Source organism: Notamacropus eugenii, chromosome 5 (assembly GCF_028372415.1).
Source record: "Notamacropus eugenii isolate mMacEug1 chromosome 5, mMacEug1.pri_v2, whole genome shotgun sequence".
Taxonomy (NCBI): Eukaryota; Metazoa; Chordata; class Mammalia; order Diprotodontia; family Macropodidae; genus Notamacropus; species Notamacropus eugenii.
The window spans coordinates 68,679,163-68,821,037 of record NC_092876.1 but is presented as its reverse complement, the minus strand read 5'-3'; the positions used below and the strand labels follow the sequence as shown (position 1 = coordinate 68,821,037).

The window sequence follows — 141,875 nt, the reverse complement described above, 5'->3', positions numbered from 1 at the left end:
GGGGCGTTCTGAAGTGGAAAGATAGCTTTGGAGTTGTGCCTAGTTTGGAGCAGGCCTCTGTGTTAGAGGAGCCTGGGTTCAAGTGTCATCTCTGGTTTAGCCTAGCTATGTTATCTTGGCAAAAATCATTTAACCTCTTAGTGTCTCAGACAGTTTTCTAAATTGCTGATCTGCATATCCGAGAGGGTGTTTGCTTCATTGATGAAACTACTGGTCAGTCTACTCCCTTACTCCTCCTCCCCAACCTCCCAAATTTTAAAACCCCCATGTGAGCAGCCTGAAAGTTAAGGGTGACTCCATCACTGAATCAAAAAAAAAAAAATCACCTGAGCATACCAGGGTTCCTCAACCGCAGTTGTCAGCCTCAGCTCCAAAGCTTGGCCCTCGCTGTCCTCCTCCCTCAGCTCACTTGGGGCTACGTTGGGTTCATGGGAACCAGGCATGGCCCAAGTGCTCTCCTCCCCATCCCCCCCACCCCACCAAAGGGTAATGACCTCAGGCTGGTTATGATGGAGTACCCAGGATTCTTTGTGAGTGATTATCCTTCACCACGGCCAAGGCTGATGCAATAGTCCTTGCCGTGTTTTCTTCATGCTGAGGACTCTCTGCCCAAGGACTTCTTCATAATAGCTACCAGTTATATAGTGATTCAAGGTTTACAAAACACTTTACATGTTATCTCATTTGATCCCACCTTGACACCTAGATACCCACTTCTCCTCAACCTCAAAGGGAACTCAGACTGTAAAGAAATGACCTTCTTGAATAGGATAAGCAAAAGAAGCTAAGACTGGAAAAAATTTTTGGACACAGAAAGTCAGAGTTAGAGGGAAGATTAGAACATAGAACACCAGAATGGGAAGGAACCTTAGAATAGCAGATTTCAGAACTGGGAAGGGCCTTAGAACATAGAAAGAGGGAGTTGGAAGTGACTTTAAAACAAAGAATATCAGAGTCTGGACAAAGTAGTGGAAAGAGAGGACTGGATGGGGAGGCTGACTTGAGGTCAAATTCAGTAGCTGTGTGACCTTGGGCAAGTCACCTTCTTTTTCTGGGTATCAGTCTCTTGGATTGTAAAAGGAGTAGGTTGGTTTTTCAAGTCTCTTCTAGCTCTGAATACTATGACATTGAACTACTAGAGCTGGAAGAGCTAAGGAACTTTAGAGATCACCTAATCCTCTCTGCTTTACAGAGGAAATCAAGGCCCACAGACATGAACTTACTTGCGCAAAGGCTATGTGACTACTGTTACATAGAGTCAAGACTAGACCTCATCCCTTCTGGCTTATAGGTCAGTGTTATTTTCCAGTGTTGTTGCCCTTCCTAGATGGAGCCCTACTCTAACAGAGCTGGCTGATGCCACAAGGCTAGAGGGAGACAATGGTTAGAACATCACTGCCTCTCACATCATTTCACAAAATCAGAGAATTTCTGTGCTAGAAGGGACTTCAGAGGCCTTTTTATTCTACAACATCCCCAAAAAACAATTGATAGGAGAACAATTGAATATGCTGATTAGAGCACAGGACTTGGAGTAAGGAAGAGCTGTGTTCAGATCATGCCCTCCAGTGCTCTTAAGTTGGGTGATCCTAAGCAAGGTATTTATTTTCTCTGCACCTCAGTTTCCTCATCTATAAAATAAGGTAAAATTTTTTCATTTATAAAATGAGGACATTGGCTTTTTCTGTGTCTCTTCCAGCTTTATAAGCCTACCTTAATATTTATATCACAGGGTTGTTTTGAGAATCAGGTTCAAGAAGCATCATTTAGGGAAGAATTAATCAATAATATAGTATAACTCCTTAACCTGGCATTCAAGACCCTCTATAGTCTGGCTCCACTCCTCCCACTTTATTTCATAATTTCTTTCTCTATATTCCTGCCAAACTAGATCACTAAGATTCTTTCTGCCCTAAACTCAGCTTACCACCTCTTACCTGTTGGATTTGAGTAGACCCTCCTGCATGTCCAAGAGGCACTCTCTCCTCATTTCTGCCTTTCAGAATCTTTCTCTTCATTTCCCTGAAGCCATCTTTGATTCCCCCATCTAAAACCGTTTTATTTTTTTGAGACCACATTGTCTCTTTCCTTCCTGTGTCCAGTTGACACCTTACTTTATATTATATGTATTTATGTGTATATCCTAAAGGTACAGAGAAGTACCCCTACCACTACCACCCCAGAGTATAAAGTAAACACGTGGAAGTCATGTCAATTTAGTTTGGGAATTCCAAACACCTAGCACAATGCCTTTTGCAGTCAAGTATACAGAGCAATGGAGTAGGGAAGACCTGAGTTCAAATCCTCCTTCTGACACTTATTAACTGTGTGACCCTGGGAAAGTCACTTAATCTCTGCCTGCCTCAATATTCTTTATCTATATATAAATGGGGATAATAATAGCACCTAGCTCCCAAGTTGTTGTAAGGATTGAATGAGATGATATTTGTGAAGCCTTTTACAAACCTTAAAATGCTAGCTATTGTTATTATGCAGAGTAGGTGATGAAACGTTTCTTGAATTGGATCTCATTGAATCATTGACATAGATGAAAATGTAGATGACATAGTTATCAAATCTTGGAAGCCAGGAAGGCTACCTAGCACTGAATGATGGAGTTAGACCTCAAAGGGTCTCAGTAGGCTAGAATCACGTACCAGAGCTGTGAAGATAAAGTTTGATAAACATGAATGTAAAGACCTATACTTGGATTCAAAAAATCAATGACACAAGCTCAGGACAGGAATGACAAAGGTAAACAGTTTGTGCAAACAAGATCTGGAGATTTTAATGCACTGGAAGCTTAATGGGAGTCAATAGCATGGCACTGACTGACTGACTGGTTGATTGACATGACAGCAAGAGAAACTAATGAGATCTTAGGTGTTGTGGCTGAAACAAAGGAGAAACTGGTCCCATTATGCCCTACCCTGGTCAGACCTTAGTTAGAGAATTGTGTTCAGTCCTGGGTAGCAGATTAATAAACTGGAAAGCATTCACAAGAGGACAAGTAGGATGATGATGATGATGATGATGATGATGATGATGATGATAATGATGATGATGATGATGATGATGATGATGATGATGGACAAGGAAAAGAGGAGGAGGAGAAGGAATAGGAAGAGGAGGAGGAGGAGAAGAAGAAGAAGAAGAAGAAGAAGAAGAAGAAGAAGAAGAAGAAGAAGAAGAAGAAAGAGGACTGTTCGAAAAGAATTGGTGAAAGAACCCATTTTGCCTGGAGAAGAGAAGACTTAGGAGGTACAAGACAGTGGTCTTTGGATATTTGAAGAATTCTTCTGCTTGGCTCCCAAGGAAGGACCAGGAATTATGGATGGAAGATCCAGAGACTTCATTTTAGGACTCTATGTTTAAAAAAACCAAAAATCTTTTGAACAACTAGAGCTTTCCAAAGGTGGAGTGGTCACTAGGTCTGAATTCTAAAGAGATCAAAAAAAGGGGAAAGGATCCACCTGCACAAAAATATTTATAACAGCTCTTTATGTGGTGGCCAAGAACTGGAAATTGGGGGGATATTCATCAATTGGGGAATGACTGAACAAGTTGTGGTATGTGAATGTAATGAAATACTACTGTGCTATAAGAAGTGATGAACAGGATGCTTTCCAGAAAAATCTGGAAAGACTTACATGAACTGGCGAAAAGTGAAATGAGCAGAACCAGGAGAACATTGCACATAGTAACAACAACACTGTACAGTGATCAACTATGAATAACTTAGCTCTTCTCAGCAATATAATGATCCAAGACAATTCCAAAGGACTCATGATAAAACATGTCCACATTCAGAGAAAGAACTGATGAAGTCTGAATGCAGATCAAAAAATACTTTTTCTTTATTTTATTTTATTTTTTGGTTTCTCTTTGTGGTTTCTTTCACAATATGACTAACATGGAAATATGTTTTGATAACTGCCCATGGCTAACCTATATCAAATTGCTTACAGAGTTGGGGGAGGGAGGAAAGAGAGGGAGAAAAAATGGAAACAAAATTTGTTTTAGACAAATGTTAAATATTGGCATTACATGTAACTGAAAAAAAAATACTGTGAAAAAAACTAAGGTGGAGTGGTTTAGTTTGATAGATAATAAGTTCTTTATCAGGGGAGGTATTCAAATAGAAGATAGATGACTCCTTTGTAAGGATGTGGTAGAAGAGATTCTTTCTGAGAAATGATTCCGGCAAGATATCCTTTGAAATCCCTCCCAACTTTGACAGTTTGTGATTTTAGACTCTATCTCTTCCAAAGCTGAGCATTCACAAGCTTTTAGGGTCTTTTTAGTTTTAATATTCTACATTTTAAAGTTCCTTCTACCTATCACATGCTATAAATGAACTGGTGAGGCAGCTAGGTGCTGCAATGGATAGCATGCAGGGTGTGGAGTCAGGAGTGACCTGAGTTGGAATCCTGCCTCAGACACTTACTGAACTGTATGACTCTGGGCAAGTCACTTAAACTCTCTGTGCCTCTGTTTCTTCATCTATAAAATGGGATCAATAACAGCACCTACCTCATAGGGTTGTTATGGGGAGCAAATGAGTTAACCTACCCAAAGAGTTTTGCAAACCTTAAAGCGCTCCATAAATGATAGTTCTTCTTATATTTATTCTTTATAGTGGATAACTTCCTGGCCACCGACCACAAGTCAGAATATATCTCCATGGCTATGGGCTTCTAGCATTTTAAAAATCCTCATTTTTTTCCTAAAGGATAGTCTTGCTCCTTAAAACCCCAACTCCACTATTGTCAGGTTCCCAATATTCCCTTGGTACTTTATGCTATGTGTATTGCCACCAGGTGGCAGCAGTGTCTCTGCCTTGGATGCATCCCAATCAAGCAAAGGACAGACCAGAGCAGATTGGGAAGAAAAGCATGGATCTCACACTCATAGGAGTTTAAAGGAGAAAGAGCTTTTTAGAGATTATCTGGTCCCACCCTCTCACCTCTGACTGGCTCCATCCCCTTGACACTTGACATCCCATGTTCTCGAACTCACCTTCCCTTTCTCTGTCTCCTAGTCCAACATCCTCTGCCTCAGGGCTCTCCTCTACCCAAGCAAGTCTTCACCCACCCCATGAGGGGCCTGGCAAAGGATATTTCATGGCTAACAAAGCAGACAGAAGAATGGAGTGATACTTAGGATAAGACTGGTCGACTTAGAGTCAAAGCTTTGTTGTTTTTCAGCATTTCTCAGTCATGTCCTACTCTTTGTGACTCCATTTGCTGTTTTCTTGGCAGAGATACTGGAGCAGTTTGCTATTTCTTTCTCCAGCTCATTTTACAGATGAGGAAATTGAGGCAAATAGAGTTAAGTGACTCATCCACTGTCTTATAGATCCTTTTCCCATCCCCTTGATGCTAATGCCTCCCTGCTAAGATTAGCTCTAACTTATCCTGTCTATATCCTGTTCATACCTAGCCATTTGTATCTTGTTCCCCCCATTATTTTGTGAACTCCTTGAGGACAGACTGTATTTTTGCCTTACTTTGTATTCCCAGCACTTAGCCCAGTGTCTGGCACATAGTAGGTGCTTAAAAATGCTTATTGACTGACTAACTGATTATAAAGGAGAAGGGGAGTGAGAATCTAGAAAAGAAATTGATGAACATAAAGAGCCAGCATGGCTTCATCAAGACCATGCCAGACTAAGCTTGTTTCATTTTTGGACAGAGCTACTAGTAGATTGGGAGAATGCTATGGACAAATTTTGTCGAGATTTTAGCAAATGATATGACAAAGTTGTTCATGCTCTTCTGGTGGATGAGATGGAGAGAGATGGGCTGGTTAAAGTGCTGTTAGAAAGATACAGAATTGGTTGAATGGCGAGACCTAGAGACAGTGTGGTACAGTGGAAAGAGCCCTGGTTTTGAAGTCATAAGTTCATTATTGTTGTTGTACAGTTGTTTTAGTTGTGTCTGACTCTTCTTGACCCTATCTGGGGTTTTCTTGGCAGAGATACTGCAGTGATTAGCCATGTCCTCCTCCAGCTCATTTTAAAGATGAGGAAACTGAGGCAAACAGGTTAATTGACCTTCCCAGGGTCACACAGCTATTAAGTGTCTGAGGCCTGATTTGAATTCAGGAAGGTGAGTCTTCCTGACTCCAGGCCTGGCACTCTGTCCACTGTGGTACCACCTAGCTGCCTGAAGTCCCTGGATACAGGTTTAAATCCCACCACTGATGTTACCTGTATGACTTTGGGCAAGTCCCTCAGCCTCTGTGGGCCTTGGGTCTCTCATCTGTACAACGAAAGGCTTGGGCTAGATGACCTCTCGGGTTCCTTCCAGATCCAGGAGCCTAATGTTGGGAGGTCTCTAATGGAGTATCCCAAAGATGCTGTTTAAGATTTTCTCGGTGACTTGGATAAAAACACATATGACTTATAGTCCCATCCATTCTATGAACATTCTTTTCCCCTAATAAGACTTAAAACAAAGATCAATACTTTTTTGTCAACTGTCTTGAGCTTCAGCATTCTTGAAATTATTCTTATGGGACAAGGCCACATTTTAGTATTTATTCTTCAGTATTTTCCCTTGTTTCCATAGTCCTTAGAAATGCAGCTGGGGGTTAAAAGGATTTCATCTCTGTAGAAGTTTGAGGGCTCCCAAGACCTGCCAAAGGGGAAACTGAGGCCATCCAGAAAGTGAGGCCAGCAGGCCATGAATTCAGGAATTAGATGAAGCTGTGTGAGAGGTCAAGAGAAAGGGTGAGGTAGAAGACAGGGTGAGATACCGTGTGCTTTCCCAGGACTCGGTTCTTTCTCCTTGACTGTTTTGCGTGGTTTCTCTTTGAGAAAGAATTCCTATCTATCATGGCATCAGACTTTTTCTTTGTGACCAGTCTTCCATTCCTTCTCTTTTGGATGCTGGTTCTGATGCCAGAAAGTCAGGAGAGGGAAAGATGAAGAAATGCTAGTGGTAGAAAATGACTGTCACCTGATACTATTTCTGCCACTACTGTGGCACTGTTTGCAGTAACTGGGACGGGCACTGCAGAGCTGAGGTCTGTCCAGGCAAGGTCCAGAGTGCCAGGGACAATTGTGGAGAGCCAGGAGGACTGTTGGACAAGTAGGGACAAAGACCTTTCTTTTCATGCTGTCCTTGCCTCTCAGTTTCAACTCCAAGGTCCCAGACATGCAATTCCTTTCCCTAATTCTTCTTCCCTTCCCCTAGGAATGGTGAGGATGATCAGAAGGTTTAGGAAAGTGATCAAGACAAACCATTCCTTTAGGAAAGAAATGATTCTTTTCTTTTTTAACTTTGTTATATTTTTAATAAATCTCATAGCCATAAAAAATCAGTTACAAGTTCTAAGTATGAGTGGCCACTTTGCTCCTAGTTCTCCATTATTTCACCTCAGCAACCCATTTGTCCTTATTGGTGAGAATCAGATCAGAATAGTTCTCCTAGTTGGTTCTTCCACCTTTTAAAGATTGAAGTTATCCAGGCAAGTTAAGAAATATGAGCTTCTCTGTTTTTAGCAGAAAGAGAGTTCCAGCAGGTGATGGGATAACTGAGGTTATCCCATCACTTCTATGTCATGCCTTAATGCCAGGCTTAGAATATTTTCCTCAAATGCTGCATCTCTTTCCTATTTCTGTCTAAGTGGTCTGTAGCACACTCCAGTGATAGTATTTGTTCTGATTTTGTCTGATGATCCTCACCTAATTGTTTTGTCACCAAACTTCCCCACTCTGGTTCTTGCATTTCCTCTCACGAATATATCTTCTTAATATATTCTAGTACTTCCTCATGTTTATGTGCAAGCATCTAGACACACACACAACACACATACACATATGCCACACACACACCACACACACACACCACACACACACACACCACATACACACACATGCCACACACACATGCCACACACACCACATACACACACACACACACGGGTGCTTTTATCAGTTCTATACTTTCTGAATAATTATGGCTTCATCCCACCAAGTCTCAGTGATATCTATAAGGTCAAATTTCCCTCTTTGCAAATCTATTATTTGCCTTGCTGGTCACCTATACGCTGAGCCTTTGTGTGCAGTGGTTCTCAAACTTTTTGATCTCAAGATCCCCTTACATTCTTGAAAATTATTAAGGATCCTCCCCTCAAACTTGTCTTCATGTGAGCTATATCTATCAATATTTATCCTTCTAGAAATTAAAATGTCTTAGTAGTATTATGAAAATAGTTCTGACTTTGCAGACCCCCTTAAAGAATGCTGGGGACTCCCAGACCATACTTTGAGAACCAGAGGCACCCATAAACGGAGGCCAACTCATGACCATGATGGGGATAATAATTGACCTACCTCACAAGGTGGTGAGGAAATGAGATAAGGTATGTAGAAGAAACCCTCAAACCACATATGTGGGTTTATACACATATACATTTGTATGTGTATGTGGTTGTTTGGTTGTTTCTCAGTTGTGTCTGACTCTGGATGACCCCATTTGGGGTTTTCTTGGCAGAGATACTGGAGTGCTTTGCCGTTTCCTTCTCTAGCTCATTTTTACAAATGAGGAAACTGAGGCAAACAGGGTAAAGTGACTTGCCCAGGGTCACACAGTTAGTAGAAGTTGGTGAGTGTCTGAGGCCATATTTGAACTCAGGAAGAGGAATCTTCCTGATTCCAGGGTTGGTACTCTATGCACTCACTATACAACCTAGCTGATATGGAGACACACACACACACGCACACAGATATGTGCGTGTGTGTGTGTGTTCTAGTTGTTATTAAAGAAGGTGGTGGCTGGTATTGCCAGCTACAGGCACAGAATCAACTTTGCTTTACTTGTATTCTTTCCCTTTTCCAGAAAAAAAAGGAGAGATAAAAGTGAAATGAGTAGGACAGTTAGCAAGATGCTACTCTCTCACCTGGAGGGTGGGGATGAGGAGAGGAAGGAGCTGTCCAAGGTTTGGTTCATACATTGTCTTAACGGCCATTACTCTCTGCTCTTCCTAATTCTTGCGATATCTCACAATACAGACTGCACCAATGGTCCACAAGAGCCTCAGTGTTGAGTCTATGGCCACTGGATATGCAGAAGGGTGCCCCCAGGCCAGGATGTGCCCCTCTCAGTCCTACAACCTGTCCTCAAGCTTCCTTGCGACTGTCAAGATGGAGGATAAATCTCTTTTCTGACATCCTTCTTCCAGAAGCCTGCAAAGCCAAGCTCAAAGAGACTGCCAAAATGGTGAATTCTGGGATAGAATCTGCTTCACTCTCCTGTCTCCATATCAGCACTGACACCCTGGGCATTACATTCGATTTCATGCACTGTCTCAGTTGAAAATCAACTTGGTAAGATCATTCCAGCATTCTTATCCGAAACTGGAAGCTCCTTTTGTGCTGGAGGCCCTTGCCAAATGACCCTCTTGGTGATCCTCTGAATGGCCCTGCTTGGTTCTGCTGTTAACCCACTGTGGGATCTCGGACAGGCCGTCTCAGTTTCTTTATTTACAAAACGAGGGAGGTGGACTAAAGCAGTGGGATAGAAGTCATATAGAAATAGCTCCTTGCAGTAGCATATTTTGACTTAGAAAATCACAAACTAACATTATGCTGTATTTTATGTATTGTGTTAAACATTTCCCAATTATATTTGAATAGGGTTTGAGCCATACTCTAGAGTTTTGAGGGTTACTTTGATTCCTCTGTACTATAAAGTTCTTCCTATGTCTACCATCCTGTGTTCTAAGGTTTCTTTCTCCCTGATACTCTATGTTTGAAGGCTCCTTTCTCCCTGACACTGTTCTAGGGCTCCTTTCTCCCTGACATTCTATGTTCCAAGGCTCCTTTCTCCCTGACATCCTGTGTTCTAAGGCTGTGATCTCTAAACTTTTTTGGTCTGAACATCCTTAAAAGTACATTTTTTTCTTTCCTGGCAGGTATGCTGAGGGTGGGAAGGCATAATTTTTCCATTGGCCCTTAACAGCTGCTGGTGTGGGTGCCTACATCAGGGTTAGGTTCTAATAGCTGCATCCCATGGCTCAGCTAAGAAGGGGGAATATTGGGAGCTGATGAGAGGGAAGAGATGCCATAGGGGACTGTTGAACTGTAATGATGAAGGGCATTTGGGGCTGTGTTGTAGACAAAGCCTGTGACTGACTACGAGGGGGTAGGGGAATGAGACTCACCTTCTCACTTGCCAGTTTTTTGGTCATGGATCATGCCATTGACCCCAGGGCGAAATGCAATGCCAAGGTCCTCTTTTACCCTGGCACTGCCTGTTTAAAGGCCCCTTTCCATCTTGACATTCTATGTTTCTTTTCCAGCTCTGATTGATGTATGATTCTTTGATCCTATAACCATGTCTAAGTCTTTTTTATAATCCCTGAAGCCCTGTGCTTCCTTAGCACACACTAGTCAGATGCTCAGTGAATGGATGATGATAAATGGAGATTTAGGGGTGGACATGAAACTTTCCCTTATATCTGGGAGCTCCTTGACTGAAAGAATTATTTCATTTTTGTCCTTGTATTTCCAGAACCAAGTAACATACTTGGCACATGTTGTTGTTTAATTATTTCCTTTGTGCCTGACTCTTCACAACCCCCTTTGGGGTTTTCTTGGCAAAGACACTGGAGAGCTTTGCCATTTTCTTCTCCAGCTTATTTGACAAATGAGAAAACTGAGGCAAACAGGGTTAAGTGACTTGTCCAGGGTCACACAGTTAGGAAGTGTCTGAGGCCAAATTAGAACTGAGGAAGAGGAGACTTCCTGACTCCAGGTCAGGCATCCTGTGCACTGTATCTTCTAGCACATAATAGGGACTTAATACTTTCAGGGCAAGGTTAGGAGATTCAGATATATGGGAAAGTTTTATTTTTAAAAAAATGAGCAAAAGAAGAAAAATGAAAGAAAGCCAGTTGTCTCATCACTTTCAAGTAACTAGCCCATTTACTCAGCTCCAGATAGTTGCTGAAAGTTCTGCCAGGCATGGTAATAAGTTTACTATGGTTTACGGGACTAAAGAATGCCAGAGTTTGGCTGAAATCATTGGTTCTCTCTGAGTGAATGAAATGCTGCCCCTGAATTCTTCTCATTTTTTTCAGTCAAATCCTTCTTTATAGATGACAAAAGGGAAATTTCTTCCCATTCCAATTATTACCAGCCTTTGTGACCTTGGACACAGGATCTACATATTTGTGGAAAGAGTTTGGAACTAGATGTTTTCCAGAATCCCTCCTAGTTCTAACATTCTAGACCAGGTTCTCCACCCCTGTTCTAGGCCTGCTGATTCGACTTCCCTTATAATGGATCTCAGTTTCCTCATCTGTTAAATGAAAAGATCTGCCTGCGGAAGGAATCTGTGTCACACCGTCACAATCACGGATATGGTCACGGTCACTACAGGATGGGAACGGAGGCAGCTGTGATGACGCCGCAGGTGTTCTTCATGGAGATGAGGCGGGCACCAGGAGTTCTTGAGTCAGTGAAGCTCTCTACGCAGCACTCCGTGGCTCACCAGCAGCACTTACTTCATCGTTTAGCTTCCGGGCCTACATCAGTCTTCTCCTCAGGAGTGATGTGCATCGCCAGGTGCAGGACGTAGAACAGGGCCCTGGGTCCCAAGGGAAGGGCCAAGCACGAGGTGGGGACCCTGTGTGTAGGTAGACGGTGGTCTGGGTGGTCACAAATAGGGAAAGCACTGGAGCAAAAGAGTGCTCCGGGCGTGGGACTAGATCTGGGCTAGGGATGGGGCTGAAACTGGGGAAGGGTGGGAAGGGGCGAGAATCCCGGGGATGGGGACCAGGAATTAACTTGAGGTCGAGAGGAACGATGGGAAAGATGCATGGATCGGTTGGGGAGTAGGACTTCTTCCTGGGGACGGGAACTAGTCTAAAACAGAGGAGAACTGGACTGGGACTCTCCTGGGGCGGGGCTTGTCTTGCAGGTAGGGCAGATTTTGGAGCCAGGACTGGGTTTAGGGACTTGGCCAGGTGTGGAGGGCGAGGTCTGGGAGGTGCCAGAGACGGGGGTGGGGCCTATGAAGGGCGGAGGGGTGCCAGTTACTGAGCACTGGGCTGATCTGGGGTGGGGAGTGGCTAGAGGCTGGGAGCTGAGCTGATTCTGGTCATGGAGCTGTCTGGGGGTGGTGCTAGAGTCTAATGACTGGCCGCGGTCAGACCCAGAGCCTGCCCTCACCGAAGTGAGGGTCCGAGAACATCCGGTGGGCGTAGAAGGCTAGGGATCCGGGCGAGACGTCCATGTGAGACGGCTATGGGGCAGTACCGGCTTGAGGGCTATGTTCCTGTAGCCGGCCAGGAGGACGGTGGGCTTGGACCCTTTGGCAGGGCACACATGCATTCCGGGGACCCAGGAAGCTGGATATTATTGCCTACCCTTTAGTCTCTTCTCGGCCCCCCACCGTTCACAGCTCCTTGCTGACCCTTTCTTTCTCTAGTCGCACCAAATAGTTCAGAGGAAGCCACAGGTCAAACCACGGGGCCACAAAGGCTTAAGCCAGCCCTAGGTGAGGGAGCATGTTTGGAGGTCACTTTTCTCAAGTTGAAAAGAACTCTCCTAACGCCTCCAAGAACATCCTGTCCCTTCCCCCAGCCCTAGCTTGTCCTCGGCCTCTGGAAAAGAGACTGGCTTTCTCAATGCCCTCCCAAAATCTCAGACAGTTTCTAGGAAACAGGTTACAAAGCACTTTACATAGACTCATTTGAGAACGTACTTCCAAGACTTATTATAAGCCTCAAATGAAATAATACAGGTGAAGAGCTTTGCAAACCTTAAAATGCTATGGAACTGTGAGTTGTTATACACTGGACCTGAAGTCAGGAAGTCAGGAGTTCAAATCCAGCCTCAGATATCTCATGGCTATGTAACTGGTCAAATCACTAAACTTCTCTCACTTTCCTCATCTATAAAATAGGCATGATTAATAACAGTAATAACACTTTTAGGTTGTCTCATTTGATCCTCACAACAACTCTGGGAGGTAAGTGCTATTTGCTATCCCCATTTTATAAATGAAGACTGAGGCAAAGAGGGTTAAGTGACTTGCCCAGGGTCACACAGCCAGTAAGTGTTTGAGGCAGGACTTGGATTCAGGTCTTCCTGACTCTAAGTCCTGTTTATTTATCCACTGGGCCACCACCTAAAATGGGACCAGAACTAGTTGTGTGACTGTGGGCAAGTCACTGAACATCTCTAGCAACCTTGTAAGATTATACGTTATGGGAGGTATCTGGGTCTGGTTTGGTGGCAGGACACATCCTGTGTTCCATACACAAATGAAAACAAAGCTTTAGATCAAGACGGGGGAAAAACTTCATGAAGTTGTGAGTAAAATGATTTGTAAGCTACTAAGTATATACAGTTTAGGGTGTGCTAAAATTTTCACTTTGGCATCTAGATGGCCAAGTGGATGGAGCTGTTGGGCCTGGACTCAGGAAGATTCTTCTTCATGAGTTCAAATCTAGCCTCAGATACTTACTAGCTGTGACCCAGGGCAAATCATTTAGTGTTGGTTGCCTCAGTGTCCTCATCTGTAAGATGAGCGAGGAAATGGCAAACCACTCCAGCGTCTTTGCCAAGAAAGCCCCAAATGGGGTCATGATGAGTCAGTCACATCTGAAACAACAACAAAAAATTACTATGTGTCAGCCATTATGCTAAGTGCTAGGGATAGAAACAAAAAGGAAATAGTTTCTGCTCTCAAGAATCTTATTTTCTAATGGAGAAACAATATCTACATTCATACATGTAAGTAAATACATCACATATACCATGTAATTTCATAGGGAGCATTTGCTATCACAGGGTTCAGGAAAATCTTTGAGCCCCAGGTGATCGGAGATTGCGAGGAAGCTCTGCATTCTAAGAGGCAAAGATGGGAAGGGAGAACATTCTAGGCCTGTGGGAGCTGTGCAAAGGTATTGAGATGGAAGTTAGGAATGTTGTGTACAAGGAAACAGCAAGCAGGCCAGTTTGACTGCTGTGTAAAATATGTGAACGTGAGTCATGTATCAACCTGGAAAGGCAGCCTGGCATCATACTGAAAACGCCTTCAGTAAGAGGCTGTGTGGAGGTTGGATTGAAGAGGATAGAGTCCAGATATAGAGAGGCAAGTTAGGAGGCTACTTCAGTAGTTAGGACAACAGGTGATAAGAGGTGGTTCCAGGATAGGCTAGGGTGGTTATAATATAGGGGGAGAGTAGGGAGAGATGGAGATACTGAGGCTGTAGAATGGACAAGGCTTGACCATTGGTCTGTCTAGAAGAAGATGAAGACTCAAGGCTAGCTCCAAGGTGACAGACTTGAGAGACTGGAAAGATGATAATACCCTCAATAGAAATGGAGAAGTTGGGGAAATGAGTAGGGTCATATCTACTTCTCAAACCTACCCATTTCCCCAACTCCCCTATTATTGAGAGCATTACTGTCCTTCCAATCTCTCAAGTCTGGGGAGAAGATAATGAATTGTGATTGGACATGTTGAGTTTCACATGCCTACAGGTCATCCAATTGAACGTGTACAGAGATTGTTGGTGATGTGGGCCCAGAACCTGGAACAACCACAGCTGGATAGACATATCTGCAGAGAGGAGATAGTAATCCTATAAGGAGGTGGTGAGATTACCAAGACAGAGGGTATAGAGAAAAGAAGAGGGCCCCAGTCAGAGCCTGTAGCAACACGAAGTATAAGAGGTGGTGGGGTGGTGGGGATGATGATGACCATACAGCAAAGGAGGCAGAGAAGAAGCCCACACAGACAGGTGAAGGTAGACCAAAGAAAGCTGTGTCAGAAAAGTTCTGAAAGGAAAGAGTCTGGGTGTGGAGGATGGCCAACGGTGTCTAAAGTTGCAGAGAGGCTACTGTAGTCTTCCCTACCATACTGGTGACCAGAGGCCATAACCCAGTGGTCCCCTCTACCCATGAGGTCCACCTTGGAATTCACCAGCTGAGTGCTGTTCCTCAATGCTGAGGCCACTGCCCCAGGGAATCTCTGAGCCACCTAGAGCACCATGGGTGCCTCCCTCAAACCTCAGACCAGGCCACTAACACCTGCAGGAAACATAAATCCTTGTCCCACCCCTTCTGCCTTGAGGTCCTTTGTCAGCTTGTGACTACATTAAATAACTAAAGCCTCAGGCAGGGCCTCCTGGGGGGGTGGGGGAGGGGACTGGAACAATCCCCTCCCTGTCTGCCACACCCTAGCCCCATCCTTTTCTTTCATTTGTACCTTCCAACCCTCTCCCGTGGGGAAACTGGATTGGCTGAACTCCACTGGGTATAATATAATCCCCAACCTTTGCTGTCCCCTTAAGATCCTGCTGTGGTTATCTATTTTTGACCTATCTCCTCCATTGAGTGGGGAGCTCCTGGGACCAGAGGCTATTAGTCGAGGAGGCTCTCCAAAGGCAGGGACAGATGCTCCCTTCCCCCAGGGTGGATACCTGGCAAAAACCAGGTCAGGCTGACAATTCATTCCCAGTTTCAATATTTGAATATCTGTGTTGCCTAATCCCTGCACAATAAGGGACAGTGTCAGTTAGGTGACCTAGCCCACACACCGCCTCCCTGTGATTCTCTTCCTGTCTCTACCCCTATATAACTCATGTTACTACAGGTAGTAGCTGAACTGGCTCTTGAACCCAGAACCCCTGACTCCAAATCTGGAGCAATTTTGACTACTTTGTGTTGCTTGCCCCATCTGAGTTTAGAGGCAGGAGATCTGTGGGGAGTGAAAAGAGTATGGAATTTGGTGTTAGGAGACCTGAGTTTAAGGCCCAGCTCTGCCATTTTACTACCTATGTGATGTTGGGTAGGATACTTCAGCTTCCTCTCAGAATCTCATCTGGAAGAAGCCAGCTAATCCAAACTATTGTTTGTCCTTCATTTTGAAAAAGCACCAGTTACATATTGAGTGATGTCTTCACTTGCTCATGAATTGGATTTAAGTGAGGAAAAGTTGCACAAAGTCATCAGCCTCACTCTCTTCTTGAGTCATCCAAGTCCAGTGGCAGGAGCGAAGTCAGGATGATTGGTGATAGCCTGAGATGCAGTGGATGACCTTGGCATCTTCAATGTCTGACCAAGCTCTAAGTGCTCCACAGAGCTTGCTTCAGCTGCCTTCATGGTCGGTGGAACAAATTATTCTCATCTGCCCATTCCTCCAGGTAAGTCTTCATAAGCTTGGGGTAGATATCCCCTTAACTTGCTGATAGTTTTTCGGTCTGTCAGGTATCCTCATCCTGGTTTATCCTGTCTGCCAAGGGGATTTTACCAAGGTGTGACCACTGCTCATGCTACAGCTTCTTGGAGTGACAGGTGAGAATTAGGTGAGAGGTGAACATCAAGGGTGGATGAGCAGCCCTCATGCCAGAGGTGCTGGTCCTCCCTGAACACCCCATGTACAAATGCAGAAGGAAGTAACTAAAGAAAGAAGGAAACATGCATTTACTAAGTACCTATTATGTGCCAGGCACCTTACAAATATCTCATTTGATCTTCATAACAACTTGTGCTACTATTACCCCCATTTTATAGTTGGGGAAGTTGAGGCAAAGAGAGGTTATATAACTTGTCCAGGGTCAAACAGCTAATAAGTGTCTGAGGCTGGATTTGAACTTGGTCAGTCTTCCTGACTCCAGGCCCAGTGTTCTGTCCCCTCAGCTACAGAATCAAAGAATCTCAGACCTGTCAGTCCCTAGGTGGCCATCTGGTCCAACTCGTACCTGAACAACAATCTCTCCTACAATACAACTAAGGAGTAGTCATCCAGCCTTTCATTAACAACCTTGAGCGAGGGGGAACCCACCACATCCTGGGGGACTCTGATCTGCTTTGGGTTAGTTCTGTTAGGAAACTCTTTCTGACATCTACTTCTGCATCTTCCAAACTAGTTTTTTTTGGGGTGACCAAGCATAAGAGTTTGGTCATGCCAGTTTCTCTAAGATGCTTTCCTGAACTGAATAAAGATGAGATCCGAGTCTTGGGACCCCTCAGCTCACCTTCTTCCCTTGGCCTGTGTTCAGGTGCTCTTCCTCTTCCCTATGACCTTGGTAGATGGAGCCATTCCATTCTATTCTTGTCTGTCTGCACTCTGCCCAGTGACCTGGCCCTGAGGGAAAGATGAGAACTGGGGGAGGAAGGCCCACTCTTAACCCAAGCCCACTGATTAGAAATAATATACAAGTTTTCAGAGGAAGGGGGTCTGCGGTATAAATGAGAGGTCTCTCTCTCTTCTTGTTTGGGAGTTCCTTAGGGTGGGAAACACAAGTAGGCCCACCATACACATCTGAGGCTAGAGACTGTTCCAAATCAACCCCACAGAGCACAAGTGATCCATTTTCCTGGCTCCCCAGAAGCTCTGAGATGCCCAGCCCTTAGTAACTTCTTTAAAAGGATACATTCACCAGCTCCACCCTTCATCCCCGAGGGCAAGGTGTTCCAGTGAAAGTCAAAGACCTAGAGCAGGGTGGAGGATCCTACTCTGCTATAGGCCCAGTGACAAAGGAAACCAAAGGAGAAGGGGGCAGGACTTGAAAGGAGCCAACTCTCTGCATTAACCAGGAAACATACAGGGCAGTATGACCTCACCTCCCATCTCACCTGCTCCTATCTGAAGTTGAGACCTCCTGGGAAATCTGCCAACTTCTAGCCCTCTGGGTGATGTATCTGGGTGTTGTATGCCCAGAAAGCTCTAGGACAGGGTTGGTAGGGAACAGGAAAATGACCAGAGCTGTTTGAAATCTCTGCCTACCAGACAAAGCAGTTTTAAGGGTGTGGTCTAGGTCCTTTCTTTGCTTTCCTGACCTTCTTCCAGTCTATCTGTTCTGAGATCAAGGATTATGATTTTTCAGAAAATGAAAGGAATAGAGCTGAAAGGAACCTGAGAGACCTTGTTGTTGAAGTCTGATCTCCTCTACAAACATCATCCACCAGTGGTCATCTTGCATCTGTCTGTGGACTTGCAGCAATGTGGAGCTCACTACCCATCAGAACATTCCATCCCATTGTTGGCTGGCTCTGACAGCTAGGAAATTCTTTCGTATATTGATCTTTCCCCAACTAGACTTCTATGTACTCGTTTCAGCTCTGCTCACTAGGTTCTAGACTGATCTTATGGGCAAAAGCAAGTCAAGTCATTTGCTATGATTCCTGAGCTAGAGCTACTGTATCAGTAGATCCTGACTCTCCAAGGTCAGGCCATAAGACCAGATGCCTAGAGAATCAAGCCAGAGATGCTCCTCACTTATCACCTCCATTCTCAGTAAGGACCAAAACCTAACAAAGCAAAGTATGCTCTTACAAGTACCCAAGGACACAATTCTATTGGGGATGACCAACAGTCATCTAGTCCTAATTGAACATTTGCTGCATATCCAATCATGTATTTGGGACCTGTAGGAAGACAGAAGAGGGAGAAGCAATGGTTTCCCATCTTTAGGGAGTTTAGACAAGATAAAGAATCATAAATTGTCACAAATTTCTGGAACAGGCCTTAGCACCTAGAATAGTAGAGCTTAGAAGGGGCCCTAGAAAATGCTGTAGTATGTCAAAGTTGGGAAGAGCCTTAGAACATATAGACTGCTGGAGCTAAAATAGGCCTTAGCTTATGGAAAGAGTTGGGTAGTGCCCAAGAACATAGAATGTGAGAGCTGGGAAGTTCCTTAGAAGATAGAAAGTCTCTAACCTTAGAAGAATCTTTAGAACTTAGGATGTCAGAGCTGGGAGGGCCCTTAGAACAGAACATCAGAGTTTAAAGGACCCCTAGAGATCAAATCCAATTCTCTCAAGGGGAAACTGAAGCCTGGAGAAGGGAGGGGACTTGTCCAAGGTCTCAAAATAAGTTAGCAACAGAGCCAGGACCAGATCTTGTGATCCCCAGTCTGGTATTTGTACTACTCGACCTTCAGTCTCTTGGAACCAATATTAATGCAGGCAGGCAGTCCAGTGAGAGAGACACAGACAGTAAGCTTTGCTGCAGGCCTGCAGAGAGTGGAGAGGCCCTGAAACACGTGGGAAGGATTAAATAGTGAGGGGGAGGAGGACATGCGATGCAGGGAGAGCTCTCTGAGGAAGGGTTTAGGGTCAGAAATGGGGACAGGCACAGGGCACTCTGCCGACTGGGAGGAGCCCAGTGAGTGGTAAGTATGAGAGGACATAGGATCCTAGAACCAGGAGGCTTGAGCTGAGAGGTACCTTCCAAGCCATCTACTCGAACCTTCTCCATTTATAGGTGAAGAAATTGAGGCCCAGGAAGGTTTGTAAGTGCCTGAGAATATACTTGAACCTGGGGCTTTTTACTTTCTATCGCAGATCATGTGAGTTGTTTCCTACCCTGTGTAATACTGAGCATTCTCTGAATTCAGAGCTGGAAGGGATTCAAAGAGAAGATATGGCCCCTGCTAAATGGAGAAGAGCCCCAGGCTGAGGGGGGGAGAGATATTCTCTGAAGCCAGACATATCGTCCCTTCCTGTCCCTTTGGGGTATCTCCCCTGACCACTTCCCCTGTTTGAGTTTTACTTTTGGTTTTTGATCTAAGGAGTTCAGAAAACCCCCCACAAGTATGCATCCGTTGGTGGTGGGAGATTACAAGTTGTTTTGAGAACTGGGAGATTTAAACAGTAATAACCAAGGCTCCAATAACTTCCATGGACCTTGCAATCAGACCTTCACCCACCAGCCCCCAGACTTAAGGAAAGGAGCAAAACAGTCTCCACTCCCCCACGGACAAGGCTCCAGGTGACCTCCCTGGGTCCATCTCCCAATGCTGCTCTGCAGGATGAGCCCTCAGCTCCTCTGCTCCAGCATCACTTCCCCTTCTTTCCTTTGGTGTCTCCCTACTCTCCTTTTCCTCTCTAAATGTTCCCATGCTCTAGTATTCTATCTCCTTGAGGCAGCTTGACCTGATCACCTTGGTGCTTGGTGATCTCATTGTCCTCTGAGTTCCCATGGCACTGTGTGGACAGTTAACACCATTCTCTGTTTCCTGCGTGTGTCAGCCTCACAGGCCAGACTGAAACAGAAAATGAGGTCTGTGCCACCTCATAGAACACAGAATGTCAGAGCCGGGAGGAACTTTAGAACATAGAATGTCGGAACTTGGAGGGCCCTTAGATAATACAGAATGTCAGGGCTGGGAGGGGCCTCAGAGCTAAGAATGCTAGAGTAAGGAGAGGTCTCAGAGACTGCTTAGTCAGAGCTTTCATTTTCCAGAGCAGGAATCTGAGACTGAAAGAAGGGAAATGACTTACCCAGGGTAAACAGGAAAGGAAGACTGTGTAGGTGGCCCACTTGATTAAGAAGCCTTAGAATTGACCCAGTTCCTCAGCTGCATAGGCCCTGCCCATATCTCCCAATGATCTCTCCCGGGTTCTCCCACCTTCAGAAGCTGCAGGTAATGAGCAATTCCCTTTACCACTCTCTCTGTCCTTCCTCACCAACCCCACCAGTGAGGAGGATGATGGGGAGCTGCCTTTTATGAGGCCCACTGCCCATCTTTCATTAGGCCCTTGGTGATTTTTTTTGTATTTCCTGGGGTGTAAGCCTCAGGTCCCAATATCAGTCCTGAATTAGAAAGCAGAAGGCCTGGGTTCTAGTACTGACATTGACACTAACTTACCTAAATGGTCTTGGCCCTGCAATGGATAGAACGTTGGACCCAGATCTTGGAAAATCTGAGTTCAAATCCAGCCTCAGACACTTACTAGCCAGGTGACCCTGAGGAAGTTACTTAACCTGTCTGCCTCAGTTTCCTGAACTATAAAATGAGAATAATAAAACACCCTCTTCATAGAGTTGTTATAAGGATCAGACAATGCAGTAGAAGCTCAGTAAACATTTTTTTCCTTCCTTCCCACCACAACTTGTTTAGTTTTCCCCAGTAAAGGGGCATTTATTTTGCTTTCAGTTTTTTGCTATATCCCTGTCCATGTTCCACTCCTCTCCCAAACAGCCAATGTTTACAGACACTCCTATAAGGATAGGGACCTAATTGTTTCCCCAACCTCTAATCTATCTCCCTCCATTCCAGATCAGTGCTTTAGGCTAAATGATCCTCTCTAGTACCCTGCTCAGAAAGCTTCCATGGCTCCCTATTGCCTAACAGTGTTTAACAGAGTCATCATCGTAATAGCTTCTTCTATTTCCATGCTACTTTAAGATTTGCAAGCATTTTCCTCACAACAGCCCCGAAGATAGACAAGAGGAGTGCTATTATTTTCATTTTCCACTCAGTGACAGGAAGTGATTTGTCACAAATCACAGGGCAGAGAAAGGGTTTGAACCCTGGTCTTCTGCCTCTGAGTCCTTTCCACTATACAACATGCCCTTCCTTAGCCTGTCATTCAGTCCTCTACCATGGGACTCCTGTCTCCCTTTGCAGCACCCATTTCACAGCATAGACCTATGTGTACAAATACACCAACATATCTGTACATGGAAGCCCATATTTTTACACATACATTAAAACAATCCCCTAAACACATACCACACACAAATATACCCCAATACAAAACGTTACCTGCTCTAGAACTTAGAATCTTAGAGCATTTTACAGGGCATGAAGAAGTTAAATGACTTATGCAGGGTCACACAGTCAGGCTATATCAGAAGCAGGATTTGAACCCAGATTTTTCCAGCTGTGATGCTGGCTCTTTGCTCATTACACCACCTTCCTCTCTGGCTCTGTGATTACAAATACAAAAAGAGAAGAGTTCCTCTCCTGAAGGGGTTGCCATTCTACTTGGGGAGGGTAAAGTAAGCCATGTGTATTGTCATTCAATCGCATCTGACTCTTTGTATCTCCATTTGGGATTTTCTTGGCAAAGATACTGGAGCGGTTTGCCATTTCCTTCTCCAGTTCATTTTACAGATGAGGAAACTGAGGCAAACAAAGTGAAGTACTTGCCTTGGGTCACACAGTTAGTGAATATCTGAAGTCACATTTGAACTCAGGTCTTTCTGAATCCAGGCCCAGTGCTCTACCCATTGAGCTATCTAGCTGCCTAAGTCATATGTATTGGGGCAGCTAGGTGGTACAGTGGATAGAGCACTAGTGCGAGAGTCAGGAGGACCTGAGTTGAAATGTCACCTCAGACACTTGACACTCACTAACTGTGTGACCTTGGGTAAGTCATTTAACCCCAATTGCCTCATCCTGGGTCATCTCTAGTCATCCTGATGAATATCTGGTCACTGGATTCAGATGGCTCTGGAGAAGTGAGGCTGGTGACCTGCACAGCCCTCCCTCACTCAAAACAAAGTCAAGTGCATGTCATGTTATTATTTCTCTGGTGGCATGGTCTTCTTCAGCAATGAAGGATGAACACACCTATATGGATTTTGTGGTTGTCGTTCATCCTTCCTTCTTGAAGAGAACCAGTGACATCAAGGAGGGCAATATCTTGTCTTTTGAGTAAATTGGTTTTAAGGGAGGCAGGGCTGTGCAAAGTTATCAGCCTCACTCTGTCCTCCAGAGTCACTGGAGTCCAGTGGCAAGACATAAGTCAAGATGACTGGCGATGGCCCAGCTGTATAGGGATAAGAAAACACAAAAATATATGCAAAATCAATTTTGAAATACGAAGGAAGAGGGAGGATGCTAACACCTGAGGGAATCTGGGAATGCCTGGTACAGGAGGGGTTACCTGAGCTGAACCTTGAGGGGAGCCAGGCATTCCAAGAGGGGGAGGTGAGGGAGGTGAGGAAGGTGAGGGAAGTGAAGGGGAGCCTTCAGGCACAGGGGACAGGCTGTGCCAAACTGCAGCCAAGTGTATTGTTTTTGGAGAAATGCAACTAGGCCAGCTTGAATGATTGGATGGAATGTAGAATGAATGAGGGGGAGTGATGTGTAATCCTCCTGGAAAGGTAGGCTGGAGCCAGACTGTGAAAGGCTTTGGATGCCAAACAGGAGGGGCTGAATCTTATCCTAAAAGCAATAGGGACACACTGGAGCTTTTTGCACAGGGAAGCAACATGGTCAGACTTGTGTTTTAGGAATACCAATTAGGTAGCTTTTTGGAGGAGAGATTGGAGAGAGGAGAGCCTGGATGCAGGGAGACTGACAAATCAGGAAGCTAGTGCACTGCTCCAGGTGAAACAGAATGAGGCACTCCACTGTGTGAGTGCATAATGGAGGGCAGATTTGGGCGCTATGGAAGAAGGAAAAGAGATGAGATCTGACAGTTTACTGGACTGAGGATGCTGTGAGAAAGCAAAGAATTGAGGATGACCCCTACTTTATTAATCCAAGTGACCATAAGTCCAGTGATGCCCCTGCCAGAAATAGGGAAGTCACACACGCAAGCACGTATGTACACACACACAGCAGTATAGTTCATCAGTCAATCAGCATTTATTCAGTATTTATTGTGTGCCAAGTCATGTGTTGAATACTGGGGATGCCCCCCTGCCAATCTTTGCTCTCAAGGAGTTCATAGGAGAAGACAAATTGGGGGGTAATCTTGGAAGGAAGGCACTAAGATTAAGGAGGAAAGGGAAAGATTTCTTACAGAAGATGAGGTTTAAAGGAAGCCAGGAGGCAGAGGTGAGGAGAGGCAGCTTGTTCCAGGTATAGGAGGACAGCCAGTGCAAACCTTGTCAGGTGTGAGTGACAGTGTCAGGTTGAGGGACATTAAGGAGGCCAGGGTCATCAAATTTCACTGGCTCATCATCCTAAGGGGTGTTGGGAGGTGAATTGGGGGCCATACCTAGGAGGTGAAACGAGAATGACCAATCAACCCAAGGAGGATCTAGGGAGAAGCAAACATCCTTTTGGCCCCCTTTTCAGGATGGGAGGAGGAGGAAGGAGAGAAGGCCCTCACCTTAGGTAAGCCAGCCCCCATCATGATAATAGAAGCATACATCTAGACTTGGAAAGAACCTCAACAGCCATCTAGTTCAAAGCCCTCATTTGATAAATGAGGAAACTGAGACCCAGAAAGGCAAAGTCACTCGCCTAAGAGCACATACTGCCTCTGTATAGACTTGAATAGCAGAGTTGAGATTGGAACTCAGGTCTTCCGAGGCCGGATTCAACCAGATTCAGTGTTCTTCTCATAACACCACGATTCCTCTCAGTCTGTCTCCTGGGTTCTTCTCTGCACCCTTGAAGGTTCACTGGATAAGTGTGGGTTCTGGGTTGTGCTCTATGGTTGGGGTAGAATGGGAGGTGGAGTCTGAGTTGGCTGGGAGGGTGGGAGTTGGGGGCAGTGATATTCGCCTCCCATGACCTCTCTGCAGTCTGGGGGTGGCAGGATGTGATGGGAGTCAGGTCAACGACGCTACCCCCAGCCCTCCCAGCCTCAAAAGCCTCGAACCGATCACCCCAAGTCTCCAGGGCTAAGGAGAGGAGTGACTGAAAGTTCCCTTGCGGTTGCAGCTGGAGAAGTTGGTCTGTTTCCTCTCTCGTAGAGCCCAGAGGGAGAAGGGAGGGTGGGGGACAGCTGAGGTCAGAACAACCCCTCCCCTCTCGGGCCAGCCTGCTCAGCCTAGGGGCTGTGGAGTTCCCTGGCTCCAGCGGGACCCAGCCAAAGGAACAAGGTACAGGCGTCGGTTGGGTGCACTTGGCAGTCTTGTAGAGGAACTCTGCCCACTGCCCTCAGGCTGAGCTCTGGGCATGCCTGAGGAACCAGAGACAGCTCCCAGAGACTTGGGGCTGAAACAAGGAGAGAAGAACTGGAGGGGGCAATGTTGGGGGAGGGGGTCAAGAAAGAGGGCATTGGGGAGGCAGCCAGGAAAGGGGACTGGGGAAGGGTGTCAGAGAAGAAAGCCTGGGATTGGGACATTGAATTTGGGGCCCTGGGATAACTGGAAATTGGGTAGGTGAGGGAGTAAACCTAGGGAGCCGAGTAGAGAAGGAAAGAAGTCTGATGGAGAGAAATGAGGGGAGGTCTGGGAGGAGTGTAGAAGAGAAAAATGGAGATTGGTGAAAGGGAGAAGGCTCCTCTTCCTACAAGAGGGGGCGGGATTGAGGAAGGGGAAGGAGGGACTATGTGCCATCGGGACCACTTCGATAGGGGGCCCCCTCCCCCTCTGAGGCTCCTCCAGGGCCCTGAGAAAGGGAAAGATGTCTGCTTCCTAGGGAAGCCCCTTCTCTCCACAAATGACCCGCCCCCCCCCCCCTCCTCCAGCCTGGGAATAGTTGGCTGCCCCTACGGAAATCCTGCTTTTAACAGCAGGCGAGGGGGGGGGGGGGGGAACAGTCGTCTGTCTGCATAGATACTAGGGCACAGGGTGGGACAAGGTCACACTGGCATCAGACCCCAGCACCCCCCCAACTCCTAGCTATGAGACTGGATGTCTTTCCTGCCAGCCTTCCTAGGATGAGTGCATCTGGATATCTGGGGTCTGGCCTATGTCCCTTATGGCAGTAAGGGATGGCAACGGCCCCCAGAAATGCCCAAAGGCAAAATACAAGGTATCCATTGTAGAGTGTTTCGAAGTCCTCAGAGAAAATAAATATAGTTACAGGGTCAAAGGGTGTTCAGTGATCAGGACTACTATTGAGAAACAGCTGGGGGGGATGAAGGGTATCCTCCACTTTCACCTCACTCTCACCAAACTCCTGCTATTCATTGGTACAAAACCAGGCCACTGAGAGTCACTTCCTGCTAGAATTGGGCATGGGTGGGAGAGGTCATCCCATTCATTGTGCCACCTTAAACTCTAGGCAGTATCTGTAACCATTCAAGGTAGGTGGAAATATCATCCCTTAAGCAGTCTTGGCAGGCCCTCTCTCCCTAGGTGTTGGTGATTCCCACAGGGCCTCCATCCTCAGGATTTGGAGGTCTGTCCTGATTCTCTTCTGGTGCCTGGGGGCCATCCCTACTCCTTTTTCCTCTCCACCACTCCCATGCCTTCAGCTGTATCTGTGCCAAGGCAGGGAATTTAGACGAGGAACAGGAAAGTAAATGGGCAGGGGGAGAGCAGGACAGAGCAGAAGGAAGGGAGATGGTGGTGCTATGGGTTGGGGGAATTGACAGGAGAGAGGACAAAAGAGATGGAGTTGGGAGTGAGAGGAAATGGAGAGATAATCCTAGAAAGGGAGTAGGGAGGGAGGATTATGGAGCATTGAATTTTAGAGCTAGGGACTTTTGGATGTAGAACGTCAGAACTATTCAGTCTAACTCCCTTATTTAACAGTTGAGAAGACTGAGATTCAGAGAAAAAAAAAGTGACTTTCTCTTTCAAAAAATACTGCTCTCTTCCATTATTGTTGTGTTCGTCTTTCATTGCCGAAGAAGACCATGCCATCAGAGAAATGATGACATGACTTGCACTTGACTTTGTTTTGAGTGAAGGAGGGCTGTGCAGGTCACCAGTCTCACTTCTCCTCCAGAGCCATCTGAATCCAGTGACCAGATATTCATCAGGATGACTGGAGATGACCCAGGGTGCACTGGGAGACCTTGGCTCCTTGAGGCCAAGGTCTTTGCAAGTACTCACTTAGGGTGAGATAAGGCCCATTCATTGAATAGGTCTGTTTAAGAAGGAGCCCCTTTAATGAGGCCAAGAAAAAGAAAGACCTCAGGCTGGGAGGGAATCAGCAACAGTTACTACTGATAATCACTCTAAAGCCAGCAGGGTCCAGAGGAGACTTTAGGCAGGGCCTCATTGGCATCCCAGCTTCAGAGTGCAGTAGGTTTAAGGTTATATTCTTACTCTTGGGCAGCGAGGTGGCCCATTATGTGCCATTCCAGCCACTGGGCCTGGAGTTAAGAAGACCTGGGTTCAATTGTGACTTGAGACACTTACTAGCTGTGCGACCCTAGGCAAGTCACAACCTCTGTCTGTCTCAGTTTCTACAATTGTAAAATGGGGTCAAAAATAGTACTTACCTCCCAAGGTGTTTGTGAGCATCAGTTGTAAAGTATTCAGTAAACTGTTCCTGGAATGTGTTTTTTGTTGTTATTTTTCAGTCATGTCTGACTCTTTGTGACCCCATTTAGGGTTTTCTTAGCAGAAATACTGGAGTGGTTTGCTGTTTTCTTCTCTAGCTCATTTTACAGATGAGGAAACTGAGACAAATACGATAAAGTGACTTGCCCATGGTCACAGAGTCAGTCGGTGTCTGAGGCCAGATTTGAACTCAGGAAGATGAGTGTTCTTGATTCCAGGACTGTCACTTTGTCTACTGTACCACCTCCTGGTATATACTAGATATTTAATAAATGCCTATTCCCTTGCCCCCTTTCCACCTAACCATTCCTTATAATGAAGAATAAAAAGGGGGAAAACCCCAATTCAGCAAGATAACCAATGTATCATTGGAGCCTAACAGTATACATAATCTTTCATGCCCATAGTCCCTGGCTCTGCAAAAAAAAAAAAAGAAAAGAAAAGAAAAAATCAGTTATTGTAATTACAGTGTTTGCTTTTGGTATTGGGCTTTTTTTTTTTTTCATTTTTTGATTTAGAAAATGACTTTTCTAAAAACATGCAGCAAGTTAGTGACTGGATCAGGATTAGGCCTTAGCTTGCTTGACTCTCAGTCTAAGGCTTTTTCTATTATACATGAGTAGGTGTTTAGGATGGGGAGGTCAGTAGAGAGGGGATGATCTAGGAAATAAAAAGGGAAGAAAAGAAAGGAAGTAGAGGACCCTGGGTAGAGGAGGTGGTGAGACAACCGAGAAAGTAAACCAGAAAAGGGAGAAAGGAGATGTAGTGGGATTCTGAAATAGGGTAGGAGATAAAGGGGCCAGAGCTGGGTGGGGGAGGTTGGAGAGGAAGTTGAGGTCATAAGGTTCACAAGTCCTGCTGTATTTATCATATGTAAGTATATTCAGGAAGAGAAGGTAGACTATAAGTGACCCAAGTGGTGAAGGAAGTGGCCAGAAGGGGGAGGGGAAAACTGAAGGAGGTGCTGTCTTTGTGGGAAGTTGACTCAGAGCTGGAGAAGAGCCTCTGGGAGCTGGGGTGAGCACCTGGGGTTTGGGAGGGGAGGGGATGCTGTAGGGAAGGAACAACTAGGGTGGGGAGGGAACTGGACAGCTCCCCTCATTCATTGTGTGTACCATGAAGCCTAAGGTCCCTTCATCTCCAAACCCTTTCTTCATCCCTTCTTGACTGGGTGTCCAGCCTTCCCCCAAAATCCTATGCCTTGTGAAACCAAGTGGCAGTCCTAGCCCCATTTTCTTTCAAAGCAAGTGTCTAGATTGGGACAGAAATTTCCTTGTCTGGAAACCTAATGCCTATAAGAGGGAAAAAAATCCCACTGACCTTGAAGTCAGAAGATCGGGATTCTAGATGCTGAACCATCACTTACTAACTGTTAGAAACAGGAGAATCACAATCTTTCTGCGTTCTAGCTTCCTCTTCTCTAAAATGGCCCTCCCAGTCCTTAGAGGGTTGTTGTGAGGAAAGTGCTTCACTTTCATCGTTTTATTAAAAAAACTCACTTTCTGTGGCCCATTTTAAGTTTAGAAAATTCCTGAGTACTTTAAGGATCTGTGATTTCTTCTGTGTGGTGCCTTTTCCACACATCTCAGTCTTCTGACAACCTTTCACAGGTGGCCCTCAAGAAAGCTGCTTCATCATCCTACGGCTGGCTAGGTGATGCTCAGGCAATTACTCCATCTACAAGTCTTTAGGAAGTACCAGGTACTGGGCTAAGCCCTGAGCATATGTAAATGGGCCAAACCAGCCATGCAGTTCTTCCCTGATCTATTCTGAGCTGGTGAGAGCTGAGGTAGCTTGCCGCACACCAGGATAAAACATTAGGGGAGAGTTTTAGCAGAGGGTACTTTACAAAGCACTCTAAATATGAACTATGATTGTTTCTGGTTAGTCTCAGAGCAGGAAAAACCTCATCTATGGGCACAGCCTAACTTCCTGAAGAGTTCTCTAGTGGAAGGTTGGCCATCCAACAATGACTTTTCAGGCAGACTATGTACTAAAAACAATCTATGAACTGCAGAAGGAGTTTTCATGCCTGAGGAGTTAGAGATTCTTGAAACATTTATCCCTGAGAGTAAGGAAGAATGTAGGCTTAGTCATAGTTAGGGCCCTGGTAAGGGAATGGTCAGTGTGGCCACCATCATAGGCTTGACTTAACTTTGGAACATAGTTCCAAATTTTGTGTGTGTGTGTGTGTGTGTGTGTGTGTGTGTGTGTCTTCCCTTGTCCCCTACTGGTGTATTAATGGTAGTAACTATACACTGGGTGTATAGGGACTTGGGGAGATGGGGGTTTGAAGATGGAGATGTGGGCTCAGCGAGGAAATGGGGGATCAAGGATGGGGACACTGGGTCAGTAAGGAGATGGGGTAGTTCATTGAGGGAATGGAAGCTTAATGACAGGACAGAAGCTCAGAGATTCTGTAAAGGAATGGGGAACTTCATGGAGGAGAAATTGGATCAGTGATGAAGATGAAAATGCAATAAAATATGGGAAGAGAAGATGGGGGCTCTGTAATGAGATAGAGAAAAATGTATCAGGGATGGAGACTGAGTTTCTCCCCAGCACAGCCCTGGTATCTTTGAGCACTGCTTAGTTAATTCCCAGGAAGAAGAGCTGGTAGGTTGGGGTTCAGCTTGGGGGAGAGCCAGAAGAAAAGGAGAGGGGAGAAATGAGGAGGAGACCTTTCTTCAGTGACCCACTGCCAGGATTCAGTGAATTCAGGTCCCTTTGCTGTAAAATCTTCCATAACAAAGGAATGTTACCTTCCTATGCCCTCTGTGCTCCCTCTGGTGCTTGTTTCCAGTCTACCCTGTACATCCCTTGTTTGTATGTTGTTGTTTGCTTGTTGTCTCCCCCGTCAGACTGTAAGCTCCTTGAGGACACAGAGTCCTTTGCCTTTCTTAGTATCCCCAGTGCCTAGCACTGTGCCAAGCATATAGGTTGTTGTTTGGTCATATCAGTTGTGTCCTGCTCTTCATGACCCTGTTTAGGGTTTTCTTGGCAAAGACGCTGGAGTAGTTTGCCATTTCCTTCTCCAGCTTATTTTTACAGATGAAGAAACTAAGGCAAATAGGGCAAAGTGACTTACCCAGGGTCATACAGTTGGTGAGTGTCTGAGGCCAGATTTGAACTCAAGAAGATGAGTCTTCCTGACTCCAGGCCTGGCACTTTATTCATTGTACCACCCAGCTACCCCTCCTGGCATGCACTTAGTGGTTAATGAACGTTTATTGACTGACTGACCCCAGGCAGGGATCTGATTTCGTCTGGGCCCAGGGTATGCTCCAAAGGTATTTGGTTGGGTTAGGGACTAAAAGGATAGTTTCCATGGGAAGCTCCAGGTATCGGCAACTTAAGGTTGGGGGGAGTGTAGGTTAATGTTGCAGTTTGGAGACTGGGGTTCAGGACTGCTGAGTTTTGGGGGTAACATGCTCCTCCCCCAGAAGACCAGGAGCCGGGGAAGAAGGGGAGAATGAGGTCTGTAATGTTTCTTTTTGCCTCCGTCCCCAGCACCAGTAAGGTGCCCCCCTCTTGGGTCAGATATTTTGGGTGGGAAGTTGGGGAGCTGAGCCGGAAGCCTGCTATTGCTCCACTTCTCCCCACCCCAGACATGGTTCCTTTATGGTAAGATTCTGAGAGCCCTACCTGCCCCCTTCTCTCATCCCCACTAGCCCAGCTAAGCCTCACTTTCTCCACCACCCTCTTGGAACATTCTTTGGCTCTCACCCCAGTCTTCCAGTTTGGCCTCCAGGTGGGGATGTGCCAGACCCTTCAGAGGAAGGTTTCTCCACTTCCCAGAATTCCTCACAACAGCCCCCATCTTCCAGGACAGAATTCTTTTTCAAATCCCAGCTCATTTGTCCTTCACCATCTCCCTTAAGGGACAGCTGGGGGAGAGGGGGATAGATGCTGGGGTAGGAAAGGTCAAGGTATTGCCTTGCTCTAGTGCCCAGGTATCTGAGGGGTCACCATGCTGGTGGGTAGGTGTATGTGCCATGCAGACAGGCTCTAGGAAGTTTACACAGGTACACTGTATATAGTGTACCCTGGTACAGTATAGACAGGCACACCATGACCTAACTAGGCACAATGCCAACAGGTGAAATATAGACAGGCACCGTGCAGCATTGCTGAGGGTAGTGTGGACAGGGGGAGGATGGTGGGTGGCTATAGGTGCAATGCAGACGGGAGCAGTCTGGCTCCTTCTGGAGCATGGCATTGAATGAAAATGAAATGCAGAGAGTGGGAGCCCATTAAGGGATGGTGCATCTGGATTAACCTGTTTCCCTGAGGCTTGCCTAGGCAATAAGAGGGGAAGAGAAGAGGCCTGCAGTGCTGAGCATCTCTCTGAGCCCCCAAGAACAGATGCCTACAGGGAGACTCTGGCTTTCTATCCTGAGCCTGGGAATGCTTCCAAATGTGGGGCACTTTCCACAGTGATGAGGGTGAGGTACACAGTGGGCGCTACAGACAGTTGCTGAGGTTCTAACATCTTGCATGACGAGAGTGGAGAAGTGGAGATAATGCTGAGCCTGGGTTTAAATAGAGGCAGATAGGTAGGGAAGTAGACAGAAGGCTGGACATGGACTCGGGAAGATCTTGAGTTCCAATTCAATCTCAGATACTAGCTGTATGCTCCGGGGGCAAGGCACTTAACCTCTCCTTCGTCTCAGTCGCACCATCTGTCAAAGTCAGACAATATTAGCACCTACCTTCCTTACAGGTAGAAAGTCTCAGATACTTACTAGCTGTGTCACTGCAAGCTAGTCACTTAACTCTGTATACCTCAGTTTCCTCATCTGTAAAATGGAAGTAATAATAGCACTTACCTCCCAGATTTGTAGTGAGAATTAAATGAGATAATTTTTGTAAAGTTCTTTGTAAACCTTGAAGTATCAGACAAGTGCTATTATTTTTATTGGCTAGGCATGGTGCTATAATAATTAGGTTATTCTTTTTATTATTTATTTATATATCAATAGTGTTATGTCATTTTGCATATTATCATATGTAATATATTTATTATCCTAGATCTACCACTTACCAGCTGTTTGACCCTAGACAAATCTTTCCACATTTCAGAGTCTCGATTTCCTCATCTATAAAATTGGAATATTAATGACTCATGTTTGTACCGCTGTTTAAAGTTTGCAAAGCACTTTATGTATGTTAGCTCATTTAAGGCTCACCAAAGGGACTACGGATATTATGGTTCCCATTTTACAGATGATAACACCAAGGTTTAGAGCCTTGACCATGATCACATACTTAGCAAATTTCAGAGGTGGAATCTGAATGCAGTTCTCCTACTACTGGGAGTAGCCATGGTGTAATATTAAACTCGAGGGCCTTCAGAAAGTAAGGAGAAATCTCAAGCAAGACTGTGAGGGAGATTCCTGCGGGCAGGTGCCTCCTAACTCACAGCCAAGAAGAAGCCGGCTCTTCTCATGTACTTGGCTGGCCATGAATAAAGACAGGGACATGTAGAAGGTATGAAAACCTCTTGATAAGAGGGGAATATGGAATAACCTGTGGAGGGTTGAGGAAAGAAGATGGAAAAAGTCTGTCCGTTCAGGGACTGCTCAGAGGGAAGGTTCTGAGCCTGCAAGGGGAGGAGGGCAGGGAAGAAAGCTGGGGCATGGGATAGAACTGGCAGGCATGAAGAAAGGGAGCTGAGGAGATCTGGGTTCGAATCCCAGCATTGACCCCAGCCAGCTGAATAACCTCAGACAGATCTTGGAGTTTAGTTTGGGGTGGTGTGATATCACAGAAAGACAGTGAAAAGATCTGGTTTTGAACCCCAACATTCCTTTGAACCTTGGTTTTCTCATCTGTCAAATGAGCAACTACCAACTTCCCTATGAACATACATCCTCCCCACGCCCTACATCTCCACCCAATGTCATGGTGAGGAAATTACTTGGTGAGGAAAAACCCTACAGGCCTTCAGATGTGGGAGCCCTTATTATCTTTAGGGGATCCCAGCTCAAGGGTAACTGGGAGGAAATGGGATGGGTAATCTATGACTGAGAATCCTGGTGGACGCCATTGCCTTGGGCTTCTCTGGAAGAACTCCGGGTCCTCTGGAATCAGCTGACCCTCTGACCAGTCCCATGATTCCCCAGGCCCAGGTCCTGCTCACTCTGCATTTGAGCCTTTCTTGTCCCTGAAATTGGCTTCCCCTCCTCCAATCACCCCCCTGTTGCAATGAGAGTTTCCGGGTAAAGCACGCCTTGCTTAATTTACCACAAGGCAAAGGCTACTTTCTTAGCTTCAAGAAAGGGCTTGATGGGAGTGAGGGGGTGTTAAGGGGTACCCTAGGATCTCTGCACCCCACTCCTTCCCAACCAGAGCCATTCCCAAGGGAAGGGTAAGAAGCATGGGAGGGGACAAGATAATCTCTAGTTAAATAATGACCCAGAGACATGCAGTCTCTGTGTGGTATAGTAGTAAAAGCACTGAAGTTGTAGTCACAGGACTTGGGTTTGACCCCCAATTCTGCTACTTACTACCCTGTGTAATGTTGGGCATATCATTTCTGTCTGGGTCTCAGTCTCTGGTAAAATGAAGGGATTGGACCAGATGATCTTTTAAGTACTATCCAGTTCCAAATTTTATTTGTTAACACCAAATTGTAGAGTCTTAGAACTGGAAGGACCACAGATTCTTCCCCTCCCTCACCAATGATCCCAATCCCTTCCTTTCCCTATATCCTCCCCCCACCCAGCTAGAACTGTCCCCTAAAGGGCCTGGGCCATGACTAGTGCTCTGGGAGTCATTGTCCAGCAGGATATGGGGAGGGCAAGGAGGGGGCCATCCAAGACTAGGGCAGAGACCACCTTAAAACCAATTTTCCTTTGGCCTAAGGGTATGTGAGAATCTCTGTGTGTTTGTGTATATAGGACTACAGCCCATTAGAGCATGATGTATATGTATGTCCAAGTGTGCATATGTGTGCTAGGTGCTATGAGAAGTATTAGCTGGAAGGAAATGGAAGGCAGATGCTTCTCTGACTCCAGGAGTTCTGAATTCTAGTATATCACGCTGAACTTCTCCTCTTCCAAAGTCCCCCAAGAAAGGAGTGAGAGTAGCGCTGGTTTGGAGGGGTCAGAGTTGAGGAGCAGGGAGTTCCATGCTGTCCACATCCCCCATCTCCTGTTTGTCTGTCCCTCAGGGATCTGGCCATTCCATTTAGACCATGTTGTTGTTCCACTGACCTCAGTGGCTCGGGACCTGAAGGTAAGTATCTGTGTGAGTAAAGAGAGTGGGGGTTATGGGGGACACAGCCTCAGAGAATGCATTTGGGGGCCTTACCAGATGCTACTACCACCCCCAACACACACTCCAGCCCCCTGCCAGTGTCTCAGGCCCTCCCTGCAACCCCCTTCCTCTCACACAGACTATGGTTGCCTGGCAACCAAAGGAAGGGGGGGATAGAGAGTGGAAAAGAGCTAGTTTGACAGCCTAGAAGCAGGACAGACAGGGAGATGGCCTTGATCTCCCTCCCCCCTGGGATTCTCCCTCCTCCTCCACTCGATGGGCCCCCCACCCCCCACAGAGGCACACACACACACACACACACACACACACACACACAGAAATGGAGATCCACACACATAGCTGAGAAGACCCACAGGCAAATAAACAAAGATACAGAAACCCAGAATGTCAGGGCTGGAAGGGACCTTGGAATCCTTCAGATCCAAGTCTCCTCACTTGGCAGAGGTCCAGACAAGGGAAGGGACTTGTCCGAGGTTACACAGCAAGCTAGCAGCCAAGTTCAGATTAGAACTCGGGTCTCCTGGTTCCCGGCTTCTCTTCACCACACTCCAGAACAGCAACATGCTCACTCAGAGGGAGGCACACTCAAATCTCCCAAATATCTTAATGTTATTCTTATTATCTTCCCATTTCCAGAGGATCCTAGGTCTGGAACTGGGAGGGACCTCAGAGACCAGAGGAGAAAACTGAGGCACATCCCCCTAGCCTGACAGAGCTCTTTCAGAAAGATCTAGTGGTCTGGATGAGCCCAGCTAAGTTCAGAGAGGTCACCAAGGGCCATGCAACTCCCAGGCTGTGGGCTAAGCCTGAAAAGGAAGGTTTCAGAAGAAGGATGGACGAATGAGCCAACACCAAAGACATCCATCTCTGAGTCTCTTAGTGATTGCTATTTGCTGCTCTCCCAGGGTGTGGTGGTCACCCTGAGGTCTTGCAGGCAGTGGAGAGAGAACACAGGCTCTGGCAGGGCCTGCCCAGCTGGAAGTACTTAGGTTAGGATCCTTGGAACAGACGGTGTCTGGGGACCAACCCAGCCAAGTTTGGAGAGGGTCATCACAGGAAAGGCTGACCACTAGGGATGGAACTTTTTCAGCGGCTGCAATTTATTAAATATTGGCTCCAGATTCCAGGCTTGGGAATCTACAAGGGGGGAATAACTAGACCAAAGGAATCATGGGCCCTTGGAGTTTAGGCAGCCAAGCAGCACAGTGCAGCATAGTGAATTTGAAGGCAGAAAGCCCTGAGTTCAGATCTTGCCTCAGACCCTTACTAGCTGTGTAACCCTGGGTAAGGAAATTACTTCACCTTTCTCCGTCTGTCTCCTCATGTATAAGACAGGGATAACAATAAAGCTGTACTAACTAAGCCCTTGGGAGGTCTCTTTCTAAGGCAAAGAACATAGTCCATGTATTTATCTTGATAAACAGCATAAATAGAAAATCTTCCCCACTGTCCAGGTTGTTGTAAGGATCCAATGAGATCATGATATAATGATAACAATATTGACTAACATTTATATAGATTATAATTATATATTTACATAGTTGGTACATGTACATGTACCAACCACCATCTTAAGCACTTTATCTCATTTGATCCTTATAACAACCTTGGAATGTGGGTATGTATGTTATTATACCCATTTTGCAGATGAGAAAACTGAGACAAACTGGTTAAGTGATTTTCCCAGGGTCACACAACTAGTTAGCATCTAAGGCCAGATTTGAACTCCCATCTTTCAGACTCCAGACCCAGTGCTCTATCCACGATGCCATCTAGTTGACTGTAGAATATATACAAAACCCTTTGTAAACTCTAATGTACCATATAAATAGTAGTGATTACTGTTAAGGAAGTTATTACTATTATTAGTCCAGACTCATGATTTTATCATCATGAGAAAATCCCATTGTGGAAACTCCTTCTATGTGTCTATAACGTATATAGTCTTGGAGAGTTGACTGAGAACACTGAGAGGTTAAGTGACTTGCCCGGGGTCACACAGCTAGTATGGGTTAGACAGAGGCAGGACTTTTACCCAGATCTTCCCCATGCTCAAGTTCACCGTGGATATATCCTGGTTCCCAGGAAGGTCTTTGTATGTTTGTCAGGATATATCTGTTTGCGTGTCGTCTGTCCCCTCCTGCCATTCAATTGTAATGTAACTCCTCAAGGACAGGGATTGTCTTTTGCCTCATTTTGTATCCCCAGAGCTTAGAACAGTACCTGGCAGGTAGTAGGTGCTTAATAAATCTTTACTGCACTGAGTTGAAAATTATTCTAATTAGATCCATGTAACAGTAAGACAGATAACATGACACACATATGTATATGTGTATATGTAATTAGTAGTATTAGATAGCTGTGATTTCCCTGGTAAGGAAATTCCCTCCACCAATGCAGACCAGTACTTTCTTTACTATTTATAGTCTTAGAGAATTGCCTATGGAACCGAGAGGTCAGCTGACTTGTTCACATGACTTGTTATGTATACTGACATAACCAATCAGTATGGGTTTCAGAGATAAGACTTGAACCCAGATTTCCCTGGCTTCCCATTACACCAGGCTACCTCTTAATAATTATATTCACAAATAAATTGTTATTTGAAATACTATGGTGGAGTGGATAGGGAACTGGCCTTTTAGTAATGAAGACCTGAATTCTGTCTAGTCCCACTTCTGATACATACTGACTGGGTGGCCCTGGGCAAATCGCTATAACTCTCCTAGTACCCCAAGCAACCCCAAACAAGAATTATTATAATAATTATCATCATCACCATTATTATAGATAGAAACAAATATGATGGCTCATCAGGAACCAGGCCACCAGGTACATTAGAGAGGACTCCTAGTCTTAGTCTCATAGATACAGATAGCCCAGGAGGCAGGGAGTCTCTGCAGGTACAGGGGATGCACAAGCAGACAGGGTCCCCAGTAGGCAAGTGTCTCCCTCTCTTTTATCCTGCCTCTCCACCCTCCACAGGCTCCCACAATGGGCTGTGTGCCCTGTAAGGAGAAGGAAGCATCAGACACCAAGCTTGAGGCCTTCAGCGGAGACAGTGCTAGAGGAGATCAAGGCTATGGGGACCGCTATAGTCCTGAGCCTACCAGGGTCATCGCCCCTTCTGCCTCCCACACTCCAAACCTCAATAATTTCTCCCAACCACCAGTCAGCATGCCAGCCTTCCTGAATTCCATTCCCCCGAAACCTGGAGGCATTGCAGGTCAGTACTTAGGGGGATAGGGAGGGCAGGAGGTACCAGTGGAGAGGTAGAGTCAGCCATAAAACCCTAAGAACTTCATATTTGGTGTCAAACATTACCTGGCATTAAAATCAACCCAGACCTCCTCCTCTGGCCTGGACTCCTGTGGGCAGAGCCTATGGCTTGGGGTGAGACCAGAGGTAAGGGAAGATAGGGTACTTTCCTGTGACCTAAGGAAGGAGACATGGCTCCTCCTTCAGAAAGTCCCCAGTCTGAAAATAGAAAATCAGCTCCATGGTTCACCCCCATTCCTGCTCTCAAGAAATCCATGTTCTGAGAAGGGAGACATAATCCAGACTGCAGAGAACCAATGTTGTGAAGGGGGAAATCTGTGAGTCTCTGGTCTAAGAGAAGACTGGAGTAGACACGTATCTATGAGCCAAAAGATGGAGTAGGGAGAGGCCACAACTATAGAATGAGCAGTACTGGGAGTGGAGGAGGGGTGTTGTTCATCGGTCATCAGGAAAGCTTTCCTGAAAGAGGACAGGACACAGGGCCCAGTAGAGAGGAGGGGAGAAGATGTCCAAGCAGGAGGGACAGAAGGGAGAGCAGGCTTGTCTGGTTGGAATAAGGAAAGAGAACTGAAGAATTTGGGGATTGGAAAAGTGGAGAGAGAGGGGCAGATGAAGGCAGGTGGCAGACAGGAGCTGGAGGCCTCTGGGAATCTTTGAGTTCCTGAGCAGAGGGGCATAGCATGACCTGCTATGGTCATGGAGGCCTGGCTGCACTTAGCCAGGTGCCCCCTTTCCCTGCAGGGGCTGGAGTAACTCTTTTCGTCGCCCTTTATGGATATGATGCCAGGACTGAAGATGACCTCACCTTCACAAAAGGAGAAAAATTCCACATCCTCAACAACACGTGAGTGACCCATGGGCCCTTGCTTTACTGGGGAGAGAGCAGCCATGATTATTATCTTGGGGAGAGTGGGGCAGGGGTGGGGGGACTCAGCAACCCCAGCTGGTCAGAAGCTCGGACTATCATTCAGCATCCCCTGAGGGGTTCCAATCTCAGGCGGATGCTGCCAGGCTTCTGCCCCATTTCTCTTGCCTGGAGAGCGAGCAGAGTGGGACAGCTGCTCAGTCCGCCCTTCCATCTGTCCTTGCAGTGAGGGCGACTGGTGGGAGGCCAGATCCCTGAGCTCTGGACGCACTGGATACATCCCCGGCAACTATGTGGCTCCTGTGAACTCCATCCAGGCTGAAGAGTGAGTGGGGGCAGAGCCACAGTGCTCTGACTTTAATCCAAGTCCTAAAGATGAGACTAGAGGGACCAGTGAGTCTTTGTGCTCCTTGGGATTGCCAAGCTTCCTTATTCTCCTTATTGCCCTAGATGGAACAGGGAGAGGAGGCACACGTGCTTAGTAGGATAAGAAATGGTACCTTGTCCCTACACTCAAGAAACTTTCCATCTAGTTGGGGAGACAAGACACATTTCTTAATGTCTAAAATCCTTATATACTCAGGTCCTTCCTGGCTCTGATGTTCTGTTCTCCACCCCTCTCTGCACTAGCAATTCTGACATTCTATATTCTGGTGTCCCTCCCAAATGTGACACTCTCTGTTCTAAGCCTCCCCACCCCAGCTCTATTATTCTATATTCTAAGGCCCTCCTAGCTCTGATATTCTGTGTTCCAAAGACCCTCCTAGCTCTGATATTCTGTGTTCCAAAGGCCCTCCCAGCTCTGACATTCTGTGTTCCAAAGGCTCTCCCAGCTCTGACATTCTGTGTTCCAAAAGCCCTCCCAGCTCTGTCATTCTGTGCTCCAAAGACCCTCCCAGCTCTGTCATTCTGTGTTCCAAAGGCCCTCCCAGCTCTGTCATTCTGTGTTCCAAAGGGCCTCCCAGCTCTGACATTCTATGATGATGAACAATACTAACTAATACATGATTGGGTCAATACAGTCCCTACATACAAATAGTAAGTGGTACAATAAGAAGGAGAGATTTTGTTGCATGGGAGGGGGGAGAAGGCTGGCAATAGGGGAAGGAGGCCAGGCAAAGCTTCACAGAGAATATGGGACATGAGCTGAATTCTAAACCTGGAGGGTTTAGAGAGTTGGAGGAAAGCATTCTAGATGGGGAACAAAGGGCAGGGAAGCGCCTCAAATGTTCAGGGAATGGTGAGTAATCTGTTTTGTCTGGAGTGCTGGGTACGTTGCGGGGGAGTGTGGCTGCAAAGGCAGGTGGATGAAGGCCAGACTGGGGAGGGCCTCGCAGGTTGGAGTGCATGCTGCAGGCAGCAAGGAGCTATTGAATGTGTCTGAGTAGGGAGTGATGCCATCAATGCTGCACATGAAGAAAATTACTGAAGCAGCCTGTTCTGCCTGATGGATTCAAGGGAGAATGACTGAAGGCACTTAAGAAGCTATTACAGCAGGCTGGGCAAGAGATGATGAGAGCTTGAACTACAATGGTCACCGTGGGAACAGAGAGGACAAGAGGGGATAGATTGGAGAGACTTACCAAGGGAGATTCAGCAGGGCCTGCGGATGTTATAGGATTAATTGATCGATTAACATTTATTAAGCACCTACTATGTGCTAGGGGAGCAGCTGGGTGGTACAGTGGATAGAAGTCCAGGCCTGGAATCAGAAAGATTCATCTTCCTGAGTTCAAATCTGGTCTCTGACACTGACTAGCAAGTCACTAGTTTCCTTATCTGTCAAATGAGCTAGAGAAGGAAATGGCAAACCCCTCTAATATCATTGCCAAGAAAACCCCAAATGGGGTCACAAAGAGTCAGACATTCCTGAAACAACTGAAAAATAACAACATTATGGACCAGGAACTGTGCTAAGTGCTGGAGAAGAAAAAGTCAAAAGACTTAAGGAGCTTACAATCCAATGGGGAGTGAAGGAAAGGGTGAAGTAAAAGACAGACTGAGGTTTTGGAGCTGGCTAACTTGGAAGGTAGGGAGACCCTGGGCAGAATAGGACTATCAGGAGAGGGAGTGTTTATTAGCTGGAAGATGAGAGTACATTTTGGACATGCTAAGTCTGAGGGAGCCATGGGGATGTCCAGTGGAGACTTGTAGCAAGCCTGTGGAGATGAAAGGGTTCAGAAAGGGAATCATCTACACAGAGAGGAATAGCTGGAGCCATGGAGTTAGAGCTATAGTATCTTCCTGGAGGAAAGCCCTTCATCCATTCCCTATCCCATCTAAACTGACCCCCTGGCTGTTCCATCTCCCACCTTTGTATAATGCACTCCACCTCCAACATAGAGAATCGCTAGCTCCAGTCAAAGCCTGTCTCACATTCCACTTCCTCCATAGGTCTTTTCCTGTCCCCTTCCCACCTCCCTACCTCCCCAGTTAAGAGTACTCTCTTTTGAAATTTTTTTGAATACAATTTATACTCACTTGTGTACGTGTTACATCAACCTCTCCCCACCCCCTCCTCAGAAGATTGGGGGAAGGAGGGAGGGCAGCAGTAGATTGTAAACTCAATGAAAGAGAACTGTTAGGCAAAAAGGCCAATGGAACCTCAGGCTCCATTAAGGGAGTGTCCAGAAGGACACTCTGCTGGCCTTGGTCTCAGTTAGGAGCATTCTGTTCTGTTCTGGAATCCATATTTTAGGAAGGACCTTGACAAGCTGGAGAAGAGAGAGTCTAACCCAGCTCTTATGGATCAGGGGAGACATGGCTCCAGGCACTTCCTGTCTGATGGAGGAGGCAGTACAGAAATAAATTTAAAACATAGAAGTGTCTTGAGAATTCCAAGGGATGAACAAATGAATGAAGAAATGAAAAAGCATTTATTAAGTGTTTATTATAGGCCAAGATCTATGCTAAGTACTGGAGATACAAGTGAAAAAAAGCTAAATCAGCTCAAGGTACTGATGATGTTTAGCCTAAAGAAGAAAAGACATGATTGCCACCTTCAAGTGGGACTATCATGGGAAAAGAAGACTGGACTTGTCTTGGTTGACCTTAGAAAGTCAATGAGGCTGGATGAAAAGAAAAATCTCTTAATAGTGATAAAAACTGTCCCAAAGTGGAAGGGGATGATGAGGAGGCCTTAGGTTCTGTCCAGAGGAGAATGGATAGTCACTTGTTGAGGAATGGTGCAGGATAGTAGCATCAGACTCTAATAAAAATGGATCCCTACATTCAACATATAGACTTAGAAAACCACAAATTAACATCATCTATGTTTAATTGTATTATTTATTTTGTCAAACATTTACCAATTTCATTTTAATCTGTTTCTGACTGTACTTGGGAGTTTTATAGGAGTGTGCAACTATCTGTGGGTCTTGAGTTTGATATCTCTGCTTTGAGTCCACTTTCCACCAGGTACTATGTGTACCTGGGTCCTTCAGCTCTGAGAGTCTATAATCTTGTAATTGACAATTTGTCAAATCCCGGGTCTAAATCCTAGATCCTCATAAATTGGTAGCCTTGAAGGCAGTGGTGACTTCTCCAGGGTACATGATCTCTCCTGGGACCTTCCTCACCTGGTTCTGTGTGGACCTCCCCTTCCTCCCCAGGTGGTACTTTGGGAAGACAGGTCGGAAGGATGCTGAAAGGCAGCTGCTGAGTCCTAGCAACCCTCGAGGAACCTTCCTTGTCCGGGAAAGCGAGACCACCCAAGGTGGGAGGTGTGGGGAGGGTTGGGGCTTGGTGGAAGGGATGGGACCAAACATCTGGAAACCCCTATCACCACTTGGCTGTCTGTCTGATGGGGAATAGAAGGCATGTACTTAGCGCCCTCTCTCTCCTCTGCCCTGCACTCATCCCTCTAGGAGCATATTCTCTGTCTATCCGGGACTGGGATGAGAATAAAGGGGACCATGTAAAACATTACAAGATCCGTAAACTGGACAATGGTGGGTTTTACATCACCACCCGGGCCCAGTTTGACTCTGTCCAGCAGTTGGTGCAGCACTACACTGGTAAGGAGGATTTCTCCATCTTTGTGCCTAAAACTTTTAGGTGGGGAGGGGAAAGAGGATCTAAACTTCTGTTCTAATTTATATAGAAAACTCCTAGTGTGGAAACTACCTTCACCAATGCAAATTAGCAACTTAAGGTCTTAGGGAGTTTTCTCAGTCTCTGAAAGGGTCATTGACTTGTCCAGGGTTGCACAGTCAATGTGAGTCAGAGGAGGGTTTGAACTAAGGTCTTTTTACTCCAAGGCTGTCTGTCTTTCTGTCTCATACCATCAGGCCTACACCCTTGCATACAGTAGGTACTTAATCAATGGTTATTGAGTGAATGCTAACTGCCCGAATTTCCCAGCTAGGAAGGAGGCCCAAAAGCATGGGTCCCCAACATAATTCATTCTTCCTACTATGATCCTTCAGAATTCAATGATGGGCTGTGCTACCTGCTCACAAAGCCTTGTGCCATCATGAAACCAGGAACCCTAGGCTTGGGTAAAGATGCCTGGGAGATCAACAGAGACTCCATCACCCTGGACCGAAAACTGGGCATGGGTTGCTTCGGGGACGTATGGATGGGTATGCAAGCAATAGGGAGAGCTCTAAGGTCCTCATGGAGGTGGGGACTTTTTGTTCTGGGGGTGGGGAGTAAGTGGGGGAGAGGTAGGGAGTGAGCAAGAGACAATATTAAAATAATATTAGAATAATCGAATGGTCAGAGCTGAGAGGGATCTTAGAACACATAGTACATAGTGCTTACTGAACACATGGAACGACCCAAAAAGTCAGAGTTGGAAAGGACTTTGGAACAGAAAATGATGGATCTGGGAGAGACCTTAGAACACAGAATGTTAGGGCTAGAAGGGACTTTAAAATATAACATGTCAGAATTGGGAGGGTCTTAGAACACAAAATGTCAAAGCTGGAGGGGTCCTCAATACATAGAACACAAAAAGTCAGAGCCAGAAAAGACTTTAGAACAGAGAACTTCAGAGCTGGAAAAGATGTTAGGATTTAAGAATTAGAATGGAAAGGGACCATAATATATAGAATATCAGATCTGAGAGGGACCTTAGAAAATAGAATGTCAGAGCTGGAAGGGACTTTAGAACCTAAGATGTCAGAGCCAGAAGAGCCCTTTGCATATGTAGGCTGTATTTTCAGCTCCCAGCATACTGCCTTGTGTCTTAAATTGAATACAGAATGTTATGCTGGTAGGGACCTGAGAGATTGTCTAGTCTGGCCCTGTCATTTTACATAGCCATTTTGGAGAAGAGAGAGAGGTCTTCCCCAGCTGACTTCCTCCATACCACCTGCTGCCAGGCACTTGGAATGGCTGCATCAAGGTGGCAGTGAAGACGCTGAAACCTGGCACAATGTCTGCACCAGCCTTCCTGGAGGAGGCCCAGATCATGAAGAGGCTACGTCATGACAAACTGGTGCAGCTGTATGCCGTAGTGTCTGAGGAGCCCATCTACATTATTACAGAGTACATGAGCAACGGTGAGCTGGCGGACATGGTGGGCAGGGTGTGAAGTCAGACTCCAGCGACTTGGGAGTGGGACTAAGGCACCCCTGCCTGTTTTGTCTCCTTAGGGAGTCTGCTGGAATTCCTCAAGGAGGGTGAAGGCCAAGACCTAAGGCTGCCCCACCTAGTAGACATGGCTGCTCAGGTGAGAGGGGCACTAGAGACGAAGATGTGATCAGCATTTAGTCTTTGGACTCTTTCCCCTGCCCTTCTCTGGTGGGTTTTTTTGGGTCCCCTTTTGGCCCTCTATGGGACACCTGCATACCTTGTGACCCCCTAACTTGTGGATTATTTTAACAGGTGGCTGCAGGCATGGCATACATGGAGCGCATGAATTACATTCACCGGGACCTACGGGCAGCCAACATCCTTGTGGGGGACAGACTAGTATGTAAGATCGCCGACTTTGGACTGGCACGGCTCATTAAGGATGACGAATACCACCCCCGCCAAGGTGTCCCATCCTGTTCCCCAGTATACAGCCAATGCCCTTCTCCAAACTCCCAGTGCTCTCACTATGGACTTTGCCCCCAATTCCCAAGCTCACTCCTTGCTTGGACTTCTTCACCCTCTTGCTTTGCTCTCTCTAAGGTGCCAAGTTTCCAATCAAGTGGACTGCTCCAGAGGCTGCACTCTTTGGCAAGTTCACCATCAAGTCTGATGTCTGGTCTTTTGGGATCTTGCTCACTGAACTCATCACCAAGGGCCGCGTCCCCTACCCAGGTGCCCTTCAGGGCTTTGGGGTGGGCGGTGAGGGAGGGGGATGTGTAGTATAGAATGATGAAGGTCTTCTCTTCTGCCCCTAAGACAGGCTCAGACCTAGGGTCATGGGATTCAGACCTGGAAGGGACTTTAGATGTGATCTAATCTAACTTTCCCTACCACTGCCAACTTCCTATAGGAGAATGATGACGTCTAAAGAGGTTGAATAGTTTGCTAAACATCTCCTGTTTCTTCATTGAGTTCTCATGTGATATGATTGCACAGCCTTTCCCCATCCTAGCTGTCCTCTTTCTGACTCTCCAGCTTCTCAACCCCCTTCTTAAACAGTGGTGCCCAGAACTAAAAACAATATTCCAGCTTCTGTCTGAATGTCATGAAGGATGAAGAGTATCTGTCTTCCTCCTTATTTCAGGAAGCTCTGTGTCTCTTAAAACAGCCCAAGATCCCATTAGCTTTTTTCTGGCTGCTACATCACACTGTTGACTCATCTTGACTTTAACCCTGTAATCTTCTAATACCCACAGATCTTTTTTTTTTTTAAAGATAAACTACTGGTTAGCCATGTTTTCTCAATCCCAAAATTGAGAAATTGATTTTTGGTATGCAGGTGCAAGACTTTCCATTTATCTCTATAGAATTATATCATATTAAATTTGGCCTAATACTTGAGCCCAACAAAATCTTTTGGGACCTTGACTTCTCTAGTGTGTTAACTATCCCTCCCAGGTTAATGGTACCTGTATATCTGGTGAGGGTATGGGGGCACTACACTGGAGACTTCCTGCCATATTGACATGGGGCCATTAGCAATAACTCTGCTTCTAACCACTCAACTGATTCTGAATCTATCTCACTGCAGTACTATCTTTTTGTTGCTTGGTCATTTTTCAGTCATGTCCAACTCTTCATGACCTCATTTGGGGTTTTCTTGGCAAAGATACTGGAGTGGATTTGCCATCTCCTTCTCCAGCTCATTTGACAGATGAGGAAACTAAGGCAAACAGGGTTGCCCAGGGTTTCACAGCTAGTAAGTATCTGAGGCCAGATTCAAAATCGAGTCTTCCTGACTCCAGCCCCAGCACTCTGTCCACTGAGCCACTTAACTGCCCTTCCCATCATATTGACATGGAACCATTAGCCACAACTGAATCTAACCACTCAGCCAATTAGGAATTTATCTCATCGTATTACCATTTAGCCTTGTATGAAATACGTTTTTGTAAAGCTTTGCTAAAATCTAAGTAAACTCTGTATTAACAGCATTCTCCTCATCTTCTAGTTTAGCAAACCTGTCAGGAACGTAATGAGGGTATTTTTTGTGTTTGTTTTTGGTTTTCTGGGCATGACCAATTTTAGATCAGCCTACAAATGATATATTTGTAAAAGGCACTTAGAGCAGTACTTGATATATCCTAGGCACCATATAAACCCTCACCCTCCATCCCTCTCCTGGCTCATTTGGTGCTACTGCTTCCCTTTCTAGAAGTTAACCAACCATCTCTTTAATGATTCATCCCAGAATTGTCTGAAGAATTAAAGTCAAGCTCACTGATTTATCATTTCAGACTCTGCCCTCTTCTCTTTTTTGAAAACTGGGGCACCATCTGCCCTTCTCCAACCAAGGGATCCCTCTTCTGTTTTCCATGATCTTTCAGATATTACTGGGAGCGTGTGTATGCCTATCTTCGTTATTTCAGGTCTGAGGATATAGGTCTTCTGGACCAGGTGACTTTAATTCATTCAAGGATACTAGGTATTCTCATTTCTCCCTTCTTATCTTGCAGGTCAACTCTCTGTTATCAGTAGGAGAGCTAGGTGATGAACCCAGATCCTCCAATGCCAATGAAGGCTCTTTTCAATACACCACAGTGGAGGGCACTGGACCTATTGAAGTTTCAGGGAGGGGCTGGCACCAGTCACAGAAGGTTCTCCTTCACTAATTGAAATTCTCCCTTGCAATTTTCTCTCCCAGGTATGAATAACCGGGAGGTGCTAGAACAGGTGGAACGAGGGTATCGAATGCAAAGCCCTCCTGGATGCCCATTTTCTCTGTATGAGATCATGCAACAGACATGGCATCAGGTTCCTGAGGAGAGGCCTACTTTTGAATACCTGCAATCCTTCCTTGAGGACTACTTCACATCCACTGAACCTCAGTACCAGCCAGGTGATGAGTCCTAGCCCTTGTCTCATGCCACCAGAACACCGTGAACCCAGTCTGTTATGGGACCCTACTAGTCCCCCAGTCCTGTCCCTGGCAGCTTCATTCCAGGGGCTAGTTTGCAGGACAGGACATATTTTCTGATCCCGATCTCTACTCCAGGCACAACCTCCCCCTAAAAGGATAGACTTGAACTGCCCCCTAGTCTGGGCATCTACTCCTAACCTTCAACTTCCACTGGTCCATCCTCAGCCTTCCCAAGTCTTAATGTTCATCCTCTTGACACCCCAGACCCTTCTACTCTGACCTTATTATTTATGAAGCTACTCTCCCTCCCTTATCTGACCCCTAGCAATCCTCCCATCCTCACCCTTCTCCAGATACCCACCCATCCACCCACAGGCCCTTTCCTCTTATTTATCCTTTCCCTCTGTTGTGGCTCCCCATTTTTATCCCCTCCACATTCTTTCTGCCTCTCTTGCCACTGTGCCTAGAACTGGGGATGGAGTGGGAGAAAGACCATACTTTCCTACTCTCTGTAGCCTATGTGTTTGTTTTTTAATCAATTCTGTAAATAAAGGAAAAAACATGAGATGCTCTGTGGTTAGGGAGTGGCAATCAGTGGGAGGGAATGGAAATTAACAGGAGCCCTAGATGTAGCCCCTTTGGACTGCAGCAGAGAATGTTGGATGGAGGAAAAGGTTAGGGAAGTTCAGGGCTGTATCTCCATCTGAAGTTAGACTGGGTGAGGTTACATTAACATTAAGTCCTGTCACACTGACATGGAACCACTAACAAGGACTCCATCTTCAGCCATCTAACAAGTTCTAGCCAAGTGATAGCATAAAGGACTTGGGTGGATAAGGAGAATGTGAGTTGTCCTTGATGATGGTGGTGGGGAGGGGAGGAATGAGCTCACATAATACTTCACATTTCTATGGGGCTTACAGTTTCCAGCAACACTGGGAGATGGGTTTTGTATTATTATTGTCAATCTATTTGCCATGCTTGGAAACAGAAGCTCAGAGATGTGAAGAGATTTGCCTACAGTCAACATCTGTATCAGAACTGGGAATTCAATCATGGTCTTCTTACTTTGAGACCAATGGACTTTCCACTAGGTCATACTGCCTCTCAGAGGTCACTTTGCCCATCCAATTCAATCCAGTGCCCGTAACAAATGACTGACCCCTGGGCAATGGCCCCGATAGAAAGAAACTATTTCCAGAACTGAGTCAATTGGAGTATCTTGAGGCTCAATGTGAAAAATGGATGAGGGATCAGTGGGAAGGCATTTTCATTCATTCAGCACCAGTGTGTGCCAGGATCAGTCCTTGGTCCTAGGATACAATAATAAAAACAAATAATCCCTGTTCTTAAAGTGTTCATATTTTGTTGGGGGTGGGGAGGGGAAACAAGAGCATAAAGGGAGTGGGTTGAGGGATTAATGGGAGGGGGGAGTCAATGGAATTGAATTGGAGAATTATTGGAAAGACTAATGGTAGAAGGTTAGGGTAGTGAAAGTGGTTTGGGTAGCTCAATGGGAGGGAGTTTGGATCGGGTAATGGAAGTAGCTTGAGGTGGGGAGGTTAGTGAAATCAGGTGATGGAATGTGGTGAGAATGGGTTTGGAGAAGTCAGTGGAAGGGTCTAAGGAGCAATGGGAGCAGATTTGAGGATCACTGGAGGTCAGGTTGGGAAACCAATGGGAGAGTATTAGATGTCAGTGAAAGTGTTAGGGGTTTCGATGGTAGTTGCTTGGGGAAAACAATGGAAGTGGATTGGGGGTTCTGTGAGAGGTTTGGGGGGCTCAGTGGGAGCAAGTTGAAGAGCTTGATGAGAATGGGTTGGAGAGAGGCTGAGAGAGAGAGGAGTCAGTGGGAACAGATTGGAGTCATGAGAGTATATTATCAATGAGATAGTCTTTGGGAAGTCTATGGGAGGGCTGGGCCATCAATGGCAGGGATTTGGCGGGGGGAGATCAATGACACAACTCCCCAAGGGAGGGTTTGTCTTTGGACTCTGAATTCTGGCAGTCAGGGGGGCTTATTGTAAAGTAAGGTGTAGGATCACTCTGGACCAATCTTGGTGCCTACTGGTCTATCTCTGAGCCAGGCACTCACCATTCTTGGTCCCAAGAGCCTTCAATGGAGATGCATCTGAAAGCCCCTTTATCCCCACCAGACCAAGAAAACCAAGCTTGTACTATGAATGCCCACCTGCCTCCCTTTTGCCCGCCATAGACAGAACCACCTGTGTGGTGTCTGCTCTCCCTCTAGTGGTCATTATGATCACTGCACTTTGTAACCGTGCTTTCTGGGTTCATCAGAGGTACTCTTCCAAATGGGGAAGATCCACTGCTCCAGACCCTTCTCAACGGGTTACTCTTGATAGAGGTACCACTCCTCATGGAGAATGTCTCTGGGTTCTGAGGAGTTTGAAAACCAAAGGGACGCCAGGCTTCTGGTTGCCAGCTTGCCCTCCTCAGAACCTTCTAGCTAAAGGAGGTGAGATCATCAACTTGGATGTTTTCCCCGCTCTAAGCCCTGGTCTCCTCTGAGTACTGAACTAAATGGTCAACCATTTAGAAATCTACAAATTTATGAAGTTTTCAAATTTTAACATTGTCCCTGTTGTCCCTGAGGTTCCATCTCTGCTTGGCAATCTTTGGCCTGAGGTGGGGAGATCCCGGGCTTCTACATTTTTCAGCTGTTAGGATCTGCCTAATCTGGTAGGAATCTGCTGGTTATCCCCACATGGGCCCCTGTCAGTCAGGGTTTGGGAGAGTTGGGGGAGAGGGAAAGGAGAAAGGGGAAAGGGGAAAATGCAGCATGGGGTTGTGATTGTGAACACAGAAACTCAGATACATATTGACATGAACGTGTATAGAAAATGGATATGAGGGCAGGTAGGTGATAGTGGATAAAGCACTGACTCTAAAGTCTGAAGGACCTCAGTTCAAATCCAGCCTCAGGCACTTACTAGCTGTGTGACCCTGCATGTCATTTAACCCTGATTAGCTCAAATAAAATAAAATGAATATGAGGAGAGCCACAAACATACACTTACATATATTTGAAATCCCAAGAGGGGAGAGATCCATGCAGAAGGAAACCACCCCACATATACTATAGACACACACAAAACACACACACACACACAGAGCAAGATGGGTATACATGAATACACTTGGGAAATAGGATCATAGATTTAGAGTTGGAAGGGACCTCAGAAATCACTTCCTCATTTTACAGATGAGAAAACTGAAACTCAGAAAGGAGTCACAACTTGCCTTACACAGGTAGTAAGTGGTAAAGGGCAGGATTTGACCTCGGTCCTCTGGCTTTAAATTCTGTTATTTCCAATGCACTATAATGCCTCTTACGGGCACACACATCAACACAGAGGCAAATGTATGCAGAGCTGGGACCCAGATTCATGATCACAGGGGTACCAGTCGATATTTTCTCTAGGCACACACAGACACACACAGACCCAGTCATTTACTCTTTCACATGGATACTCTTGCCTCTGGCTTGTGATTCAGAAGAGGAACCTCTAGCCTCAGCTCCTGTCCCCCCTCCCCCTGCCCTGGGTCCCTCATCACCTCAGGCAGGAACAAAGATGACCTTTGCCCTCTGCTCTCTGCCCTCTCCTCCCACACCCCCTGCCCAGGAGGGAGGAGATGTTTGAAGTCTGGGTTGGATCTGGGGTTTCCTGTTGCTGGGAGGAATGCAGGGGGGAGGGGGAGCTATGTCAAGGGGAGGGGGTGTGGGTGGAATGACTGTGGGCCTGGGACTTTAGAACCAGCAGATGAGGCAGAGGAAGACCTTCTTCAGGAAACTTTCCATGCCAGGCAATATCTTATCTTCTGCATGCCAGCCAGGGGTCACAGCAGAACCCCATAGTCAAATTTCATCTTCCTTCTTCATTTCCTGGGCAATTGCTGGGCTACTGAGGAAAGAAGAAGTGCAGGGAGGGGAAATTGGGCTAATTGTGGGGCTTCCTACATTTGGGGTCTCCCTGCCCCTGGGTTTGGTGTGCCAAGTCCCTAGAGTTCCCTGCAGACTTAGAGGGCAGTTAGCCCTAGACCTCCAGGAAAGGTTAAGGTCCATGGGACTCTACTCTTAGCTTAGGTGCCATGGCTGTATATCATGCCTGGATAAGAGTTTCAGCTCTCTGGGCCTCAGTTTCCTCAAATGGAAACTGGGCATAACCTACCATACCCTACCTAAGCTCCCAGAGAAAGAAGATGGGGTCCTTGGCCGTCCGGCTGTCTCCCAATTCTTTCTGAGAGATCACTACTGTTGGAAAAGCCCCTTTCCCTGGGCTAGACAGCTCACCCTATCTCTTTTCTTGTGATTTTTATCCCCTCTTCCCCAGCCCCAGCCCACTACTCTTCAAATACTCAATGCTGAGTGTAACGATGGTCCCATTTTGGTTTCCACTCTAAACTACTGTCCCCAGCTCCTCACTTCTGTTTCTCAGCCTTTTTTTCCCTTAGCCCTAAAATTCAACCCCATAACCCAGGGTTTTGCCCCTCAGCTTCTCAAACTAACTAACTTCTAGCCTCAGTCCCCTGCACACAACTTTGACACCTAAGCTTCTGGACCTTAGCTGTATACCCCTGTGCCTAAAGGACCTGCACTGATTCCGGTCAATTCCATCTCTGCTGCCTACATGTAGTCATCCAGACAACCCGTTGTCTTTAGACCAGGCTGTGAACCCCACTCCTCCCCCAGTCTCCCAAGACCTCAGCCAAATATAGATGAGGAAGAGTGGTCCCCACCCTGCACCCTACAGGCTGTACTGACACTCAGTCTTTGCATTTACTCCCTCAGCCTCCCACCTCTGCTCCCCAAGGGGTTCTGGAGAGGAAGTGGAGGAGGAGCGCCCCCAGGACCAGACTGGCCATATCCACCACAAGTGGCACTGATGGGCACGTGAGGTCTGCCACCAGGTGGCGGCAGCAGCCCACGGGAAGGCCCAGAGATCCCACTTGTCTAGGGAGACACCCCACTTTCGATTGGGGGGGGACAAGACCAAGGGTTGGGATTGTGAAGGAGGTCTGACAAACCCGGGAGAGGACACAGAGACCCTCTGTAGCAGGGGTCAGGGGCCAGAGCCAGCCATGTGGGATTTGGATCAGAATGGCCTCCTTCCATTCTTTCAACCTCCCCCTCCCATGTCCCTCTGGGGCAGGAGCAGTCTGTACCACCCCCGGTGCTCAGCTCCCTGGAATGTGGAACTCATAGTCTTGGGCACATTATCCCTCCTCCCTGGATCTGCGTTTCCTCATCTTTAAAATCCTAGGTTCCAACTATATGGTCCCCTCCCAGTTCTGATATTCTATATTCCCAGGTCTCGTTCTCTGTGCTACAGGTACCTTTCCCAGCTCTGACATTCTATGAAATCACATTGCCCTAGATAGCATGTGATCGCCCTGCCCTCCACCTCACCATTTATCCTTAGCATCTCCCTGGTATTCCCACCTGCTCTCACTAGGTATCTCTCTAGAAAGAGGCGGTGAGGGGGGAAGAGTTCCTCCCTGCATGGTTTCCCCTCCAGCAGGAAATAAAAATCTAAATGCACAACAGAAAAGATGGATACAGGTTCACAATCCCTAGGGGACCCTGGGCCTCTGGACTGGGTAAGACTGGAGTACCATCATGAGTCCAAAGCCTGGGTACTTATGTGTGTGTGAGAGTAACATCCATCCCTGTCTTTCCCAGCTTTGTTCCTTACTACCCTCTACCAGGAATGGATTCCTGGAAGCTTTCCAACTCTTTCCTTTGCTTGTGATTCAGACTGGGTGGGGTCCTTGTGCCTAGGGGCAAGCCTTAGTATGTGGGGGCAAGACCTAAGCTGGGAGCCCCTCCTACCCTTGAAGCAAAATCACAAAGTTCCCCTTTGGTAGGGCTGAGTGCCAACATGATGTATATTTTATGATAACTGTAGAGCCTGGATCCAAACCTGAAGAAGGGCCTCTGACAGCCTTAAGCATCTCTTTGATTAATACCTGACCTTTTAATGCTTCCCATTCAATTAATAAATCTTTGAACCTGAATCAGATTCTACTTTCCAAGGGAAGCAGGCTTCTCTGGGCCAGGGTGCCAGGGTACTCTGTAGTCCCCAGAGCCAGGATAGGAAAAGCCTCCCTGGACCATCTGGATACTAAGTCATGGGACAGAAAAGCTCTGATGTCCCCCTCTCTTCCCATTCTTTTTTAGGGGAAAGGGTCTGAAAGGCAGGATTTCCAGTAGATTCCCATGACATATCTCCAAGTCTCAGTTTCCTCATTTGTGAAATGAAAATAACAGCCCCTATCTTCGATAGGATCATAAAGCTAGAGCTGGCAAGCACCTCAAAGGCCATCTAGTCTGACCCTTTTTTTTTTTGAGATGGTGAAACTGAGGTCAAGGGGAAAGAGTGACTTGCCCAAGGTCACACAGGTAGTAAAACTGTCAGGACTTAGAACCTAGATCCTCCCAGTGAAGAATCAATGATTATACTCCTGTATCAATTCACAGAGTATAAGGCTTAGATGTGAGTTATTATTATCTCCTAGCCCCATTCCCTACCTCCAACACATCTTATTGCCTTGCAGGAGAGTTCCATACTGGTACTGAGGTTAGGACTAGGGAAAGGACATTCTTTCCTGGAAAGAGCCTGGCATCAGACTTTGGAGGGGAATCAGCGACAAGGGTAACGTCACAGAAAGTGAGATGTTCAGGTGTCACCTCCGCCCCATGAGGGTTATCACAAGATGCAGTAAGAGGCCAGAAGCCAATAGGGCAATCAAGACCTAGAAGAGGAGGGCAGAATGTTGGGTGAGGTGGAAAGGAATCAGGCCCAAGCTGGGGGAGATATGGGCAGAAACACAGACATGGAGAGAGATGGTGGCTCAACATAAACCCCCTCCCCTACCTCAAGATTTGGTCTCTGCTGCTCGCTTCCTGCTCTGATCCTTGCCCCAAATCTGCCCCTCCTGGAAAAATGCCTAATCTCCTATAGGTGCTCTTTCCTGGCAACTACGTGGCTGGTATGAGGGGAATATACCACCGTTTCCAGTTATCCAGGAGATTATCTGGAGATGAATTATCTGGGCTTTGTCCTTTTCAGTGGCCTGTCTGTTTTTCTTCCTGCAGCTCCCTCCCCAGGTTCAAGCGTGGTGGTGGTAGGAAGCTGTCTGAGGGGGTGCTCTCCCTACAAAGCTGGGGTCCTGAGAGCTACAGGAAGGCCTGTAGGCTGAAAAGGATGGGGCCCTGGAAAGGGGAGAGCGTGTTCCACTGGGCCTTGCTGGGGAAGAAAGAACATTTTCCAAACAGGAAAAACAGCCTCGGGATTTCCAGAGGTAGATTTTCTCCTCTCTGGGACCCCATCCTCAATCCCAGGGTTTCCCCTTGGCAAACCAGCATCCCTGCCTCACACACCCTCTCCACTACCCCCACCAGCTAGGAGAGGGGTGCTTAATCTTCTTGTATCACCCGCCCCTTTGTCAGTCTGGGGAACCCTGCGGAGCCGTCAATGCATAAAATAAAATCCATAGGATTACTAAGGAAACCAATTTTATTGGAATGCAGTTCTCAAAGATATATTTTTAAATCAAGTTCATGGACTCCAAGTTAAGAACCCCAGAACTTGGAGGTCAGCTACCCTTCGTCGCCCTCCACGAGTCGGACTGGGGCAACAGTGACGGGGCGCAGCTCAGAAGCCCGCCTCGTTCCTTCGTCCCTCTGCCCCAACCGCCCGCCCCTTCGGGCCGCACGCGGTGCTGCCAGCGGCCAAGCAGAAACTACAACTCCCGGCATGCTCCGGGCCGAGCTCTCCCTGGGGTTCCGGATGGTGAGCAGGGAAGGTAAGCCGAGCTCACAGTCGGCAGGGGCAGCAGCAGCAGCAGCAGCAGCAGCAGTAGCAGCAGCAGCAGCAGCAGCAGCAGCAGCAGCAGCAGAGCAGAGGCAGTGGTGGCGGCGGCGGCGGCGGCGGAGGAGACTGAGAAAGCCAGGCAGGGAGAGGAAGAGGGAGAGGGAGGGAGAGAGCCAAAAAGAGGAGAACCAGCAGCCCGCACCTACATACACTGGGAGGGAGACAGACAGACGGCCAGGAGGGCAGACGCACAGACAGCTAGACACCCGCACAGCCCCAGCGCTACAAAGCGGAGGCACCAGAAGGCAGGAGGAGGAGAGAGAGGAGGGGAGGGGAGGGGAGGGGGCCTGGTGGGAGGGGGAGAGAGGAAAGGAGAGAGGGAGAGAGAGAGAGGAGAGAGAGAGGGAAGAAGGGAGGGAGGGAAGGAAAAGAGGGAGGGAAGGAGGGGGGAGATCCAGCTACCACCACCCAAAGCCAACCTCTGCTTTCTGTCCTCATTTCCTTTATCCACCCAGCCCCGCGCCCGGAGGGAGGCTCTGGTCTAGCTAGACAGACAGCCACAGGGACAGACAGACGGTCAGGGAGAGAGAGGGGCGCCCCGGGGAGGAGGATTTGGAAGAGGAGGAGGAGGACTGCCTGCCGAGAGAAGATTTTTCTCCCAGGTTTGCAGTTGGGGAGGGGGCGGGAGGGGTGGTCCAGCGCTGTGTGTGTGAGTGTGACTGTGGGTGAGTGTGTGTGCACGCGCGCGCGCGGCAGCTGGAAGGGGGTGCTTTTGGGGGGGGCGAGCCCCAGGCCCCCGGAGAGAAAGGGATAGAGAAAAGGAGAGCGAGAGAGCGGGCGAGGGGAGGGCGGCGGAGGAGGAGGAGGAGGAGGAGGAGGGAGGAGGGGACCACCGTGTCCAGGGCAGTTAGCCGCGGAGACAGAAATGCTGTCAGTGCCGGCGGCCAGGGGCGCTGAGGGCTCCGTGACTCTCCCCAGCAGCCGCCGGGAGCCCGCGTCGCCCGAAGACAGCAGCCCCCCGAGGCCCGGCCCGGCCCGGCTCGGCTTGGCAGGAGCGAGCCCCGGACGGACGGAGCCCAGCAGTTCGGTGAGTCCTGCAGCCTGGCCCCCCCGCCCCCTCCCAGCCGCGGCCCCCTCCCGGGGTGGCCCCGGCCCCGCGGCTGCGGTGCTCGCGGTGCCGTCTGTCTTTGTTTGCGCGCGGGGCGGCCGCTCAGCCTGGCTGGCAGAGCCGGGCAAGGGAGGGGAGGGGAGCGGAGCGGAGCCCGGGCGGCTGGGGAGGAGGGGGGCGGGGGGGCGGTTCTCGGGTTTCCTGGCCGCCCCGCGGCTCTCACGGCTCTGGGGCGCTGGGCCCCCGGTGTTGCTTCTCCTCCCTGCCCGCCGCCCCCCCACTTCCCACCTTCCCACTTCCCCACCTCTACTCTGCCTTTGGATTTCGAACTGTAAATTGCTTCAGCGATTCGGGAATGTGACTGGGAGGGGGGAGAAGGGGGACGGCGACTGTGGGAGGGGTAACGAGGCTGGATTTGAGGATCTGCAAGGGGGGCGGGGACTGCGGAGGGAGGGGGTTCCCTCCCTTTGCCCCCAAACCCCCAAGTTCCTCCGACTCTGGAGAGTTGGAGGATGGGGGCCGGTGATTGTCGAGGGAGACATTTGGGGGACTGAAGGGGAGCCAAAATCTAGGTCGGGGAGCCCGGGAGGTGGGCCCAGCTACCTGTCTGTCTTACAAAGTCGGTTCACTTTTGCATAAATAAATAAATAATGGCTCTCCTGAATGCGTTTCCTTTTGGGCTCTGATTGAAGAGGCCCTTGCTGGGTTGGACCCCCTCCCTCCCTTCCCCCTCACCCCCAGGTCACTGAGTGACAGCTGTCAGCGGGGCAGGGGCCAGGGGAAGTTGGCAGATTCTGGATGAGAAAGACTTTCCCCAGGGGCCAGCCTCCCACCTTCCCCCTGGCGAGATGGAGAAGAGAGGCAAGGGGGCAGGCACTGGCTGTCTGTAGGAAAGAGCCCTGTTTCCTGCACTACAGGAAAGGGCCGATATCCAGCAGGGGACTGGGGGAGGAGGAGGAGGACTAGCTGAAGGGGGGGGGTCTCCTTCTCTTCGCCCCCCCCTCCCTGCCCTGACCCCCAGGGCCCCTGCTGGGCTGGGCTGGTGGGATGAACAGGCCAGGCCCCAGCCAGCTGGAGGGAAGGAAGGATGTGGGGATGGGCTTGGCTCAAATGGAGTGCAGGGGCAGTCCCCCGGGGGCAGAGAGCGGGCACCAGAACTAGTGGGGGCAGGAATTCTGTACCACAGACCCCAGGGGGCTGAGGCTGGACCAGATGTTGAAGGGAGCAGGGGGAGAGGGGAACCTGGCAAGAGTAGCTCTGTCCTTTCCCTGGGGAGGGTGGTGAGAGAAGGAGGAATAAGAAAAGGCGGCCAGCACCATGGCTGGGGCCCTCCAGATTGAGCTGGTAGCCAGTGCAGGGGTCTGGGCTGTGCTGGGAACAAAGCTCATTGCCCAGGCTCCCCTTCTGCACCAGCGGCTGCCTGGTAGTGCCAACCATAGCTGGGCCCAGGCACTAATGTGAGAAGCATTGCCCAAGCAGATTCTTGGATCTCCTGTTGAGGAGGCATGGTTCTTGCCTGCCCACCCTCCACCTAGGTTGGGCCCCCTGTGGTAGTAAAGACAGTAGCCACCCTCCTGATTCTGCTCCCTGAGATACCTGGGTCCCTTGACACGAAGGAGGGGATCTTGGGGAAGGGGTCCCTGCCAGATGTTTCCATGGTGCCTGGTAGAATTGGCCTGAGGGTCACGAGCACAGGCCTCACCCAGGGGTCGCAGTTACATGTGAGTGGGATGGAGCAACTCGTCCTTCAGGACTGGGGACTATCTGTGACACTGGATTCTGTGAGAAGAGCTTGGGGTGCTCCATTTTTGGGTTGTAGCTGGGGTATGTGGACTCTGTATGTGTGTACGTATAGGGAATTCTGGTGTGGAATGGTCATCTCTGCTACCTCATGGTTTGGCGACTGTCATGGAGGGACAGAGGTGAGAACTCTGTCTAGGCTCTCCCAAGGTCCACCTCACCCCACCCCCAGGAGCTGGTGTGTATTGACTCTCCAGTCTTTGAACAGATACATATTTATTTTCATACTAATGGAAAATCAAACTCAATAGTCACTGGAATTCATATTTTTCCTTTGGGTCAATAACCTGAGTGACCCCTAGGGACAGTCGGGCAGCTTGCCCCAAAGCTCCTCCTCTCAGATGCCTGAGAGGGGAGGATGATGAAGGACTGGCTTTGATAGCCGGCCAAGGCCAGTGGGCGCCAGTCCAGACTGGTAAAGGCTTTGACCAAACTGAGGGGGGCAGTCTAGGTGATGGGGGCACAGGTGCCAGGGAGGGGTGACAGAGCTGGGGTGTGGTCTAACCTCTCCTTACCATCATTCTCTTGCTTCTCTGGTCCATGCCTGGGGTTCCCCCTGGTGGCCCCCTCCCTCCCAGCCGGCCTACTCGTCCACGTGCAGATATTTATTTTCTGTAGTAAAATCCATTTTTAATGCCGTTACTTTTGAAATAATATAGAGAGAAACAAATGCAATGTGTTTAAGCTGCCCTCTGTGAGTTTTTAATGTGATCTATGGTGGAGGCAGTGATGGAAGGAGCTGCCGTGCTCTGGGGTAATTCGGTGTCGTAAAGAAAAACAGCCTGCCATTTACTGTGTTCGCTAGGGAGCTGGGGCAGCGGAGGGGCAGAGCTGGCCTGCCTCCCCCTGGGAGAGATGGGACTGGGGTCACCCTCCTTGAGCTGGGCGCTTCAAGGGCTGGGGACTGAGTGGCATTCCTGTGCCCTCTGTCAGGCATTTGTCCAAAGGATCTGCTGGGGGAACAGAGCCCCCTGGAGTTGCCCATTGCTGGGCAGGGAGATACCAAGAGACAGGGTCATCATGCTTGTCCCCCCTCCTATTTTGGCTTGAAGTGAAGTGGGGGGGGGGGCTCAGCTGTAAAGAAGACTCAAGGACAGGGCCTCTCCCTGGTGCCTGTTCCTATGGGCACAGATCCCAGCTGAGCTGCCCAACCCTCAGCATAGGGCGTTTGGGGGGCATGGGTCTGGGAAGGAGGAGGTTCCCCTGTGGAGACTTCTCATAGGGAGAGGGTACAAGCTTTGAAAACAGGGGTTTTTTAGAATCAATGCCTTGGTCCCGGCTTAGCCTGGGGCTCTGACCCTCAGGGTTCGTACTCTGTTACCCCTCACCTGTTGCTGTCCCTGTGGACAACAAAATCTGCATGCTAGAGCTGGAAGGACCCTTAGAACATAGAACCCTGAATGTAAAATGTGAAAACTGGAAGGTGACTTGGAACATAAGGACGTTAGAATAGAGAATGGTAGAATTCGAAATCACCTTAGAACAGGGGCTCTTCTGGCATCTGTGAACTTGGTGCTGTTTTCAAAATGTTTTGATAACTGCATTTCCATATGATTGGTCTCCTTTGTAATCCTATGGATTTTATTTTATGCATTTAAAAAACTTATTCTGAGAACGGATCCAAAAACTTCCCCAGACTGCCATCGGAGTCCATAACACAAAAACATTTAAGAGTCCTTGTCTTAGGACTTAGAAAGGACCTTAGAATATAGAATTTAGAGTTTGGAATTTTCTGGTCCAGTGACAGGTCTTTAATAACTCAAGTGCCCTGGAGACAACTTCTGGTAGGAGGGCCCCAGTCAGCACCCCCTGGTGAATACCATCTACCAGTCCCAGCCTCCCAAGGCCAAATGATCCCAGGTTCCAGGAGAGCCTGTGTCCTTGACCTCCCCTTGCCCTCCGAAGTTTCTTGCCCCTGACCTGGCTGGGGTGGGGGGAGGGTGGGGGGATCAGATCCAAAAGACCCCCCTAAATGGTAGACTCGATCTGGTCTTATGTTCTTTTGCTGAAGGCTGGTACAGAGAGAGCTGGGAAGCCAGGGTGAGGCAAGGTTGGGGAGAGCAGGAGAGAGCAAGGGAAGAGATGTTGCTAAGGCCAGCAGATGGACAATCCTACCCCGCCCCCTCCCCCCCAGGGAGAAAGCAGGAGTAGTAGGGGTGTGGAGGAAGGTAGTAGGAGAGGGATGGAGGGAGGGAGGGGGAAGAGACACAGAGAGAGAAGGAAGAGGGAGAAAGAGGAAGAGACTGAGGGAAGAAGGGAGAGAAGTGAGACAAAGAGAGAGGAGAGACAGAGACAGAGACAGAGAGACAGAAAGACACAGGCAGCCACTGTATAACAAGTGGCTGAAGTGCAAGATGTAAGCAGGGGCAGGTGGTGAGAGGGTAATCAGGAACCACAGGCAGATGAGGGGAGAGTCACCAGCAATGGGCAGATACACATACCCAGAAGGGGTGGTGGTTGGAAAAGCTCTGTAGTCTTGGAGAAGAACCGCCCCCCTCCCTTACCCCTCCCCCATGAGGAAGCCAAGATAGGCTGAGATACTCTGGGCTCCCTTCATTCTAAATGAATGGGCCAAGGTGGGGGGAGGGGGATGCCTTTGGCCCTCTCAAAAAGAGAGTCTCTCAGTGGTGGGTGGGTGTTTGAAGTGGGGAGGAGGGAGGGGGAGAAGGGAGGGGGAGAAGGGAGGGGGAGGAAGGAACAAGCAAGCTCTTGGGGACATTCAACTTCTGATCTGGCCCCAGAATGTGGAGAAACCCCTAGCCTCTCCCCAGATGCAGATTGAAAAAGGAAAAACCAAGTTTGAAGGGGTCTTTGGTGATTGTAGAGTCAAAGCCCCCTGAAGGCAGAGCCTGGCCAGTTGTTGGCAGCCCATCAGTTCATCCATGGGAGGGTAAAAGTAGGGGAAAGCTAGGCTAGGGAGTGTGGGGGGTGGGGCAAGGCCTTTTGGGAGGAAAGTGGGTGGCCTTGTGGCCAAGCCTAGGGAAGCAGAGGTGGCCAGGGCCCCCCAGGGTGGGCGGGCTGGCAGGCTGGCAGGAGAGGGGAGGGGAATCAGTGAGTCAGCTTTCCAGGAGCTGAGGAGGGAGAGGCAGAGCAAGGCAGGAGGTTCAGTGCTGAGAATACTGGCCTGGGGGGCAGTCCCTTGTTATGTGACCTTGGACATCCCCCCCTCTTTAGGCCTCTATTTCCTCCTCAGTAAAATGAAGAGGTTGGATCAGATGAGTTCTTCAGGGCCCTTGCAGCTCTGGGAGTCTGATGTTAGTGCTGGCATTCTCATTCTATGGCCATGAGCAAAGAAGGCAGGATGGAAAATTAAGTGTGGGGGAGAGAGGAGCCTCTTGAGAAAGACTGGGCCAGACCATGGGGGACATCTGGGGGCTAACCTTAGCAGTGGAGCCAATTGAAGGTAGGGTGGACTTTGTCTGGATCTGGATCCCTGAGGTCAGCCTGGCCTCTGACAGAAAGGCCCAGTGCCACCCTGGAGCTCCACTTCCCAATCCCTTCTGTGCCAGGTTCCAAGGAACCAGTTTTTCTCATCTGTGGACTGGGAATGAGGTGGGAACTTCCTATAGGTTGCCTACAGGTGGTTGGGAACTAGATCTCCAGCAGGTATGGGGTACAGGTGGGACCAAGTGGTGGGCAGTGAAGAGCCCAGTAGCAGTGACAGGCACTGAATGCCCAGGCAGTGAGGGTCACAAATTAGATCCCAAACCATCTCATGGAATTCACTGGAAGAAAGGGGACCCTGGGTGTCTGTCTACATCTTTTGGACTTTGAGGGAAAGTGGACTTGCCCTGGGCAGCCCATCTTTGTATAGAGACCAGGGCCCACCAACTGTGGTTGTGACCTTGGGTTCTAGGAAGCAGTGCTAAAGGGGACACCTGATACAGGTAACCTTTAGTGGTGGTGGGAGTTGGGAGGAAGGGAGTGAGTGACTTGGGTATTTGGAATTATGGAATGTCAGACTTGGAAGGGAACTTAAAATATGGAATGTTAGAACATGGAAGTCAGAACCAAGAGGGAACCCAGAATGTCAGAGCTAGCAGGGCCCTTAGAATATGGAATGTCAGAGCTGGGAGGGGCCTTAGAACATAGAATGTCAGATCTGGGAGGCACTTAGAACACAGATTGTCAGAGCTAAGAAAGCCTTTAGAACAGAATGTTAGACTGAAAATGACTTTAGAATGAAGAATGTTAGAACTCAAAGGGACTTTAGAACACAGAATATCAGAGCTGGGAGGAGTCTTAGAACATAGAGTGTTAGAGCTGAGATGGACCTTAGAACACAGAATGTTAGAAAGGGAAGAGACCATTCTAATTGTCTCATTTTCCAGGCCCAAGGGAGGAGAAGCATTTTGCCCTAGGTAATTTATCTGGGTTTATTTGGGCATCTGGGAAGTAGAACTCCTGAGTTTTCGTTTTCAGGTAAAAGGTCAGCTCCTTAGGAAGACAGCTAGAGGTGTGAGGTCTCCCTGGACCAACCTCATCTGTGTAATCCAAGGGGCAGGTGGGGTCTGGGTGGACCCAGACAGGGCTGGAGGACAGTACTGGACAAGGCAGAACTCAGATTCAAGCTGAAGCAGGTACTCCATCTGACTTTGCGTCTAACAGCAGGGCCCCAGGGGCTGGTTGAAGGGGCCTGGCAAGGAGCTCCTCCTGAGTGAGCTGGGGAGGCATGGGTTCTGGCCAGGCTGGGAGCTCATCCAGGGCCCTGGGAGAGGGGACCCTGCAACTTGTGCCCTCATGGACACTGGCAGGGCGCCTTTGAAGCCTCAGGGGCCAAACCTCAAAGCACCTCAAACCTTCCCCCCACCTTTCAAGCTCCAGAAGGGTCCCCTGAGATCAGAGAAGGGAGGGGAGGGGGCCCCCCCAGTCCCCAGCTGACAGGAAGCACTTAGTCTCAGCCCCTCCCTCCCCTGAGGCCTGGGCTCCCCCGGTGCCCTCTCCTCCCAAGTGCCTCTGGGTCCTAATGCCTTCTTGCTCTACTCTGGCCACAGGCCCAGGGCTCACTGGTTCCTGCTGAACCCCTCCCCTATCTGTCATGGGGGCCTTTGAGAAGAAGGACTCTAGCTAAGGCCTCTTCTCAGAATCCCACCCCCCCCTACCCCCAGTTAGTCTTAGCTTTATCTCTCGGGCTCCCAGCCCTGATCTGCCCCTACCCCCCCCCCACACACACACACTTACAAACACACAGCCAACTCTGGGGTCCTTAGGGGGGAATCCTAGGGGGAGGGGCCTGCTCTGCAGCTGGCTTGGCCCCTCCATCCCCTCCCAGCCCAGCTGCCACTGAAACCTCTAGAAGCTGCTACTCTGGCCCCAGTTCCCTCCAGCACCCCTCCCCCCAACCTGAGCAGGGCCTGGGCCAGGAAGGGGACTCACTGACCACAGGGGAGGTGGCCGCTGACATGCATACGCAGACTAACAGACAAGAGACGGGAGCCTCGGAGAGGACAGATGGATGGATGAACAGATGGACAGAGAGACACACACAGATGGAGACAGATGGACATGGACAGAGAGAGACAGACAGAAATGGAGACTGACCAATAGATACATACCCAGACAGAAGAAACAGGCAGATGGACCAAGAGACAGACAGACAGACAGACAGACAGAGACAAACCCAGACAGGAATAGGCATGGGCAGAGGGAGGCTCTGAGAACTAGAGTCAATGAGGTTTGGATGGAAGATTCCTTCCTTTGCCTTGACTTTCCTCCCTGTTCCCTGCCTCCTGCCCTCATATATCTGGGCCAGGGGCCTCTCCAGCCCTAAATCCTTAGCCCAGTGTTCTTCTGATAGTCCTGTGAGTGCCCCCCGATGCTGCCCCCCAGTCAGGTTGTTAGTGTTAAAATCATGGTACAGAGCCAGGCTGGACAGAGATGTGTAGAGAAAGACAGGGAGATCAGCCCAGCTCCCTGCACTAAGCCACTCATCCACACTTGTCTTACAAACCGAACAAATGTCCTGATTCTCTCTCCTTTCTTTCTTTCTCTCTCTCCCCTCTCCTTTCTCTCTCTGTATCTCTCTCTCCCTCTTCCCTGTCTTTCTTCTCTCCCTCCCCCCTGTCTGTCTGACTAATACACACACACACACACACACACACACACACACACACACACACACACAAGAGTTATAAACACCTTTCTCTTTTCCATCCTGGTTGGGAGATACACATCTCTTCCCTTTCTGGCTAGCCACACAAAGCATACTCACACACAAACACTCTGACCCTCTGTGCTCACATGTACATACAACCCCTGTGTCATACACACATACTTTTGTCACACCCACAGAGTTTGTCTCTCACTTAAACATAGTCTCACACCTACACACACATCGACCCCCACACTTGTGGATGTGCATATATTCTTATGTCTCACACAGACTCCCTGAGACATAGATATAACATCTTATCTCTCACACACAGTATCTTACCATAGGAACTCATACACACACACACACACACACACACACACACACACACACACACACACACTCCTCAGGATTTGGGTGGACACCCAGCTGGGAGGGGAACTGTGGCCAAAGTAAAGGAAGACTCCCTCAACAGGTGGGGGCCCCCTCAGGGGAGGGGCAGAGCCTAGGCCAGCTACACAGGAAGAGGCTGGTGGGCAGGGTAGAGCAAGAAAAAAAATATTCCATAACTCCCCTCCCTATCTCTTCCCTGGAGGGTCTTAGGGGGAGGGGCACAGCACACAAGTGAGGGGACCAGAGTGCACACAGGTACAAGCTTGACATACAAACACGTAAGCATAGACAAAATGCTGATCCCTGCCTGTCTTGGCTGCCACCCCCCACCCCAATCCTGCAGCTGACCTACAGACCCCTTCCCCTTCCCCAGCAGGCCTCTGACCCCAAAGCCCCAGGGAACTGGATGCCTGGCTGGCTCCCCCACCCCCCATCCTTGCACTGCGTGTGCCCCTACTCCTCTCCTCTCTTCTGCCTGGCGTCAGTGGTTTCTGAGGAGCTGAGAACAATTCACAAGGCCTGTTTTCATGCCCCCCCCCCCCACCTCCCTCCTTGCCTGTGATGCTTCAAACATAGCAATGCCCTAAAGGCAGCAAGGAGGCTGCTCTCTCCACCACTAAGTATCTGAAGGCAGATGGGTGGGCTGGAATCTGCTCCCGCCCCCCCCCAGGGAGCCAGCAAGGAAGAGAGGGGGAGGGAGCTGTGCTCAGGCCCTGGGCACAGGCACAGACAGATGGACCTGGGGCCTGTTCTCTCTCTCTCCTCCCAAACTCAGGGCCAGGCTTGGGAGAGGCCTGTTCCTTGCAAGTGAAGCCTCTCTGATGTGTCCTCCCCCCTCAACTCCTGTGAAGCCCTGAAAGTACACACACACCTTCCAGCCCTGCCCCCAAAGGCCTTAGCCCCTCCCCCTACGCTCCCAACACTCATCCTCTACCCAACTACCTCCAACTACATGGAGACCTCAAGCACCCCTGTGCTCAGTGGTTACTGCTCCTAGCCCATCCCCTCCCCATGTACACACACACACACACACACACACACACACACACACTCACATACACACACACACACACACACACACACACACACACACACCCCTCCAACACAGATCAACACGCATCTCTGTGTTCCCCCCAAAATATACCCCATCACTCAGAGAACCTCATCCCCTATAGAAACCTTTAGCTGCTGACAGCCACCTCCTTCCCACACAAAGGTTCCCATAGTCAGTCCTCCTTCCTGACCCTTCAGAAGCACATATTTGCACCTCCAGAATCCCCCTCATCTTTCACAGATCTCTGGAGCAGCACACACACACACACACATACATACATACACACACACCCCAATACAGGTGTGACAAGGCTGCCATGGTGGGTGGAGCCATGACTTCCCCCTACAGCCCCCCCAAATCCTCATGAACACCCTAAAACCTGCTGACCCACTCTTCTTTATACATAAATTGCCTACTACCCAACAATGCCTGCAAAATGTATAGATTGTCTAGAGACTCCTGGTATACTTCTCAAAAACACCCATCTTCCCTCCCCTCTGCCTCATTTCCCCCTCACCCATAGTCTCTTTTCATTTTATGCACACCTTCTTTCCCATACACCCCTCTTTCTCTAGGACATGGTATCCACACTGGCACAGATGACTCCAGCCTGTCTGTCTGTCTGTCACTCTCCTGCCCATTCCTTTCCCACTTCCCAGAGATCTCTCTTCCCCAAATCTCCTCCCTCCCCTCCGCTCTCCTCCCAAGCAGGCACTGGCATTCCTTGACACTGAAACCCTCCTCTGAGACAATGAATCCCAACTCTGTTCTGGTCTGTCCAGCCTCCGAACAAAGATTGCTCGCTCAACCTTGCCTTTTAGGGAGGATTCTTGAGGAATATTAGGGGGCAACTTGAGCTACTTCAGGTAGGCTCCCTGAGCATGATCTCAAAGCACCTTATCTCAGCCAGTAGCACTTGGACTATAGTAGCTTGGAGGCAGGAGGAAGGGAGCAGAGAAGGACTGTCACTTGAAGACCCAAAAGTTGACCCCAGGAGGCTTATCTGGGAAATTGATCTGGGGTGTTCACCTTGGGCACTCTGGGGCCTCCTCCCTCTTTAGAGTGCTGAAGTCAGATGTCTGCTGACCTCTGGGGAGCCACAGAGAAGGGGAAGGGGACCTCATTTCCCCGCCTCCAGAGCTGAGCATGGAGGGCTGCTTCCCTCCCTCCCTTAGCCCCCCAGAACGGGAGTGCATTCCCGACAGCGAAGGTTACTCTAATAGATGCATTATTTTAAACGGAATCTCCGCCATCTGTTCCACCCCCTAATTATGAATGCACAGAAACTGCTTCAGCCCCTGCAAGGAGAGAAGAGTGATTTAAAGGCCTGGGCGGGGGCTGCTGCTTCCTGCATCTGGGGGGGGGAGTGCAGAATATCCTATGTCATGGCCGAGGGCCCCCCCATCCCCATCCGTCCCTGGCCCAAACTGACATCTTCAGTGCCCTGGGATGAGCCCCTTTTCATCACAGCTGCCCCATGAGATAAAAATGAGGAGGACAGGGTGTGGAGCAGGCAGCCAGGGACCCCAGCTGGGCTTGGGGGTGCTGTAGAAAGCAAGGACATGTGCTATTTTCTGTCTGGCAAGGCCCCCTTGTCTCCCCACCCCACCCCCCAAGCCCTGGGGAAGCAAGGCTCCATTAGGGGCCTTGAAAAATTCAGTGACATTGATTGTATCTCTGGCCAGCCTTCCAGGCCCCAGGGAGCGGTGGGCACAGCGCCTGGCCCTAGCATCATCCCCCAGCCCTCAGCAGAGGAAAGGGGAGCAGACAGGAGCCAGGCTGGGGAGAAGGCCGTAAACTGAAGGACTCTCTTTGGTCAGCCTTTGCCCTGCCCTGCCAGTGGGGCCTCTCAGTGACCTCTCTGCCACAGGCTCACCTGTATACCCTAGTTTGGGAGGTGATTTAACTTGGAGTACTGACACTCTGATGGACATGCATATGCCCTGTTCAACCATAGGCATTTGGGGTAGCTGGGGAGAACAGTGAGTCAGTGCCACTGGGACCAGAGTGGAATGGGGTGGGGGCCTTGTCAGCCCTTGGAAGGTTCCGAGTTGAGGGGGGGCGGGGTTCACCAGGGGCTAGGTGGGTGAGGTGTGAAGGGGGCAGAGTCCATCTGCCCTACCTGAGGTGGAAGGAGAGGGATGGGGGCGGTAGGGGTGGTGGGGGAGCTGTGGCCAAAGGCCGGCCTTGGCCGTGCCCATCTGCCCGTGGGCGTCGGGCTCCAGCTCGGCGGGCAGACTGCAGCAGATGCATGAGCACTGCAGGGAGAGGGAGCGAGGTTGGGTTGGAGGAATTTTAAAGATTGCTGTAGGCGGAGGGTCTCTGACCCCCCTGTGGAGGTGGGCAGTCATGCAGAAGTAATCCTGTGGCTTGCTGCCTGCCTGGAGGAGAAGAGAGGAGAGCAGTTGAGGTGGTGAGGAGAGAAACAGGAGGGGAGTGGGGCAGGGAGGCCTCCCTCAGCCAGCCTTGGGCAAGGCCCAAGAAGGGGAGACCCTGACCTTGTGTGAGCTGAGACACCCCAAGAGTTGCTGCCCTGGTGGGCTAGTAGGCCCAGGGAGGCAGGAAAGAGGGGCAGTTCCAGCTGTTCTGGACCCCTGGTTATAAGGAAGGAGTCAGAGACCTGCTTCCTGGGCTTCCAGACCTAGAATGGATAGCTAGATGGTCAGATGGAGTCGGTGGGCTTCCAGAGGAGAAGGTAGCTGTGTTTGAGTGTGTGTATGTGGGTGAGTGTATGTGTATGAATGTGTGAATGTGTGTGTGTGAGTGTATGTATGAGTGTGTATATGTGTGAGTGTGTGTGTGTGAGCAGAAGAGGGAGGGGGGTCCCAGTGAACTGGCCAGAGTTCCAGCCTTAGGGAGAGAAGAAATGCTGACCCATCTCTCTTCCTCTTCTCCCTTTCCTGTGCCCTTGACTGGCACATGCCCCCACCCAGCCCTTTGGCTCCGGAGGGGCTGGGTCTGCAAGACTGACCAGGGCAGGAACATGGCAGCTGTTGCTCATTCTGTTTTATAAATAATGCAACATGAAGATGCAGACCCTGGGGATCTGCTCACAGGAGCCTCAGGAAGGCTGGGGAGGGGGCGGCAGCCCAGGCCAGTCACCTTGGGGTAGGAGGGATTACAGCTTGTTCTGGGCACCACTCCCTCAACCCAGAGCCATTGAGGTTGATTTCATAAGGAACTCCTAGTCCCTTTTTCCCCAGCCTACCTTTTCTCTCCTTCTGTGTGACCTTGGGCTAGTGGCACTCCCTCTCTGGGCTGAGGGGAGAGAGAGAAGAGGGGAGAAATGAGGCAGGGAGTGTGTGTGTGTGTGTGTGTGTGTGTGTGTGTGTGTGTGTGTGTGTGTGTGTGTGTGTGTGTGTGTGTGTGTGTGTGTGTGTGTGTGTGTGTGTGTGTGTGTGTGTGTGTGTGTGTGTGTGTGTGTGTGTGTGTGTGTGTGTGTGTGTGTGTGTGTGTAAAAACAAGATAATTGACAGCTGGCTGAGCCAATTCCAGGTCAGAGAGAGAAGACAACTCCATACTCCCATGGCACCATTGAAATGAATTTCCACTGACTTGTTCCAGCCCAAGAGGCAGGGCTGAGGAGGTGGAGGGGGTAATGGAAAGGCCACCTTCTTATCTCTTACCTTCATTCCTATTTGGTTTGCCCTCCAGTTAAACCCCTGACCTCTGGTTCTGAAACCTGAATGGGGGTGGAGTTGGGGAATGAAGGTTGCTATGGAGATACTGTAGACCCCTGGAGTGCTCCCCAGTCCTCTCCTCCCCGCTGGCCACTGTCTCCTTCCTCCCTCTGAACTTTCCCCATTTCTTATTTCTCACCAATGCCAATGGGGTTTGCCAGATGTCTCTGACATGGTGCTGGTGACAGGCGGTTCGGGTGACATGCTGGGCAGTTGACAGGTGGCACAGGCAAAAGACACCCTGGGTGGGTGACAGGGTTTGATGCTTGTGGGGGGCGGCAGTGTTGGTGTTGATGGCAAGCAGCAATGGTGCCATCCAGCTGGCAAGCTATCCCAGCACACCCCACCCCTCCCTGAACCTGGCTGTCTGGGGGCTCCGAGCTCCAGGCTAAGATACTAATGAGGCTCATTAAAAGTAGAGGTGAAGGTGTCAAGGGTCCAGGGGTGTCCCAGGGAACCCATAACAAGAGGCTGATGAGTCAGGAAAGCATCTAGGGAAGAGAGGCAGCTTGCTTGGGAAGGGGTTGATGAGGCAGCCCCTGGGCCAAGAACTCAAGCATCCTGCCTCCTTGCCACTGCCCCGATGGTACCCCCTTGGTGCCCCGTGGTCTTCCTGGAGCCCTATCTAATTCTCGCCCTTTTTTGTCTGTCCACTGCTTCTTCTTGCTGCCAAGATTGCTGCCTTCCCTGGGGTTTGCACACAGCTCTGGTTAAAAGTGGATTGTGTGTGCTCAGCCCTCATGGCCCACTTGCCTAACAGCCTGAGACCTAGAAGTGGGAAAGGGAGCTGCCACTTCCCCCTCCCTCCAGCTGCTCCCTTTGGGAAGGGGGCCTAGGATTAGATACCACAGGGGCAGGCCTCAGTACCGGCCAACCTTCCCTTCTGGGGGGTGGAATTATGCTCCTTCCCTTCCCCACCCTCCTGTTATAGGCCTTGGCCTGGGTCTTCAGGAAAAACTGCTAGTCACTGGCCAGTGCCATTCCTTACTCCAATTTGGAACTCTTTCAGGTCCTTTTGGACTATCAGAATATGGTACTAGAATATTAGAACATAGAATTTAAGAGCTGGAAGGGACCTCGGAAATCATCTAGTCTGTAGATCCCTCATTCTATAAAAATAGGAAAACTGAGAAACAGAAAGTCAACATTTATTAAATTGTTTATTGTATACAGAAACTCTGTACTGTTGAAGGGGGAAGGGAATATATACATATATATATATGTGGTACCCACTCTGTGCCAGGCACTGTGCTAAGCACTTTACAAATATTATCTCATTTGAGTCTCACAACAACCCTGGCAGGTAAATGTTATTATTATCCTCATTTTACAGTTAAGGAAACTGAGGCCACCAGAGGTTAAGTGATTTCCCCAGGGTCACATAACTAATAAGTGAAACTGAATTTGAACCTATCTTCCTGACTCCAGGCCCAGTGTCTTATCCACTACAACACCTCACTGCATCTCTCTCCTGGGGAAGATCTCTATTTTAGCTAGGACACCAGCCTTGCCCTCCTGAGACTAATGCTCCCAGGGCTTGGCCAAGGTCATACAGCAAATTCCTATCCGAGTCAAGGGTGGAATTCAGGTGTCCTCACTCCTCATGGAGCCATGTCCTCGTGGATCCAAGGCCCCTCAGTCCCACAGTCTCCGGCACAGGCAACGTTGATGACATGTCCACACCCCTTCTGGCCTCTCTGGGCCAAGGCCATCTCCGCCCCCCTGCGCTGATGGGAGGTCCAGGGAAAAGAATGCTACCAGCTATTGAGGCAGAGGGCTCCAGTTTCCCCCCTGTGACTTTAGGTCTCAGTTTCTTCATCTGTAAAATGAAAGTCTTGGACTAGATGTCCTCTGAGCTCCCTTCCAGCTTGAAATCTATTATCCCAAGCCACTGGTGCAGAAAAACTCTGTTCTTCCCACCCCCCAGTGAATAAATAGGGACAAGTCACTCCCTTCTCTTCTTCTGGTCTTCTAGCACTAACAAATAAGGCTCCAGAGGCTCCTGATGAACTTCCTCCTGACCCAAATCCCAGGAGCTACACACTGGGGCCAAGCTGGAGAGAGGGCTAAGGGGAGGACAGAAGGAGCCTAGTTCTTAGTGATCAATTAATAGATGTATGTTTGTTGATTGATTGATTGATGGATGGTGGGAGGGGAGATGTATGGGGCATGCATGGTGGGTGGGAGGGACCTGTTGGCAGGGAAGAGTTAGAATCAGAATTATATAACGTTAAAGCTGTATAGGATCTTAGTGTGAGAGCTGGGGTGGGAAGTGGGGGCTTAGAACACAGAATGTCAGAGCTGGGAGGGCCTTAGAATTTAGAAGAGTAGATCCTTCTAACTAGAAATTATTCAGACCAATCTCTTCATTTTACAAATGAGAAATATGAGACTCAGAAAGGGACTTATCCAAGGTCATACGGGGAGTTATCGACAGAATTTGAATAGGGGAGATGGTTGAAGGGCAAGGGTTTGAAGGAGAAGGGTATGGCATCTTCTGTCTTGCTCCACTCCTAGCTTTTTCATCCAGACATCCTTGGGGAGGAAGAGAATGGGCAGTATTTATAAGTGGATATTGGCTGAGACTGGGTATAGTTTCTGCCTTGCTTCCTACCTGGGGGACAGAGAAGGTCATTGCATTTAGCTGTGCATCTCAGCCTTCCTCCTCAGTTCCCACAATGGGCCCATCATTGTGGACTTGGCTCCACAGTAGTGGATATGGGGAGAAGAGACACAATACCATCAGGGTGGTCACTCCCACCAATGTAACCTGATGGGGTGGAAATTACCCCAGCAACAGCTGATGGATGGGAGGGGACCCTCCTCATTGGCTCAGAGCCACGGACACTCAGAAGGGCCCTGGCAGAGTTAGAACAGCCAAGGCTGGGGGTTAGTAGGGTGGGGTGGGGGGAAGCTCAGAGGGGAAATTTAAGGGAAAAGAATTAGACTCATAAATCTTAGAGTGTCTCAGCTTCCCTTCCCTCACGTTCTAATCTCTTACCAAACCTGATCCCACAATGCCCCTAGGCCTCTGTGTTGGGGTGGTACTAAGGGGGTGGTGGTGTTGGAGGAGGTAGTGACATGGGTCTTGGGCCTTCACTGTTGGGTTAGAGCTGCTCTCAGGATCTCCTCACGTTCGTTCCCTTCCTCTCCTTTACCTGGAGCCTTCCCTCCTTGTCCCACCTGAGCCCCATCTTCTATGGATAGGCTGGTAACCCCCAACCAATGACAATATTGCCCTCCTTTTTCTGACTCCTGCGCAGGTTATCTGTGTGGAAGGGGGTAGGGGGTACCCAGTCCCTGGAGTTCAGGACTGGAACTGTTAGCCCAGATTTCTAAAGTCTGTCTCTGCCACATTAGTGGGGGGAGGGGGAAATGCAGCTGCCTCAGTTTCCCCAGCTTTGACCTGTGGCTGAAACAACCCTTTATTCCCACCCCCAGCCCATTCTGTGACCAGGGTGGATACCGAAAACCCTGGGTGGGGCACTGGGGCTTAGGGGGAAATACCCTGCCTGCCCTCAGGGAGCACTGGTTGGAAAAGCCTAAGTAGGACCCAAGACCTCAATAATCCAGTACATACTTTCATTGCTGAGGTGGCAGAGTTAGGCAGTTCTCAGTGCCACCCCGGAGTTAATCAGGGACATCTCACTAGTAGAGGGGCTGAATGGACTTTTTGGTGAAAAGCGGACAAGGGCTGGGGTGGGGTGGGGGTGGGGGGCGGGATGGATCAATGTTGCCAAAACACTTCAGTTAAGAAAGGGCTGATGAGAGTGAGGGGGAGAGAGGCATTGGAAGGTTGCAGTGGGTGGTCCTGAAGCCTTCAGTGTTGTGATTTCCCTCAAGAACAGATACTGGAGTGTTCCAGGATCCGTTCTAGTAAAGCCCCTATTAAGACAGGGCTCCCATCTTTCCCTTTTGATATCTGCCTAGTGTTCCCCTTTCTAATGGACAGTGCAGAGCTGCCCAGCCCAAGGGACCCAAGAGCCCTGAACAGGGGGCGGGTCCCCAGTGGGCAGGGGGCGGGTCCCCAGTGGGCATCCTGCCAAAGCCCGCAGACTGATCACTAGGAATTCTTGTTGCTGAGAGATGGAAAATCCCGTTGGCTTGGAACTTATCCCTTCCCTCTGGAAGAGGGGAGGGAACCTAGGAGAGAGATTCCTTCCTGCCCCCCCCTTTTCTCTCTACCCTTCCATCCCCCTACTCAGCTGCCCTTCCCCCCTTCCCCCAGTCACTGGGCAGTGCCTGCCCCAAGGGTGATTCTTGGGTAGGTGGAACTGCTCTGAGGTAGCTGGGAGTGGGTATTTTGCCCAGGGATGTATATGCTCACCAGTGATGAGAGTGGGGGCCCAGACTGAGAGGACCCAGGCTGAGGGGCCACAGAATGGGAAAACGAGGGCTTAAGTAGGGGAGGACACTGGACTCTCAAGGTCTCAGTGGTCCTGGAGGCCTGTTTTCACATGCCCCGGGGCTGGAATAGGGCCAGGGCTTGAGTAGGAGTGGGGATAGACACTCAGGGATTGGTGTGAGTAAACTGCCACTGCACCCAAAGGAGTAAGGGGTGCAAGACTACATGTAAGAGGCTTGTGGCCAGAGAGGGTGGAGCCTTAGCCAACTCTTCCTGGGCCTTGTTCCTGGCTGGAGGACCTCCTCCTGGTGGCCCTGGCTCCTGGCTAGGAGTTTATTCTCTCTCCTTGGACAGGAAGACGAATGATTCCATTACGGGAGCGTGATTTTATTCCACGTGTCAGGGAGTCTGAGATTAACTTGCTCACCAGTCTGTGACAAAACCTCGCATGCACACACACACGCACACACACACACACACGCACACGCACAGACTTAGACAAAGACACCCATCACCCACAGAGATGCAGAGACAGAGTCCCTCCAGTCCAGAACTGGGGCAGATCATCCCAGATCCTAGTGTGAGGCTTCCTTCTCCCAACCTCTAACCTGGGATCTGGTGCCAGGCAGAGCCCAGGAGGAAGAATCTTTACCCATGTCCTCAAAACCCTAGTTCAGGGCAAGCCACACCTGGCAGTCAGCCCCTTACTGAGGCCTTTTAGCCACTCTTTCGGCTCAGCCCTGACCCTTTTCTCCTCCCTTTCTCTATCTACATACACACAGACACCTAGATACCAAGGCCCTCTTCTCATATATTCTCTCTCTGTCTCTTCTCTTTCTCTCTCTCTCTCTCTCCTTCCCTCCCTCCCTCTTCCTCTCTCTCTGATTCTCTCTTTCTCTCTCCCTCCCTCTCTCCCTCCCTCTCTTCCTCCCTGCCCTCTCCTTCTCTCCCCCTTCTCCTTCTCTCTCTTCCTCTCTTTCTCCCTCTTTCTCTTTTTCTCTCCCTCTGTCTTCCCTCCCTCTCTTCCTCCCTGCCCTTTCCTCTCCCTTATCTCCTTCTCTCCCCCATCTCCTTCTCTTTCTTCCTCTCTCTCTCATAACCCACACCCTTTTTTTAAACACATCCTCTCAGTCATACACACTCCCACTTGCTTGTATATACCTCCACGGTTGGGCACACACTCTGGCATGTAGGAGGAGTCTGCAGTATCTCCCCACATTTCCCTTGGCCCTTTCCTGCTGAGTATTCCCCACTGGGACACCCTTCACCCAGCTACCTCTTTCAGGCTCCTCCCTTCCATCCTCCTACAATGGAGGGGAAGGAACTTCCTAATTGTCTGAGGAAGGACACACTTATAACTTAAATCCAAGCTGATCCAGTTACCTGCTTCTGAATCACCTTCCACCCCCAAGCTCTGTACCTCCCCCAGTCTGGACTCTTAGTCACTCCCCATTAGCCCATCCCTGGGGAAGTGGCCAGAGAGATGCATTCCCATCAGAACTCCAGCAGCGTCTGGCCAAGGTAAAAGACAGGGCTTTAGGTGCCTCATGTTCCAACAGAAGGAATTGTAGAGGGGAGGAGAGCAAGAAAAGCAGAGAGAATCAGGGGAACGTTTCTGAAGAATCTGCACCTTTCCTGGGTTGGGGCAGAGAGCAATACCATGTCACCACAGACCAGGGACATCAGGATAGCCTCCTGATCAGTCTCCCTGCCTCCACTCCCACCCCAGTCCATCCTCCAAAGGCTGCCAAATCATTCTTCCTAAAGCACAGTTCTGACCAGTCCCTTCCTTTCTCAAATTTTCCATTGCCTACAGGAGAAATTCAACAGTCTATCAGCAGATAATTTATTAAGCTCCTACTGTGTGCCATGCTGGAGTCCAGTCTCCCTAAATTCACACTCTGGATGCCCATGGTCTGATTCCAGTTAACCTCTCCAGCAAATCTTCTCCCCCAGTCCCCAGTCTCTTAATTGCATCCTTCAGTTTCTAACTTTCTCCTGGACATTGCTTTCTCCTTTCTTCACCTCCAAATCCTGTCTATCCTTCAAAACCCATGTCAGGTCCTTTTTTTTTACTCAGTCTTCCTTGACCTCTCCCACCCTTTCAAATCTGGAAGAAATGGACCTAAGGAGTCATTCGACCTAACCCCAAGCCGAGCAGGAATCTTCTTCATGATATCCCTGACAAAAATAAGAGGGGTACTTTACTTGAGATGTCGAAGTTTCAGAAATGCTTCCCATTCACTATTTCATTCAGTCCTTATAATAATCCTGTGAAATAGCTATTACAGGAATTGCTGTCCCCATTTGACAGACAGAGAAACAGTCACAGGGAGGTAAAATGTGGCTTTTGGTCACAGCTCATGACAAGGGCAGGATTTGAACCCAAATCTCTCCTGATTTTCAGTTCTCTTTCCATCTGCCTCTCCAGAGGTCTGCCAGCCTCTGTTTGAGGACCTCCAGCAGTGGAAAACTCGCATCCCTCAGTGGCAGTTCATTCCACTTTAGGATGACTCCAACCATTAGGAAGTTTTTTCCTCTTCTTATCAAATTTTCTCTGCAACTTTTTTCCTTCCCCTGATCTTCCCACCTGTGCTCTGTACTCCCCAGTGGGCCCAAGTATATATATCATTAAGTGTTGACCTATGGTAAACCTTTGGCCAACCACCCACTGAGTCTGACGCTTTTAATACCCTGTGTCCCAAATCAGACTGTGAATTCCTCCATGGTAGGGACTAACCTGGCCTTACTTTTTCCCCACAGGGTGGGGTACAAACCAGATCTTGGTATGATGTACTAGAAAGTGCTTTAGAATGGGGGAGTCAGGAAGCTTGAGTTCCAGACCCAATCCTGAGAGCAGTAGCTGGAATCAAAAAGGCCTGAATTCAGATCCAGCCTCAGACTGTATAGTCATTTAACTTTTGTCTGCCTCAGTTTTCTCATCTGTAAAATGGGAACAATAATAGCACCTACCTCCCAGGGTTGTTGTGAGGATCAAATGATATACTATTTGTAAAGTTCTTTGCAAATCTTAAAGAACTATATGAATGCTAGTTATTAGCTAATGTTTCTGGGCTTTGTTCTTATCTTTAAAATGGTGTCATTGAGCTAACGGGTCACTAATATCTCTTCCATTCTTGTTAGATTATATTCGAGAAGAATATAAGCTCTTTGAAGGTAGAGACTGCTTCATATTTTGCCTTTATAGTCCAAGCATAGTGCCTTGCACTTAGTAGGTGCTTAATAAATACTTAGTGAATCTAACTGTTCTAAAGTCCCTTCCAGCTTTAGCCTCCCACAATAATTCACACTTGTGTAGTTTTTGGTAGTTTGTGAAACACTTTTCCTCATAACTACCCTGAACTACCTTAGATCTCCTTGAAGCTGTTCCCTCAAAGGACTGTTACTAGATGGTTCTGTGTTCCTTGAAGGGATGGGTGGATAGAGGTGGAGGGATAGATGGTTGGGCTGATAAATCTATTTCCCTAATATGCAAAGAAAGGAGGTTCTATAAGTCCTTCCTGCAAAATGTAGGGATAAGGGAAGTAGCGATCCACACCCTCATTCTTCACCTTCCTTTTTGTCCTTACTATGCTGGCTGAAGGGAGCGGGGAGCAGTAAGGAAGGTTTTGGTCTTTGTCCCAGGTGCTGGACCCAAGTTCAACAGAGGGTGGGTAAGCTTGGGTCACTGGTTAGTCTAAGAAAGTGGCCTAGGAGGGGAGATGATGAGGAAGGGCGCTTATCTGAGCCCTTATAACTTCACAAATGCCTGTATTTTTCATTCTCTCTCTTTTCTCTCCCCTACCTCCCCTCCGTAGAGCATGGATTTCTGTCAAGCTGTTCTTCCCGTGATAGATAGAGTCACTCACTTCCCTGGGTGTTCTGGGCTTTATCATCTAACTAGCTGAGTGACCTTAGAAAAGTCACTGAACCTCTTCATTTCCTCTTTTGGAAAATGAGGGAGTTTACTGCATGGGTCTCCGAAGTCTCTTCTGGGCTTGGCACTCTATGTTCACAGACTCTCAGGAGAAAGATAGAAGTGACTTCAAAAGTCATCATGACCACAAATCCCCCCTAATTTTCTAGCTTTCAGCATTCTGAGGTTCCTCCCAGTTCTGACATTCTATGACATTTGTGTGTGTTTGGGGGTAGGGGGGTGTATGGAGACAGAAACAAGCCCCACCTTAGGAGCTGCCTGGGACTCCAAGGTCCTACCCCTGCCCCACCCCTCCCCAGTTAGGGGAAAGGATTGGTTGGTTAACAACAGCTTGTTGGGGGTGGGGAACCCAGAGTTTCCTGGAGGCCCATCTGTGGTATATACATTCACTCCTGGCCCATTCCCTAAGGATTTCCCTGAAATTGTTCAGATGTTCCTGGAGGAGAAGAGCCAAGTGTCTGCTGTAGGGGCTGGGGGGGGGGGGGGGGGAGGGGGACTGGGCCTAGGAGAGCAGCACAGCATGGGTGACCTGTGTGGGCCTCGTGAGGGATTTGAGGTGAGGGCCATTCTTCCCCAAAATACTATTGAGTCACAAGCTGAAGGGGAGGGATAGGATCGAGAGGTGGGGCATTTCTGGGGGCTGCCTCCAGGTCCTGTAGTTTCCAGTTAGTCCTTGAAATAGCTCACCTGTGAGGTGGGGCTGGTTGGGAATTAATTTCCTGTGCTATTTTAATTTTGCTGTATTTAATTTGCTGTTTATTTTAATTAATTAACGGTGGGTAATCGCCTTCCGAGCATCTTGCTGTTTCTCTTTTGTCTTTCTTTTCGGGGGGTGGAAGACTTGGGGGTGCTGATTGCTAGGCTGGGGGAGATGGCCTTGGCCACCCTTCCCACTCCCGCACTCTGCTGTTTTCCATAGTTAGGTAGTCAGACCTTCTATACCATCCTCGATGGCATCCCCTAGGTTCCCCATTCTCGGAATTTGGTTCGATTTTTCAAGCATGTATTTAGCACCAGGTAATGTGTTATGCATAGGGATCTCAAGGAGTTTACATTTTTCTTGGGGATGAACAACAAGTAAACAGACAAGTAAATATAAAATTGGTACAGAGGGTTTTTTGTGTGTATGATAAGCCTTGATGGGAACTGGGTGTTCGAAGAGATGATAAGGACAAAGAGTATTCCAGGTAGGGGACTCAGCCTATGCAAAAGTATGGAGATAGGAGATGGAATGTTATATGTATGCTAGAGAACAAACAGACCAATCTGACTAGACCATAGCGTGGTAAGGAGTAGTAATGTGTAATCAGCCTGAAAGGATAGATTAGAACCAGATTCTAAATGGCCTTTGTCCTGTGCCTCACTCCCTTATTTCCTCTGAACTTGGGTTTCCATCCCATCACCTTAATCTGCCTCAAGCCCTAGCACCATCCTGAAGAGTGCCAGTTACCATGGCAATAGGGAAGGGAGTACCCAGATCCTTCTGTATGAGGCAGTGTGTCAAGAATACCGAACTGGAAATCAGAGCACCTGGGTTCCATTTTTAGCAGTGGCACTCACTGGCTATGTGACCTCAGCCTCAGTTCCCATATCTGTAAAATGGGAAAGAATCCTCACGATGCTTGTAAGGATCAAGTAAAATGCGGGATGTAAACAATTATCAACTTCTCTATAAGAGAAGCTCTTAGTATTGTTATGATCATACCCAGCACATATTTTGACCAGTGGAGGGGCTTGGCTTGGGCAGGGCTTAAGGGCAGAAGTGGAAGCTTATGAATTGGGGGTAGGGCAGGAAATAAAGGGGAAACAGTTCAAACTTTAATCTCCCCACATAATTCAATCCCCTAGATGTGATTTCAGGTCTCTTCTAGTTTTTAATCAGATGAAAATGATCCAGTAAGGGTTAACAGTCTGGAAGGAGCAGAGGGGAAGTGGCTTAGAGATGGGAGGAGGAGAGGAATAGGTCAGAGGACAGTGGGGGCCAGGAAGTGGGGGCCTCTGTTTCTGTGGGGAGGGGGGAGGAGGATGTGGGTTGGAGAGAAGGAGGAATGAGGGGAGAGAAGGGACTGGGAGAAGGCAGGACTCATGATGACCAACACACTGCCCTCCCCCTCCCATGTGTTAAAGCCTCTTCCCTGCCTGCTGCTCATGCCTGCATTTGCCCAGGCCACCGCCTATATTTGGCCATCTGGGTGTCCTTTGTCTCTGTCAGTGTGTCTGTCTGGGCCTGGGAGCACACTCAGAACCATACTGAGGCCTGTAATGGGGTCCAGAGGAGGCCTGACTCAAGGTTTGTGGGTAAGAATCAAGCAGAGCCTTGTTAGGCAGGAATCATAGGCAGGAGGAGACGGAGCTCCCACCATCAGGGAACCCTGGTCTGGAGCAGGAGGCATGGCCCCTGCCCTTGGAGATCTGCCAGGTAGGAGAGAGACAGTCCTTGTCCTCAGAGAATCTCTGGTCTGAGAAGGGAAACAGACCAATGCCTGCCTTGAGAATGACTGGGCTTGGGGTGCTGGACTGGACCTGGGGTTTTTGGAGGGAGAGAATCAATCAGTTAACAAACAAGTCTTTTGAGAGCCTGTTCCATGGGCAGGCCCCATGCTGGGACCAAGGTAGGGGGAAGGAGGATAGAGGGGATACAGAGGAAACATGAGACAGCAGCCCCATGCCTCTCTTGATCCAGCTCCCACAGTCCAGGTGAGGAGATCAGACATAAACAGGTGCCTCAGTAAGCCTATAAGACTTGCTGTATTTGTCCAAAAAAGGCTCGCCATTCATTCAAGCATTTACTGCCCCCCTCACCTCCCACCTGGGTTATTGCAAATAGTCCCCTAATTGGTTTTTGCTTCAAGTCTCTTCCTACTTCCATCCATCCTCCACTCACTTGCTAAGGTGATTTCCCAAAAGGGCAGATCTGACCACAACACTCTCATTATAATTTCCAGTGGCTCCCTATTACTTCAAGGATCACACACAAAAGTTCTCTGTTTTGCATTTAAAACCCTTCACCACCTGGCCCCAACCTACTTTTCCAGCCCAATTGCCATTTACCACCCATCACACCAATGGTAGTTTGACCCAACTGGCCTTCTTCCCATTCTTCATACACAGGTCTCCATCTCCCACCTCACTGACTTTGCACTCACTGCCCCATGTCTGGAATGCACTCCCTCTTCACCTCCACCTCTGGGAATCTCTGGCCTTCTTTCCCTTGTAGCTATTTTGTATCTGGATGTTCATGGTATCTCCCCTGGCTACATTGTAAATGCCTCAAAAACAGGAGCAGTCTCACCTGACTCAGTATTCTGAGAGCCGAGCACCAGGCAGGGCATGTATTAGACATGAATAAATTCTCATGCATTGAGGTGCTGGAGATAGAAAAACAAAAGCAAATAGTACTTGCCCTCCAGAAGCTTACTACATTCTCCCAGAGGGGAAACAAGTATCCTTCAAAGAAAATGTAAAATATTTAGAAAGTAACTCTTTCTCAAATCTGACTTGTATAAAATACCCTACTTGGCCCTTTTTAGTGAATATCTGCAGATTTTTTTCCCCTACTGATTAATTAACCCTTTGGAAAGGTTATTATTTTAGTGTTCTGGGCCTACTCAGGGTCAGTATAGTCAGGACCAAATAATTGACTGAGACGGTATGCTCCAAGACCTCTTTATTTATGGAGCCAATTCGCCAAAATTGCTTTGTAAACCCTAATGTGCTCTCTGCCTTCTAGTAAGAGGATGGGGAAAAGTCCCAACATTTCTGAGGATTTCCATCAGGAAAGGCTTCCTGGAGAAGATGGTACTTGAATGAAGCCTTGAAGGATGGGTGGAATTGATTTGGTTCTTTGGGATGGCATTCTAGAGAGGGTTACTGACCAAAGGCAGAGAGGCATAAGTGAGCCTGGAAAATTCAGGGCAGGACTTCTTAACCTGGGGTCCATTGAGAGATTTCTTGGATGGGGGGAAAATTACAACTTAATTTTCACTACCTCCAGAAATTGAGCATTTCCTTCAGTTATTTGAAAACTTCATTCTGGGGTGCCCATAGGTTTCCTCACACTGACACAGAAGAGGTTAAGAAGACCTGGTTGAGGGAATGAGTGATGATTAGAAAGGCAATAAGTTTAGTGAAAAGAGTACAGCAGATCAGGTTCATAGCCTCCCTCCAACGTTGACTAGGTGAGCAATCAAAGACAAGTCACTTAACTTGTCTAAGCCTCAGTTTCCTCACCTGTAAAATGGGAATCAAACAATTTATAATTTTGTAAACCTTCAAGTGCCAGGAAAATGTGAATTGTTCTTATCAGTCTGACTGGTGTGTTGCAGTGTGAAATGTCTGGAAAAAGTAAATTAGCGCCAGGTTGTAGAGAGAGTCTTGAAAGGCAGGGAAGAGATAGAAATAAGCATTTATGGAGCACCCAGTGGGTGCCAGACATTGTGCTAAGCACTTTTTTTTTTTTTTTTACAAATAATAGCTCATTTTGTCCATAGTTTGGACTTATCTTGTCAATGCTGGGCATCCGCAGGATCAATGTGACCAGACCTGGGATTTAGGGAAAGTCTATGGACAATTTGTGTAGGTCAAATGAGAGGATGAGGAGAGACAGAAAGCAGGAAGACCAGATAGCAGGCTTCTCATCAAATGAGATGTGTAAGTGTGAGCCATGCTTGTGGAGAGGAAGAGACAGATGTGAGATGGGGAATAAAACTGGACATCCATATGAACATTTAGAGCCCCATAGGAACAACTCCTACGTTATGGAGGAGTTCAGAAAAGACCGGATAGCATTAAAGGGTGGAATGATCAGAGATGAGGAATAGATGCAGTGCTGTCTCTCTCTCAGTGATTTTTTATTACTTGATTATTATTGTTTTTGTAGAAAACTTGTGATTTCATCAGGGAAACTCAATGCATGTTGATAGCTCAGTCAGCCAGCAAGCATTTATTAGGCACCTGCTGAGTTCCAGGAATAATGACTGTTGCTGGCAGTACAAAGTCAAAAATGAAACCTCCTATATAATAGTGTTGATTATCTGGGGCAATGAGACATTACCTGGCTTGCCCAAAGAGATCCCATCAGAAGTGGAATTTGGACTTGGCTAGGTTCTGTAACTCTGTAGCCACTCTCAGAGGCAAGATTGGAACCCAGGTCTCCCCTAACTTCAGCACTAGCCCCCTGTCCATTTAACCACATTGTGTGTGTACTCCACATTTATCTCCATAAACATGGTCACTTCCCCAATAGATGTTAAGCTCCTTGAGGGCAGAAATTGGTTTTGGACTTGGTATGCTCAGTGCCTTGTTCATATTCGGTGTTTAATAAAAAGATGGAGAACAAAAGTGAGATAGATGAAGAGGGGAGGGAGGAGGCCAGTGTGAGCTGTGGATACTAGCAGAATGATTGTTGGGGTCTTGGCTAGCTAGAGGATGATGATGGGCCAGGCCAGGCCATATCAGGCCACTACAGCCCACTGGGGTTTGGCAGATTATGGAGAGCTAAGGAGGAGGTCAGTGTCTCTAAACATCAGGGAGGGGTAGAGGCCCAAGTGTAGGAAGCTTCAGCATTCATTCTGGCAGCCTCAAAATCTGCCCCGCTTGAGGCAGTATGGCAGTGTCCAGAGTCCCTGAAGCAGCATGGTCTAATTGCAAGAGCCCTAGATATGAAGTCATAACATTATTAAGATATTAAGTCATAGCAGAGATTTAGAGCAGAAAAGGCTCTTTGAGATCATGTGATCCAACTCCCTTCTTTTACCAATGAGGAAAGTGAGGCCCAGAAAGGTTAAAGCACCTGGCCAAAGTCAGTAGTAAGTAGCAGGCCTGGGATTCGAACCCACATCTCTTGCCTCCAAGTCTAGGACTCTCCCCATTGTACCATGCTGCTTCCCAGATTCCAGCAGCTGTCTCTCCTTCCTTGATGTGTAAAATGAAAGGGTTAGGCTAGATAATCTCCAAGATCCCTTCTGGCTCTAAATTTTTTGATTCTCTGAGAGCCCAGACAAAACCGTGACCCGAGTACAGATTTGTTGAGGCAGGCTGGCCGCCTAAAGAGGAGGCATTGTAGAAGTGGGCAGCAGAAGCCCACTGAGAGAATATGTGGTAGGAATCAGGAGAATAAAAATCTCTTGAGGACAGAAACTGGATTGTGTATTTGTATCAGTGGTCCTGGGTCCATAGGTGTTTAATAAATGGCTGTTATTGGATTGGTTGATTGACCATAAACTCCAGCAAAGAGCCTGTGGCTAAAGAGAAAGCACAAGTCATGGTGAGACCCTCAGCTTTGTGAGACTAGATCACAAGAGGGGCCAACCTTGATAATATTTTGTCTTTTCTCTCTATGGCTTCAAAGTTTTTGAAAGGCTCTACTCACAACAATCCCATAAGGTGGTTTGTGAAAGGGACCATTTAATGAGATGAATTAGATCAAATTAGAATGAGATATAATTTGGCACATGATAAGTATATAAGAAATGCTTATTTCCTTCCACCATTATACAGATGAAGAAACTGAGGCCCAGAAAAGGTAATTGATGAGCATATAGCTAGTAAGTGGCAGATTTAGGACCCCAGTTACATTCTTTGGATTCCATGCAGGGCTCTGTCTTCCACAGGGCACTGTTAGAGGCAGACAGAGACTCTATTTGGGCACAATAATGGGGCCATCAGTTAATCCAAACAGAGATGGAAGGTAGTGGAAGGTAGGCTCTAAGGAGAGAAGTGCATTTCCTAATAATGGCATGTACTGGGATGCCAGGAGACTAGCCATTAGTACTTGGTATCAGAAGGTTAGACAGGTAGGGTACGACCAGCCTGAGAAACTTAGACTTGATTCACTAAGCAGTAGGGAGTCACTGAAAGTGTGATGTCCTAGAAGCTGGAGAAATGACTATCCATAGGGTCAGGATGGTTCAGAGCAAGGCACGACTGTTAGAACAGTCTAGGTAAAAAGTACGGATTAGGACAGGAGCCATGGCAATTGAGAGAAGGGAGCAGAGGTCAAAGAGAATGGAAAGGTAGAAGGGATGGGCCCTGGAGATAGAATGGATGGAGCTCCTGAGTAAGAGATGAATAGTCAGTGATGATTGAAGGTGGGAGCCTAGGTGACTGGGTGTTTAGGACAGACTGAGAAGGTAAGCTGAGCTAAATTATCAGAAAATGATCTTTCTCTTTGGGGGCATTTTGGAGATGATGCTGTATAAACCCAGTGCATTATTCAGGGAGGGAGGGAGTGGTTAGAAATTTGGGATGAGAGTTTGGGAGAGAGGTCAGTGCTGTTGTCAGGGAAATATCTCACTCAGCACTTCCTGCCTTGGGGGCCTTGGCCCCCCAAAGGACTCTGTTCCATGTGATATCTCTGGCTCCCCTTCCCTTCCACTGTCCTTGTTCCTGGAGGTCAGTAATGGTGGGAGGTTGGTAGGGGAAGGGAGAGTCACCCTTCTACCCTTAATCTTGGCCTGAGTTATGTTGAAGGTGGGGGGAGACGGGCAGGGACTGAGTTTACCCTGACCCCTTGTCTGTTTCCAGTGACTCAGCTAGTGAGTCCCTGTCTCTGGTATCTGCTCACCTTCCCTTGGGCTCTTGGGTGGGGGTAGGGAAAGGGTGGTGGTGGGGGGACGACTTGCTCTTCCTAGGAGACTGAACTGGGCCTCAAGGCTTCTGGCTCAGGCTTCTGTTCTGGGACAGGAGCTGACAGGAAACTCCCACCCTGGCTTGTCCCTTTCATTCCGGTGGGGGATGGGGAAAGGGGCATGGAATGAGGTTCCGCAGGAGGCCCTGGAAACCTAGGTAGGAGTGGTTGGGGGGAGGTGGGATTTTGTAAGAACTTCCGTCACCTAAAGTATGGTCTGAAACCAGAACAGGAGGTCATGTGATCTCAACCAGACTAGGCCATAGTGTGCTGGGGGCACCTGAGCGATGATAGACAGTGGTCTGGACCTGGTCAGTCCCTTTGGTGTAGAATCAGGTGGGAAGAGGATTTTGGAGGTTTTAGAGTATGTGCTCTGGATTTTGCCTATGAATAGTTGCCCACTTGCCCAAGGTGGATGGTAGGTACTTAAGTCAGGAAGAGATGGGGGCACACAAAGCTCTTTTTGGTGCATCTTAGGGAGAGGTCACCTGGAGTAGACAAGATGAATTTGGGGTTCCCCTTTGTAAGGCTCTTATAACCAAAGGCAGGGCCATCATTCAGGCTCCCTTAACTCTCTCCTCAGACACCCCAGGCTGTACTTCCTCCCTCCCCCTCCCATCCCATCCAATTGCTTCCTGACAACTTCTGGCTTAGCCATTACCAGGCAAGCAGCAGCTGGACCCTCCAAAAGGGGGGGTTTCAAACCCCCCCCCCAGCTGCTGCCAGCCTTCCTGGCCTGGTTTCTGTGGAAATAGGGGACAGGGGAGACAGAAATAAAACACTGTACTTGGGTAGGGGTGCGGTGGCCAAGCTGGGGTTAGTCCTCCCCCTTCTCCCAAGGCCATGGGCAGAGCTGGGCCTGTTCCCAGTCTTCAACCTTGGCTCCCAAGTCTGAAACTAGGCCCCCTACTCTGACTTCAGTGGGGTCATTGCTTCCTTTTTCCTCCTCTTTCTGGGATTCTTTGGAAGTAAAAACTGGAGGAGGGAGAGACCTATTATGTGAGTGGAATAAGATCTTGAGAGCTTCCCAAAAAAAGGGGTCAGCAGCTTGGGTGGAGGGAAAGTTTAATGTTTTCCCCTGTTCCCCAGAAAAAGATTGCATCCTAAAGTTGTCCTTAGTGGAAGGGGAGGGGCGCACCTTGGAATGGTTACTGCCACCTGGAAGCCTAGCACTATTATTTACTCTTAAACGTTTAAGCCTAGAGCTCCTTATATTTTGAAGTATTTTGCCTTGGGCCCTATAGGGCTGTAAGTCTCCACCCCCTCCCGCCCCCTGTTTGGCAGAGGAGGAAACTGAGGCCCAGACAGGATAAGCCAAACCACACAGTGAAGGGGCAGAATCGGAACTGGAACTCTGGTCCCCGGCCTCCCACTGCGAAGCTTTTCCCCCCTACCAGCCCTCCCTTCTACCAGTCCCGGAGGGCTGGACCCAGAGCAGAGCCGGAGCCAGGCGAGCCCCTCCCCCGAAGCCCCACGTGACCACAACACAGCGGGCAGTCCCGGGTCTGGGGATGCTGAGTCCCAGCCAGGAAAAAGCCGAAAACCCCAAGTCTGCTTGGATCCTCGGCCTCCCAAAATAACGCGTTGGGCCCCCGGCAGAAGCAAATTAAGATAAAAATTGGGGGGCGATCTCAGGTTGTGGGGGGAGAAGGTGGAGGTGAGGAGAGGGCCAGGGGTCCGGACACTGGGATCCAAGCCCCCTCCCCTGCCGGCCAGCCCCTCAACAACCCGTCTGCCCCCGCCCCCCGCCCAAGGCAGGGCTGCGCGTCCTGGGGAGGGGGCGGGGCGGGCCCATAGCGCCCGGCATGTGGCTCTCCTTTAGGGGAGACTTGGCAGGGGCCGGCGCTGGGAGCAGCCTGGATGATGGAGAACATTAGGAATTTCCTGCAGCTGGAGCGAGCGGCCCGGGGAGCAGGCGGCCGGGGCGGAGGGGGGGGAGAGTACTGCAGGAGAGAGGGGGCGACCGGAGGGGAGGGGATGGGGGCAGGAGAGGGACAGAGGGGGTAAGGGGGCAGAGAAAAAGAGGGAGGACCAAAGGGGGCAGAACAGTGGCGGGAGGGAGGGCACAGAGGCCAGAGGAAAGGGGGAGGAACACGAGGGAGTAGAAAAGAGTGGGGGCGGCAGAGGCAGGGGGGACAGGAGAGGGCAGAAGATGGGCACGAGTAAGGGGACCAAGGCCAGAACTAGGCAGACAGGATGAGGGGCACAGGGGGGCGGGGAGCTGCTGGGATGGGCTAAGGGCGGGGGTGGGGGGGAGCGGCCCGGGCCTGGGCTCCGGGCGCCACCACGGCTCTGTTCGGGCGGGGCCGGTCTCAGGATCCAATTTACTTTCCGCCTTCCCCCAGAAGTCCGGAGAAGGTTTGGGAGGGGGGCGGATCCCTGCCCTCCGGGTCACCGGAGCCTTCTCCACAGCCCCTCCCCAGGCGCGGCCTCGCCGCCCAGCCCAGAGGAGGCGTTCCCCTGGAGACGGGTGTGGGGTGGCGGGGGGTGAGGTTCTGGGGGACGGGGCGGTTCCCAAGGACTGAGCCGGCCCCAGCCCTCGTCTCGCCCCTCCCGCCGCGGGTTTTTTCGGGTTTGGCAGGTGTCCAGCCCTCCTCCTCCATGCTGCCCCCCCACCCCAGCCTTGGGCTGAGCAGAAAAGAGAGGGGGCCAGGTGCAGGCTGCTCCCCTCCCCCCCACCCCAGTCAGATGCTCCGGAGCCCTCCCCGGGGAGGGGGGGAGGGGGGAGAGCAGAGATCAGGGGCAGCTCCAGGCTGCCAGGTAGCCAGAGAGCAGCGGAGAGAAAACCTGGAAGCAGATTCCTCCTCAGGCCCGGGACTGGGGCCTCTCTGAGGCCTGTTATGGGGATGGTTCTGGACCGATCCTGCAGGCCCCCCTAGTCCCAGGACATCTGACATCATTATCTGGAATGGGAACCTGAAGCCCCCAGGTGTGTGGGGGGAGAAGGGGCAACCTAATTTATAATGTGTGCCAGGGAACCTAGGGTGGCATCCCAGAGCAATTGTGTCCTTTTTGGCTTGGAAAAGGGTGGGAGTTCCTTGGAGCCCTGATTTTTCCACTAGTGAGGCTATGGCTACTTCCACTGGTGGTAGGTGAGGGGAGAGAACTTCTGTCATGCCTAGGCCCTGCCCCCGAACTGAAAGAGGGTGAGACCAAACCCCTTGGACCCAGAAGCAGAGGGAGAGTGAGCACATGATTGTTATTAGCACTCATGAGGCTGCAGTGAGGTGGAGGGGGTTATAAAGGGTTGGGGGAAGTGGGGAGCCAGAGAAAAGAAGGAAGTGTGAAGGGAAATGGTGAGAGTCGAAAATCAATCGTTTTCCCCCTCCCCCTTAATTGAAGACTAAGACACCCAGTAAATTGACTTGACAATTTGGCTAAGTGATAGCTAAGGGATCTGTCTGCTGTCCATGGCCCCCACTGAAACCTGTCAATCTTTTTCTAAGCCCTTCTCCAATCATCCTCCCATCCGGAGAAGAAATAGGGCTGGGGGTGAACTGTTACTCCCTCAGGGCCCAAAATGCCCATCTTGGGAGGGAGGGAATAATCTCTAGGAGACATCCCTTCAAACTAGACCCAGAAGATAGGCACCTTCCCCTGTTACAGGGGGAAAATAGGGGGGAACCTGAAGGGGAGTGGGTCCTAGTAACCTGAGCCAGGGAACAGAGATTAGAGTTGTTCTTCCCTCCCAGATCCCCTACCCCCCCCCCCCCACTGGACCCTCTGAAATCTGTCCCCTCTATCCAGGACTTTGGGAGAAAAGGGTCCCTTTATGTCAAACCTTACAAATTCTCTGTGTATTAAGTGTAGGATAATGGACAGGGAGAAAAACAGGGTCCAGAGAACAAATTCTCTACAGATTTGGCTGATTTCAGAGAAGGATTGGGATGGGTTGGGATTTAGCTGTGGAAAAGATAGGGAAGGAGAGAGAACCACTGGGGATAGGTCAGCTGTGGAACAGTAAAATGCAGAATATTAGACCTAAGTAGGAAAGACCTTGGAAATAGTACAGGATGGTCAAAAGAATCCTGAAGTTTAGCCGGAGGACCTGTGTTCATTGATTTTGCAACTGTTACCTTAGACAAATCACTTACCTATTCTGGGTCTCAATGTTCTTATCTGTAAAGTGGGATAATAATATTTTTTCGGTTTCCTTCCCAGTTGTAAGGAAAGTGCTTTGTAAATCTAAAGCACATTAGAAGTGTGAACTGGCTTTATAACAGAATGTCACAGCTGGGAGGGGCCATAGAACTCAGAATGTGAGGGCTGGGAGGGCCTTAGAACACAGAATGTGAGAACTGGAGAGACCTTAGAACACAGAATGTCAGATTTGGGAGGACCCATAGACCACAGGATATCAGAACTGGGAGGGGCCTTAGAGGTGAAATAGGTTTCTTTGACAGTCCACAAATGAGTCAAAAAGTACTGTTAACATGTTTCCTCTGTGCAGATTAGCCCCTCTCCCCCTCACTAAAGGACTTCCAGCAGAGCCCAGTGATGGTGTTGGCTGGGGTGGTGTTGCTCATGTAGAGGTCAGCCTAGAAGGCTTCAGGGTCCAATCTGAATTTCTCTATCTCTTTATTCCTTGTTTAGTCCTTTGTTAGTGGCTGAGGAGGGGAAGACTTCTCTCCCTCCCTGGTTTCTAACTGTTACCCCTGTTTTAGGGAGAGACATTGGAGACACATAGCTTCCCTGCCTCCCACAATTCCCCAAGTCTCTGAGCTGAGGGGACCTGAAAATGAGGGAAGAGACATGGAGGCCCCTGGCCTGTCCCTGCGGCCTTCACCAGTTTTAAGCTGCTGGCTGGATTGTACATAGCCTTATGTATCCCTGAGACACACTCTCCACCAAATATACCTTTATCCCCTCTTCATCTTTTGCTCCTGGTGACCATCTCTCCTCTGATCAGTCCCTGAAGGTTCTTCAGAACTTTTTGAATAAACCTCAGGTAGATGCTTTAGGTCTAAGGATACAAGTTAAAAGTTCTATTCATTTCGGTTGCCTTACCTGAAAAGTGTTGGGAGTAATTGTTTTTTCTCTGTGACTTACCTTTACTGAGCCTCAGTTTCCATATCTGTAAAATGAAGGGGTTTTACTGGGTTCCTTCCAGCTTTAATAATAACAGTAGTTATAGCTGTCAACATTTATGTAGTGTTTTGGGGTTGACAAAGCATTTTATATACATTATTTCATTTGCTTCTTACAATACTCTTGTGGTAGGTAGGCAGTGCAAATGTTATCCCAGTCAGCTAGTGAAGACCTGAGTTCAAATCCAGTCTCAGACACTAGCTTTGTGACCTTAGAAATGGCACTTGATTGACTCAGTTTCCTCAGATGCAAAATGGGAATCATTAAAATACCTTTAAGTTAGTTGAGGATAAAATGAGATAATATTTGCTAAAACAAAAGCAAAACATTTCCTTCAATGGTCAGGTATATAGTGGGTGTTATATAGATGCTTCGTCCCTTCCTTTCCCCTTATCTCCATTCTACAGATGAGTAAACTGAAGCTCAGAACACTTGTCTGTGGCTTGGGGTGGGGTAGGGTGGGGTGCGGTGTGTGATTGAGGCCACCTCCCTCTCCACTTATTAAGTGGCACACTTGTGAGGTGGGCCAGGAAGGGATTTTTAGAGCCTGAGAAAGAGTAGGTACTAATGATGCTTGGTGACTACATTTTTTTCTAAGGGGGTTCTGGGAATGGAATAGGAGAGGAAAGTCTCTCCCACACTTCCCCATGCAACTCCCCACACTCAGATCAGGAGCTCCCCAGGAATGAAGACTTATGTCTTTGCTCTAGTCTAGACTCTCTGAGCCTAGGTTCCCAACGCTGCCTACTGGAGCCTTGAGACACTAATCCCACTAAACACCAAGTGCTGGGCAGCTAGATGGCAGATGAGTTGTGGTGCCCAGCTATGAAGCACAGTCATTATTATAGTAAATGTCACAGTCATTGCTGTATAAACCCTCACCCTACCACAACTCCTTCTTTGAGCAACACACCCCTTTTGTCCCCCCCAGGTCCCTCCCATCAGAATCTGTGAGGTCTTTGGGGAAGTAGGGCTAAGGACAGTGAGGCTGGCTCAGGAATCATAGGATACCTTGAAAATCATCTAGAGGCCACCCCCCTCTCATTTTTACAGATGAGTCAACTGAGGTTCAGAGAGATGAACCCAAGGTTAGGCAGGCATACAAGAGCCAAGATTCGATTCCAGGTCCCCTGACTTGGAATTTAATGTTCTTTCCATGACACCACTATGGAAGACCGAGTGTGCGTGTGAGGCTGTCAAGACATGTGTATGTGAAGGAGGGAGGGAGGAAGAGAGAGGGAGAGGAGAGAGGGGAGAGAGAGAGAGACCGTGTGACAGACTTTGTCAGAGGGAGACAGGCGCCTGTGAGACTGTAGCGTGTGTCTCTGGGAGGGTGTATCCGTGTGACAGACTAAGGGAGGGTTGGGGGGGGGGGATAGAGTTGAATTGTATGTGTCAGAAGAGTAGCAATAGTGGTGGGGTTGTCTGTGTGATAGAGGAAGCAATGGAGAGAGGAGAGAGATGGAGGGCAGGCGTGTGTGGAAAAACTAAAGAGAAGACTTTTGAAGGTATCAGGCTGTGTTGGGAGGTGGGGGGAAGGCTGTCAGGCTGTGTGGAAGGGAATCAGGCTGGAGAGAGAGGGGACCGGGCTTGGAGGGGGTAGTCCGGAGACTGTCAGGCTATATTTTGACAGGTTGTGTTGGGAGGGATGTCAGGCAGTGTAGGAGGGGGTCAGGTTGGGCTTGTAGAATTAGTCTGGGAGGGAATAGGACTCTATGACTGCATTGGGCTGTCTCTTCTCCATATCTCCATCTCTGCCCCTTCGATGGAGGGTCCTGCACTCCCCTCAGGTTTGTTCGTGGGCAGCAATTGGCTCCTACCCCCAGCCCATTCAGGCCCCCCCCCCAAAAGAAAGAGTCAGCTAGCCCAGTTATTTTTATACATCCTCAGGCCCTGCCACAACCCCAGTAATTTCACCACGGTGCCTAAGTCAGGAACAGGAGTGAATTGACCTCTTAACCCTTTCCCCGCTGGGGGATTAGACTCAGTTTCCTGTTCCTTCTCCTCTAGAACCAGTTCCATCCTGCTTGGGGGGGGGGGGGGGTGCACCATGGAGGATGTGGCCAGAGCCCCCCTTTGGGGGGAGGCCTGGGGGAAGGGGCTTGGCAGGCAGGCGAGAGCCAGGCAGGGAGTGATAAATATTGAAGAGGAGGGATTTCGTCGCAGGCTTGGAACAGCTGTGGATGTCACACTATCTCTCCACAGGTTTACTGACCCATTTCCATTCTCGCGGCTGCCGGTCTCCTAGCAACGGCAACAGTCCCCCCAGAACAGGCGGAGAGTGAGTGTTTGCCATTAGCCACTGCCGCATCTGTGTCAAGGTTACCCCGCTCCCTGCAAACCTGGCTCGGCTTGTTTTCAGCTGGAGCCCAGCACACCCTGTTCTCCTGCCCCCCTCCTGGCCTCGGCCAGGGAAACTGAAGGGGAGGGGGGAGCCTCTGAGGACTGAGGGAAACAGCTGGAAAGTAGAGAGAGTGGCACCCCCTGTCCTCTTTCCCTCACCCCAATTCAGTTCCACAGAATGTTTCTCCTGTTTGTCTGCCTGAACCTAAGTCCCTAGGACCTAGGTCCTGGCCCCACCTCCTCCAGGAAGTGTGTCCTAACTAACCCCACCCAGGTCCTGTCACTCACTGACTTGGCACTGCTGGCCACTTGGGTCCTGGTAGCTCCACCTTCTTCAGTCCTTCTGTCTCTTGGAGGGTTTCTGGGCTTCTCCTTACCCTTCCCTCCCCACAGCATCCAACTAGTGTCCCTGAGGGCAGGGACATACCACACACACAGACACACACACACACACAGACACACACACACACACAGACACAGACACAGACACAGACACACAGACACACAGACAGACAGACAGACACACACACACACACACACACACACACACACACACACACACACACACACACACACACACACACACACACACACACACACACACACACACACACACACACACACACACACACCCTCTTCCAGGTTAAACACATCATCCAGTCTAGTCCCCTCATTTTGTGGATGAGGAAAAGTTGGCTCAGAGGAGTTCAGTGAACTGCCCAAGGTCACACAGCTGCAACATGGCAGCCGTGGAATTGAATCCTTTCATGCCCTGCTTACCTCTCTGTGGTTCCCTCTGGCCAGGGGCTGTGAGTTCTCACGTCAGGGAATCCCTGAGGGCAGGAACTCTATAAAGGTAGGGTACTATGAGTCCTCTCTAAGTCCTTCCAGAAGCCCCCTGGGCCATGACTGTGTGCTCTAAGGGGTCCCTGGACCAGAGGTGGGGTAGGCGGAGAGCATGGCACCCTGATAACCATTATTAGATCCTCGTATTAGGGACTGAATCTCCATTCTAGTTTAGCAGCTGAGACCCTTCAGGCCATTCTGAAACATCTCCCACTGCTCTGGCCTTTACCCTCTCAGGGTGCTCTTAGAGCCCTAAAGACTGGGCTGAAAAGAGTTAAGGCAGCCCCCCCACACACACTTGGCTCAGTCCTTTCTCCCCCTCCTCCCCCTCCTCCCCATGGTATGTAAGTCCCCCTAGGCTGGGGGGAGGGCTTCAATGGCCTGGTAGCCATCATGTGGTCAGCCTAGACCTGACCAGTCACATTCCTGCCCAGGGGGCGGGCCCAGAGCCAGAGGGGACTGGGACTTGGTGGGGGGCCAGGTTATAGAAGGGTCTAAAGCTGGGAGGAGTCAGGGGAGGAGTATCATAAAGAAGGGAGAGGGGGATTTGGGAGGGGGAGGGAAAAGATGAGAGTCTTAACCAAAACTGGCCTTCAAGTTAAAAACCCAGTGTCTCTGGTCCCACTCTGCTGTGCCTCAGTCTCCTCCCCCCACTCCGTTATTTCCCCCCTCAATGTCAGAGAATAGAACAGCAAAACAGAGAAGCCCCTCTACCTCCACCCTCACCTCTGAGAGGACATGAGAACCAGACCCAAAAAGAGAGAAAGAAGTAAGGCAGGGGCAATTATGTGGGGGTGGGGTAAGAGGTGGAGGGAAGGGTTAGTTCCAGGTCTGATTTTCATTAACCCTGATGTCCAGTTTCATTTTTGGTGAGCAGAGTTACTCTTCTCAGCTACAGAGCTGGGGGGCTAGGGGAGGGCCTTGACTTTCTAGATGAAAACTGCGTCTTTCAAAAGGAAACAGCACAGACCTCTGAAAGGCAATGGTAACTCAGTGTGTGGCCTTGGGATCATAGATTTTGAACTGGAAGGCACCTTAGAGGTTAAAGGATCTAGAGCATAAGGGGACCTCAGGGACCATCATCCAGTCCTACTCTCCCATTGTGCAGATGAGGTAATTGAGACCCAAAGATGTTAAGGGGTCATAACAGGTAGTAAAAAACATTTGTGGGATTTGAACCCAAGGCTTCATGACTTCAGAGCCAGGGCTGTTTCCATTACACTGTAGGCCTGCACCTTCATTTTTACAGAGGTAAAATGAATTGCCTGAGGGCCCCCGTTGGTACTGGTGGCAGACCTGAGATGGGCTTTGTTTCCAAATGCAGGTCTCTTTCTTCCGTGCATGGTGTAGTGGATACAGAGCTGGCCTTAGGGCCAGGAAGCCCTGGGTTCAAGTTCTGCTTGGAACACTTCCTGGCTGTGTGACCCTGGGCAAATCACTCTTTAACCCCCTCTGTGCTCTAGGCAACTCACCCAATACTGTAAATCAAAGAGAGGGTCATTTCCTCATCTGAGAGTGCCCTGTACCAATGAAATCACAGGCCTTGTCCTTGTTCCTTCTACTAACTATGCTGTGTGGCCTTTTAAATCACTTTTCCTGTCTGAGCCTCAGTTTCCCCTTTTGTAAAGATAATTGTAAAGGTTTGTTCCAGCTCTTCTATTCTATGGTTCTTTTCATTCTTTGAGTGTGTTTGGGGGGAGGGAGCCAGAAGGGATGAAGGGTGACCCTGTAGGGGATAGGGGGGAGGTAGGGTAGCTGCCAGGCAGAGGGGGAGTTTGCAATGTGATCCTGAATCTAAAATAGCCTGGGTCATTTTCAGCTGCTCTGGCCGAGGCATCTGATCCTAGGGAGGGCAGTGGAGGTGGAAAGGGGGGAGGCAGGGAAGGTTCTCTCTATGCTCCTGGGAAACCTAGCCCCTGGGGCAGAGGGGAGGAGGGAAGGAGAGAGAATTCACCGGCAGACACATGAGTGGGACAGAGTGGAAAGACAGGGCATACAAGGGGTTAATGAGCCACAGGGCTCTGCCCTCCTTCCCGAAAGCACCCTTGAGCCAAGGTGAAAGGTTAGCTCTAAGGAGGCCAAGTCTGGTGGAGAGAATGCAAGGTCCTTGTTCCAGGCTGGAGAGCAGACATGGACTCCCAGAAGGAAGGGCCCTTTGAGATCCTCCGGAGTAAGTTTGAATAGACTAGATGTCATCAAAGGTGTGAGGCCTTGGAGGGCAGTGTGGCTAATTAAAATTGGGTTTGGGGCTTAAAATAAACTGCCATCCCTTAGTCTTATTTCATTTACTTACATCTCTCTCAATGGGGGTTTCTATATGGTATAGCTGGAAGGCTGACTCTATGACCTTGGGTAGATCATTTCCTAATTCCAGACCTCAGCTCCCTCCCTTGTAAAATACGGCATTGTACCAAACCATCTCTAAGGTCCCCTTTCAGCACATAGAATGTTGGAGTCAGAAGGGACCTTAGACATCATGTGGTACAAACTCCTTATTTTTACAGATGACAAAACTGAGGCCCGGAGAGGTAGAATATCTTTTTGTCCCAAAGGGCTTCTAATCCCAAGATCAGTTTTAGAGCCTAGGTGGGGTTTGGGTTCCTGGGGAATCTTTCATAAGATCCAGAATTTCTGGAGTTCTCTAGAGGGATCAATGCTTGGAATAGATTCCGTGTCAGGTAGGGATTTCATTGAGAGGCCCAAGAAAAGGTGAGGTGTAGATACACTGTGGGGCATCTCTAAGGTGAGCGCCTTTCTGAGGGCTGGGATGGCATTCCCCAAGGACATCACCTTAGTGACACTGTCTGTGTCTACTTCCCACCCATTGGGAGCCACACTGCAGGGGGCAAAGGTAGGGAATCAGAGAACTCCTCCCCTAATATTTGAGTGTGTATGTGTGTGTGTCTGTGTGTGTGTGTCTGTGTGAGGATAGGTGATTGGCAAGAATATAACCATGAAACTTTGCCTGTGCCTTGGGGTGGTGGGTACTAGGGTTTGAGAAGGTGATTGGCACACTGTCACTATGAAGGGATGAGGGTATAACTGTGAGATTAGATTGCTACCACTGTTTGGTAGACATTGGGCTAATCTGGGGATACTAGGGGATACTAGGAAAGGCCAAAACAATCCCTCTCCTCAAGGGGTTTACTGTGGTAGGGGTTGGAGGAATAGTGAAGGGGAAGCCAGATCCAGAATTCTTGTGGCCTTGTGACGGGGTGGGACTTGGTTAGGACCTGAGGGTGCCCAGCTGTGCCTGTGGGCAGTGACTGATGGAGGAGGTTTTGTTGTGCCTCTGAGGTCTGGGTGTAGCTGGTCCTGTGAGTGTGGCTGTAGGTAGTAGGTATGTGAGAACAGAAGACATCCTGAGAGAGAACAAGTCCCTATTTATGCTCTCCCAAGGCCTGGGGCTAGACTGGGCTGGGCTGGACGCACACCCTCCTGGGGATGCCCATGTGCCCAAGAAAGCCTCCACAGGTCCAGTGGGGGTGCATGGTCAGTCTCTCTCCCTAGGCACCTTTGTCCTCTAAAGGAGCCAAGAGTCTTGACCACTATATCTTCATTCCACCCTCTCCCTTCTGTGTACTCCTCTCCTCACCTATAATGTGCCAATCAACAGAAGCCCTGTTCAGGGATACCCTGTCCCCAGTTCCCCAGTCCCCATCTCCTCTCCTCCTGATACAGCCCAGGATGGGGCTTATGGTAGGGAGGGTACACAATGTTGATTCTGAGTAAGGGAGCCCCCAGGTCGATGAGGGGAGGCGTAGATCCTGGAGGAGAACCAGAGTCTGGCTGTTCACATCCAGAGACCACCAGGGAGGCAGAGGCCTGGGCTGTGAGGAGGAAGCATTTGGCAGAACTCAGGAAGTCTCCCTGGAGGAGGAGGAGGTATCCCAGCTGTCCCATCTCCCTTCCCACCTCTGGCTCAACAGATGCTATCAATGGGTAGGAAGACAGAATCTAAAGTTCCCACCAGCTCAGGACTTGTGTGTTTGTTGCTGGGGGGGGGGGTGAAGCAGGGGGTGGCCAGTTCAAGAGCTGGCCAGCGGAAGATTTTCAAGCACTTAACTGCCAGGAAGGCTAGAGAAAACACCTCTGTACACATCCAACAGATGGGCCCTGAAAGTCTCCAAAGTATACCCTAGGCCCACCCTGACCACCAGGCTAGCTTCTCACCTTCCCTCCTTAGGAGGAGTTCAGTTCAGGGGGGCCCTGGGAGTCAGGGGTAGGAGCTGGGGTGGTAGTGCAGGGGCCAAGGAAGTTGGGGGGGATGTAGACCCAGTGGCACCGAAGCAGTTAAGAGACCGCTTTGGTCCCTACGTTCCATCAGACAATTAGTGAGGCCTCCTGACAACATCACACTGAGCCAGGCAAACCTCTCCCCCCTCCCACCCCCCCCATAGGCCCCCCCCACTGGTTCAGCTGTTTATTCTGAGCCTTTAACAATTGGGATTCTGACTTAGAGGAACGGGCGCCCCACTCTGCCCTCTGACCTGCTGTTGCTGTGGCAACCGGAGCCCGGGTAGGCCTTGGTGCTGTGTTAGGATTACAGATCTGAATTCACAATCTCCAAGCTCTCCTACATCACATCGCCTTGGCCTCAGCACAGTGCTCTGGGTCCCCATTTAGTTTTGGGAGGGCACTGCTGTCCCCAGCTCACCAAGGCCCCGTGTGGCCACCTCTGGGCTGGAGCAGGACTCCAGTAGAAGAAGGTGGGCAGAGAGGCTCCTTCACCCTGTCTTCCAGAAAACCTTCTTCCCTTCCTCACACCCCTGCCTCCTTGGCCATGTAGGGTGTAGCCCAGGCCGAGGGCTCGGGGTTGGGGAGGGGGGCAGGCAGTGGGTGGTGCAGTATCAGGGCTTGGCTCCTAATGGCTCCCTCCATTCTTTCTGTGATTTCTCCTCTCCCCCTCCAGTCAGGGTACCCCACGCCCCAAGCTCCTGGTGCCAGGAGCCCATGCCCCCGAGGTGCCGGCCTCCATGGGAACAGGGGCGCCTGGCCCAGCCTGGCCCCTCCCAATAGCTCTGCAGCAACTGCCCTGTGAAACCTGAGCCAAACGCATCTGGGAGCCTCATGTGCAGACACACATTCCATTTGTGGCCAGGCCCCCCCCTCCTGCCTCCACCCTCTGCCTCCGCCTTCTCACACTCCCCCTTCTCTCCTTTGCCTCCCCCCCCACTGTCACTTTTTGTCTCCCCCATCCCTCCTCCTCCTCCTCCTCACACACACACTCTCTCAGTCTGTCTCCCTCTGTGTCTGAATGTGTCTTCTCTGACTGTCTCTGTCTCTTCAGGGCCTGCAGTATGTCTTTAAATGTCTGTCTTTGTCTCTGTCTCTCAGCCTCTCTATTTCTGTTTCTGTCTCCATGTCTCTCTTTGCCTCTGTATCTCTGATCGTCTCTGTGTCTTTGTCTCTGTCTCTGCCTTTCTCTCTGTGGGTGTCTCTCTCTGTCTCAGTGTAAATCTTGCTGTCTCTGTGTCCTTGTCTCTAGGTCTGTCTCCTTCCCTACCTGCTCCCCATGGATCTCCTTCAGAGCCTCATTTGGCTCTTGCCTCCATCACCACCTCTCCCCCTCCCCCAGCTCTGCCTGGCAGGGACTTGGCCGCCCTCCATTCTCAGGTCCCTGGTTTGGCCACTGCAGCCTCCGGGAGGGGGGTGGGGTGAGATCAGCTGCCCTGGAGCCCAGAGCAGAGACAGTGGGGAGGGGGAGGGCAGCCTTTCTGGAGCAAGCTTGCTGCCATCTCAGCCCAAGAAGGAAGGGGATGCCAGGCTGGGGATGGGGTGTAGGTAGGAGTTGTCAGCTGGTCAGTGTCTCTACTGTCTCCTCCCTTCCTCTAACTCCCACCGAGAAAGCAACATCAAAATCAAACAAGATAATTCTTTGTAAAACTCTTAGCATAGTGTTCGGCACATAGTAGGTACTCAGTAAATGCTTGTTCTCTTTCCCCAGTGCAGTCTCATGGAAGGAGCCCTGGGCTGGGATTCAGAAAACTAGGTTCTAGTACCAACTGTCCACTGACTATGCCACCTGATTCAATACTACCCCTTTCTTTAAGCCTTGTTTTCCTTCTGTTAAATGAAGGTGTTGAAACTAGATGGTCTCTAAGTGCCCTCCCAGCTCTGACATTCTCTGTGTTCTAAGGATCCTGTCAACTCTGTCATTCATTGTTCTAAGGTCCATTCTACTCTGACATCTTGTGTTCTAAGGGCTCTCCCAGCTCTGACATCTTGTATATTAGGGCCCTCCCAGCTCTGACATTCTGTGTTCTAAGGCCCCTCCCAGTTTTATCATCCTGTGTTCTGAGGGCTTTCCTAGCTCTAATGTTCTATGTTCCAAACCCTCTCCCAGCCCTGAAAGTTTGAGATTCTGTGTATGACTCCCACCTGTTGTGGGTCCCCCTCCTAAGGTGCCTCTGGTTCCTTCTTTGTGGTACCTTGGGAGCAAAGCAAGCCTTGGGCTTTTGGAGGTCATGTAATCTTGATGTGTCCTTGGGATGTAGAGAAGTTGGGTGCCTCTGGCCTCTGTTCCTCCCTCCCACTTGCCAGGGAGGGCCCTGTGGTACATTCCCACTTCGTGTTCCATGTCCCAAATGGGTTGCCTGGTCCTAGCACTAATTAGGAGGAGATTTTCTGAGGCTGCTACTGGAAATATGAGGGTAGCTGGGTAGGGAGCCAAGTACCCAGAGAAGGGAAGGCAGTCTCGACTCTAGGGTTCTGACTGCTCTGGACTAGGCTGAACCCCTTGTACCTTCTAGGTCTTGAGTCTTGACCTTTTGACCCACAAACCTTGGATTTAGCTAAATTGGCCATTCGCTATTCCTTCCAAGCTCAGACACAAGGGAGGTTGGGACCAGCCTCTGCTGTTGGGAATTAATGCATTGCTGATGCCTTCCCCAACTGGGCCCTGAGTCTATTGAGCTCAACATGGCTCCATCCATCCAGTAATTCGAGCTGCTTCCATTCCTTTGTACCCCCCCTATATTAGATTGTAAATTCCTTCAGGACAGGGATTGTTTTTTTTTTCCTTTGCCTTCCCAACACTTAGCAAGGTCTATGGTACATAGTAGGCCCTTTAAAAAAATGCATGTTAACTTAGCTTGACAGTGGAAACAAACCCCTAACTTCTTCCACCACCTTGGTCTTTGGCAAGTGCTTGAGAGCCTCATTATTCCCATCTGTGCAATAGGTCCACTACTCTTTTCTCATTCCCAGCTTCTGCCCAGTTACAAGGTCCTTTGAGATCTCTGGCCAACAGCAGGCCAAAGTGGAGGTTCAGTTGAGCAGAGGATCTCACTGGGAGTTGAATACTCATGGTGCCCCCTCATATGCACCGCAGACCCCAGTACTTACACCCCTTCCCACATCAGACAAAGCTCTGGCTAGGACCAGAAAAGGATTTGTTTGAGTCTAGGGCTGAGGGGAGATAAGGGGACAGTCCCGGGTAAGGAAAAGGCCTGGAATTCTGGAAAGCCTAACTTGGGAGAGGGGCTTGGGGCCGGGAGAGAGAGTACCACCAGGTCTGAGCTGCTGGGCAAGATCCCCTTGCCCCTCCCAGTAGGCCTCTAGGCCTGAGGCTTGGGGTAGGAGCCAGTGCCTAGAATCCCTTTTTTTCTCATCAAACAGAGGAGCATCCTTGAAGGTTCCATGTCCCTGAGTCCCTCCTGCCCTTCCCAGAAGAGAGGTGGGCTCATCTCCAGGCCCTCCCCAGCCCTCAGCAAGGCAACAGCCTCTGAGTTGCCAGGGCAACAGGGTCCCAGGCCAGGCCTCAGGGAGGGGCTGGGCAGGCACTGACTTCTCAGCACTTTGTCTGGGCCCCCATAGCCAGGTTTGTGGCTCTGGACAGCTGGTCTCTCCCACAGGCCAAGGGAGGGCCTGGCCCGCCCCCGGAGATCCAGAGCTGGGGGATGGGGAGAGCCTGGCTGAACTGGGCTCAGTGTCCTGGCCTGGAGGCTTTGCTTCCTCTTCCACACCCCATGTTATTCCACTTTTGGGGTGTCCTGTCTCTGGCTCACCCCACATACCTTCTTCTTTGACCAATTTTCAGGCATAGTCCTCTGGACAGCCAGGTTGGGGTGGGGGGGAAGTTGTCACGAGATGGCTTGGTGACAGGAGCTGGGGGGAGAGGGGGTGTCCTATGCTACTCCCCAGGCAGGCTGCAGTGCATTCTGGGATGGGGAGCCTGGCGCCCCCCACACACACCCCCATTTCTCTGCGGGCGGGGGAACAAAGCTGGCACTGAGGCCGCAGCTAAAATTAGCCCGTTTCCCTGTGCGGGAGCGAGCGCTGAGCATGCCAGCCGGCCAGAGCGCTGCTGCCTCAGCAGGCCATCTGTCACTGGATTTTGTAAGCCCCCCAAAAACCCCCAGCCCCTCCAAATGAAGCATCTCACCAGGGAGTCCAGGACCAGTGGAACCCCAGAAGCAGAGATTGGGAGACCATTCTCCCCCCTATTTAGAAGGATCTACCCTGGTCAGAGCTCACTCTATCCTCAGTTTTCCTAGAATTGCCTAGTCTGGCAGCTGTTTCTAATCCCAGCTCTGCCATTTTATAGCTGTGTGGCCTTGGACAAGTCATTTCTTTCCTTTGGACCACAGTTTCCTTCTCTGTAAAATGCAGGGATGGGATGTATAAAGTCCCTTAAGAGGTAGCTTGGTACATTGGAAAGATCACTCAGTGATTTTGCCTCTTACTATCTGTGTGACCTTGGATAAGTCACCTACCACTACCACTACCACTACCAATATTAGCTATTATATGTGTATATATATATATACATATAGTGTTTTATGGGTTGAAAAAACAGTTTACATATGAACACAGGCCCTATGACGTAGGCACTGTTATAATACTATTTTACAGTCCAGAAAGCTGAGACACAGAGCAGTTAAGTTACATCTCCAGGGACACACAGCTAATAAGGATTTGAGGCAGTATTGAACTAAGGTCTACTTGATTCTGTCCATCCTCAATAAACTCCAGGGACTCCCCATTGCCTCTAAGATCAAATACAAAATGTGCTGACATTCAGAGCTCTTCACGATCTAGCCCCCTTATATCTCTTCAGTTTTCTTAGGCCCTTTTCGCTGCTCGGTATATTTCTTTGTTCCCGTGACCTTGGCCTCCATCTCTAGGTCAGTTTTCTCTGGCTGTGCCTGGAACGACCTCCTTCCTCTGATTCCTGACCTTCCGGGCTTCCCTTAAGTCCCAACTAAAATCCCAGTACCTTCCTTCTGTACATTATTTCCTGTTTATCCTGTATGTAGTTGGCTTTGTCTATACTTGTTTGCCCGTTGTCTCCTCCATCAGATTGTAAGCTCTTTGAGGACAGGCACTGTCTTTTGCCTTTTTTTGTCTCCCCAGTGTTTAGTTCAGTGCCTGACACATAGTAGGCACTTAAGAAATATTGATTGATTGACTTTCCACTGTACCACCAGGCTGCCCTAGACCTTCACTTACCTGGGCATCAGTTGCCTCATGTGAGAAATGAGAGGAGGAAAAAGGGGTCCATGGTTCTTGACTTTTTGTGTTATGGGACCTTTTGGCCATCTGGTGAAGCCTCTGGCCATTTTGGAAATACATGAAATTAAATCTGTAAGATTACAAAGGGAATTAATTCTATGGAAACAGTTATCTAAAAATTTGTTTTCAGTTCCTGGACCTCAGGTTAAGAAACCCTGGATAGTCTCTAAGACTTTTTCCAACTCTAGACTATGATCTGATAGTCTGGGTTCTAAGGGTTCTCCCAGCTCTGACAGTCTGTGTTCTAAGGGCCCTCCCAGCTCTGATCTTCTGGGTTCTAAGGGCCCTCCCAGCTCTGATATTCTGGGTTCTAAGGCCCTTCCAGCTGAAGTAGCCCAGGTCTGTGTTGCTCTCAGCTGCCTGGGTATCTTTTCCTTTCATGAGGAGAGGAGTGTCGTGATCATCCCTAAAGTACTCATCCTACTGCACTTTCCCTACTTCCTTTCCCTCTACTTCTTCTCCTTGTCCTTCAAAACTAGGGTAGAAGGGGAGAGTCATTGAGTGCCCACAGTTCTCACTGCTCCCTCTTCTCTGGTGCTTTGGGGCTTGTGCCCCTGAGTGTCTACTGCCTCTGAGGCCCATGAAGCCAAGAGACTGTGAGACAGGTTCCCAGTTCTCCTCTCTGTCCCTGGGTCCTCAGCAGTATCAGTAGTCTCTGTCAGCTCTGATAAAGGAGAGGGAATTTTGCTAAATGGAACCTAAAGTCAAAAGGCTCAGTTTTGCTGTTTACTAACTTCCTCATTGGACAGGTCCATTAACTTCTAAGCCAGGTTGAGTTTGGTTTTATCAGCAGAATAGAGATAATTATAAAGTTTGCAAGGAACTATCCAGAGAGGGAGGCGTTATTACAATTTCTGTTTTTTAAGTGAGGAAAGCCCTTGACTTGCCCAAGATCATTCAGACAAGGTTCGGGATAGGAATACAGGTTTTCTTGACTCCAAATCTGGCATCTTTTATCCTATTCTGTTTCCCTAAAAATCTTAAAAGGCTATTGGAATAGGAATTTTTTTTTCTGATTTTTCCCTCTGATCCTATACTGAAGGGGTACAGTATGAACTGGAAACAGAACTCCAGAATGGTTGAGTGTGTTTTCCAGAGTCACACAGCAAGGCACATTATGGGGCTGGCCTAGAACCCATTGCCTTTTGGCTCCCTGCCTTTCACACCAACCTCTGACCACTGTAGACTCAGCCTTTTCCCCTAAGTGACTCATCTAGCTTCCCCCGCCTTCCCCTACTTTGGCCTAGCTCTGGGAGTTGAAATTGGGGAGCTGGGGGAGTCTCCTTGGCCCTGTACTTCCTGCCACACAGAGGCCTGTCCTCAAACTGTGGCCTAAACCTGTGTGTGAGTTAGTGTGTGTGTGTGTGTGTGTGTGTGTGTGTGTGTGTGTGTGTGTGACGTGTTGGGGGGTGGGGTTGGGCGCCAGTGCTAGGGTGCTCCTCTGTATCCCATCTGACTCCTTCCTATCCCCACCTCCACCCCTAGGACAGGGACAGACAGACCCAGACCTCCCCTCCCCTAGGTCCTGTTTATTCTTGCCCCACTGCCCGAATCCTTCCCAGCCCTTCTCTGTTCCTACCACCGGGTCCCCCAGACACTCCAACTGAATTAAATAATAAATAACAGGGAGAAGAGGGAGGGTGAAATTAAGAGTTATTGTAAGAGAATGAAGAGAGTGTGTTTGTTTTCAGAGGAGGGCTGCAGCACACAAGGTTAGGGGACTGACTGTCCTGGAGAAATGCATGGTAGAGAGGGGAAGGTAAATTCGTTCTCTGCACCCCTCACTGAACAGGTGTAGGTGATATGAGACCAAGTGAAGGGAGCTGGAGAAAGAGGTGTGGAAAGGAGACCAGGTCTGGATCTGACTTTGGCTTTGAAAGGAGAAGGGTGGAGGCCAGACACCTACTCTCCAACTCCAGAATGCCTGGGTTTTTCTAGAGAAAATGGTGCCAGCTCTGGCCAAGACACTAACCAACTCCATGAGTACAAAGGGGCCAATTTCGTCTGCCCATAGCAGCTTCTTGCTAGGCCTTTGCCCTTTGGGTGACCACAGAAGGCTGTGACCATTCTGCCTGTCATTGGTGATACCTTTGACAATAGACAGGTGGACCCGGCCTAGGGTACTGTGCTTGTGTCCTCCCAGGGTCAGAATGCTAGGGTCTGAGTAACAGGTTGTAGTGGCAGGCTCCGGCCTCACTCCTTAGGATCTCATGTGCCCATCCAATGGTGGGTGTGTAGAAGGAGAAGGGGTGTTGCTGTGGTAATCGCCTGTTTTCCCATGGTGGGTGAGGATAACCGGATGTTTGTTTGGGCCAGGTATGCCTTGTCTGACATTGTTGGTGCAGATGGGGAAGGGGGAGAAGAAGCCCGTTTGACTGATGGAACAAGGAATGTGTCACCTTGTTTCTGAATCTTTAAACAAAAAATTATTGATGCTGTTTGTCTTTACATCAGCCATTTACTAAAAACAAAACAACTTAGCCTCTTCCTCCAGATTGAAATCTCTGTGATCAAGGGGAAAAAGTAATTGAAAAACACCGAGTACAGTGATTTCATGTCACACTGTATGCAGCATTCTGTCCCAGTAGTCCCCCACTTCTTTGCTTCGAGGAGGGAAGAGTGTTTCCTGCTCTGTGTTCAAGAACCTCTCCCCTAGTTCTTATTTGGGGGACTGGTGATGCACCAGTAACCTTCTTGACTTTGTTGGGATGGAATACATAACAAGTTGTGTTAGCATTCTTGCCTCATGCTTTTGGGATGGGAAGAGGGTGGGAGAGTTGTGTGCCTTTCCCTGCTTTGGGAGGTGGGGGTTGGGTGACAGGCAGCTGTGTGAGGGGGTTGAGTGCCTGATTCACTATTGACCTAAGACTTCCCTCTGTGTGTGTATGTGTGTGTATGTGTGTGCGCGCGCATGCATATGTGTGTGCACACCTGTCCAACACTTTTGGTGGTGATGGATGGGGTATCACTGGGGATTTTGTGTGATTCTCAGGTGTCTTCCTTATAGCCCCTTGACCTAGAGGGAGCATGCCATACCCAATGCCATAACCTGGGTGCCCTTCCTTTTCTGAAATACTAGGTGAGAGGAAGCTGATTTTGGGGGAGCAGTATATGTAAATGGATAGCAGGAAAAGGTAGAATCTTTTACCCTTCCCCTCTCTGGAACACAGAGCCCCAAAGGGCAGAGCTTTGGAGAGAATGTCTTGGAGCCACAGAGAGGGGAGTTGGGAAGAAGGAATGGGGGTGGCAAGACAGGAAGGGAAGAGATGGGATCCCAGCCGGGGTGGTAAGGTTAGAGGAGACCAGGCCAGGGGAGCTTCGATTGGGTGGGTGTGGTCCACTTGTGGAGCATATATAAGATAGGGTGCTCAAGGGGTGGGGATTGGCTGAGGGATCCCTACAGAAGATGGGGCCTCAGGACAAGACTAGTGTCTGTAGGACTGGGTAGTCTCTGCAGCATATGGGAGCGCAGAATGGAGAAGTGAGACCTGTGGTTGAGGCAGTTCCAAATTAGGGGAGGGAGAGCCTAAAGAACTTAAAGGGACTCAGGATTGAAGGGGCCTTTGTAGGGTTCAGGGGATCAGAATGAGGAGTCTTTGCAGGGCTAGGGGACGGGTCACTCCGTGTTGGCAGCTCAAATGACAGGAAGGGGACTGTGCAGAGCTTAGGGCTCAGGATTGGGGGGGGGGTCTTTGCCAGACTTGAGAGGAAACATTGTCCTTGCAGGGCAGGGAAGGGGAGCCAATGTTCTCTGCTTCTTTGCCCCCGAAACTGTTAAACTAATTAAGCCGGTAAAGAAGCAGGATTAATCGGGGCGAGCAGGCCAGGGGCTCAGGTAGTCGATTAGTTCACCGTTGAGGATATTGGATTTCTGAACCGCAAGTCAGCAGTATTCGGGCCTGTTATCTTTCCAAGGCTTGAGGGGTCAGGAGGTGGGAGGGGCTGGGGCTGAGATGCTTCCCCCCTCAGTTCCTCAGGATCGTGCCTCCTCATTCTTGCCCCCCAGCACTCCCTTGGCCGCTGCCCACAGCCTCTGACCTACTCCATGGCTGCCTCTCTCCCCAGCTCAGCACATCTCCTTTCCTTCTCCCCTCCCTGTTTTTCTCCTTCACTCAGTACCACTCTCCCCCCCCCATCTTTCATCCTTCCCTCTCTCCCCTGCTCATCCTGGTCTCCTCCAGTCTTTCATCTCTCCCTGTCTCTCTTTCTGTGAGTCTTTCTGTCTCAATCTTTTTTCTCCCTTTGTCCTTCTCTGTGTCCAGCTATCTCTCGGAGTCTCTGTTTCTCGCTGTATTTTTCGGTCTCTTTATCTCTCTCTCTCTCTCTCTGTCTTTGTCTCTTTCATCTGTCTCTCCATGCTTCTGAATTTGTCTCTCTGCCTCTGTGTGTGTGTACCTCCTGGTCTGTCTCTGAGAAGTCCCCAGTCTCTTCTGACTGCATTCATGTCTCTATGTCTATACCTTTGTCTGTCTCCCTGACCCTGTGTGTCTCTGTTTCTGTCTGATGTGTCTCTGTCTGTCTTTCTCTTGTGTGGTCTGAGCTGATGTCTGTAAGCAGAAAAAATCTCTGGACCAACACCCCCCAAGCAAGGAGGCCAGAGCCCTGGCTAATGGAAAACATGTGATGGAGCCTGAGGCTGAGCATGCTGGGGAAAGTGAACCACGACTCTCTTCCCCCACCCAACAGTCACCCCCTGGCCCCTCTGCCTCACTGCCCCCTCTCCAATCCCTGAGGTGGGACTTATCTTCCTCTCGGAGAAATCCTACCCCCGCCCCCTGCCCTCCTCTTTCACACAGTGGGGGGGATCCATTAGTTGGGGGGGCAGATTAGGCCATCCAGGAGAATGGTCTTGCCAGACTGCACAGATGAAAGTCCTTAGCAATCCTTGGGGGACAGGTGCTGAGTGGGAGGGAGAGGGAGGGAGGGGTCAGGAACAGGCCTGAGGAACAGAGGGGACTGAGATCTGTGAGGGAGTGGGGAGGACCTTCCCCCACATTGGCAGTGGGGCCCATCTCCCCAGAATGCAGCCTGGTTTGCTACCCAACTTGGCCCCCTCCCTGTCTTGGGTTGGCAGGAGAAGGGATGATGGGGAACATCCCTCTGCCCCTCTTCTGCCCTCGCCCCCAACCTCTAGGCCTGTTTCTCAGTCCTCTCTTTGAGTCTGGGGGGGGAGGGAGCAAGGAGAGCAGGAGCAGTCGAACTGCGGGGGTGGGGGGAGCTTGGAGGGACCTGAAGTCTGGGCGCCTCCTCTTCCAGACCTCAAGCCCACCCAGGCTTTCCAGTGCACTGGTTCTGCCCCCACAGCTCTTTGGGGGGAATGAGCAGTGGTGGTGGGAGGGGGAGGCAGAAGGCACAGGAGGGGGTCCCTCATTCTCCATCAGCGCCAGGGGCCAGAGGATGCAGGGCTGCATTTCTGTGCTGGAGACCAAAGTGGGGGAGGGGAGGGAGGGAGGGAGGGGGAGGGAGTAACTGGCAGGTTGGAATTCTCCTTCTCTGCCTGGTGGATAAATTGTCACTAATCCAGGCTTGGGAAGTCGTTAGATCCTACAGAGTACAGGAGATAGAGAGGGAGGGACACACACCCGCTCCCCAACAGACACACATCAACACAAAGACCCGAAACAGCAATACATGCACATGCAGTGACAAGCCCACAACATACAATAACACAACACCTGCTCCATGCACACACACACGCAGAGTGATGGCCATGCTATCACACAAAGGCAGATACAGTGACACACCCTGACACACAGATACTCAGAGCCACACGTGATGACACCCACAGAAATGGAGCTACCCAGCACACAGGGACACACAGCTCTACGCTGACACACTTGGATTCCACACACAACATGGTTCTAGAGCTAGAGCAGGGAAAGGGGAGCCCAGGGCAGGAAGGCATCGGAGTTGCTGCCCACAGGCACCTGTCCCCACAAGACACAGAGCTGGCCCAGCCAGCCTAGGTCAGAAAGAACATCAGAGCCTCCTGCTTCCCCCAGCCGCAAACACAAGTAGGCACGTGTGCACACGCACACACACACACACACACACACACTCATATCCAGAGAGACAGAGATGAGCAAGAGAACAGACATGGGCACAAGGCGCCAGGTTCCCACAGAGTGAGACACGAAGACTCAGATAAGAGAGTGGGAGGGCAAGCCATCCACGCTTGTGTACACTTCCCCAGCTCCTCTGCCATGCAGCACACACCATCCACACACAGATTCATACAAACATGACAGTCTGGAGGGCACCAAACTGGGAGGTGGAACGCTCCCCAGCCCTGCTCCTCAGTGCCTGGATGACCCTGGGCAAGTCACCTTCTGCCTCTGGGTCTGTTTAAATGAAGGGGCCAGACTGAATGTCCATTCTCTCAATCCCACAATCCTATGACTTGCATATAAGCCACTTGGACAGATATCACTGCTAGGACAGGGAGAGCAGTAGGGAAGGAGAGTAAGAGGTGCTGTCTGGGAAGAGACTCTGCCTCCAGTCCCAGCCCCTGGGAAGGGAGGCAGCTAAGTGCCCCCTCCCAGCCTTGCATGGGGGGCCCAAAGCTATCACAGGCAGATGCCCCACCCCTGCTCCCATGGGCCCATGCCCCTCCCTTTTCATCTAACCGAGTTTATTAAAAGCAAAACAGAAATCCAACAAACAAACAAACAAAAAACCCAGCCCAGTGAGCCACTTAAGACTGTCACAGATGGGGAGGTGTGAACGCTGTGCTGTTTTCTGTCCACTAAATTACATACAGTCACACCTGCACATACTTATATTCATGCTCGTGTACATGCGTGTGCCACACACACACACATACACACGGAGTTGCTCACTTCAAGACATGGAGACATTTTCTGCGCCCCCCCCCCCCCCATCAGAGCCCTCTCTGCCCGTGGGGCCCAAACAGTGATAGCTCCCCAAATGTTTCTGCTTACCTCACCACCTTCTCCTTTCTTTCCCCTGTCTGTTACTATCAACTCCCTTTCTCCCATCTCTGCCTCCTGCCCCCAAGCCCTGGCCCCTGGGGAGGCAGGCAGCTGAGTTCCCCATCCCAGCCTAGCACAGTGGGCCCCAGGCCAGGTATACCATCGGCATAAACAACCTTTCTCCCCCTGCCCTCTTCTCATCCCTCGCCTGTACAGAGTGACTCGCACCCTTTCTTTCTGGCACAAAACCTCTGTATCTGAGTTTGCTCCCTCCCCTCCCCCCTATGTCCGCTCCCTCTGTGCTCATGGCTGGGGGATCTTATGTTTGATTTTACAGATGGGAGTTTGCCTGACCACCAACCCAGTGGCCTGGAGACTAGCAACTGGAGTCCATTACAAAGCACCTAAGGGGCCCCGGGCCCGGGGCGACACCCAGCTGTTGTTGGAGACCACCCTGGGGACAGCATTGGTGACAGGGGCCTCCTGCTGAGCCAGGGCTGCCCCAGAACCCTGCTCAGGTAATGATGAATAGAGAGCTCTGTGCCAGCCTTTTGTCTGGCCTCCCCATCCCTGTCTCCCTCCTACCTGGGCTCTGCTCTCCCAACTGAATTCCGTTCCTCGCCCCGCTCTGCCCCACCTCCAAACTCGGTTGCCCCTGCCCAGTCCTTTCCTTCCATCCTTTCTTCTGCATGCCTCAGTTGCTAGGTATTATAGCCTGCCTTCTGCCATCTCTGCTTCCCTTGCACTCTCTCCCCCCCCCCCCCCCCCCCAGCTCTAGTCTCAGACTGGAAACAGTGACTTTTAAAGTGGCTTTATTATTTCCTGGGGAATCTTGGGGGTGGGGGGAAGTGATTGATATTTGAGAGATTTTGTGGGGTTTTTTAGCTCAGCATAAGGATGAGGTTAGGACCTCAGTGGGGAGAGGGAGATATTTGGGGTTTAGTCCCAGCAGAGGCATTAGCCCAACTGTTGGTTTGTGTGAAGAAATCTTTCAAGATGTCTTGTCTGTCCATCTGTCAGTCCAGCGAAACCTACCAGTTCCTGTCCCAGTGGAGAGTGTAGGGAAAGAACATCGGCAGGCAAGGGACTTGGGAGAAAGGCATCATCAGGTGGCAGACTCTGGGGAGCCCGTCTCCCTGCCATACCTCTGACCGCTCAGCCTCAGCAGCCAGGCCCTGTCCCATAGATGCCCCCTTTCCCTCCCAGAAGTCCCAGGAGCCTCACTGTCCCCACACCTGAAGGCAGGGCGAGGATAGGGAGAGGGAAGTCAGAAGGTGAACTCCTAACCTTAGAGGAGGGTGCCAGCCCAGGGATGTGGGGTCCTAGGGCTGGGAATATCCCTGGGACCTCAGCCTTCATGTTAAGTGTGATACGGAAGATGAGAGTTAGTTACCCACCCTTGGGTCCCCACTCTGCTTTGGTCAGAGTGTTCCTGGGGGCTGAAGGCTTAGGTCTCGACCTGGGTGTGTGTGTGTGTGTGTGATCTGTAGAGCTGTATATGCAGGAACAATGTGCAGACACATGTCTGCTTGTGTGTCCATGGCTATGTGTATGAATGTATGGTGCAAAAACAGTAAACTTGTACATGTGTCTACAAGGCTTTGGGTACAGGTATGTGGGTCAAGGATTGTGTGTGCAGAGAGCTGTGTGTGTATGTACACATGCATGAATGTATGTACATTTGTATTCTCATAGGGGTGTGTGTGTGTGTGTGTGTGTGTGTGTGTGCGCGCGCACGCTCACTGAACTGGGGCGTCTGCACCAGCTCACAGCACAGCAGTGCCCAGCCTTGTGGCCAAATAGTTGAAGTCACTTCCTGCTGCATGCAGCTTGCCATGTGAGCTGCCTGCCTGCCCGCCCGCCCTCAGAGCTGGGGCTGCTGTGAGGGGCTGGGGCTGAGGGCCTAGGGGCCAGGGACTGGGGGGCGGGGGGCCAGGGGAGGGAGAACACAGTCTTCCAGAAGAGACAGAGATATGTGTGAGTGAGCCAGGAGGGGAGCTCCTGACCTACTCCACACTGTGAGGAAGAAGGGTTGGAAAAATGGGATGGGGGGGGCTGGAGGGAAGAACAAGAGAAGGGGGCATAGGAAAATAGGACAGAACTAGTTAGGGGGCTGGGCTCAGTCCCAGTCTTGTCCTAAGGAAGGCCATAGGGCAAAGAAGGAAAGGGGGAAGAAGGGAATGGATGAAAAGATGGGCGGGAGGAGGGGGAAAAGCCAAAAGAGTCTCCCTGAGAGACTTGGGAAGGAGTGTAGGAGGGGCAAATGCAGGAGAAGCTGGCATGAGGACGGGGGCACTGGGAAGTTCTTGATCATTCTGGATCCTGTGATGGAGGGGAGGAGCCCAGAGAGGGATGACCCCAGTGGAGAGCAGATGCCAGCCCCCCAAGGAAAGGGCCCCCCTGGAGCTTGCCCAGTGGGCTGAGAGCACAGCACACCTGGCCCCTCCCGGCACCAGTGGGGCCCTTCTGTGGGACAGAGACTTGGCAATGGGCCTGGGCCCCATCAACACTAGGAGGAAGGGAGGGAGGATTTGAGGGGGGCCCTGTGCCCGGAGTCACAGGAGAGTTCCACCCCCTCTCCCTGTTGTGTGAGAGGAGGGGAAGGGAGCCAGCCCTGAGAATGTGAGACCCCCCCTCCTGGAGTGAATGGAAGGGGGCTGGGACAGGCATGGCCCAGCCTGCCAGGTGCCCCCCCACACACTGTGCAGGAAGGTGATGGGAGGGGGGCTGAGCCAAGAAAGGAAACACAAGAGGAGCTCTGTGTGGCTGGGAGGGGGCACAAGGTGGGAGGGGGGATGGCCCTGGCGTTCCCACTGGGTGACTGAGCCAAGCCCTCCAAGGGGCATCTGTGGCTCAGCGGGGACACCTAGTGGTGAGTGACAGATCCACATCCGGATGGGTGGCCCCAGGGGGTAAGGGGATAGGGGGATAGGGTGGGTGAGTGGTGCAAACTGGATTGAGAGGGAGATTTGGGAGAGCTGATCCTGGGGAGCTAGGGAGGCTCTGAAGTGAGTAGGGAACTAGGGGATCAGGTAGGAGGGGCTTGGACAGGGTCAGGAGGCAGGAAGCCCATTAGACTGGGAAGGCTAGAGGGTGGGGCTGAGAGCCTAGTTTCAGGGGGATATGGAGCCTGGGAGAGAAGGGTGGAGGCCAGGAAGGAGGAGCCAGGGAGGTTGGTGTGACCACAGCTGGCCTGGAGGATGTGGGCAAGGATTTCTCTGGGCACCAAGGAGAGCAGGTTGCACTGACGATATACCATGAGAACTGGTGAGACCTTTAGAGATAGACCCCTCTTAGTTGTACTGTGATCCTAGGCAGGTAGGTGGAAAAGTAGATAGAACTCTGGATCTCCAGTCAGGAAAGTCCTGAATTCAGTTTCGGCTTCAGATGGTAGCTGGCTGACCTCTGGGCAAATCATTTCATCTCTGCTTGCCTCAGTTTCCTCATCTGTAAAATGGGGATAATAATAGCCCCTCCCTCTCAGGGTTCTTGTGAGGATTGAGTGAGATAATATTTAGAAAGTGCTTAGCATATCTTAAAATGCCATATAAATGTTAGCTGGCATCACGGAGCCCCTCAGGACAAAGACAGAAGAAGGAATCTCCAGACAGACTCACGGACCCAGACTGACATTGCTGTTTGACCAAACACAGTTAGATGTTTTATAGGATTCAGGATTGAGTGGGAAAAGAGGCTAAAAGTGGGGCCAAAGGTAGCTGTCAGCTCACCTCTGCTAAATCTTGGAATGACTTCCTGGAGGAGGAAGGTTTCCCAAAGCCACTTCAATGAGGAGGAGGGGGGCAGCTTGGAGTCCAAGAACTCAGGGTGGCTTTGGGCCCATTTTCCTTCTCTGTGCCTCTGTTTTCTGGTCTGTAAATGGAACCACTAAAGTCCTCTCTTACATGGTAGTGAGGGCACTCTCTGTCTTCCCATAAACCTGGACAAGAGCCTCCACTGTAAATTAGATAGAAGAAAACTGGGAGGTTTTCTTCTCTATCTCCCCCCCACCCTTCTCTTGCCTTGCCTCAGCTCATTGTTCCAAATGCAGTGGGGTTGGTGGGGAGGGGATGGAAACTGAGGGCCAGGAGCAGGGATTTGGGGTCTGTGTCAGGGCCAAGCGCTGGGCTGGGAGCCGGGAGTGGGGCTGGGATAAGAGGCAGAACCAAGCAAGCAGGAGGCTCCTCTCTCCATGCTTAGAATTCCCTCCAACTGAGCACATCCAGAGCTTGGGCCAAGTGCCACCCTCCTACCCCCACCCCCAGCCATTCTCCCACCGGCCAGCTCTCATCCTGGCCTCCTTCACCTCCTTCCTCTCCATTATCTAGGTCTGGGCCTTTTGTTAGCTAGAGATGGGGCTAGAAAGAGGGATGACATCTCTCTAAGTCAGGGCAGAAAAGCTCCTGATTCTCGGATTTGGCAGCAGCCTCCAGAGAAGTAGTATATTGCAGTGGGGAGGGCAAGGGAAGGCGGCCTGAGAGAGGAACAAAGGGAAGTGTTTGCATTGTGGTGGGTTCTCATTATCTGTGTCCCCTGTCCCCCTCTGTCCCTCAGTAAGCCCCTTAGGTGAGTCCCACCCTTCCCATGAGGGGACGGTGAAGTCCCTGCTTCCCCTGGGGAGGGGGGGGGGTTGAATGAAAAGGTCCTTTGAGATCCTCGGATGCTGAGGGCTCCTGCTCTGCTAGGTGCTGCCCACTCCCCCTGGCCTGGGAGCTCCCCTCTGAGGTAGCAGGACACACTACTCACACGAAGAGAATCCATCACTCTCGAATCTCTTCACTCCAGGGCATAATTGCTCTTTCAGGTCAGTTGGGTATCTGGGGGGAGGGGGAAGATGGAAAACATGAAACATTAAGGGAGGTGGGGAGTGGATCAGGTGGGGGTGGGGGCGCTGGTAACTGGGTGTTTTTCTTTCTTTCTCTCTAACAGAAAATTCCATTGTCAGATCCCCAGCAGCACAGAGGGTGAGTCTTTTTCTTCTCTCCAGGGATACTACCCAGACCTGAACAAGGGAGGGGCAGGTAGTGAATCCTCAGCCCAGAAAGCCCTGGCCACTCTTGTGGGCTCCTAAGTCCTGGGGGTGGGGGCTTTGGAACTCTAGGCAAGGAGGTTGTTCTCAGAGGCCCTTGTTCAGCTCAAGGCCCAGCCAGGTTTTCTCAGCTCCTGGGGAGGTACCTGGGGGAAGGATTGGGGGGAAGGGGGAATGCTGTGAATTCCAGCTTCTCTGCTCTTCTGTCAGGGTCTTAGGGTGATCTGGAAAAGTGAGATTCTAGGCTGGGGAGGACTAAGTCCGAGGGATGGGGAACTTCGTAGGAGAGAGAGTACTTACTGTACCTGGAGTCAGGAACACCTCAGACATTTACGAGTGATGTGACCATGGGCAAGCCTCTGAACCCCTGAATTCAGACTTCTTATCTGTTAAGCGAGGGGTTTGGACTTGGGGACCTGTAAGGCTCCTTCTGGTTTTAAGCTGAGGATCTTATGAGTGTATGAATTAAATACCTGGGCTGGGTGTCTGAAGATGGGGGTGCTGACAGGGTCCTGGGACAGGGACCGAAAAAGGGGCTAAGGCCCAGGGATTGGTTAAGGTTGGAACTGTGGATAAGGTTGGATGGGTTGGGCCTCTGAGGAGGTTCTCTAACTTTCCTCCTGTCCCTTGCAGGTCTGTGTCCCGGATTTCCTGACCCCCATGTCAGTCCCGGCCCCGCCCGGTGGCCCTCGGAGGACAAGTTCAGGATGCGTGTGAAGCCCCAGGGCCTGGTGGTGACCTCCAGTGCCGTGTGCAGCTCGCCCGACTACCTCCGGGAGCCCAAGTACTACCCCGGCGGCTCCCCCAGCCCCCGGCCCCTGCTCCCTGCTCGGTCCCCTGACTGCCCGCCCAACAAAGCTTTCCCCAGAACCTTCCCTGAGGAGCCCCATCCACCACCCCGAGGGGACCCCAGTACGCGGCACACACCGCTCCTCTCCAAAGGGGACGACCTGCTGCCCCCCCGCCCCCCGGTGCCCCCCCGGCCTTTCCCTCACGCCCGCTGCCCTGTGCCTGGCGGGGGGGGCTCCAAGCGCCGCTGGGGCAACGGGCGGGTGAACCTGCACCCAGTGGTGCAGCTGATTGACATCATGAAGGACCTGACACGGCTATCCCAAGACCTGCAGCACAGTGGGGTCCACCTGGACTGTGGGGGCCTGCGGCTGAGCCGGCCCCCAGCCCCAACCCCTGGGGATCTCCAATATAGTTTCTTCTCCTCACCCAGCCTGGCCAACAGCATCCGAAGCCCGGAGGAGCGGAACACCACCCACGGCAAGGTTGAGAGACCTGGGCGAGCCCTCTATGAGGCAGAGCCTGAGCAGAGGGGTAGCCCTGAGCCAGGCCAGGGCACGAGCCCCGGATCCGCCACCGGCCTCCCCCAGGAGCCAGAGCCTGACGCTCCCGACTACTCTGAGCTGGCCGACGCAGACATCCTCAGCGAGCTGGCCTCTCTCGCCTGCCCTGAGGCACAGCTGCTGGAGGCCCAGGCCCTGGAGCCTCCGTCCCCAGAGCCTGAGCCTCAGCTCCTGGACCAGCAGCCCCGCTTCCTGGATCCCCAGGTGCTGGAGCCTCTTGGGGAAGCACTGGAGCTGCCACCACTCCAACCACTGGCTGACCCCCTGGGGTTGCCTGGCCTAGCCCTGCAGGCCCTGGAGACATTGCCAGATGCCCTCGAGTCCCAGCTGCTTGACCCTCAGAGCCTCGACCCTCTACCTAAGCTGCTTGAGGCCCCAAGCCACCATCTTGAGCCGCAGCCACCCATGGCCAGCTGTCCGCTGCCTGAGCCCCTGCGGTTGGACCTATGCTCTCCCCGAGGGCCTCTGGGGACTGAGGGCCACCCCAAGTACGCCCTGCGGCGAACTGATAAGCCAAAGATTTTGTGCCGCCGCCGCAAGGCGGGCCGGGGCAGGAAGGCAGATGCCTGTCCAGAGGGTCGCCTACTGCCCTTGCCCATGCCTGTGGGCCTAGCGGCCACCTTGGCAGAACCTGTGCCACCTCCATCAGCTGTTGTCCCAGTCCCCACCCCAGAGCCGGATACCGGGGCCCCTCGCCCCCTCATGCCCACTCGGAAGGGCAAGTGCCGGGGAGTGCGGCGGATGGTGGTGAAGATGGCCAAAATCCCCGTGTCCCTTGGGCGGCGGAACAAGACCACATACAAGGTGTCTTCTCTGAGCAGCAGCCTGAATGTGGAGGGCAAGGAGCTGGGTGTGCGGGTGTCGACCGAGCCCACCCCCCTCCTGAAGATGAAGAACAACGGGCGCAATGTGGTCGTGGTGTTCCCACCTGGTGAGATGCCCATCATCCTGAAGCGCAAGAGGGGCCGTCCCCCCAAGAACCTCCTGCTGGGCCCTGGGAAGCCCAAGGAACCTACTCCTGAGGTGAAGAAACGGCGGAGACGGAAGCAGAAGCTGGCCTCGCCCCAGCCCTCCTACGCAGCTGATGCCAATGACAGCAAGGCGGACTACTCAGATGTGCTGGCGAAGCTGGCCTTCCTGAACCGCCAGAGCCAGTGTGCGGGCCGCTGCTCGCCACCCCCGCTGCTGGACCCCCAGTGAGCCGGAATCAGTGCACCAGGCTCCCGACACCCAGAGCATCTCCCACTTCTTGCACCGCGTGCAGGGCTTCCGCCGGCGGGGTGGGAAAGCGGGAGGCTTTGGTGGGCGGGGTGGTGGCCATGCCGCCAAAGCTGCCCGCTGCTCCTTCAGTGACTTCTTCGAGGGCATTGGAAAGAAAAAGAAGGTGGTGACAGCCCCAGGAGTAGGGGCTATGGGCCACACTGAGCTAGGCCACCCCCGCAAGAGGGGCCGGGTGGAAGTGGACGCGGGGGGGAAGCCCAAGAGGAAAAGACGAGCGCGCAAGAATGGGACGCTGTTCCCAGAACAGACCCCTGGGGGTCAGAACTTTGGGGATGGGAGTGCTGAGTGGACTGGGGAGAAGGGCAACGCCTGGGCTCCCCACCACGGACACCCCGGGAGCCAGGCTGGGCGAAACTGTAGCTACCAGGGGGCCGAGGCCCGGGCATTTGCATCGTCTGGCCTAGAGAGCGGTGCCTCTGGCCGGAGTGGCTACTATGGGGCAGGTACACCCTCTACCCAGGCAGAGCTCAGCCAGGAACGCCACAGCCTCTTCACGGGCTATTTCCGTTCTCTGCTGGACTCAGATGACTCCTCGGACCTGCTGGACTTTGCCCTTTCAGCTTCTAGGCCTGAGTCACGCAAGTCATCAGGCACCTATACGGGCCCCCCCACCAGTGCCCTGCCTGCTCAGGGCAGGGGCCTGGCTGCCTTCCCTAACCGGGGGGCCAAGGCCAACCCAGCAGTTGGTGGGGGTGGGACTGGGACAGAACCATCCTTCCAGCCTGTCCTGCCTGCCCGCCAGGCTTTCCCTCCAGGCAGGGCAGCAGGCTATGGAGTGACCCCAGCTGCATCAGACTGTCGGGCCACAGAGGCCTTTCCAAAGTTGGCACCACCCTCAGCTGTGGCTCGCTCACCCACTGCCCACCCACCAGCGGGCACCTACCCCCAGTATAGCAGTTATGGGGCGGGCCAAGGTGTGTTCCCACCAGGGAAGCCCTTTTCAGGGCAAGACTGTGCCAACAGCAAGGACTGCAGTTTTGCCTACGGCAGTGGTAGCAGCCTCCCAGCCTCACCCAGTAGCGCCCACAGTGCAGGCTATGCTCAGCCCACAACAGGCCCCTGCCTGCCCTTGGGCAAAGCCTCCTTCTTTAACAGCTCCGAGGCGGCTCCTTTCTCCGGCTCGGTCCCCACACCACTTCGCTGTGATAGCCGTGCCAGCACTGTCTCCCCTGGGGGATACATGGTGCCCAAAAGCACCACCACCCCTGCCGCCTCCTTCCAGCCCTCACCCGAGAATTGTCGGCAGTTTGTGGGAGGGTCACAGTGGCCTTTCCGGCAGGGCTATGGAGGCCTGGATTGGACCTCAGAGGCCTTCAGCCAGCTCTATAACCCTGGCTTTGACTGTCACATCAACGAGCCCAATGTGATCCTGGACATCTCCAACTATACCCCGCAGAAGGCCAAGCAGCAGACTGCTGTGTCTGAGACCTTCTCCGAGTCATCCTCTGACAGTACCCAGTTCAACCAGCCTACGGGTGGCTACCGACGGGCCAACAGTGAGGCCTCCTCCAGTGAGGGGCAGTCCAGCCTCTCAAGCCTGGAGAAGCTGATGATGGATTGGAACGAGGCATCATCTGCCCCTGGCTACAACTGGAACCAGACCGTCCTTTTCCAGAGTAGCTCTAAGCCTGGCCGGGGCCGGCGGAAGAAGGTGGACCTGTTTGAGGCCTCCCACTTAGGTTTCTCCTCTTCGTCCTCTTCATCCCCAGCCACAGCTTCCTCGGCCTATCCTTCAAAGCGGAGCACTGGACCAAGGCAGCCCCGGGGTGCCCGGGGAGGTGGGGCCTGCTCGGGGAAGAAGGAGCGGGGTGGCGGGGCTAAGGCCAAGTTCATCCCCAAGCCACAGCCAGTCAATCCCCTGTTCCAGGACAGCCCAGACCTGGGCTTGGACTACTATAGTGGGGACAGTAGTATGTCGCCTTTGCCCTCACAGTCTCGGGCCTTTGGGGTGGGCGAGAGGGATCAGTGTGACTACATTGGGCCCTACTCCATGAACCCGTCCACACCGTCGGACGGCACCTTCGGGCAAGGGTTCCATTGCGACTCGCCCAGCCTGGGCCCTCCCCCGGACTTGGACAGCAAACATTTCCCTGGCCTTGCTCACCCTCTGGGTACTGCAGGCCCACAGACAGTGTTTGATTCAGGCCTCCAGAAGGCCTACTCCCCCAACTGCTCCCCGACGCTGGCCTTCAAAGAGGACCTGCGGCCAGCCAAGCTGCCCGCCTGTGAGCCGCTTAAGCATGGCCTTCAGGGCACCGGCCTTGGCCATGCCTCCCATCTGAGCTGCCGGGACCTGCCCCTTGGCCAGACCCATTACGACTCACCCAGCTGCAAAGGTGCCAGCTATTGGTACCCACCAGGCTCAGCTGCGCGCAGCCCACCATATGAGGGCAAGGCTGGGTCGGGGCTGCTGGCTGACTTCCTGGGCAGGACGGAGGCCTCATGCCTCAATGCCCCGCACCTCACCAGCCCCCCAGCCACACCCAAGGGGGACAAGGAACCACTGGAGATAGTGCGGCCACCTGGTCCCCCCCGAGGTGGCTATGGCTGCCCGCTCCTAAGTGACTTGACCCTGTCACCTGTGCCGAGGGACTCCATGCTGCAGTTACAGGACACATACAGGTACCCGGGCTTTGTGCCACAGGGCCACCCTGGCCTGGGGGGGGCCCCGAAGAGCAGCTTCCTGGGGCCTATGGGGGAGCCACACCCTGAGGACACTTTCACCGTCACCTCCCTGTAGTGCCAACTGAAGTGCCAACTGGACAATGAGGTTTTCTAACAGGGTGAGTTGGGGGTGGGGCAGGGAATGGGGGAGGGGAGAAGTCTGAAAAAAGAAGACTAGAGGGAGGAACCAAGGGCCTCCAGGGGAGGAAGGAACCCAGGAACCCAGGCCTGCTTAATCTCTCCTTGTTGGGAGTCTGAACATGGAAGGGAACAAATAGGTGAGGGAGCTAAGGGCCTCAGGGGAGATCAGGGGGCAGCCTTGCTGGAGGAGTGAAGTTAGGGGGGCAATTATCCAGCTAAGACTGAAAGCCAGGCTTCTGGGGTTTGGGGTTTGACCTTCTCCCTAGGGAGCCCCAGCATCTGAAAAGTGTCTTCACTTCTATGATAAGTCCCCTTGTGAAGGAAAGATCATACTGATCATGTAGCTAATATAGTGTGACCATGGGCTAAGTGGGAGTGGGATGTCTTAAGAGTTTCGTCAGTGAAAGTGAAGATTTGGGCTCCATGAAAGTACATTTAATGCCTTCAACCCTGGGATATGCTCAATATTCAAGATTTCATACTAAATGTTAGTGAGATAGGAGGTTCAGTGCCGGAGACACAGGCTAAGTGCCAGCGATAAGGACTCAGTGGTAGGGGGACATAGGGGCAGTCCCAGAGATGAGGACTCAGTGCCAAGGACCTAGGCTAAGTGCTGTAGATGGGGGGCAGGACTACATGCCAAGATTACAAGACCCCCAAAGTCAGCAGCCTCCTAGGCCTACCTTGGAGGTGGCCATCACCTTCTCTGTGTCCCTTCCGCCCTCCAGACAATTGTTCTAGGGTGATGGCATCATGGGAAGAGGGGCCCAGCCTGGGGAGAGCTGGGTGAGGCAGGTCCTCAAGCCTTGAGTGCCCAGTCCCCTCAACCCCAAATCTGTTAGCAATGCAATGTCCCACTGTCTCTTGGTGCTCCTGAAGGCTTTGCAAATTCTCCCTTTAACTGATATCATAAACTGCAGTTTGGGGGTGAGGGTGTCATGGTCTCCCCCTCATCCCCCTGCTTTTTGTTCTGAGTTTGTGGTTGGTTTGAAGGACAGACAACAACAATAAGTAAAATAAGCCCAAAAAGGAATAAAAATTTACCATTTTATAAAATAAAACACAAATCCAAACTGGACATAATTATATCGCCCTAGAACCCTCAGAATAAAAGTATTTTGGCCCAAGGTACCCCACACCATAACAAGGCAACCATCAACAGGTATGTCTAGTATCTCTGTCGTGTGTGTGTGTGTGTGTGTGTGTGTGTGTGTGTGTGTGTGTGTGTGAGTGTGAGAGAGAGAGAGAGACAGAGAGAGACAGAGGCAGACAGAGAATAAGAGAGTGAGGGAAAGGCTGAGAGAATGAGAGAGGGAAGGAGAGAGACAGAATGAGAGAGGAAGGGAGAAGGAAAGAGAGAAGACACAGAATGAGAGACAGAATGAGAGATGGAGGGAGAGAGACAGAATGAGAGATGGAGGGAGAGAGACAGAATGAGAGAGAGGGAGAGAGAATGAGAGAGGGAGGGCAAGACAGAAAGAGAATGAGAGAAGGAGGGAGAAAGAGAGAGACAGAGAATGAGAGGGAGGCAGACAGACAGAGAATGAGATAGGGAGAGACAGAGAGAATGAGAGAGGGAGGGAGACACACACACATACACGCAGAGAAACAATTGGACAGGTGGATTGTCTTATTTGTACAAGGCCAGACAACAGGCATATCCAGCTGTTAAAAAGCGATGGTCACTGGGTGGCCAGCAGGACACACAGTGAACATCTAAGTGACTTCCTATTGCCAAATTCAGACATCCCTCTCTGAGGATCTGGAGCAAAGGTGAGCCAGGAGATGCAAATCTGACCTTGCTCTTGACCCCCAACTCTACTTAGTCCTCCTCCCTCAGTTTACTCTTCTGGTAGTTTGGGTTTTGGTTTTTCCCTTCAAGAAAATCTAAGACAACCACGGAACCAGTCTTAATCCATCTTGGTCCACCCCTGTTCAGTGAATCCTACGTGCGCTCTGACTCAGAGCAAGGGGAGATGAGGCCTGAGTGATTTGGTGCCCTTAAGCCTCAGTTAGGCCTTCTCAGACTCCTCTCCCAAGCTCTGACTGCCCCACCCATTCTCCCCAGATTCCCAAATGCCTATGAGGTGAAAAAAACCCCAAAACTACCGTCCCACCCACAGTCAACTCATGATCCATACTAGTGGAGGAGGGACCATAGCACAGATAATACAGAATCACAGATATCCCCAACATTCATTTCTATTTAGCCTGAGAATTATCACATGACATTTTTTTTTTTGATGGAAGGTGTGGGGATAGGGAGGAGGAAGAGGGTGGACAGAGCAGATTTCAGTTCACTGAGCTCCAGCTGACTGGCAGTGGGCCCTTGGTACCAGAGGCCAGGAACAGGCTGGGGAAGTTTCCATTTAGAGTTAAAAAAGGTCAACTTTTCGCCCTTTTTTTGGAGAGAGAAAGGACTCCTAGATAATACAAAAGTGTCAAATTATCAAAAAGTCCCATCTGGTAGGTCCTTGTTCTTCCATTGGAATATGGGGGTGTCTGACCTCATGGCAAGTCACAGCATGTCAAACCAAATAAGGAAGTTGCCCAGTGAAGAGCCTGGCTCAGGGGCACCTGGGAAAGCATCCAGCTTCCCCATTCTGCTCCCTGTTCATCCTCTCCCTACTCCCCACCCCATACTGGAAATAGACAACACTGATTGCTCAGCAACCCAGCAGCCTCCCCATGTTTGTATGGGTCTGGGAAATGGGGATAATTTAGTGTCTGGATTCATAAGGCTTTTCCCAGGAGCTGAGAGAGTGGGGAGAGCTTCCAGATGCAAGAGGAGAGTGACAATTAATTGAGGAAGTAAGAGTACCAAGAAAGTACTTGGGCAGAGTGGGCAGTGATGTCAACAGAGAGGCTGGCTCTAGTGGACTGGCCATCAGGAAGCTGGGCTCCATTCCGTGCTCTGTCATTGGCTGACCTTTAGCAAGTCTCTCAGTCTCAATTTCTTTCCCTGTGAAATGAAGCTCTAACATTCTGTGTTTAGAGTCCCCCTTTCAGCTCTGACAAGTCTGTATTCTAAGGTCCTTTCCAGGACTAACATTGCATATCCTTGGGTCCCTTTCAGCACTGACCTGGTTTCTAAGGTCCGTGTCATTTGTAATATTCTATGTTCTAAAGTCTCTTCCAGCTCTAACATTCCATGTTCAGGTCTCCAGATGGAGTATTCTCTGTTCTAAGAGGTATTTATTTTTTGTTCTAAGGCCCCTCCCAGGTGTGACACACTCTCTTCTAAGGACTCTCCTTTCACCTCTAACATTTTATGTTCTAAAGGCTCTCCCGATTCTGACATTCTCTGTTCTAAGGTCCCTCCCAACTCTGACATTCTGTGTCCTAAGGTCCTTCCCAATTCTAACATTCTGTATTCTAAGGTTCCTCCCAGCTCAAACATTTTATGTTTTAGGTCTCTTCCACCTTTGACTTATATTCCAAGAGCTCTTTAACATCCATTGGGTCTAAGTTGAAAGGAGGACTAGTTGCTTCAGAAGAATAAAACTTGAGAATTTCAAATTGTCTGTAATCTCTGAGACCTCTGGCTGCTGGGCTAAGTGCCAGGGTTTGGTGGAAGGATGGGAAAGGGGCTTTCAGACATTCCCTGGCCCCCAGTTGGAAAGCAGGGACCAGAGATACCTTCTTTGCCCAAGATGGCTCCCACACAGAAGCTTTGGGAATGAGACTGGGGTGTATAGGTGGAAAAATGGGGAAGATCCAGAACTGAGAGACTTGGTCAGAGAAAAGAAAAAACCTCCCTCAAGGTCACCCCCCACCCAGTCCCCAAAGCCAGCTCCTAATTATTCCGTCTCTCTCAGCTCTGTGTGCCTGAATAAGAAGATTCCATTCACATGCTTCTCCTCCATTGGCCATGTTCTCATGGTGAGGAAGTCCCTTCTTATGTCTGATCACCATTTCTGCTGCTCCCCGGCAGGCCCTCTGGGTTCTTTTCTTGTGGACTTGGTGCCTCCTCACTTTCTTCTGGCCTCTCACACTGACAGCTCCTCACTTGTGATCCTGTGGCTTCTCATGGCCCCTTCCATAGCCTGATCTTTATTACCTATCGACTTCTCACAGTCCTCACCTTCTTGGGCAGGATACTGCATTTTGGAGGTCAGATCTGTGAAATGCGGCCTCCCGATTTCACATGACATGGAACTAACCACTTGTATAACCTGAACCAAAGGGGAGGTCTGGTCACCGATGATCTGGGGTCATCTGAGAAGGAAGTCTCTAGTGGAAGCCTTTGGGATCTACGTTTGGTGTGGGCTCCTTAACCCTTTATGTGGGTTATAAGGGCATAGATGCTGTATTCATTAAGTCAACAGCTGGCACATAGCTGGGCAGGATAGATAACAGACTGAAGGAAAGAGTCAGAACCCCAGAAGTCCTTGACCTTGGACTGAATCTCATAAGATGAAACTGAGGAGGAATAAATGTAAAGTCCCACACTGACATTTAAACTAAGTATGAGATGGGGAAAGTGTGGGCAGCAGTGTGCATGATAAAGATCTGGGGATTTCAGTGAGCCTCAAGCCCCGGATAAATCAACAGCCAACCCAAAAAAAGTTCATGGGATCCTGGGTCATTACAGGAACATGTAAGCTGCCTTTCTGTGTCCTGCCTTAGTCTGACCAAATCTAATAACAGCGACAGCGACAGTAATAAAGGCTTGTGTTTATATGCCTGCTGTGTGCCAGGCCCTGTGCTAAGTGCTTTACAAGTATTATCTCATCTGATCCTCACAGCAACCCAGGAAGATAAATGCTGTTATTATCCCTTTTTTACAGTTGGGGAAACTGAGGCTAACAGTGGTTAGGTGACTAACCCAGGGTCACACAGTGAGGTAGGGTCTCGGGTAAGATTTGAACCCATCTTCCCTGACTGGACCTGGTGCTCTGTCCACTGAACCGTCCAGCTGGAATACTGTGTTCAGTTCCAGCGGTAGGAAAGGTATTGATAAGCTGGTGCGGGAGACCAAGATGATGATGAGCCTTGAGTTCAGAGCAGGTGAGCCTAGATCAAAAGCACCAAGGGCATTCAGCCTGGAGAGGACTTCCATTAATAGCCTTTAAGTGTTTGAAGAACAATGATGGAGGATAGATTGGCCTGGTTTTGATGCCCCAAAGGGCAGATATAGGAGCAATAGGTAGATTTTTGTATTTATTCAGTATATATTTTTATAACATTTATATTCTTTTTTTTTGGAGGTAACTGGGGTTATGTGACTTGCCCAAGGTCACACAGCTATTTAAGGCCAGATTTGAACTCAGATCCTCCTGGCTCCAGGGCCAATGCTTTATCCACTGTACCACCTAGCTGCCCCCACACATTTCGAATCTTGAGGGCATGGATTATTTCTCTGTTGCCAACACAGTGCTTGGCACTCGTTAGGAGTTTCATAAATGCCTACTGATTGATAGATCAGTTAACATGTACATGTTGTCCTTCTCCCCTCCCCCACCACACACACAAATGTAAGAGGGCAGGGATTCTTTGTTCCCCCACCTCCTGCCACAGTACCTGGAAAATAATAGGTACTTAACAAATACTAATGGATTTAAATCACAATGGGTCAGATTTGGGTTGAAGTCTGGAAGAGCTTCCTCAATTTCCCAGCTTTCCAGAAGTAGGATCGGAGCAGGGGTCCTCCCTCCTCTAGAGTCTTCCCTGGTAGGCTGTGCTCTCTGCTGTGTTCTTTTCTAGGCTGGCCTAGCCAGCTTCCAAGGTTCTTTCTAGGTCTGCACTTTGGTGATGCTGGGAATCAGGGCAGATACAGGAGATACAGTCCAGGCCAGTGCTGTGTCTGGGAGGGAAGCAGACCCAGCCTCTCAGTTCTTTTCTAAATAGTCAGCTAAGACCTGTTGTATTGGGAATGCCTAGAAAGCCCTGCCCTCAGGGAGTTCCCAGTCTAATGGGGGAGACAGCATGCAGGTACCTCGAGAGGCACCTCGGTACAAATAAGATCCATGCAGGATAAATGGGAGATGATGGGAGGTGGGAAGCTCTGGCATTGAGGGGAATCAGGGAGGGCTTCTTGCAGAGAACATCGATGGTGCTCTAGCCAGGGAAGCTTATGAGGTGAGGATGAGGAGGGGGAGAATTGCAACTATCAAAGATGCCCAGAGTTGTGAGATTAAGGAACCCCAAGAGCCCCTGGTCTCTGGGTCACAAAGTATGTGGGGGATAGAGTAAGTCATACTTAGAAGACTGGGAAGGTAGAAGGTGATGGAGAACTGTACAAGCCAAACAGAATTTTCCTTTTGATCCTGGAGGTGCTAGGGAGCCACTGAGTCAATTGGATAGTGGGGTGGTAGAGTCAGACCTGTACTTTACTAAGATAGGTTTGACTGAATGGAGAGACTTGAGGCAGGAAGACCAACCTGAAGGCCATTGTAGTGATCTAGGCGTGAGGTAAGGAGAGGCTGCATCTGGGTGGTGGCAGTGTCAAAAGACAGAAGGGGTCCTCACTAGCTGTGTGACCCTGAGCAAGTCACTTCATCCTTTTTGCCTCAGTTTCCTCATCTGTAAAGTGACTTGGAGAAGGAAATAACAAACCACTCCAGTGCCTTTGCCAAGAAAACCCCAAATGGTGTCACAAAGACTCAGGCACAACTGAACACCAGCAACAAAAACAGAAGATAATAATGCCAGGACTTGGCATTGAATGGGTATGGGGGGAGGTGAGTGAGGGTGAAGAAGTCAAAGGTGACACCTAGCTTATAAGTCCTTGGGTAGCATCCAGTGTGATGAGGGAGACGTAATACCCCTGGCCTATGAAGGAGCTCCTGCTCTGGGGAGGAAGCAAACTCTCGACCCTCACGGAGCCATTAGTCTGACAGGGGAGGCATAACAGTGTGCTGCCTTTCCCTCCACCCCCAAACTAAGAACTTCTGCTCTTAGGGTACCCAAATTGGATGGGAGAAACAGGTTATAGGATTCAACCCCACAGGCATTAATACTTAAGGAAAAGAATGCTTATCCAAAATCACTGAGTTGGTCTCAGCTACCCACACTCCCCCTCATTTAGTAGTCTGATATGCAAAGCAGGCCTTCGGAATGTGGTGGATTTGGGGTTGGTTGTCCCATTTTCCTCAGACTGAGATTAAAACCAGCTGAATTCTTTGATTACATACCCTATGATGCCAGGCTCAGGAGAGGAGGGATGGAGAGTCTCTGAGGACTTATGGAACCCTTCCTTTGCCCAGCCCAATAGGGTGGGTGAAAAGGCAGGGTGGAAAGACCAGGGAAGGAAACAGGGCCCTTGCCCATGGGGAACTGATATTCTAGCTGGGAAGATGAACCTTACACATCTGAAACCAAGTAGTCCAATACAGGATATGATGATGAGTACTAAGCTGGGTGGGGACCCTTGAGGCCTGGAGGGGGCTTGAAAGTGGGTGGTATGGTAAAGAGACCACCAGACTGAGTCACAGGATACAGAATGGATTCTGTAGCTTTCTTCTCACTCAGCTGTAGCTCACTCTTCCTCTGAACCTCAGTTTCTTTAGCAGTGAGGGAACTGGACCAGATGTGGTTCCTATAGGCACTAAGGGTGGATGATGTCTGGCTATATATGTGAGAGGGCTTCCTAAAGGAGATGTGTTTGAAGCTGGGTCTTGTAGGATGGGTAAGATATAGCAGCAGGAACAAGCCCATTGTATGGGGTGAACGCTGGAGGACACCAGTTTGGGTGGAACATAGATTGGGTATTGAGGATTAAGGGCCAGGTTATGACTGAGTTGAGAAGTCAAATCAACAAGCATTTATTAAACTCCTGCTATGTGCCAGGCGCTGAACTAAGCAATAGTGATACCAAGAAAGGCAAAAAATAGTCCCTGTCTCCAAGGAACATACAATGTAATGGTAGAGACATGTAAAGAGCTATGTACAGACAAGCTACAGACAGGATAAATTAGAGCTAGTCTACGAGGGAAAGAGATTAAGGAGGACAAGGAAAGTCTTCTTGCAAAAGGTAGAACTTTAGCAGAAAAATTTGAGGCAATGAGGAACCCTTACAGATTATATAGCAGGAAAAGGGTGGCATGTGAAAAAGTTGGTTTGGACCATCCGTAGGGCTTTGAGCGTCAACTGTACTGCATTAGCCTTACTTGAACCTCCTAGAGAATCCTCCTCATCTGGCCTCTCACTGCTGGGAAAATCATTATTATAATAAATTTATATGATGCTTTACAGCTACAGAGCACGTGATTTAGATTATCTCATTTCCTTTAGATAGACATAGATCTGACCAGGCTCTGCCAGGCTCAAGAACTTTCAGTGGTTCCCTATTGTTTTAGAATAAAATGCAAACTCCTGGGTTTGGCATTTCATTAAAGCCCTTCACAGTCTTACTGAAGTCTATATTTTTTCCCTAACTGGGTGTCCCAGTGGGTAGAGCACTGGGCCTAGAGTCAAGAAGACCTGAGTCATTTACTTATTTACCTCTGACATTTACTATCTACATGACTGCAGCTAAGTCACTATACATCTGCCTGCCTCCGTTTCTTCAACTGTAAAATGGTACTTGTAAGTATCAGATAAGATAATAGATGTAAAGTGCTTAGCACAGTGTTTGGCACACAGTAGAAGCTTAATAAATACTTGCTCCCCTTACCTTCCTCCATGGTAGTCTAGTCAGACTGGCCTGTTTGCTAACTGTTGAGTCATTTTTCAGCCTTGTCCAACTCTCCATGACCCCATTTGGGATTTTCTTAGCAAAGATCCTGGAGCTGTTTGCCATTTCCTTCTCCAGCTTATTTTACAGATGAGGAAACTGAGACAAACAGGGTGAAGTGGCTTGCCCAGAGTCACACAGCTAGTAAGTGTCTGGTGGCAGATTTGAACGCAGGTCCTCCCAACTCCTGGACCAGTGCTCTCCTCATGCTCACTATTCCATTTCCTGCCTCAGTGTCCTCTATGCCTGGAATGCTCTTTTTCCTTGTTCCTGGCTCCCATCAAGACTCCACTATAGACCTTTGAGAAAGTCTTTCAATGCCAGCCTCAAATCACTTTGTATTTATTCTGAACCTATCTTAGATTTATTTGTCTTTGTACAAGATGCACGTCCCCAGTGGAATGTGAACTTCTCAAAGATAGTGCCTTTACAGAATCCTTTTAGGTTTGCCAAGGGCTTTACAGAAATTGTCTCATTCAGTCCTCACAACAACCCTGGAAAGTAGGTACTATTCCCCATTTTACCGCTGAAGAAACAGAGGCAGAAAAAGGCAAATGACTTTCCCAAGGTCACCTAGCTAGTCAGTGTCTGACATGGGATTTGAACTTCAGTCTTCCTGACTCCATGATCAGTGCTCTATCCACTTCACCTCTGAGCTACCTCTATATTTTAAGAACTTAATAAATGCTTCTTAAATTCAATAGGAAGTGCCATGATTATTTTATGCCTACTTTATGGATGAGTAAACTGAGGCTTAGGTCCACAAAGCCATTTAGTGGTAGAGTCAGGTCTTAAAGCCAGGTTTGCTGATTAGTAGTACCTGTGCCATTATAGCGCACCTGGAATTCGCTTCCCAGGGGAATTGTCTTCCTAGACTTTGGCAACCAGGCCCAATGGGAGAAAAAAGGTGTAATTATCCTCATTCTGTTTAAAGTCAGGATTCTGGAGGAGAAACCTTTAATGAAAGACTTTGGGATTGCTTCTGACAGCCAACCAGGAACCTTTAGGAAGAAAAGCCCAGTTTGCCCTGCTGGTGGCTTCAGTCCCATTAGGTGGAAGCAAGGCTCTTGGAGGGGCTTGGGAATGGGGCAGGGGGAAGATGGCTAGTGAAAGAATAAATGCAGGGTCTCTTTTCAAAAAGGGGGGATATAGCATGGTGGAAAGAGTTCAGAGCCAGGAGCTAGGTTCAACCACTAACTTGCTGTGTGGCCACAGGCATAACACTTCCCTACCCCTGCCTACCCTTGTTTCCTTCCAGTTTTCTCATGGGTAGAATGAGGAAGTTGAACAGAGATGATTTCTAGGGTCCTCAGCTCTCAGATTCTGTGTTCTGGGAGCCTTCCCAGCTCTGACATTCTATGTTCTAAGGCACTTTCAGCTCTGACATTCTGTGTTCTAAGGGCCCTCCCAGCTCTGACATTCTCTCTTCTGAGATCTCTTCTTGCTCTCAGATTCTCTCTTTCACCCTAAAATTCTGTGTTTTGAGATCTCTTCCAGTTTTCCCATTCTATATTCTAAGGGCCCTCCCAGCTCTGACATTCTGTGTTCTAAGGGCCCTCCCAGCTCTGACATTCTCTCTTCTGAGGTCTCTTCTAGCTCTCAGATTCTCTCTTTCACCCTAAAATTCTATGTTTTGAGAGCTCTTCCAGTTTTCCCATCTATGTTCTAAGGTTCTTCGCAGCTCTGTCTGACATTCCATATTAGAGTGAAGTCAGACTGGATGGTTTCTAAGGTCCTTCTCAGCTTTTACATTTGTGTTCTCAGAAACATTCTGTGTTCTAAGGTCTCTCACAGCTCCAGGAGTGGATATTCTAAGGCCTCTTTCCAGCTCTGACATTCTGTTCTAAGGTTTCTCCTAGCTCTAATAACTCTGATTATTAACTGATGATCTAGTTGAGGAAACAGGTCTGACAAATACAATTTATCCCCTCTAGGAAGCTTTCCTTGGTTGATCCTGTTCTCTGACTCCTCCCTTCCTCACTCGGTTCATCCAGCAATTATTTTGCCGTGCTGATATGTCCCTTTTTCAGCCTTTAGCTCTCTGTATGTCCTGTCTTGCCTAACCAAGGAGTCCCCGAGGGCAGAGGCTCTCTCTTGTCTTCCTTCGTGCATCCTCTGCCTGGTGCAAAGTGGGAACTTTAAAAAATGCTCTTAATAACAGATGTTGACTTGACTTGGAAAATTCCCCTCTATATTTGGGGGAGGGGAGAATCTCTCCATTTCAGTCCAGAAACTAGAGTATAACAAGGATTCCATTTGGTGGCTAAGTCTCCACACAGCCAACAAGAGAAACCATTTCAGGCATATTGTTGCTAGATTCTTTTGGTGTGGTTAGTACAGGCACAGCCACCATTGTTCGAGAGCTGGAAAGAGCCTCAAAGGCCATTTAGTCCCACCTTCTACTTCCACCCCTTTATTTCTGTCTGTAGCAGCCTTACCTCCTATTCTAAGAAAGAAGAAAGAGTTTGTCTCCTAAAATCCTAGAGCCAAAAGGGACTTTTTTGACCACAAGACATTAGATCATAGAATAACAAAAAAACTAGAACGTAGAATGTCCAAACTGGGAGGGACCTTACAACATAGAATGTCAGAGCAGGAAGGGGATTTAGAACGTAGACTATCAGAACAGAGAGGGATCTTACAACATAGAGTGTTGGATCTGGGTAGGACCTTAGAATCTGGAATTGTCAGAGCTGGGAGGGAGCTAAGAACGCAGAACATCAGAGCAGAGAGGGATCATAGAACATTGAATATGAAAGCTAGGAGGGACCTTTGACCCTGGGATGTCAGAACTGGGAAGGCCCTTAGAATTCAAAGTGTCAGAGCTGTAAATGTCAGAGTTAGGAAAGGTTTTAGGACACAATGCCAGAGCTAGGAGGGGCCTTAGGACATAGAATGTGAGATCTGAGGGGCGCTCAAAACATAGAATTTCGATCTGTGAGGGGCCTTAGAATGTGGAATTTCAGAGCTGGGAGGGCCCTGAGAATGTAGAATATCATGTCCATCTGCTGATAGCGGTCATGGACTCTCAGACTTTTGGGGGAGCATGACCAGGTTGGGGTAGAGAATTTGTTTTACTTGATTATATATGTTTGTAACAGAGGGTTTGTTTTTCTTGCTTTCTCATGAAGAAGAAGGGGGGTAGGAAGAAAAGAAAGATCTTTGTAAAAATAAAATTTAATTTTAAAAAGAATATGGAATGTCAGAGCTGAAAGAGACCTTAGAAAATGGACTCTTGCAGTGCTAAGAGCATTAGAATGTTAGACTTGAGGGTTTCCTTGGAACACAAGAGCTTGAGAACTGAGAAGTTACTTAGAACCCATGTAGTCCAGCATACTCATTTTGCTTATTGAGTAAGTGAGCTCCAGAAAGAATCACTGACTGATGGGATCATAGAGCTAAAGCTGTAAGGGACCAGGGGTGTGGGGAGGGAGGGAAGGAGAAGGGAATAAACATTTATAAAGTGCCCATTATTTACCAGGCGTTGCACTGAGCACTTTTTATATGTGTTATCTGTCTCATTTGATCTTCACAATGACCCAGGGGAGTGGGTAGTATTATGATCTCTATTTTACAGTTGAAGAAACTGAGGCAGGCAGAAGTAAAGTGACTGGCCCAGGGTTGCCCAGATAGTAAGTGTCTGAGGCCAAATTTGAACTCAAGATGAGTCTTTGTGACTCCAGGCATGGCACTCTATCCACTGTGCCACCTAGCTGCCTCTGGGCAGTATCTTAGAGGCCCAGTTTATTAACCTAAAACAGTCACCATTAGGAACATGAACCTATTGTCCCTAGAAGTACTTCCTAAACTCTAAACAGATGACTTTTATATTGCCTGGTAGGGTGACCTGAAGTCCCAAGCCCTCATTTCAAATTCCAGATCCTGTTCTCACTACCTGTGTGCCCAGGGCAGGTCTCTGAACCTCCCTGTAACTCAGTGGTATTTCAAGTCTGTCAGATAGAGTTACTGGTTCTTATAGGACCTACACACACACACACACACAGACACACACACTCACACACGCACACATGCACATGCACGTGCACACACAACACACGCATGCACACGCACATACACACAATGGGTATGCAGTGAGGGTTTGGTAGACCTTAAAGTTGTCAAGTCAACAAGCATTTATTAAATACTATGGGCCAGTTATGGAACTAAGTGCTGAGAATACAAATAAAGCAAAAAGAAAGACAGGACCTACCCTCCCACATTCTAGTGGGAGATGACTACACATAGAAAGTAGGAGGAAAACATACTTCTGAGGGACCATCACGGAGAGAGAAGTCTGGACCAAGAAAGGAGAGAAGCAAACCTGGCTGCCTGGGCACTTCCTTAAAATGGAGCTTCTGGGAGTGACTGACCAATTGGAATAGGGGCTGAAGGGGCCAAGGGATCTTCCAGGGCTGCTAGGGATAGTGGAGAAAGAAGGTCAGAGAGTTAGCAGTACAGCTCGGAGAGAATGGAAGGTGTGAGCATGAGAGAAACCTCATCACTATTTTCATGAGCTCTCCACTAGCCCTAGAGTGAGTGGTTGAAAGCTGGCATACCCTGCAATTGAAGACAAGATTCATGAGCCACAAAAGACACATGTGAAGAGCCTACTGTGTGCAGAGCACTCTGCTTACAAATAGCCCTCAAGGTGCTCCTGATTCAGGGAGACACACAGAGAAAGGAAGAAAGGAATGATTTTCCTTTTTGCTTGTGTAGCCCCCCAGTGCCTAGCTCACCGGAGGCACTCCTGTTCATTAATGTTTGTTGGATCGAATTAAATCAATAACAAACCATGTGTGTCTGTCTGCCCTCAGGGCTCAGCTGGTGGGATGAAGAGTTAAGAACTAGAGGAGTTGGAAGAAGGGAGACATCACTACAGCTGGAGTGGTCACAGAAGAGTTTGTAGAGGAAGGGAGATTTGAGCCAGGCCTTGAAGGATGTAGCATGTTGGATGAATAGTCAAGAGGGAGGGAAAGGCATCCAGATAACGAGCTAAAGTTCAGACGTAGGAAGGAACATTGTATGTTCAGAGGGCAATAAACCAGTTTGGCTAGAGCAGAGAATAGAAATATGGGAGGGATAAAACTGGGAGAGTAGATTGGACTTAGGTAGCGGAAGGTCTTGAATGCCAGGGTGAAGAAGCTTGGACTTTGTTCTGTAAGAAATGGGGAGCTATTGAAGGCTTTAAAGTAAGGAAGTGATGTGATCAGAACCATATAGAAGGAAGGTGATTCTGGAAGCATGTATAGGATGGATCATGTCAAGAAGAGACTAGGAAAAAGATAATGATGGTCTGTACTGGGATGGTGTGGGCAGCTAGGTGGTGCAGTAGACAGAGCACTGGGCCTGGAATCAGGAAGAGCTGAGTTCAGATCCAGCCTCAGACACTCACTAGCTGTGTGACCCGGGACAACTCACTTCACCCTAATTGCCTCAGTTTCCTCATCTGTCAAATGAGCTGGAGCAGGAAATGGCAAACCACTCCAGTACCTTTGCCAAGAAAACCCAAAATGGGGTCATGAAGAGTCAGACATGACTGAAAAACAACTGAACAGCAACACTGAGGTGATGACTTGAAGAGTCCCAGGGTGGGGACAAATACAGGACAGATGGCAAAAGACTTAGTGATCAGCTGGATGCCAAGGGAAAGGGAAGAGTCAAAGATTACTCTGAGAAATTTAAATCTGGGTAAGAGGAAGTGGTGAGTAGATAGAATGCTGGACTTCGAGTCTGGAAGACCTGGGTTCAAATTCTACCTCAGACACCAGCTATGTCCCTTTGCCTCTCTTGACCCTCAGTTTCCTCTACAAAGTGGTGATAATAATAGCGTCTACCTCAGGGTTGTTGTAAGGATCAAATGAGATAATACATGTGAAGTGTTTAGCAGATATGAAATTGCCATATAAAGGCTGACCATCATTATTGTCATCATTCATTGATTAGAAGGAGGGTGGTGTTTTCAGTATGTATTACAATGTACTATGCTAGTTTGCTGGGGTTATAAAGACACAAGGCAGTGCCTGCCCTCCAGGAGCTACATTCTTATCGAGGAGGAGATGTACAGATGTTCAGGAATATGTGAAAACAGGGTAAGGGTTGTGTGACACTAACAGCTAAGAAAATCAGGAAGGGCCTCCTCAAAGACAGAATCCCATGGACCACAGTTTTACAAGGACTGTCAGGAACAGCCTGGAACTGTTCCACGACAGTCAGGGACCTCCCAAGTATGGAATTCTGAAGACAGGACAAAAAAGCCCACTGAGGAAGACAGATAGCCTGAAGAGACCAATGGGGATGCTCAGGAAACACAACAGAAATAAGGAAGAGGAGAAGGCTTGGGGAGGGGGGAGGTCAGTCTGGGACAGAGATAGAACATCTGGGGGGGGACGATGTCTAGCAACAGTTGGACACACAGGACGTGAGGTCCGGAGGGAAGTTAGGCCTGGGATTAGACATCTGAAAGTCATCCCCATGGTGGGATGGGAGCTGTTGGAATCCATACCTCTGTTGAGGTGGCAGGTCTGACACAGGGCGACAATAGTCAACAAACATTGGCTATGCTCCTACTATGTGCCAACGCTACTAAATGCTGGCAATACAAAGACAGGCAAAAAGCACTCCCTCAAGGAGCTTCCAGTCTAACGAGGGAAACAGCATGTAAACTATGTCCAAACAAACTATATAGTAGATATATTGAAAATAATAAACAAAGGGAAGGCACTGGCCTTTCCGGGGTCCAGGAAGGTAGAATTTTAGTCAGAGACATGAGGAAGCTAGACAATTGGAGGGATAGTTGTTAGGGTACGGGTGTCTGTCAGGGTAGCAGGTCTAACATAGGGTGACCAGCAGAGAAAAAAGCTATTTGGATAAGGTCAATAGCTGTTCTGAGCATGAGATCATTGAAAAAGCCCAAAGAGAGAAAAGGGGAGGCCCAAGAACCAGTCTTTGGGGGGCACCTACACTGAGTGAGCCAGAAGAGGAAGGAAAGCCAACAGATGAGAACCAGGCCAACAGAGCCGTCATAGAAGCCATCAAATGCAAGAGCCTCTGAAAGGAAGAGGGGGCTCAGTTTCTAACTAGGGCAGGATCTTATCCTCAGGGTGATAACATGTAGAGGGTGCTGACAGTCTTTGTTCTTCTTTAGAAGGTAGAAACAACTGAGCTTAGCATCAAGAGGCCAGAATAATTAGTTCAAATGGGAAGCCTTCAGGCCTCCTAGGTCCTTCCCCCAGGGTGGCTGTACCCCAGGGTGGTTGTACCCCAGGTGAGCTCCATTTCTGCCTGGTCCTACCCTGCTCCTTCCCCTGGCCCCCCCAGCAGCAGCCTTAGTCCTAGAGAGTCTGTTCCCTCCCCCCACCCCCATGGGATTTTTTCCTGCTGCTTGCTCTGAGCGCCCATATGGGTAGCTAAAGCTTTGCAGGAGGGAGAGGCTATCAGCTACTGTCTGGAAAATGAAGGAGATGAGGAGACAGAAAAGATCACTGGGCTTGAGGATTTTGAGCTTGTTGGTAGTCTTAAAGAGATTAAAGATGTTCATCGTGTCCTTGTTGCCCATGTGACCTGAGGAAAAGGCAAATGACTGTACTGGTCCAAATACAAACCATGTCCTCCCCCCCTCCCCTCCCAATATGGCTCATCCAAAACCTCAGTGTGGCCTATAACTGGTATCATGCTGTGTAGACTGAAGTATTTTTTTTTCCTTTTTAAGAGAATAACACTATAGGTGTATAGCCTATATTTGAAGGTAGCCTATATTCCAACTAATACGGTATGCATTCCTCCTTCCCCAGGAGACTTGAGAGCTCATCCACTTTTCACCTTCTAACCTCCAACTCCTCCTTCCTGAGTTGTTCACTCCCACACCCCAACAACGGATGCTGCACTGCAGTGCCTGACCCTGGCCCAGCTGTGCCCAGCTGTGTGTGGAGACTCTGGAGGAGTGGGTTGGAGGAGGGAGGGTGAACTCCCCACCACCACCAGGGTGCCTGGCGCTGCTGAAATGGGCTTTGGCGGAAGCTGCCTGCTGGGCACTGAGATCACCATGGCGACTCTGTTTGGAAAGGGACATTGGCAGTGACTACCAGTTGGTTGATGGGAGAGCAGGAGGGGGGGCTTGTAAAGAGGCTCCCAAGTGACCCCGCTCCCTGTCAGGGGGCCCAAGGACTGAGTCAGTCTCTGCAGCAGGGCGGGATGCAGCTGGCTTTGGTGGTGGATGCTGACAGGCTTCTGAGGATTTCTCCCAACACTGACTCACCCCAACATTCTTTCCTATCATCCAGACCACAGCACACCTGTCACCCCAACAGATACATACCTCACCCCAATGTTTTTCTCTCCACTTGTTATTAGATGTGTCACCCCTCACCCTCTGTCTTCTCCTCCTTGTCACCTTAACTCTTTGACCTGACATTGTAGCAGTGATAAACATCCCCTACCCCAAAAGCCGTTCCTCTGCTTGCTACCCTAGCTATTGTCGACCTACCACTTTGACAGAAATATGCCCCACCCCCTGCTCCCCCATAGCTTTTCTTTCATCTGTCTCCCTGCCTTAGACCTGTTGCCCTGACATCAATCCTCCTCCTAACCCAAAGGCAGTTCCTCACCTGTCATTTCAGTAACCTGGCCTTGTACTCTCCAAACCAACATTCCTCCTGGGTCCCTGGCAGGCCTAACCTCAGCAGCACTAACAGCCAAACAGCCATCCGCATTGCTGAATGTCCTGGAGACAAAGAAGGGGATGCTGAGCTGAATTTGAATGTGGTTGGGCCAGAGAAGGTGGTGGGAGGAGTGGGGAGTAGACAGCATCGGGGGAGAAGACTCTGTCCCCATCCCTGCTCCTGATTTCATCACTGTTCCCTGAGTGATGGTTCCTTCTCCAGCCCCGGGGCCATGCTGAGGGTTTGGCTCATGTGGCCACAGTCATGAGTTTAGTGCAGGCATGTTCTGACAGTGTGGGTGAGGCTGTCTGCTGAGGCCTCTCTGGCTTCTGGGAGAGCAGCTTCCCATTGTCCTCTGGGCTCTGTTGGAGGAGAGGAGAGGCAGGTTCTGGGGGTGGGGGCTTAGGAAGGAGGATGAGGGCTAGGGATAGGGGATGAGTAAGGGAATAGGACCTGAATGAGAGCTTGGGGTATCAGTGAAGGGAATAGGGGCTCAGGGGAAAAGATTCAGGCTCAGTTGGAAGAAAGGCTGAGTGAGGGGGCTGTGAATCAGAGATAGAGGCTCAGGGAAGAGGGTAAGGGCTAAGTGAGTGGATGAGGGCTCAGCTAGAAGAAAAGACTGATGGATGGGAAGTGAATTAGAGATAGGGGATCCGGGAAGGGGCCAAGGACTGAACGAGAATGACAGGGAACCCGCACAGGGAAGAGAATGCAGGTTCAGGAAGACAAAGACTCACTGAGGTTGAAGAGGGAAATAGGGGCTTAATGGAGGCGGAGTGGATGAGAAAGAAGAGGGGTCAGTCATTCCCAGGACTAGCCTCTCATTGTCCCCAGATTGGAAGTCTCAGTCCTTCTCTGAACCAGAAGATTTTCCTAGTCTTGGGGCTTGGTAGCAAGAAATGAAATTCGCAGGGAGCCCAAAAGAGGTTTGGGGGGAAAGTTGATGATGTGCAGCTGTCCCAGGCCTAATTGGATGTCAGATTGAAATATAAGGGCCAGGTCCATAATATTTTCAGCTATTTAAGGCTAAGGGAAAACAAGTGATCAGATTATCTCCAAGGGCATGAATCCTGTGGGTTTGAGATTTACTGTGCCTATTTCCTCAGTTTCTCCAGCATGTCCAGTTCAGAAAATGTTTATTGATCAGAATGGAACTGCTGTTCCAAATTCAGTAAATATTATTAGGTGTCTGCTATGTACAGAACACTGCATTAGCCTGGGAAAGATGTGAAATGTAGATGAGACCCAGTTCCCACTCTCATAGACCTTAAAGTCTAGTTGGATAATGAGACACATAGACAGACAAGCTCCCCTTTTTTTATGTATATGAGAATTACAAAGTGAGATCCAAGAAGGGAAGGATTATTACCTTCTGACAGGGCTCAAGGAGAAGGTGACATTTGACCAAGGCCTAATAAGGGATGAGTATGTTCTCTACCAGGTGAGGTTAGGTGGAGAAAGGGAGAGAGGACAGTCCTGGCATAAGAAATGACAGATGTAGGAAAGTATGTGGGGTCAGCGGGTACAGAGTCCATGGCAGAGTTAGGGAATTAGGGTCAGATGGAACAAGAAATATGCCAAGCTGGTTTAAACATGGAGAGCCTAGAATGCCAGGCTAAGAAATTTGAATTTGATCTCATAGGCAGCAGAGAGACTCTGAGCAGGAAAAGGATAAGAAGAAGGAATGAGAAAGGAGACAGCAGTATAAAAGAAAAGAACACTGACTTTTGAGGCCAAGAATCTAGGTTCAAATCTTGTCTCATCTGGGTACTGCCTGAGTACTTTTGGCAAATACCTCTAACTCTGTGAACCTCAGTTTTCTTATTATAAAATAAGGGTGTTGGATATGGTGGCCTTTGAGTCCCTTCTAACCACAGAGCAAGGAGCCCATGATGTGTGCTGTGTGCTAAGAGGGAAGTAAAGGCAGGAGACAGTAAGATTCCCCCTGGGCCACAGTGGACAAAGAGGCAGAAAGAGCCAAGTTCAAATCCTGCCTTGGCCACCTATGAAGCTTTGGGGCTTAGTACAGTGCCTAGAACATAGGAGGTGCTTAATAAATGCTTTTGATTAGTTGGCCTTGGGCAATGTGTTTCACCTCCTCATCTCTAAAATGAATCTTCTCCATCAAAGTTCTCTCAGTCCTGGTATTTCCTCTTAAGATTTAGACAAGACTTGAAACATACCTTAGAATTACTGGGTGGCCTGGCATTTCCCTCTCTGCGCCTCAGTCTTTTTAGCTGTAACATAGGGGAAAATACTCCATATACTTGTAGAGGTTTGGGGCATGCAAGGAAGTAACAGATTTTCAGGTGCTTTGTAAAGGGCTAGATAAATAGGAGGGATTACATTGTATTTATAACTACTAAATAACAAAACAACATATGAAAAAGCATGTAACAGTTCTTTGTGGTCTGTTTATGTAATTGTTGAGAGGATGGGGTGTGATCAGAGTGGGTGGGATAAATGATCAGGAGGAAGGTTTTGAGCTAGGATCTAGTAGGTGGACTATAGAACATTAGAACACAGACAGTTAGAACATAGACTATTGGAACAAGACTGTAGAACGTTAGAACATAGAATATCAGCGCTGAAAGGGGCTTGATGATACAGAATATCAAAGTTGATCAGACAGAGTGTCAAAGATGGCAGGGACTTTGAGATAGAGAATGTGCAGATTGGAAGGAACCTGGGCAGACATCTAATCCAACTCTCTCATTTTACAGAGGAGGCAACTGAGGCAAGGGAGAGGGTGATAATTTGTCCAAAGTCACAGATCTAGGCAGACTGAGCCTCATATCCTGACTCCTGGGTTCTTTGTTGTCACTTCCTAGTATAATCCCAAACTGAAGAGTTGAGAAGTAGTTTACTCTAATTCAGACTTGGCATTTCTGTAGAGGTAGGAGATGGGGATGGTATGGATGTCATATTGCTATGTGCCTGTTCTTAACCTCCCACAGGGCTCAGTCCTGACCTCCTGTCTTGTGCTTCCTCCACAGCTTTCAGAAACCAACGCCAAGATCCCTCCCATCGTCCCCCACCTCCCGCAGGAGCAACTCACCCCCTCTGCCTCCCGTCCCAACTGCCCCCCAACCCTGGCACCCCAAAGCCCCCTCCTCCTTTTCCATCGCCTCCCCTGGACCTTGAGAACCCCTCCCCCTCCCCCGCCCCCCCCCTCCACGCAGAAGCGGAAGGTGAGCTCTTTCTGCACAAAACCAGCAATTGTAAATACTTTTTAAAAATGTACAAAACAAAACAGAACACAGTTTTAGACAAAAAAAAGACAAAAAAAAGAGCGAGCGAGAGATTGCGAGAGCGAGCGAGAGATTGCGAGCGAGAGAGGCCGTGCCGAGCCGCTCCTCCAGTATGCACTGAGAAATTTATCTACAGGTCGTTAGAGAGAAAGGAACAAGACCCTATTTATTGTATATACCGTTTTATTATAAATGTGGATTGCATATTGCACCCTGTACATCTGCTGTGGTTCCGTGGTGTGCAAATACGCATGGGGGGGGGGGGATGGTTCTCTAGGGACAGCTTTTCTTTCTGGTTTTTTCACTCCTTTTGGGTTGTTTTTTTTCTGTTGTTGTTGTTGTTTTCTGTTGGCAGGACACACCCAAAGATCCAAATTTGTATTAAAAAAAATTAAATGGAAAAAGCAAAAAAAAAAGTCAAAAATTCTTGTGTTGGCAAAATAGGGGTGGGGGGAAGTGGTGGGAAGGAGGGACCCGGGGAGTTTGCATTGGCCACTGGTTCCCCAAAATGGTTGCCCCCAACCTGTCCCTCATCCCATCTTCCTGGATTCTCTGCCTCTAGAATCATGCTAGATTTGCCCTCCCTCCATGCTTCACCACATCCTCGTTCTCCAAATTCACAGATCTTCCTGCACCAAGAGTTCCAGCCCCAGGCCTTCTGGGACCTCCCAGCCCTGGCCCCAATGCTGGGTTTGCGTTCCCTTATTCAACATTTGTCCAGGAAACATTTACCAAGTACAACTGTGTGCAGAACACTACATTAGGCCCTGGAGGGTTGGAGATGGTGCCTGCCTGCACTAAGTTTGCTATCTAATAGAAGGCATCTACCAGCCCAGGGCCTGGCTCGCCCCTCCTTCTGGGACTCCCGGATCCTTTTCTCCCAGGCCAAGCAACAGCAGGAGTATCTACTCTCCAAGCCACATTAGATCCCCTTGGTCCCTCTCTCCAAACCCCACAAGTTTGGCATACACATAGCCCCAAATCGCCCCTTCTTCCAGGCTTCCTAGAAAACTCCACCCCTAGTTCTCTCTTCTCCAGGGGTATGGGCAGGAGAGAAAAAACCCAGCTACGGTAAGACTAGGCCTTCTCCCTTCGTCCTCTCATTTCGCCTCTAAGCCTGAGTATCTGCTCCCCACCCCTTGGCCTGGATTTTTGAGAGATTACATCTAGAGCTGGTAAGGACTTCAGAAGCCATTCAGTCGAATCCCTCATTTGACAGATGAGGAAACTGAGGCAAGCGATTTGCCCAAGGTCACACAGGTGGTATCTGAGATGGAATTTGAATCCATCTCTTTGGACTCCAGAGTTGGTGATCCTTCCACGATCTCATACTGCAAGCTTTTATTTGAAGCGTCCGGACAAAATAAAGCCCGGCTCCTTCTTGGTGTACATTTCTTTCTTCCAAGGACATGAGGTGACCCAGCTCCATCCACCATCCCTCCATTTCCATACCTGGGGGGAGC

The 141,875-nt window shown here is 49.7% G+C and overlaps 2 protein-coding genes and 2 long non-coding RNA genes across 8 annotated transcripts in view; 3 read left to right on the top strand and 1 right to left on the bottom strand.

The window, feature by feature from the left end:
• Positions 1-9,717, top strand: part of LOC140504509 (uncharacterized) — a 29,262-nt gene extending 19,545 nt beyond the window's left edge. The window contains exon 3 of the long non-coding RNA XR_011967134.1: positions 9,020-9,717. This is a non-coding gene — a long non-coding RNA (uncharacterized lncRNA). The remainder of the gene's footprint in view (positions 1-9,019) is intronic.
• A 2,706-nt stretch (positions 9,718-12,423) lies between these two features.
• On the bottom strand, positions 12,424-17,845 carry LOC140504510 (uncharacterized). Of its 2 annotated transcripts, XR_011967136.1 has the most exons (4): positions 17,002-17,845; positions 15,799-16,423; positions 13,482-13,618; positions 12,424-12,505 (listed from the first exon to the last, which is right to left on the bottom strand). It is a non-coding gene; the product is annotated as an uncharacterized lncRNA (long non-coding RNA). The 2 variants fall into 2 exon arrangements; XR_011967135.1 differs by having other exon boundaries at positions 13,482-16,423.
• Positions 16,036-48,113, top strand: FGR (FGR proto-oncogene, Src family tyrosine kinase). 4 transcript variants are annotated; one of them, XM_072609526.1, is made up of 13 exons: positions 16,036-16,167; positions 34,072-34,136; positions 37,164-37,404; positions 38,199-38,301; positions 38,549-38,647; positions 41,934-42,037; positions 42,189-42,338; positions 42,750-42,905; positions 43,650-43,829; positions 43,923-43,999; positions 44,155-44,308; positions 44,446-44,577; positions 46,550-48,113. In XM_072609526.1, the coding sequence occupies exons 1-13, from the start codon at positions 16,125-16,127 to the stop codon at positions 46,756-46,758; spliced, it is 1,713 nt and encodes a 570-aa protein (XP_072465627.1). In that variant the 5' UTR covers positions 16,036-16,124; the 3' UTR covers positions 46,759-48,113. The 4 variants fall into 4 exon arrangements, with proteins under 4 accessions (XP_072465627.1, XP_072465626.1, XP_072465628.1 ...); XM_072609527.1 differs by lacking the exon at positions 16,036-16,167 and adding an exon at positions 24,482-24,539; XM_072609528.1 differs by lacking the exon at positions 16,036-16,167 and adding an exon at positions 27,883-27,914.
• Positions 48,114-55,585: 7,472 nt separating this feature from the next.
• On the top strand, positions 55,586-140,478 carry AHDC1 (AT-hook DNA binding motif containing 1). The gene is given in 8 exon segments (XM_072609524.1): positions 55,586-55,690; positions 91,932-92,007; positions 109,701-109,881; positions 114,046-114,164; positions 114,290-114,324; positions 115,023-116,917; positions 116,919-119,805; positions 140,158-140,478. Coding segments are annotated over 2 exon segments (4,665 nt in total). The 5' UTR covers positions 55,586-55,690; positions 91,932-92,007; positions 109,701-109,881; positions 114,046-114,164; positions 114,290-114,324; positions 115,023-115,096; the 3' UTR covers positions 119,763-119,805; positions 140,158-140,478.
• The last annotated feature ends 1,397 nt before the right edge of the window (positions 140,479-141,875 follow it).

Coding starts and splice junctions, on each gene's coding strand:
- FGR (XM_072609525.1), top strand. CDS start 16,048: ATGCAGTGGATGACCTTGGCATCTTCAATGTCTGACCAAGCTCTAAGT. Junction 16,168..37,163: donor TCATCTGCCCATTCCTCCAG/GTAAGTCTTCAT, acceptor CACCCTCCACAG/GCTCCCACAATGGGCTGTGT. Junction 43,830..43,922: donor TACAGAGTACATGAGCAACG/GTGAGCTGGCGG, acceptor TTGTCTCCTTAG/GGAGTCTGCTGGAATTCCTC.